Genomic DNA, 144,179 nt, shown 5'->3' with positions numbered 1-144,179 from the left:
ATGTCACAAAACCGTATCTTTATTTGTATACTATTTCCTGCAATAATGATTCATGATACAAAAGAAGGAATATGTAACATTACATTTTGGATGTGACTGGTGGATATGCGTTTGGAAAATAAAGAATTTATAAAAAAAAAAAAAACTGTGGTGCCAGGGCCCCCCTTAAAAAGTTTTTTTAAAAAATTGGTGGTCAGGGCCCCCTTCATATTAAAAAAAATAATTGGTGACCAGGGTCCCCCTATAAGTTAAAAAAATATATATATATTGGTTCCAGGGCCCCCCTTAAAAGTTAAAAAAAATTGGGGCCCCAAAGAATATTTTTAAAAAAAAAACCATTGGTGGCAGGGGCCTATAGAATATTAAAAGAATACATTGGTGGCCAGGGGATTAAGAAAAACCACACAAATTGGTGTTCGGTAGAATTGAACTCAGGACTTCAACTTCACCTCCTTTCGTGACTTGGGGTCTTTTCGCCGCTTCAGGACTTCAATTTCGTCTGTTTCCGTGACTTCCGGTCTTTTTACCGCTTTAGGACTTCGACTGTTCGGCTTTTTGGCACTTCCGCATTTCGGCTGTTCGGGACTTCAAAAATGGCTGCAGGCTTCGGCTCTGTCAAGGGGGCATGGCTCTTTCGAAAGTGCAGCACTGCCGGGCACCCCTTCAGGCCCAGGACATTCGTACCCCCTGTCCCCCTCTGATTGCGGTCCTGCAGGTATGGGATCCATTATCTAGAAACCCACTATACAGAAAGCTTAGAATAATGGGAAGGCTGACTCTCATAGACTCAATTTTATCTAAATAGTCCAAATTCTTAAAAATTATTTTCTTTTTCGTTGTAATAATAAAACAGTGCCTTGTACTTGATCCAAACTACCATATAATTAATCCTTACTGGAAGCAAAACCAGCCTGTTGAGTTTATTTAATGTATAAATGATTTTCTAGTAGACTTAAAGTGTGCAGGTCCAAATTATGAAAAAAAAACAGGTCCTGAGCATTCTGGATAACAGATCCCATACCTGTATATTATTCATTAAATATATCATAGGCTGAAATTATACTTTAAATGCATTTGTAACTGGGATTAGTGCAATGACTATGTTTTTTCCTTTCAACCCACAAGAAAACAGAACTGATAACAGCTATTGCATAAGATTCCATTAAATCAGTTTATACAGAACATTTTAAAAGGCTGCAGCATATATACATATAAATACAGGCACCAAAGAAAATCACTCAGAACAGGACCTGCACGATGATCAATGATCCTATGATATGAAACATTGACCATATGAAATTAAAACCTGGGTCTAGTGAACTCAGTTTTAGATCCAGCCAAGCAGTTTACATGCATGCTTATAACATTTCTACAAAAAAAAAAAGACAATTTGTGTTTTGTGACTCTTTCTAGAGCCAGTGAATGCACCAGCTTGTTCTTCATCAAAGTGAGCAGTGCTGTAATGTCACTTTGCCCTCAACTGAAATTCCCCTGGCTGCAATGTCACTTTACCCCAAAGGTTATGTTTTTACAAACAAAGTCCATTTCTGTAGTGATCTTCAGTTATCTAACAGGAATAGAAACCGAGATTAATTATCCCCATCCCAGGCGTCTTCATATAGAATTTGTCTTCATTCCCCCCTCCAAATCAAAACTCTGTGTGCTTTGCTCAGCACATTATTGTGTTTGTAGAAGAACTCCTAAACAACAATTAAATGAATGATCTACCAAGTATATTGCCTTCAGAAACCAATTTCACACTCTGTAACTTGAGAATGTTTTTCTTGGCCAGACATCTATTTGCCATTGTATTGTATTGTTAGTAATGTGGTGGACCCACACTAGAGTTTTCTATGGGAACTGACACAGATGATAATTGTAAAATGACAAGTACGTCATTGGTAGGGTAAATAAAGTGTAAAACAAAGCAAGATCATTCTGTATCCACCCATATTCTATTTCTTCAATGTCTCCAGTTTCTCTATTTCCTGATCTTTAGGTATGGGAAAAGAATGACCTATCACATTTAAAGGAAATATAAGGCTTAATACCCATCCTTCCACATATCAATCACCTTATAAACAACACCCCCTTCTAACTACTTTAGGTCCCTCAAAAGGTGCCAGCCCCATGGTCTGGTAACCTATGCTCTAAAGTATTTCTTTCTTTTTTCTAGTAAAGTAAAACCCAGATATCATACAAAGGCCACTATTGGTTTTCTTGCTGAATTTTCCTTCAATTCCTTCAATTATGCCAGTGCCTGCCGAGTGCCACTATAGTAGATGACCCCATGTATTTGTCTGAATAGAGCTGAAGGTTGAAGACACAAAGAGCTACTCTTAGTCCACACGAGGAGATTCTGGGAGATTTAGTCGCCTGTTGACTATATCGCCTCTTCTTCTGGGCGACAGCTCCCCGAACTGCCTTTGCATCCGCTATAATGAAAAGCCACCTGCGCTAAAACACATGCGGAGCTTCTTTTTCCGAAGTTGCCCAAAGTAAATAGACAATAGTGATAATTGGCTTTGCTACAATACTATGGGGTCCGTTTACTAAAGTGCGGTAAATCTGACTTTAAGTTTCTGCATGTTATCGCTGAGAATATTTTTACGCCAGAATATTCGCAGCGACTAAGTTTACTAAACAGCGATGCGCTCAGAAGTCATTGCGATCACTTGCGGTAACTACGTTAAGGAACCAGCTTACGTTAGCGGTAATTTTAGCGAGTTGCGAATTTTCTGGCGAAAAATTAAGTTTTTGCAAATATTTATGCTATAAAATAGTCTTGTTTTATGGCGGTTATTATGGCAATTTTTACTGTGACATTTATGGCCAGAAATGCATCTTCAAAACTCATAAATATACTGACTGATGATTATACCATCCAACAACATCAACAGAGTAACACCAATCAAACATGTCTGCATCATATAAACCCTTCTGCCAATAGAATCATAGGAACAAGAAATGATTCCAGTCAATCTCTTTGCTTCATAGAAATGCACAGTTTAATGTAGCCAATCACAATGAAACCAAAAAAGTGTAGAGGCTGACGAATCCTTGGACTGTGATGCCGCTGCCAATAATTCACCTCTGAGCTGAAACTGCTGCTGTTGCAACAGATAGAAAAAAAAGTTTGCGAATATTCTGGCGTTAATTTTGTCTTTAGCACATTTCGCTGTTTAGTAAACCATGCGTTAATGTGTATGTAGCTTTATTTTCAGCGAATGCGATAACTGGCGAACAATTATTCTTGCGCAAGAAAATTCGCGAATTTATATTTACCGCAGGTTAGTAAACTGGCGATAACATATTTGGCAAAAATTCTGTCTATATATTGTGCGAATATTTTTAACGCACTTTAGAACACGGACCCCTAAGTGTGTTTTATCAGAGGCAATTCTCTATATTGTCTATGACTGTATTTTTTGGCATTTTGTAGCCACAACAAGTAGCTGCTACTAGTAGTTCTGTGGTTCAGAAAACACACAAACATCAGAGGAGCAATTTTCAAATAGAAGGATTGTGGTAACAGCTTTAGTAATGGGAATGCATTTGATCTGTATGGGCGTCATTTCTGCGGCGAAACGAGGCGAAAAAATTCGCCCATCCCTACATGGGACCCATTACTTCTTGAAGGGACAACAGGCAGTATCACATGACTGTTTGAGGAAAGCAGAACTAGAAACACATGACTAGGCTACAGTTAAATATGCAGAATTTAGGGATATTATAAAGTGCTAAGATAAACAAAAAAGCTGTCTCGTTTAAGAGCAATTATCTAAAATGAAGCCTTTAAGATTATTACAACATCTTAAACAAACTGTCCATTTCTAGACCGTCAGTATCAACACCATAATACTATACCTGCTATCCCACAGCCACGCCCTCTTCCCAGAGACTATTATCCCACTGCTACTATAGACACCAGTTCTCCCTACTATACCTGCTATCCCACCGTCCCATCCCAGAGACTATTATCCCCACTGTTACTATAGGCACCATCTCTCCCTACTATACCTGCTATCCCACAGTCACACTCCCTTCCCAGAGACTATTATCCCACTGTTACTTCAGGCACCATCTCTCCCTACTATACCTGCTATCCCACAGTCACAGTCCCTTCCCAGAGACTATTATCCCACTGTTACTTCAGGCACCATCTCTCCCTACTATACCTGCTATCTCACAGTCACAGTCATATCCACTTCCCAGAGACTATTATCCTCACTGTTACTATAGGCACCATCTCACCATACTATACGTGGTATTCCACAGCCACGGTCCCTTCTTATTATGAAGGCACCAACCCACCCTACTATATTTGCTATATCATATTCACATTCCCTTCCCAGAGTCTGTTAGGCTAGTGTTACATGTTGCATTTAAACCAGCAGAAAAAACTCAGCCTAATGCATTGACATTCACAGCATATGCCTGTCAGTACAGAATCGGCAGAATTTGGTGTAAAAATGCACATATATACACGTATTTAAAAATCTTGTCAGATTACATCAGCCAATTGTGGGCCCCTTGTCAATTATCAGCCCAACTTGTCCCCATGCATGAATGGCCATGTCAGGCAGAGATCCACTTGTTTGTCAACCTATCCAAAACAGCAGATCTCCGTGTATGGCCAACTTAACTTGCAGCATTGTCAAAGGTTAATAATTAAATCTTGCTAATGCTGTGCTGAGCACATCTGTATGGTATTTGTATGCAGAGTCCATGTATCAATGGTTAGTTGTGCTGGGCCCAAACATTTACTACTCTTGTTTATATTTATTTTTTACACTTGCTCTGTTTGGCAACACCAAGACTTACACTACAGGTCAACTACTTATACATGTTTCCATGTGTTCAGGGGGCTGAGAATGTTTTTCCTCTGAGCAGATGTTTTCAGACACTTGGAAGCTTCCCTCCCCCTTTAACAACAAACATTTGGTCAGGCCTGGCTTCAGCTTCGTCAGCTGGAAATCCAGTGTATCCAAGGGGTTTAGAGATTCCATTAGTTACATGGGATCACTTTGCCAGGGATTTTTTTTCTACTAACATTTTATGGCTAATACTAGGTGCCTACTATGTCACAGTACAGGCATTAAACATTAAAATTAAACATTAAATGATGATGATAAGGCCCAGTAGGGAGGAGATACAATACTTAGACGCCTATCTTTGGAAAAGGGAGGGTGTGATTTATTGTCAGTATAAGGAGAAATGTCGAGAACCTTCTTTCTACTTATGATAAATTATATGAAGCGGTTTGAAGTGCAGGATTTAATTTAGATTTGGTACAGGTAGTCATAAAGACTTTAACATTATTGTCTGAAAAAGTAAGGAAGTTTATGGTTTTCATCAGAATCATAAAAAGAGACCAGAAAATTTCCCAGAAACACTTATTTATAAATAGAGACTGTGCGGAAACGGAAAATCTCAAGCAGCCAAAGAAAGAAGAAGCTTTGCCAATGCCTGTGGAGACACTGTGGGAAGGGGTATTTCCACTGGGGTGTTTGGGGGCTTCACTGCAGCCAGTAACCATGTGAGCTATCTGATTCATCAAAGGGGAATTTACACTAGCAGTTGTTAAAGTGGACCCGTCACCCAAAAAAGTATTCCAAATCCTATTTTATCATGTCAGTCAAGCAAAATGAACTTTAATTACACTGTATATATTATTTGAAACTTGTTTCCATCAGTCTGGGAACTCATAATTATAGCAAGCAGGCAGGTGCCATTTTGCAGACACTGTTATAAAGACAAGCCTTGTATCATCTCAGAATCTTGTTTGTGCACCAGAATGGGGGACCTGATGTCCATCCACATGCCCTGGCTACACAATTAAATGGTGAAGAGAGAGGGGGAATGTGGGGAAAGCCGTGACATCTAGGAAGTGCTGAATGGAAAGTGAAAGTAATTGCTTGCCCCGCCTCTATGCCTAGGCATAGAGGAGGGGCAGGCAATATTTGATTGACAGGTGAGATTTTTAAACGAGTTTACAAAGGCTATGAATGCTTAAATAAAAAAAAGAATTTGGATTTCATGTTTAATTCGAAAAGGACTTTTATTATACAGCTTTTTATGTCTGGGTGACAGGTCCACTTTAAAAGGGGTGTTTTTTGTTTGTCAGGAAAATAAGAACCTGTCATTAATTTTAACATTTACACGTCATCCTGTGTTATAATATGGAACCAGGGGCGTAACTACCGGGGGAGCAGGGGGTGAAAATGGGCCAGGGCCTGCACCCCCACAGGGTCCCCCCATAAGATCGTGCGCGCTGCAGCCGGCTGGAGTCGGCTGCAGGCGCAGAGATACATCGCGCAGACGAGGGTGGGGGCGGGCCCGTCTGCACGGCCCGCACCAGGGCCCGCCCCGACCAAGTTACATTACTGTATGGAACTGCTATAAATTCCCGTTCTTAGCCTCAAAACTAAGGGTATTAAGGGATAAAATACTGGACTTCATTGCAAATCATATTACTAGGAGTTTGTGCCAGCAATTTATTTTTATTTTTATGAGAAGGTAAGCAGGGACCTCGATTCTTGGAAGGCAGTGGATGTGATCTACTTAGACTTTGCCAGGCCCGGACTGGCAATCTGTGGGTTCTGGCAAATGCCAGAAGGGCTGCTGTATGGTTCCATAGAAAGTTACCATATACAGTAGTGGGCTGCTTGGGGGCTGTTTGGGCCTGCGTACTTGGAATGGCAGGGCCTATTTTGACTCCCAGTCCAGGCCTGGACTTTGCTAAAGCATTTGATACAGTGCCACACAAAAGGTTACTGGTTAAATTAAGGAATGTTGGCATGGAACATAGTATTTGTACCTGGATAGAGAACTGGCTAAAAGATAGACTACAAAGAGTGGTGGTAAATGGAACATTTTCTAATTGGACCAGTGTTGTTAGTGGAGTACCGCAGGGCTCTGTACTGGGTCCCTTGCTTTTCAACTTGTTTATTAATGACCTGGAGGTGGGCATTGAGTACTGTTTCTATTTTTGCAGATGATACTAAATTGTGCAGAACTATAGGTTCCATGCAGGATGCTGCCACTTTGCAGAGTTATTTGTCTAAGTTGGGAAACTGGGCAGCAAACTGGAAAATGAGGTTCAATGTTGATAAATGCAAGATTATGCACTTTGGCAAAAATAATATAAATGCAAGTTATACACTAAATGGCAATGTGTTGGGAGTTTCCTTAAATGAGAAGGATCTAGGGGTTTTTGTAAATAACAAGTTGTCTAGTTCTGGGCATTGTCATTCTGTGGCTACTAAAGCAAATAAAGTTCTGTCTTGCATAAAAAAGGGCATTAACTCAAGGGATGAAAACATAATTATGCCTCTTTATAGGTCCCTGGTAAGGCCTCATCTGGAGTATGCAGTGCAGTTTTGGACTCCAGTCCTTAAGAGGGATATAAATGAGCTGGAGATTCTAACTAAACTGGTTAAAGGGATGGTGGACTTAAATTATGAGGGTAGACTGTCAAGGTAGGGCTAGTTTTCTCTGGAAAAAAGATGCTTGAGAGGGGACATGTGTGTATGTATGGATGTTGTTTTTCATTAAGAGGGGTTCACCTTGATGGATTTTGGTCTTTTTTCAACCCAATCTAACTATGTAACTATGTAACTGAGTTAATGGGGATTATGGGCCTTACTATCACCTTATGCTCTGAACCATTCTTGGGTTTGGTATTAAATTATCCTCTTAAATGACTCCAATCATATTAAAGTTATTAGCAAATATCATAAAGCAATAGGCAAAGGGTGGTTCACAGCAACACATACAGATTTCATACAGTTTCAGACTGATAGAGAAGCCAAATGAAGGTGTGGTACATATGAGGTGTATTTATTAAAAGTGGAGGCAAAGTCAGAGATAAGGCCTTGCGTGTTGATATTCAGTATCTGGCAGTGGCATCACTGGCATGAGACAAGGACAGGGCTTTAAGTTTAATTTATATGATGGATTGCAGAAGATGCCAGTGTAAATCAAAATACTTGCCAGCCCTGATACAGTTTATGTTATGGTTTAATAAAAGTTGGAGAGCCACATACTGCAAATTCTGTCTGTGACATTTGTGAGATAAGCAGTTAGGCTCATAGCACTTTTGTTGTATTCTGACCGTCTACTAGTAGCCTGAACTGCAATGCACCACCATCTTTCCATCATTTGCTGCAAAGGCTGCTGTCCTGGACCACATGTATACACATTAGGAACTTTAATGCCAAGAGTTTACAGTGACAAGGGCAGCTAAAATAAAGTGACTGGGCCAAATAAAAAACAACACACATTGGCAAAGTGCTTCCAAGGAACTTCGTTGTACACAAAGAGAATAATTCTTCAAGATCCAAAAATTGTATTACAATAGTTCATACTAAATATTATTAGGGAAGAAAGGAGAAGGTTCTAGACATATATAATGCATATTATATGAAACAATATATTGCTCCGTAGTAGATATGTACTACCTTCTCCACACTTTATAAATGCTTGTAGTAATGAAAATGTACATCAATAAGACTTGTATGCATTATCAAAAATATGTACAGAGGTTGACCAAAGTGAACTGTAAAAACACTGTAATTATAACTTCATGCCTGAGATATGTATTATTGTCTGTTCATCAATTAAAAAGATGTTTTTTTAAAAAAAAAAAATAAAGTGACTGGGGTCAGAGGGGCTGCACTGCATAATTAATGAATAGTAAAGAATAGGGTTCCTTGCCTTTTATATATATTTCTACACCACACTGAGGTTAATACATACTCCTATACATGCAGGCAATGGGGTGGCAGGTTGATGGGAGAATTAGCATTTAAAAAGAAAGAATGTATGGCAAGTTAGGGGCATTCTCCTCCTTATCGCAGTGAATATGTTTAAATGTGTAACCCGGATCACAAGTAGAGGATCAGAATGTACAGGAACCAGTGAACAGTCAAAATAAATCATGGAGCCAGGGGTACTCTAATTGATGGGTGGGTAGTATAACATTAGGTTCCTTAGCTTTTAAAGAGGATTATGTCATATACGCTGAGATTTATAGGTTTGTGGAGCTAATTTATCATACACATCTAAGAGATTTTGGCAATGCTTTGTTGATATGACAAAACCTGGAGTCATTGAAACAACTTGTACATGATCTTTAAGATTGTGGTCATTTCACTTTCTCATGTCAATTTACTTTACTTTGTATCAGTGGTGATTTATTGAGCTCAGTCTTAACAATGCTGGCGTGCATCTGACTCACCCAGACAGTTTTCTATGTGAGGATCATTGTTAGATTTGCTCCAGCCAGGGGATATATTTCTCTGTGGGAGAAGAGCTGAACCTGCAGTAGACAATACTTTGGATTATTATATACAGATATTCCCAGTGTTTGCACTGTAGCAGGCCTGTCAATTTTTAGGCCCAGGGGCCCACGCAGCAGTAACTTTTTTTGGGGGGAAAATGAGAATGTGGTCCCTAATGGCACTTACTAAGGCCCCACCACTATGCTGGCCATGGGGGAGAGGGTTCAGCCATTTATTATAGGGAGCCTCAAGATTTTTAATTGAGGCCCTGTCTACCATAGCAGCATTTTCTGTATTCTTTATTACACCGATCTGTCAACAGGTATGTAATTACCAGAGCACTGTTCCTGAACCAGAACTGTGCCTCCAGAATAGTCCAAATATGGCCAGTCTTTCTTACATCTTTAAATCTGCCATTTATTTTTGGGTTCTTTTCTGGGTGCTATTCCCTTCATAGTTTATATGCCATTGGACCTCAACACATTTAATAAATGGTAAGTATCTCAATTTATTCCATATTTTTTAAATTATGTTCATCATCTGGCTTACTTAGAATAATTAGGTCATTCGCTGAGCGGAATTTTGCTTCTACTTAATATGGTGTTGTGGTAACTGAGCACAGAGCAGAACATAGCACAGCAAATGGCCCTATTTCTGCTCTGGACTCTGGATCTTGTTCTGAGGTTAATCTTGGGGTGAGATGAGTTGGATCAGTCAGGGAGTATCCTGTTGCAAATGTTTGCATGTGGCCATTCTACTTGGGACCTTGTAATCTTTTAATAAAAATTAAGTGAACATAAGCATCACTTTATAAATAATTATTTTATTTTCAGTGCTACTTCACAATCAACAAGATTACACAGAAAAAAATCAGTATTCAAATTTATGTAATAAACTGATGATAGGATCTGTTGAACTAAAAACAGATGTACTGAAATAGCTCCTTTGGATTCTGCATTTGTTTTCTGTAAATAACTGTTAAGTGCAAACATAGGCCATATGCCTTACTCTCCTCAATAAAATTCCAACTGTTTTTATTATGTATGGTATATCTATAGTTATAAATGGTTATGCAGCCCTAAATGTATTTCATATGTCCCCAAGGGTAGAGCTGGAATGTGTGTCTGCCACCTGTCATTGATATAATATAAATCATGTTATTGATATAATATACCGTAAATCACCCACCTGTGCTAATGGCCTTAACCTGCACTTAATCGGATCCCTTTTCATTCAAATGAAGCCTAATGGTTATTTATTTCTAGCAACTGCCATTAATTACCCAGATTAACTGTGATTAGTCTTAATGGGTCAGTTAGCACGGATGATGGCAAGAGCAAAATTATCTCTCAATAATTACTGTATTTTGGCCATTAGTTGTGTGTGTAGTGGGGTTGGTTGGTATTGATTTGTCTCCTCTGGAGCCTCATAGATTGTGTTTGCTGATTTGGACATTTGACACTTGTAAATTAGAAATTTCTAGCCCACTGAAAATGTATTATCCACTGCATGGCAAATATCTGCATAGCATGCATGTTAGAGTTAGATTTTATTACCTTGGAAATCCTCATCTTGGGTATGGATTTGTTCCTTGAGTGAGATTTCTAGTTCCCATTGTTTTCTGTGTGCACATAATCTACTACTGCTCTTATAGGAAAAAATGATACCCATACTTTGCCAATCCCTATATATATCTATAGGTCACCCAATGAACCTGATACACCTACATTTGTCAAAAGTTGCAGCAGATGGTGCTCTTCCAATCAAGCTCAATGTATAAATTCCATCATACAGCTCAATTGAAACTTGACCAAAATCTGTGCATACATGGCCAGCTTTAGGGTTATCCATCCAGTTACCAGTGGGCTATGTACATTCATATCTCTGCTTTGCCAAAAAGCATTGCTCCCCTGTTGTACAACTTCAGTCCAACCCAAATTTTACTGTGGAATTTGCTTTATAAAATGATATCTGAGGTTTGTTTATTATATATAGCTTATAGTTGCAGGGATAATAAACATACAATTCCTGAATGGGTTTAAAATAATTTTTTTCCATTATCCACTATAAAAAAAAATGGTATTTCTAAGTCATTGTTCAGCCGGGGTTTTTGTTTAAGCCCATACTCTGGTTCAAAGTCTTGCGAGTGTTTAGCCATCATTCCAAAAGTGTGGAGACAACTATACAGGTGCTAGAACCGCATGTTTGTTAACAGTCCTTTCTAGAAGTGGAGCCTAAGTAAACGCTGCTAATTTCATTTTATCTCGGTGAAAATAGGAGCAATATTTTTAGAGCTGAGAAAATGCTTTTCCTTTGCCTGACTGCACATTCCACCTGCCAGCCAGCTGCTTAGGGTGTGAAATGACTTTATTCTCTCACAGTCAAGTCAAGTGAAAAAAAACAAGTCCCAATTGACGTGTCACAGAGGAGATCCAAGAACATGATTTTATATGTTTTAATGCTTTGTTATAACAGACTGAGCTTTACTCGTATTGGGGTATTAAAGTATATGTACAGTACTCCAGTATTCCTGATTGAAATACACTATTAATCCATAGCTTATGACCTGTAGCTGCAGGAGGGGGCTGAGAAAATAGAGGGGTCTGTTCAAAGTAGTTCTGTTCAGAGGCAGGACACCATTATCCTAATAATGAAAATAGATCAACTAAATCAAAAGTATTATTTTTTCACATTAAAAAAAACCATATTTAAAAACACCTTTTTAATAGATGAGTGGAAGGCCCTGTTCTTAGAATCACAACTAGGATAGGTTTGAGAAGCTGGTGATTACTCAACACTTATTTAGGATAAGGAAAGAATGAAAACTCTTTGCCATAAGGATCATTTGTGAAAGCACTCGTAAGTGTGAGATGGAAAGAGTACAGGAATTGGATCCAATATCCAGAAACCTGTTTTCCAGAAAGCTCCAAATTACGGAAAGGCTGTCTCCCATAGACTCCATTTTATCCAAATAATCCAAGTTTTTAAATATTCTTTCCTTTGTCCCCATAATAATAAAACAGTACCTTGTACTTGATCCAAACTAAGATATAATTAATCCTTATTGGAAGCAAAACCAGACTATTGAGTTTATTTAATGTTTAAAGGACAACGAAAGTGAAAAAATCAATCTCAGTAATAAGAATTATTGTATAAACACTCACTGCACAGAATAAGGGTACAACTACATGAGCGTCTTCAACGCGTTTCTGGCGGATCCGACGCGGTGCGCCAAAATGCAGGCGTCAAGTTGGATGTGACGGAAAATAAGGCAAGAAATACAAATATCGGATGGTGTCGCCGAGTTCATCTGATGCGACACGACTATCGACATTGCTATAGATTACCTTGTTTTCCGTTGAATCCGCCGGAATCGCGTTGAAGACGCTCATGTAGTTGTACCCTTAATCTGTTGTCTCTGGTCTCTAGAAGCAGGTAGCACACGCTGCAGAGAAAGTTAAGTACAGGACTTGGGTGACATCACAGATTTTGCATTGTGCTTCCTGCTGGCTGCCAGTGGCTGCCTTGAATCACATTACACTCAATTGGTTTCCATTGCGCATGTTTTGATGCTTCGTTCCTCCCTTCTCTAATGATGCGCTGCCTTCTAAATCTGGGGAGAGATATTTTGAGCATTAGCAATCGCGAGAAGGAAGCTGGTATTCCTTAAAGAGATACTGTCATCTGAAAATAACTTTTTTTTTTAACTTCTCTAATAACATTGCCACTGAATGCTATTTATAATTTTGCCAGAAAAGTATTTGCCGGATGCTTTTACATTATCTTTCTGATCACCATTGTTCCTCTATGAGGGGGCTGCCATGTTTGTGCAGCAGGAGTCCGTTAGCATTAGTTTGACAAAACAGTCAAGTTTATGAACTTCAAGTAACAATTACTTACAAAAGCAGAACTATCAGTGATAAATGATCAGCATGACCTATAGGTAACTTTTAATGTAATATTTTGAAAATACATTTTTTAGTGTCAGTATCACTTTAAGCAATATGTCGGCAAAGTTCTGGTAAAGCAGCTATGATAATGAAACATGAAAAGCTCTTTGATTGTAGACTTAGGTGAGCTGTAAACTTAGCATTCTAACTCTACTCTATGAGACCTATTCAGGGAGGATGATGATTAGATTTGGCTTTCCTTCTCCTTTAAATTATTTTCTAGTACATTTATTTTAAGGTATGAAGATCCATATTAAGGAAGATCTGTTATCTGGAAATCCCCAGGTCCAGAGCATTGTGGATAACAGGTTCCATACCTGTATTTCGGTTTTTATGTCCAAACAGGTTCCTTAATTTCCAGCTGTGCTGCATTTATTCAGAATTTACTGGGTTATGGGTAATAAAAGTGTTAATTTGATTCCAAAATTGCACTTTGCACTTGTCTTTGTAAATGACCCCGTGTAGGGGTAGGTTACACAATGCCCCATGCATTATCCTATCTATAATGGAACTGGTAGGAGCTAATCCACCAGCCACACCTTATCTATATATCTTCCCAATGCATTTTGCCATTTTAATCAGGCCAGATTTCAGTGGTGGGCGCCCCTGGGCTGCGTGGTCCTAGCACCCGCTGCCAGCACCACTCTAGCTAGAGCAGGCGCACCGGAGTACTGGGGAGCTGCGTGTCCCCGGTGCTCCTCCCAAACGGCTAGTCCCTAGGCCCGGGTCTTTGTGGCCTCGCCACAAATCCTGGCCTGATTTTAAAGGACAAGGAAAGTTAAACTAAAGAAATAGCTAAAAATGTTGTACATTATGTTTTGGGCTTCTGTACCAGCCCAAGGCAATCAAAGCCATTTAGCAGGGAAGGTCTGTGTCTCCAAAGATGCCCTAGTAGCTCCCCATCTTCTTTTCTGCTGATTCACTGCACATGCTCTGTGCTGCTGTCACTTACTGAGCTTAGGGACCCACTCACAATATACAGTACACATAGAATCTAAATGTCACCGTATAAGGCTGATTAGTAATTAATACAGATAATTACTACATGGCTGTACAGAAACCAGCTTAGCTTCTCAACAGCTGCTCAGAGCCCACTGAGCATGTGAGTGTCACAGACACTTTCCAAGATGGTGACCCCCTGTGACAAGTTTGAAGTCCTGGATCATTGCTGCTATTGAGAAGCTGAAACTTTAGGCTGGTGCAATAAGTTCAGTATATAAAACATGGCATTTTTAGGGTTTAGTTCTCCTTTAATGGTTTCACAGTTGCATAAGTCACACGGTGTACAATGACTTTGTGTACAATTGCTTTTGATCGATTTGAAAGACATAATTTGAAGCAGCCCAATAAACATCACTTAGCATCTTGCATTAACCTCATCTAACACAGTGGTAGGCAACCTGAGGCTCCGGAGCCTCATGCGGCTCTTCATCCTGCTTGCTGCAGCTCGGTCTTGCAGCTCAGGTTGGCTATACAGCCCTCACAGGGCTGTATAGATGTCCCAGGAGTGACAGGCAAGACAGAGTCACAGCAAGATGATTCATCATGGTCCTTACCGCGGTCACAAACTCAAGACAATAGAGGGAAGATCAGCATTGAACTTCAGAAACAGAATTTACATTAAACAGATGAGAACATTAAAATTTAATAGGGCTATTCAGTGTTTAATTTATTTCAAAGTAGGCCTACAAATACACACTGCACTTCTGTTTGTTGTATTCTGTTGTTGTAACAGTTAAAATTAAAAAAAGGTTAAAACTTTTAAATGTTTATAATCTGTTTTATATTTTGCGGCTCCAGACTATTTTTCTTTAGTGGAAGAGGGGGCAAAATGGCTCTTTTTATAGTAAAGGTTGCTGACCCCTGATCTAACAGTTAGCAACTAGCAGTTGTGCCAGTACAGAGCAATAATAAAAAAATTAAGCTATTTAGTAAATCTCTGGGGGGGGGCAGCTTTTTGGCCTACATACAAATTCAGTTATCCTGAATTTCATTCTATTCTTTGCTTTAGATCTTATCTGTCTTATCTAAAATGTATTTAGCCAGAACAAGGCTGCAGAGACCCTGAAGCTAGTATCATGAATTCCTATACACTTACCTGAAAAACAAGTTTAAGTCTTATGGCACCTGGGGCACATTTCAGCCAGCCGAAAAGTCTTGGTCTCCTGACACCTCCCATTGTCTTAACTGGGGAACGCCCGAAAATGCTACGGCCATGTGGGTGAAACCGTGGCCACACCCTTGGTAAATAAATGTGTCTCCTTTTGGGTTGAGACCCTCTCCATAAGTTGATGAGCATTGGAGTTTGGGGGGTTGGGGGACAGGGGATGTAACACTATGGTACAGGGAAGGAGAGTGCCAAGTACAAGTTTGGACACAAGCACAGATATGCACTTGCACATTTTGCACCCGGGTTGCTGCAGAGGGGCATCATCAACCAATCAGATATTTGTATAGGGGGGGGTCATCAATTACAATACAGCTTGTGATACATGTCTACTTGAAAAAAAATATATGCCAGACACTCTAGGAACAAATTGCAACAGGGATGTACAACATAAATATTTATATCTTAAAGGGATACTGTCGTGGGAAAACATGTTTTTTTTTCAAAACACAACAGTTAATAGTGCTGCTCCAGCAGAATTCTGCACTGAAATCCATTTTTCAAAATAGATTTTTTATATTCAATTTTGAAATGTGACATGGGGCTAGACATATTGCCAGTTTCCCAGCTGCCCTCAGTCATGTGACTTGTGCTCGGATATACTTTAATCAATCTTTACTGCTGTACTGCAAGTTGGAGTGATAGCCTCCCTTCCCCCCAGCAGCCTAACAAAAGAACAATGGAAAGGTAACCAGATAACAGCTCCCTAACACAAGATAACAGCTGCCTGGTAGATCTAAAAACAACACTCAATAGTATAAGCCAAGTCCCATTGAGACTGATTCAGTTACATTAAGTAGGAGAAATAGCCTGCCAGAAAGTAGTTCCATCCTAAAGTGCAGTCACAAGTCATATGACTGGGGGCAGCTGGGAAACTGACAATATGTCTAGCCCCATTTCAGATTTCAAAATTGAATATAAAAAAATCAGTTTGATCTTTTGAGAATTAGATTTCAGTGCAGAAGTCTGCTGGAGAAGCACTGGTGCGTTTTGAAAAAAAACATGTTTTCCCATGACAGTATCCCTTTAAGAAATATATATGAATACATTCTTTGTTTAGTGCCTGTGTATACTCATTGTATGTATTTTTATTACATATAGATATCCCTTATGCATATGATAACATTTTGAAACACCAGCCACTGCCAGGCTTTCTCCTATTTGTCATTATACTATAGATAGACGAAAATTAGGAATTTATTCCTTGGTACTTATGAGCATTTGCCCTTTCAGTGGTAATATTCTAGCAGCTACTATTGACTTGTACTGATCTGGTTACCCAGGAATAAAAAATAAGTCAACATTATTTTTCAATTACTCTTCGTGTGTTAGGCATTCCCATACGTTATAAGGGGAGGCAGTTCAAGTAATTGCTTGGCTTCCAAGGATTTTTTTTATACTTTGTGCCATTACTCTGTTTATATTTCCAAATAATAATGGAGCTTTTCATTATGTTCATTATCTGCTTTTCAACTAGGTTTTCAGTTTAATCCTCTTTAGATAGCAATTTACCCTGCTCCCCTCGTCATAGCAATCGTACAACAAATACTTTTTATTTGCATATATTTCACTCTGTATACTTTTCCTTCTTACGTAATAACTTGTTTTGATTCTTAAAGACACGCACAGAGAAGCATTTCTACTCATCTCAGATTTTGCCATGGAACATGGGTAAATGTATAGTTAGAACCCTTACTTTTGAAAGTATTCACTAATATATCAGAACTGCAATTAAGGGGCCGATTCACTAACTTTCGAGTGAAGGATTCGAAGTAAAAAAACTTCGAATTTCGAAGTGTTTTTTGGGCTACTTCGACCATCGAATGGGCTACTATGACCTTCGACTACGACTACGACTTCGAATCAAACTTTTCAAACTAAAAATCGTTCGACCATTTGACCATTCGATAGTCAAAGTACTGTCTCTTTAAGAAAATACTTCGACCCCCTAGTTCGCCATCTACAAGCTACCGAACTCAATGTTAGCCTAGGGGGAAGGTCCCCATAGGCTTGGCTAACTTTTTTTGATCGAAGGATATTCCTTCGATCGTTGGATTAAAATCCTTTGAATCATTCGATTCGAAGGATTTTATCGTTCGATCGAAGGAATAATCCTTCGATCGTTCGATCGCACTATTTGCGCTAAAATCCTTCGACTTCGATATTCGAAGTCGAAGGATTTTAATTCCCAGTCGAATATCGAGGGTTAATTAACCCTCGATATTCGACCCTTTGTGAATCGGCCCCTTAGACTTCCACAGAGTTCTCCAAATTTCTGTTGTACAGGTATGGGGTCCATTATCCAGAAACCTGTAATCCAGAAAGCTCCGAATTACGCAAAGGCCATCTTCCATAGAGTCCTTTTTATCCAAATAATCAAAATTTTTAAAAATGATTGCCTTTTTCATTGTTATAATTAAACAGTACATTGTACATGATCCAAACTGAGATATAATTAATCCTTATTGGAAGAAAAACCAGCCTATTGGGTTTATTTAATGTTTAAACTATTTTACTACCTCAGTTAGGATCTAATTATTGGTCTGGGGGCTAAGCAGCTTGGTTTTACCCAGCCCTTACCTAGCAAAGTTGCTGACCTCATCAACTGAATATATTTTCAGGGTCACTGGTTAAGCTGGAGGCACATGCTGTAGCTCTTCTATATTGGTTTCAAAGGGGATGGATCAGAACAGTGTAATCTTGCCACCAGGGCCGTCATAACAAAGTTTGGGGCCCTGTACAAGTTTTTATCTGCCTGCCCCTCCCCCCCATGAACAGAAGTGCATATTACAAACATTTTTGGCCAGGTAGGTCGGTTTTCTTAGGAGAAAAGGTTGAGCGTGTGTGTTATTGTTTAAGCCACAGCTACTATGATACAAACTCTCATTTTACTGAAAAGCCGGGGTGTAATTATAGAAGAACCTAGCAAGGGGTCTGCTGTGGGGGCCCAAGGAACTATAGGGGGCCCCAATTATGTTGCTCAATAACTAGTCATTCCACTACTGAAAAGTTCATGTAGGTAACGCTCATATCATTCAGTAAATAGCTCCCAGTATAAACAGTTGTGTTACTCTATAAAAACTGGTTCATATGAAAAGTTAAACATCTTCTGACCTGGATTTGATTGGGCCCAGGACAATAATCCACCCTCCCCTCAATGGGGCCCTGCTGGCCACAAACTGAGCTGGATACATACTACTGGTCTATAGGCCAATGTATCAAATAGTGTGGCCATCTTTATTCACCCATGTGGCACTTGCTTTAAACTGATGGCACCTGGGGCATTCACAAGAGCATTTATTTGGCAGCTCAAGGTGTTTTTTATTTAAGTCAAATCACCTGAAAAAGCACACATGTGCCACAAGCCTACGTGCCATACACATGGACCACCAAGGGATGAACTAAACTACAACTAACTAACTACAGTATAAGTCCATCTCACATAGCAACATTGCTGATAAATATCACCATCACAAATCTTGCTTTTGCTCCTAATGCAAATGAAGGGTGCACTTGTATTTGCATATACGTAAAAGCAAATTTTGAACTAGACAAAAGCACCTTGTAACTGCTTGGAGCTACCTGAAATACAGTCAGAAATATATACAGGTACTGTACGTTTCCCTATAGGTGGCTGAGGCTGAGACTTATTCCTCACTGTCATGAGCAATAGACCTCCTATATAGTATAAATAGAAGTGGTTGAGGACTTGGATCTGTGTGGTGTTTCCTTGAAATTCTGGCTCTGCCATCGCTGTAGCTGATTTATACTGTTAAGGTTTTTTTTATTAGTAACACTCAAAACAATGTGAAATAAAAGTCCCGCAAGTCTTTTGTATATGAAGCACATGTGAAGAATTATAGAACTGAGGAGGTTATATTACAGTCTACAACTTACCCCTGTTCCTAAAAGTCTGCTGTGTTTGCTCTTTTATAAAAATGGTTCCACTCATCTCACTAGATGAGCGAAAAGTGAACTGTGCTTGTTTATTTTTTATGCTGACTCCAGGGGGGTCAGTGGAAAGTTTGTAATGGAGCATGTGTGCTTTCATCTCTGTACATTTTCAAGGGCAAATTATATGGGAATTCTTCCTGCTCCCTCCACCTGATCCAATAGTGTAACAAATAGTATTAATCGCAAATAAAGGAGCTGAATTAGTCACTGGTCAGTCCAGTCAAAATACTCTTTTAGGCCCAGACTGGGATTCATACTAGGCCTTGACATTTCAAGTACAGGCAGTCCCCGGGTTACGTACGTTGCTCTTAAGTTGAATTTGTATCTAAATTGAAACATGTACATTTACTTATTAAATGCAACAAAACAGAAGAAAAGAACTTTCATTTGAAGCAACGTAGGTGGTTCTTCACAGTGAGGGCAGTGAGGTTGTGGAATGCACTGCCGGGTGATGTTGTGATGGCTGAATCTGGCCATAGACGCAAAGATTTCCCTGCAATATCGGATGAACGATCGTACGTCCTCATCTCCCAACATGCCACTAACCATTCAGATCAAACAAAGCAGTAAAGCAGGAAAGTTTTTGTCTGACAAAGCTGACAGTGACAGTCTCCCACTGAAGATCGTTAGATCGGCAATACATGCAGAGATATGATCGTCAGCCAACAGAAATCTTTTAACCTGTCAGATCGACTGAACGACCGATCGGCATGGCTAGATAAATGTCCTCGATCCCAAAATCGTACCAATCGAGAATTCGTATGATCGGATCTTTGCGTCTATGGCCAGCTTAAGAGTGGCTTGGATGATTTTTTGGACAGACATACTGTAAAATCAAAGGCTATTGTGATACTAAACTCTATAGTTAGTGTAGATATGGGTACATATAATTTATGTGAGAGTAGGTAGGGGTATGTGTATGGATGCTGGGTTTTCATTTGGAGAGGTTGAACTTGATGAACTTTGTCTTTTTTCAACCCAATTTAACTATGTACCTATGTAGATGTTTGTCTTAGCATAGTATTTATTTTACCTTTCTGTGCATATTTATTCTTACCTTTCTGTGTTCTGCAGTAGACAACACCAGAAGGGATTGGGGCAGGAGGTTTATTAAACCTAAATGCTAATAATGGCCAAGCAAACTACAGTACATTACTGTAATGGCCTCTGCATGTAAGTATGAGTTGTATGAATGTCGGGGGTGTATGTAACTCATGGACTGCCTGTACACAGAAACCCAAACAGCCCCCCCACAGACCCAATAAATAGAGACTACCTATAGCAGTGAGCCCCAACCAGTAGCTCGTGAGCAACATGTTGCTCTCCAACCCCTTTGGCGTTGCTCTCCATGTCCTCAAACCAGGTGCTTATTTTTGAATCCCAGGCTTGGAGGTAAGTGAAGTACAGTCTCTTGTAGGCTGCCAGTCCACATAGGGGCTACCAAATAGCCAATCACAGCCCTTATTTGACACCCCAAGGGACTTTTTCATGCTTGTGTTGCTCCCCAACTCTTTTTACATTTGAATGTGGCTCACAGGTAAAAAAAGGTTGGGGACATCTGACCTATAGCATCGTACAGCAGACCCTCTGGCATTTGCTAGAATTAAAAGTCTGACCACAAAAAATCTGACTTTAATAAATAGCCCCCTTAAGGATATTACATAGTGAACTTAGTGACCAATATTAAAGAACTTTAAATCTAGTGTAAGGGTTAAACTATAAGATCCCATATACAGTGTATAATCCAATAGTAGGTCTCCCAGAAGAATAAAACATATGTCATTTTTAAAGCCCCACACAGTCATGTTTAATGACAAAGTTGCTTTAATCTGTGCACTGTTTCGTTTAAATATAAGTAGGTACAGAATACAGTGTGTTACATACAGTCATTGTAACTGCTAATCATTAAAGGGGAACTTTAATTTATTTATTGCATGCTCATACTGAAGTAAGAAACTTTCTAAATACAATCAATTAAAAATTCTGTATTATTTCTGAAATAATCAAGTTTATGTTCACTATTCCTTTCTCAGCGTCTGATTCTATTCATTCTGTCTTCATGCAGCAGTTGGGCGTCAGATTATTGATCCAACATATCTTATAGGGGGGCTTCCTTTCCTTGCAGATGAATTAGAGCTCACTCAAATAACTAATTACAGTCAGTGGCGTAACTACCAGGGAGCAGGGGGTGCAATTGGGCCATGGCCCGCACCCCCTGACTGCCCCCGGCAGTCACGCGCCCACTGCAGCGCTGATTTCAATAGAGTGAGCTCTAATACATTTTCTTGGCAAAAGGAGCCCCCTATAAGATATATTGGATCATTCATCTGACACCCAGCTCCTGAATGAAGACAAAATGAAGAGAAACAGATGCGAGAGAGGGATAGTGAAGATGATTATTTCAGAAATTGTACAGAATTTTTAATTGATTATATTTATAAAGTTTCTTATTTCAGTATACTAAAGCTAATATTAAATTTTCATTTTCACAATAGTTCCCCTTTAATTGCACACAGACTATACCACTAAGTCCTACAACACACATGGCATTTTTATAATGTGATCTGTTTGTCACTGTGCACAAGGGGTGGATTTCATACACAAAATGTTCATGCTTGCATAGTATGGGTGTAGGACAGATCAGTCTTTTTCCACTGGTGTAAATGGCACGTGCCATAGGTGTCAACAGCTTTAACCCCTGTCCTATCAGTCTTAATACATATGCACATTGTCATGGTAATAATTTACAACACGCCAAAAACTGCATTGTGCAAAATATGGATTTTGTATGCACAGCAGACAACATACTCACTCCCTGGTGTCCCCTACACTGCACATGCTCTAAGTGCTCAGTCTGATGTTAGTCTGGCAGTAACTGCTTTGCAAATCATTGATACACATATTTTGAGCTTCTGCTCTTTATCAGGTATTAACTACAATCCACCCTAGTCACATAGCTAAAGATCAAACCCCACCACTAGCACTTACTGATTGGATAAGGGCAACTAATGTGGATTATCATTCAACAGCAATGTCAGAATGCAAAAAGATAAGTCTATTTGCGGGAAACCCACTTAGTCCATAATTAAAGTCCAAAGTCACTTGTCTCAAGTCCCACCCATCTGGCCTTTCCCGTGTGGAAGATTATTATCATATTCAAAAAGGCAAAACATTATATTCAAAATATATACACATGAAGACTTCAACAGCTTTAGGAATTAACAATACATCTTACCAATAAGTAGGTCTAGTTCCATATTTTGTAAGGCAGCAGAAATATCATTACAGGTGACCATACACAGGTATACACATGAGAATGTCCACGGCCAAATGGAAGGAGATTGGATGAAGAGATGTCACACATGACATGAGACTCCTCCACCACCTCATCTGCTGATGCACAACGCACATTGGCATATGAATCTTTTAAACCTGCCCAATTTCAAACAAATTGATATCCATAGTACATAGATATTAGTTGGGACTGGTGGGCCATTATACAAATAAACTATTGGTACATATATGGTCAACATAAGGCATATTTATAAGGATTAAACTAGGGTCCAACACAGTTCAGCAGAGGTGAATTTCATTGCTCTCAATTCCCTTGTACAGAGCATATTTAGCAAAGTGAGAAAATACAGCTTATTCGGAATAAGTGCAGCCCTTCTAGCTGGATTTTCTAGAAGTGTTACTGTCTTTTTCCATGATTTAGTGTCCTTGTTAAACATTGTCAAAACACAATACATGCTCTTGTAATTAAAATCATATCTATAATTTATAGAACTTCCACCCTTAACCTAGGTATTGTGCAAAAAAATTATATTAACAAGAAATGGTTTGCAACATTGAGAAAGTCTGTTTTTTGCTGATTGTTTGATCTGTTTAACAATACCCTATAATTTAAAAGGTTGCTAAATGTTTTTTATTTGCCCTTTATATTTAGAAACTGTATGCAGTTATTTCTATGAGCTTTCCTGGCCTCTGTAAAAGTATTACTGATGATTTCTTTCAATAAGCCTCATCTTCCAAAATCCTCCTGTCAATCTGATAATTATTTTGCTGCAGGAAACATGGTCAAGGTCTTATTTAAAACTGCAAGTGCAGTGTACAATTTTGGACACAAAGCAACATGTTTTTTTACCTATAATGCAACATTCCTACAATTCCATAGGCATTGCAACTTTGAGCTGTGTTGCATCCTCTGCCATTATGTCAGATGTGTTAAAACTCATGCAATTTCATTTTGCCATCAATCAAGTTTGTCCTATTTGTGGTAGACAATACCCCCCTTCCAGGCTTCTTCTAAAGGAGTCATCACAATACGGGGGGGTTAAAGATGGTTCCAGAATTAAATCTGTAGTTTGCGTATACTGGCCAGATAATCTTAAAGAATATCTATATACTGAGCCATCAATATTATTTGGTTGGTTTGATGATTGGGAAGATGAATCGTTTTATATGCCAATGCACCATAAGTAAATACATGGTGCATCAGAAGGATATAACAAGAACAGGCTCCTTAAACTGGTTTGGCCATTTTTCAGTCCCAAGTTGTCACGGTCGGCACCCAACACCAGAACAAACACCAGGCACCCTGGTCTCGGCTCGTGCTTCACCAGTAGTGTGACCGCCTTTGGGCCTCGGGAGGAGCCCTCGGCTTACTTGGATGCCACCTGGACTTAAACGAGAGGTGCAAGTTGAGGGTTCTGGATAGGCAGAGGGGCACGACTGTAAAGCAAAGTCTTTGGACAGAAGATCGCAGTACAAGGCGTTAGGCAAAAGAGTAGTCAGATCAGGCCAGGTCGAGGCAGGCAGAGAATAAACGTTGTCAGGCAGGCAAGGGTCAAACCAGGAAGTCAATCAGAGGGTTAATCAGAAGAGGTAGTCGGTAATCAGGCAAGGGTCAGAATCCAGAAGTCAGAATAGTCAAAATAGCCAGGCAGGGGTCAAAACAGGAATCAAACAGGTTCAGGATATAGCAACGAATAGCTCAAGGCTCAGAAGCACCAGGAAACACAATCCTATCACGGGCAAGGTCCCACAGCCCTAATGGGCTTAAATAGTGTTTGAATTTCGCGCCATTTATTTACACAAGACGCCGGCGCCCTAATGGAAGCCGCTCGTCGCGGCGGGTGTCCCTGCCGAGGGGGCAGCAGGTGTCCCTGCCGTCCCCCCACTAGACCACCAGGTATGTTCCTTACACTAGTGCAATAAGCAATTAAGAGGAACAACTGTACTACTAGGCAGCACATTGCCCATTTTTAAGACCCTCTAAAGGTCCTGACTGATAAATATTTTTATAATTGGTCAGGTAACGGTTTGGCAGCTTTTAAATTCCTTTTGGACGACTGGTGTCCCTAGGCCCCCATTATGACCTGATTGTTGACCAGTGAGGCAAATGACCAGATAATTTCATCTTTGCTCATCTTTGATGGTGGCCAAATTGGGTAAATATCTGATCATTCTGTAACCTTGCCAAACAAACGGATCTTACCATGCATGCCCAGCTTAAGGGCTATGGCATATTGTGAGCTTCCCTTTGTATTTAGTAGAAAGCAACACTATGGGGAGTACAAAGAGATACTGGGTAGGGATCTCGTTTATCTTGATTATATGGATTATGTAATTTTGATCTCTAGTGATTCCTGTCATTAAGTAAATTGCCGGAAGTAAAACATATGCAGAGATTTTGTTTTCCGCAGTCACCCAAAGTTTTCTCTTTAATTATCTTTGGGTGATTTTGGAAAAACAAAGCAATGCATGTCTTACCACTGACCAAGCACTTTAGAATTTGGAGCAGATTAGTCGCCCACAGAAGAAATTTGTTGTGCGTGACTTATCTCCTCATGTGTCATTGCCCTCATCCTGGCCCTCATCCTGGACATACAGTATATATTTATATAATCTGGCCACAATTGTTTATGGTGAGTGCACCTTTACAGCTGATATGGACTGCTCGGTTACATACATAGCTAAAGAGTAGGTCTGGTTGGCTTGTTTTTTGGTCTTGGCTAATCAGCTTTGCTGTGAATTACAAGAGATTATGAATATAACTACTTCTGTGGGGGTGTCACACACGGAATCATATTGTTTCATTATAAAACTGCTTGGGCACCTTTGTGGTCTTCAACTAAAAATATTGGAAAAAGAGGTTCACCCACAAAGTTTGATAGAATTTGGACCTCCTGGGTCGATGCCAATCCCGGAATCTCACTCCCAGACTCACCACAATAGTGGAGAGGATTCATTATGTTTGATCTGCATATGCTGTGATACTGACTTGTATATGTACTAATGTCTCGGTGCACAACCTTGTATGTGTCTGTTTTTGTTGTGTGTTTTAAAAACCAGAAATAAACATCTTTAAAAAAAAAAATATTGGAAAAAGCAAGAAATAAAGACAGGCCAATCAAAATATTAACTGAGAAGAAAATGAAAAAAATGGACATAATAGAATTAATAATATGAATTACTAGCAGGCAACTGCTTTGCATCTGTACTCGCTCCTTACTTTGCTAAACATATGTTTTGACCTGTGGATTAAGTGGGTTGTACTGTGTGTTGTGGGTGTGTTTATTAAGAGGTGTGGTGGGATTTGTACATGTCAAGCAGCTGGCAGTCAAGGTGACAATTTTTTAGCAAACAGAAGCAGTTCTCTAACTCCTTCAGCAAACAACGATAGCTGAGTTTTCCATAATTCATTTTATTGTCAAAGTCATTGCAATGGGAAGTCAAACAATTGCGTTGTAAAGACATTTATATTAGCTGTGCCTGTTATACAGTGTGACAGACTTACAGACAGGGCACTGACATTCTTTGTTTACTTAAAGAGCTAAGTGTGTAAGTGGACACACTTGTGTTGCCCAAATCGTATCCCCAATACACTACTGCAACCGGCTACTAACTCCAATCTCTCCCCCAGAGGTGTAACTGGATGTTACTGGGCCTAACAGCAAATTAATTTTCAGGTCCCCATCATATCCAGAGGTTGTACTGTTTTACCAATATTTGTTGACATTTCTCATTAATTAGATCCTCATGGGGCCCCTATACTTCCTGGGCCCCCCTGCAGCTGCTTTCTCTGTAGTTATACCCCTGCTCTTCCCTCTACAGTCTGTATTAAATATTGCTGCCAGACTTACATTTAAAATGGATTGTCAACCCAACATTTTGCATATATACATAAATTCCACATTTTCGGTGGTTTTAAAGTTATTTGTAAAGGTATTTGCATTTCAAACCATATTTGCCTGTCCCTTTCTATTATCTGCCCTTGTGGCTCTGACTTTTGAAACAATGTAACAGAAACCAACTGATTAACAAACCCATAGTTGCCTGAGGCGAGCTGACCTGTGCCATATTTGTTTAAAAAGTCAGGAGCCAGAAAGGTACAAACAAATGCTGCTTTCAATAGCAAATGCACTTAACTTCAAAACCACTGAAATGTATAATTAATCTATACTGGAAAGTTGTTTAGAATAACATTTTCTTTCTTTATGGAAAATGTTAGTTTTGGGTGGACATCCCTTTTAACATAATTGTGATTAATGTTATCAAGGATCTAAATGCAGCAGATCCATTGCTTGCTTGGCTTATCCTTACAGGGGACTAGTAATTAGTATATTAGTATATGTGTTTAAAACAGATAATCTTCCCCAAGATTAGAAGGGGACTTTTAAAGATTATCAGGGACAGTTACTCCTATCTGTGTAACTGAATGTTGTCAAAAACATTTAATTAAGATACAGGCATGGGATCCATTATACAAAATGCTTGGGACATCATATTTTTTTGAATAAGGGATCTTTCCACGATATGGGTTACTTGTGACTGATAGAAGAGGTGACAACAGGCACAAAAAATTGCTACAGGCTGAAGGGAAATTGATCAAATGGCTGAATACGTGAATCCTGGATGGGTTCAATTATTTTTGGAGCCTTAAACCTTTCATTCTTTTAATCTTGCAGGTCTTGAACATACAATACACCAGCTACACATGAATAAAGATAATGGTAAGGTGTTTAATGCTGGTGCTAAACATATATACAGTATATGTATTAATGTCTCTTTCAGTCCATAGTAGGTATTTTTACGTGCAGTACTAGGTTAGTCATTTGCTTGGGTGCAATAGTGGCCATAACACTTTGCTTCCAGCAGATTGGATACGGAAGTATCATTTTCAACATTTTCAGCACATACCCTGTTTCCAGCAGATTGGATATGAAAGTATCTCTTTCAATGTTATTGTTTCAAAAGCACTTATGTGGCCACTTGTGCTCTATGGACACTGTTACATAAATGTGGACAATTGTTTTCTATGGACCCTGGTACAAAGATTTCTTGTTACTCTTTATTGAAAGAAAGTTACTTTGTGGATTAAAGACGTTCTTTATTTTGATTGGACAATTTCCCTATGTAATAGACTTTTGCATAATGCATAGACTTTGGATACACCTTGTTTTGTTATCTATCCACTTGGAGTCCGGGGGTGGTGGAAAGGGTGCAGGGAACATTTACAATTTTAAGGATTTATTATATCTTAGTTGGGATCAAGTGAAATGTATTGTTTTATTATTACAGAGAAAAGGTAGTATTTTTTTAAAAAAATATGTGATATCTGATTATAATGGAGTCTATGGGAGACAGTATTTCTGGATAATTGATTTCCAGCTAACAGATCCCTTACCGGCAGTTTCCATTTAAACATAAGCTTAGGGAGTGTTTGTATCCAACATTATTTTACTCATTGCAGAGTGTATAGACATGAAGGGAGTATATTTACATAAATGGAAGAAAATATGTACTTTGCATTTGGCAGGATTATCTTTAAACAAGTAAAACTAGTTAGAGGAGTGTTGGTTGTAAAAAAGATCATAATCATAACTGACTTCAAGAATAATATAAAAATTTGGTGCGTGGGAAGTATGTCAAAAATGAATTCACTGTATAAGTTATGGGGCAGCCACACCTTGGGGCTAGAGAATAAATTAGGACATCTGGCTATCCCAAATATGTCAAGAAACTTGAAAGGGTTTTAAGAAAGGCAAACATTAAAAATTTAGCAACAACTGGAATCCTGTATTTAAAGAATACCTGCTTTATGCCTTAAAGGGAGGGCAGAAATATAAATATGATGTATTAGTGACAACATAATTACCATGAAGAAACATAATGTAAATCAGAGCAAATATTTATCTAAATAAATTCACTTCTCCTGGGTTGTGCAAGTGACAAGAGGGCATCTTCTGACACTGATGTTTCACCCCCACTGTAGGAGTGTTTTCTTGATTTATTGAATTAAGGGAGAATGTGCCCATTAATTAATTAATTCCAAGGGTTGTAAGGGTGGTGGCACACAATGCTACTTGGGGAGATTAGTCGCCAAAATGGCTTCCCGCCGGCTAGAATATAAATCGCCGGAGGGATGGCTTGCGGATTTATTCGGCTTTCCGAAGTCACCTGAAGTTTCCTCGTGAGGCAACTTCAGGACAGGTTGATTTCTCCTTTAAAAGAAGACACTTACTGAATATACACGCTGCAAGTTGGATGTTTGGCTCTGTGTGCAGTCACGCATCCAATTTGCATGATGTGTATTCAATAAATGTCTTTTTTTGTAGGTGTGAGATTGTAACCCTAGGGAAAATGAATACCCATTTAGAGTAGCTGGAGACAGAGGAAAGAAAAGTAGAAAGAAAAGTAGGAGGCACTGCAGGCACCGTATTATTTACTGTATTGTATTGTTTTATTCTGTTCAATATTGTTTACATATTGAACTTATCATACACAGACAGATTAAATAATAGTCCTAATGGTAATTGCAATTCTTACAAATCCTGGAAACACTTGGACAGCTTTTCCCCCTTTTAGAAACTTTTAGAAAACATTCTAAAAGAAAACACAGGACACGGAGATAGAAGAAATATAATCTTTATTGTTGTTTCCATTAATCAATGCATAGGAATATTATTATCTACAATCTGTTACCCTTATTAAACAATAAAAAGTTTAAAAAAGCCATCTGTAAAAATCTTCACAAAGTAACAAGGCAGAAGGCATTAGCAGAGGAGAATGTATAGAGAGGATCATAAAACAAAGGAGCAGGGAAGAGAAGAAATGAAAGGGAAGACGGAGAAAGAGGGATTTGCAAAAGAGAGAGAAAGGAAAGGGAAAGGGATGCAGGAGAGGAAACCTTAAAATGTGGGGAAAAGCAGGGGGTATGAAAGAAACAGAAAGGAAAGAGAAAAAGGGCAGAGCCCATTAAAAGATAGTTTGGGATGTACAGTACATGTATTTACATCATGACCAGGGGTCGGTACACTTGGCCTTCTGGTAAATTATGAACACGTTCTGAATTTTATAGTAAGGACCAGGATACTGCAATGAAAATAAGTAAGGTGATGAAATAGAACAGTTCACTCCCCTTTAAAGTTCTCTGGGCCACCAAAACACTAGTGACTTGTAAAATGTATTTAGAGAGACCTCCCCTTCCTGCTGTAAGACCCATAAATGGTTTCCAGGTGTCAGTGCTGGTACAATCCAGGCTGGTGTATGAATGTTAGAAGCAGTCAATGTATAAATGTGATTTTTTTTCATGTCAGATGCCCACACAGCAATGTACATTTTCGATACTACATCACTCTACTTAGTAAGTTTAGTTGCGCATTCTAACACCTATCTGAACAGGTGTCTAATCATTGAAATGATTGATTCACAGGTCCTTAACTAAACTGCTATTCACAGAAGTGTAATCATCAATAATCACTAATTATTATCTCAAGCCAGGGAAAGTTCCATCTAGGTGGAAGGATTTATGTGTACCCATCTTTTCATATCTGTTTTGCGTAACTAAGGCACTCTGTTCCTACACTATATGATGGAGCACTTCAAATTACATACATAACTATAGTATATACCAAGCTGGTGAACTAAGAACCTCGATTATGGGGTTACCCTATTGTAGGTCAACTTTATACCCATTGTGGAGTGAAGGAAAATATGTTCAGAAGAAAAACAAAGAACTGTTCTGATGTTTTCTGCTCAGTAAAGATATGAAAAAGTTAATCTGCGGTCTGGGTGGCACGCGCTAAGATTCTGGGGATATTAGTTGCCCAGCAACAAATCTCTGCTTCTTTGGGCAAATAATCTTCTCTAAATGCCTTCCCGCCAGCAAGAACTTGAATCACCAGCGGATGATGCTCACCCTAATTTCTTTGTGAGACAACTTTGGGCAACTTCGGAAAACGAAGAATCCGAGTGCCGTCCCGCCGGCGATTCACATTTTGGGGAGATTAGTCGACCCGAAGAACAGGAGATTTGTTGCTGGGTGACTAATCTCCCCAGAATCTTAGCGTGTGGGCCCCGACCCACATGGGCCCCCGCCGGGCCAGACCCCCTCTCCTGTTACCGATGGGGCGCCTTGTGCACATATGCGCCGTGGTCGATGTGGGGGTGGCACACAGCGCCGCACGGCGCACACAGTAGGGGTACGGGGGCCTGTAGGGGGGCCCAGGACTGCAGCAGCAATGTCAAAGTGCATGTTTGGGCATTTTGTCACCAACCATTGCCTGTGTGTCATTGTCCTAATAAATGGTAACATTAGCCCTGGGGTTGAGTTTAAAGGGGACATATTGTGTAATAAACATGAATGTGTCAGTCCATTGTATTCCCTAAATATTGAATGAATGTGTTGAAAAGTTGTGCTTCAGGCTGATTTCTTTAGAGTTTTTCCAAAAACCCTACTAGTCCCACTAGACTGCACTTTTTGTGTCTTCTTTCCCAGGCTATGCATGGGTGGCACTCAGCACACTACACTCAGATGGACCTGAAAGGGAACTGAAGCCTCTTTTTGCTTGTGTAACTGCAAGGCTGTGATTGGGTATCCCTCCCCTACTATGCTTCTGGTGGGGACCATTAGGACACACCCACCCCTCATCTGAAACACGGGCAGGAACATTAGAAGATCTATAGGGAGCTCCAATAAAGGGGCCATTTTAAAATATAATGATCATTTTTAGCCCAAATTGAAACTGGTACCATATAATGAATTGCCTACAGATTGGGGTGGGGGATCCGTTATGCAATATGACTCCTTTTTGTACAGATTTTACCTGTTCCACCAGATATTCTTTCCATGTGTCTGTAAGCCAGTAACAGAAACCACAATGAACCATTAACCATACTGTATGCAAGGCCACTAAGCAAAGGGAGACAGTTTATCCTGAAAGCTATTTTTTTAGCTTTTAATGATTTTATGGAGGCAATATATGTTGTACGCAATGCTTGGCCTTTCATTTTGCCACTTATCCTCCTACATTACAAACACAGGTGCACCCAATGTATTATGTATCCGGGGATCTTATTCTGTAAAATGACACTACACAGGGTCAAGTCTGACCTAAAACAAAATACAAATATGTATAAACAATACAATATCACTAACAGTAAAAAATAATTCTAGAGATTTAACTGCTGCTAGTAAACTGTAAACTGTTGACAGTAAATACATTTTTAAAGCTACAACTTGCTGTAATGCCAGGCAGGACACTTCATATTTGTCTCTGTTCTCATCTTATTTAACATTTTATTTTCTCCCAAAAATAAGATATAAAGTTCCATTCCTCCAGTCCTAAAAATGTAAGCAGCTGACAAACAGAGCTGGTACAGTTACCGGAAACATTATTTGCTGAGGCTTATCTGGACGAAAAGAAAAAACAAAAGGTACACTTCACAATTTGATGTACTCTGCTCTGTTGTCGGAACAATTTCAGAGTGACCTTAACTCTTTGCCCAGTGTCAGGGCTGCAGAGAACAAACATAATGGCAACTTCCCACTAAGTCAACAGACTACAGGGATGATTTTAAGTATAATTAACTCTTTTTGGGCATTTGCGCAAAAGTTTCATGGCCTTGTGCCTTCATTGTCATTACATGCTTACTGGTATCATTAGCAAATACTTATGGCTGCCCTGTTTATTTTAAATAAATTAACAGCTTATAGTAACAAATTCTTGCCTCTTTTCATGCCCTTTTTTTTTTCTAATGAGCCAAAAAAAAAATAAAAGATAACTTTTCAACTCAAGGGTACATTGCAGTCATTGTGTGTACCCAATACTGTTGTGAACCAGGTTCTGCTGTATGCAGATTGTTGGAGTGCATCTCTCTGTGGCACAATGGTGCAGTTCTTTCCTTTATTAATTACTAATTCAGATACTTATTATTGCTAACTCATTATCATACACAAGTTAGGAGCTAGCAGCAATCATCTGATCCTCCAATCCCCTTTCTTTCTAGTTTAAAGGGTCTGGTATTATCATTTCTGTGCACAAACATGTAGATTGAATGGAACAGTATCACTTTTTATCCCCTTCATAACTACACATCCCACTCTATATCACTCAGGAACCCAGACATAACCTGGTTGATTTAGTGGGTTCATCACACAGCTAATAACCCTTCTCTACTAATCAGATGACACAGTCATCATTCCACTTAATGTTGCAGTGCAAGCTCCTTACATGATAACTTGGTTTACCATTCCTTATTGCTATAGCATCCCTTGGAGTGCATCTGTTAACCATGTCATTGGCTAGGCCTTGTTCCCTATTACTTTGTTACAATGCAGAGCACTGCTACTTTATATACATCAGGGATTCTAAAACAATACTCTGGGAGTTCCATATTCTTTACCAAAGCAAATACGAACTCCTGCATACAGGTCTGGAGCTTCTGCCAAAGGCCCAACCTAAACCCAGGCTCCAAATTGCACTCTGGGTGCCTTCTGGCTGGTACTGCTAGCATATCAAGGCATTTTCATAAATAATAAGATGAATTGCTATCTTTGTACACTTCTACTCTTTTCTGTAGAACCACTGTTTGCTGGTAGTTGTGGGATTATTTCTGTTGTCTATGGCAGTTTACAGCATTTGGCCGGGTTTTCCGATTGCTATTGTGCCTGCTGACAGCTGTGTTTCGGCTGAGCTCAAGTCTGACGACAATACTGATTCACTAGTTGACGTTGCACATTAATATTAAAAGCTCTGATTGCCTGAGTCACTGGATCAAGTTGTGAATAAGTATTAGCAGCTTCTTTTGTCTCATTTCCACTCTCAGTGCACGTATGTTGTTTCCTGTGGCTTTTGCCAAGAGATTTCTGAGAATTGGCATTTAACTAGAATTTTGTCAGTCGGCGGATGCACATCAGATCCTAGAGATAAATATTGACTCACATTTCTCAGGTAGTCTTCGGAGCAGTCAATCAACATATTTAATATTGTGATATTTAAAGGAATCTAAACCCAAAAAATTAATTGATGTAAAGTGACCTACTGAGCACCGAACAATTTACATTCATTTTCTATATTTAGCAGTTTTCAGTGTTTTTTGAGATATTAGTGATTTTAGAGAATTTTATACTAATAGCAGGCTTTCAACTCAATACGTCTCCCATAGACTCTCATAGAATGTCATTGACACTGTCTATACACTTTAGGTAGGTGAACATCACCCAGGCTAATGTACTAGTTAAAGGGGTAGTACTACTTTCTAGGACTGTGAGAGCAATTAAAGATGTGGTTCACAGTTAAGTTTATTTTTAGTATGTTATAGAATTTTAAGCAACTTTTCCATTGCCCTTTTTTATTCTTTTTTTGCCTTCTTCTTCTAACTCATTCCAGCTTTTAAAAAGGGAGCACTGACCCTATCTAAAAAGCAAATGCTCTGTAAGGCTACAGATTTATTGTAGTTATTGCTACTTTTTATTACTCATCTTTCTATTCAGGCCTCTCCTATTCATATTCCAGTCCCTTATTCAAATCAATGCATGGTTGCTAGGGTAATTTGAACCCTAGCAACCAGACTGCTAAAATTGCAAACTGGAGAGTTGCTGAATAAAAAGCTACTGTCAAATATTCAACCATACCTATTGGAAAGTGCACCACTGATGTAATAAGAAGTTGGGAGAAAGATATTCTTCATTGAACTGCATATCAGCCTGTGACCCACTGGGCCTCCTACACGCAGTTGCAGGGTCTGTTTTAGCTGTAGTTATGCCAGTGAGGTGGAACTTTTGTTTATATATATATATATATACTGTATATATATATATTGTATATATATGTATATATATATATATGTATATATATTTGTATGTGTGTGTGTGTATGTAATAGGGTACTTTTAGGAATCGGCAACAGCAGGCTGATTCTCGACCTGAGGATAAACACAAGGCTTCACTCCCTACCCCAGGAAACTTCGGGAGACTTCGGAAATCGAAGCGCCGCGAGTGTATTAGCGCAGGCGATTCTTCATTCAAGCATAAGGAAGGCAGACGGAAGGCAGTTCGGGGAGATTGTCGCCTCGCAGAAGAGGCGATTAGTCACCAGGCGACTAAATCTCCCCAAATCTGCTCGTCTGCCCCAACCCTAAGGACAAATTTGATCAAAACAGAAAGCTATTCCGCTACCTACAGCTGTGACATGCCCTTACATAACAATTTCATTCTAATACCTCCTGGATTAAAATCTCCCGACTAGAGGATCTATTGCATAAAGGGTATCAGTAACCAATATAAGATAGAAAATAATGAAATGAGTTAATTATTGTGCTATGCTTTCTCCTCTCCTTTGATAAAAGGGTTATGGGCATGAATTGATGCCGCATTTGCCTTTTAAACTAGGTAACCTCCCCCCCCCCACTATAACTTACTCCCTTTCTCTACTTATTTCCTCTCTCCTTCTTTCCTCTTTCTTAATCATCTCTCCTAGGTTGGGGATCCCATGGTTGAAAATAAGAAAAGTTTCCAGAGGATACCAAATACAAAAATATGGTTGTAAAGTTGACTGTGTATTTGCAAACTGTGTGGAAACCTCTTGGAAATAAATAAATACCTTTAAAAAAACCTATACTATAGATGTTAACTATCTTACAGATAATTGAAAGCTGCCATGGATATTGAGGTTGAAGACACCAGTTTCTCCCTTTACAAATGCAGGATTTTGATGGTGCCATCTGGTGTTGTACTCTGATAATGGAAGCCAATGGAGAATGTAGGTTGCTGTTATCACTAGCATATAGATGACCATACACTATAAGATCTGCTATCACTTATATCTGCCAATGTGTGGCCACCTTATGACACACTTTATTATTTTGATGTTGTTTTTAATTATTTTACTTGCAAGTTCTACTACTGAGTTTTATATTTTTGTATGTTCCTGACATTAAAGAGGTTATTAATACTTTCTGATTTTTTTGAGACTTATTAAACCCCGAGATAATAAAAAAGTACTCCATCTTAAACCTGCTGAGATCATGTAGAAGTCAATGGCACATGTCTGAGTTTTCGGGCCTCAAATCCGAAAAGAAGGTACAATTAAATTAAGTCTTTTACCGCACCAGATTTTTTCGAGTAAATTTATTGATAAATACGGCAAAAATGTGCACAGGAGTTTGGGTGAAGGGGTTTTAAGAAAATAGTGAGAAATTTTCGGATTTTACTAAATAACCCCCTAAAGGACTGCAAAAATATTATGGTTTGGCATACAGGTGGCCAGTTGATCCCCTTACACATCTGCCATTCATACTGGTTCATTTAGGAGGCAATGATAAAGGTAGACTACAGATTTGATTTGACTACTTTCTTAAATCTCAGCCAATTATGTTCTCTTGTTGCCAAGTAAACATCTGATTGGCTGTAATGGGTAACGACCTAGTGCGAACTTTGTAGCTTGTACACTGATCCAGATTCCCCTCCATCCATCCCCACCCCACTTAAGGTTCCCATATTCTAGTTGCAAAAATATAAATGAATAAAGTAATTGGTTTAATTTGAACATAAACGTTACTACAATATGGAGAGCAAACTATGTGCAAATGGATTCTGAGTGAATGAGAGTCTAAACGCAGATTCCATGTCACCTTTAACTACAAAGTAATAATAACCACAAAGCTATCTTGACTGACTTGACTGTGTTACATTATTACACGTATGGGACCTCTTATCCAGAATGCTGGGGACCTGGGGTTTTCTGAATAACGGATCTTTCTTTAATTTCGATCTTCATACATTAAGGGGCAGATTTATTAACGGCCGAATTGAAAATGCGAATTCAAATTTTTGATTTTTTTTTTTTAAGGTCGAAATTCTCAAATTGTAATTTTGAATTATCCAAACTCGATTTGAGTTTTAATTTGACTTATCATACTCTGGCCCTTTAAGAACTTGAATTCGATTATTTGCCACAAAAAAATTGCAGAGTTCATGCATAAGTCAATGGGAGATGTCCAGGGACCAATTTGGACATGTTAGTAGCATTAAGTTTTTTTCAGTGAAAAAACTTGAATCGAGTTTAGTCGAATTTGATTCAAGGTTTTGAGTCTGTAAAATTTGTCTGAGTTTTAGATGTTCGATTTTTTTTATAAATAACCCCCCCAGTCAAATGTCGAGTATATTCGAATTTAATAGAATTTTAAAAAACTTACATGAATTCGAAATTTGACCTTCAATAAATGTGCCTCCCCATGTCAATACCTTTACTGAGACTGAAAACAAATAGTAATGTTGATCTTGGATATAGACCCTTAATAAATCTGACCCTAAATCTGACAAAATTACGGTGCGGAAATCATGAAATAGAACCTGACCGCCCCCTAGTGTTTGGCCAAGTGAAGACCAGGCAAAAGTTTCTTTCACTAAAATATGTAGCATCAGGACTTTTTTTTTTTAAATTATGACCAGAGGTAAATAGTTAGGAACTGCCATATGGGTTTTACCTTGACGTGGTATGGTGGCTTATCAATCTTATGATCATAATTTTGTAATTAAAAAACCCCTGTCTTTGTAAATACATGCATCTGCATAGATTACTGATATGACAGAGGAACAGGGAATGTGCATTGATCAATTGTTCTTTTTTTCTCTCTATGTCTGTAGTTAATTTGGCCAGATCAGTAGCACTTCCATTGTATTTCAGTACATTTTTATTAAGCCATGGAGTGTTCCACAACCTTTCCTTTTTGCATTGCATAAAAACCTGTTGTACTGCCAAACGGAGCCTCCTTTAGGCTGTCAGTCCACATAGGCCAATCACAGAACTTATTTTGTCCCATCCAGGAACATTTTTTATGCTTGCGTTGCTCCCAACTCATTTTTTTTACATCTGAATGTGGCTCACTGGCTTAAGTAGACAAGGTATGGCTGGACACATGCTTATAATAATTATTGAGGCCTTTAAAAAGTATGGTAACACAATTTTCAATGAACCAAACATTTCTCTTTATTGTATAGCACAGGTATGGGACCTATTATGCAGAATGCTTAGGTCCTTGGGGTTTCCAGTCTTTTCGTAATTTGGATCTCCATACTTTTGGGGGATTATTTACTAAACTCTGATTTTTTTTTATAAAATCGGACTTTTAAAAAATCATGAATATTTCGGGATTTATTAAACCCTAAGGATGGAAAAGTCAGAATCTGAAAATCCGGCATCTCAGACCTGTCTAGGTTGCATATAAGTCAATGGGAGAAGTCTCAATGATTTTCTGATGTGCGCTGGGTTTCGTGCAATACCCCAAAGTTTTCTGAGTTTTCGGGTGAAAATTCCGAAAAAATCGTGAAATTTGTGAAAATTGGATGAAAATATCTGAACAAAAAACGTGAAAATCTGATTTTTTTCCTGCAAAGCAAATTTTCAGGAAAATGTGATAATCAATAAGTGTAAAAACCTAGAGCGGATTTGATATGAATTTTTAGCAGAAAATATTGAGATAAATTCTGACTTTGATAAATAACCCCCTTAGTGTATTAAAAATATTTTAAACATTAATTAAAACCAATAGTATTCTTTTGCCTCCAGTAAGGATTAATTATATCTTAGTTGGGGTCAGGTACAAGGTACTATTTTATTATTACAGAGAAAAAGGAAAAAAATTGTCAATTATCAATTACAGTATTTCATTAAAATGGAGTCCATTGCAAATCTGTCAAACTACATACAAGAGAACCTTGATCCCATAATCTCAAAACTTGAATCTGATCTACTGATTTGGGCTAATCTCCCCCTATCTTTGTGGGGGAGAATAAACCTGATCAAGATGATCTATTTACCAAAATTTCTATACCGCCTCCATAATGCCCCCATATACATTCCCAAATCAGTATTTAAAAAAATCAACCGATTGATACTTCCCTTTATATGGAACCGTAAGGTACCGAGAATTGCCTGGGAGAAATTGACAGCGGAGAGGGAGGATGGTGGACTAGCTTTACCCAACTTCCAGTTGTATTACGTAGCGGCCCAAGTGTATTACCTGCACTGGTGGTATCATCCGGACCCATATAACCCAAATATGGCACTACATGCAAATATAATAGGGTCACTGGAAGGACTTAAAAATCTACCCCACCGGAAAATTTCGGACGCAGGCAATCTGCCATCCACCATCTCCACTCCTCATAGAGCCTGGACCCAAGTGTTGAAAATATTTAAGAAAGGACCTATTCGACTCAACCCCCTCTTACCACTATGGGGCAACTCCAATCTGCCTCACTTCCGAAACCTGGAGGACTTCCTCTTCTGGCCAAGGCAGGGCATCAAATACCTGGGCGATCTTTTGCAAAACCGTACCTTCCCTTCACATACTGAACTTCGAGCCAAATGTACATCTCAGAACCTCCCACTTTTTAGATATTTCCAAATTCGGCACACTTTTAAGGCCCAGTTTGGTACACTTTCTCCTGTCCTTTCCACAATGACAATTGAAGAGACCCTCATAGCTGAGCAACCGATAAAGTTGGTGTCCAGGCTATACAGAAATCTTCTAGCCAGTGTCCCCCCTCCATTCCATACAGCTCAGGTACGTTGGAAAACAAACATTCCAGAGCTGTCCCAGGATGACTGGGACGAAGCAACAGAAACTATGTATAAAAGCTTAATAGCAATAAGGGATAGACTGATACAGTACAAGGTGTTCCATCAACTATATATCACCCCACTTAAACTAAAGGCAATGGGTAAGAAGGACAACGACTCCTGCCCCAGATGTGGAACTCCTGAAGCCAACTTTCTACACATGATCTGGTTTTGCCCAATTATAAATATTTACTGGTCGCAAGTAATGGCTTCGCTAGCAAACACACTGGAGTTCCCACATATACTCTCCCCCACTGTGTGTCTTCTGGGCGTGGTGGAACACCTTGTACCCACTGTCAGTGCAAGATTAAGGTTTAGAGCGTTATTATTCTATGCTAAGAAATGTGTGATTATGCACTGGATGGGACCTACCCCTCCCACAAAGGACTCCTGGATTAACCTAGTTGATTCAACTATACCCAAAATAAAGCTTACCCATGAAGCAAGAGGCACAGCAGATAAATTTCAAAAGATATGGCGTCCTTGGTGGGAAATGGGCCCGGGCGTGCAACCTAGAAATGATCCTGCAACCGGTTAATACATATGCTTACATGGTACCCGTAATGACTTCTGATGTTAATTAAACCTCAATCTAAACTGCAACATTTGAGAGCAAATAATTCAGGACCAGTGTTGCATGTTTTAACTGTACACATGTTTATTGATATATAACTATAATTTTTTCTTTTTTGTAATGTTTATTAAAACAAATAAAACATAACCTTTAAAAAAAAAATGGAGTCCATTGGAGTCTATGGGGACTTTCTGTAAATCAGTGTAACTTTGTTTGTCTGTTGTTTTTTTTAAAGAAAAAAAAAAACCATTTTATTTCAGATAGAAGCTACAAGAACTTTCCTGTCTGTGCTTAGCATTTTCACCACACTGTGTAACTGCAATAAAAAAATCAAAGTGCATTTTGATCTGTTTACCAGCAGAGGGAGCCTTATAACAATTCTTGTTATCAGTGTTTTGCAGCTTTCCCCAGAGATTATTAGCCAGTGGTTCTTCTGTACATACGCAGACGACATGAGTACTAGATGCTTAAAAAAAACTGTATAGATATCAGAGATGCACAGAATCCACAATTTTATAATACCCAATTCCAAACCCTAATTAACACATATGAAAATTAGCAAATCCCCCCCCCCCAAAAAAAAATTGTAGCATACAAAAAAATGCACCTTTAGTTGCTCAGTGTTGTTATATTTAGGGTTTGGGTTGTTTGTCTAGTAGGATATCTGTAGGATATGGATAACTCCAGCTCCTGATAAAATACTTAAATCTGGGATTTGGTGCATTACTAATGGCTTAGGCCAATGCATTATACAAGCTTCTGAATGGTAGCTGAAGTACAGTACACAGCAATACCTAAATTATAATATATACATTTAATTCTATGAATTCAACCTTATATTGGGCAAGTCATGTTATTTTCTTTGACAAAAGCAAATAGATTAGATCACGAGCTCTGTTTAACAGGCCATGAGTATATGGCAGCAAATCTTTTCCACTGCAAATAACTGTGTTTAACTGGCACAAAACTGGAGATAAGCTTAAATGGGGTGAACACCTGTGGCTGGGATAATGTATAGTGGTCCACTATGTTGCAGTAGTGTACAATGTAATCATGTGCTGTTCATGCATCTGTACTCCAGGAGCAGGTCTGATATACCCACAAGTGGTTTTATGAAAAGCGTATATAGCGTATATAGCTCCCTGAGTTAGTATGTGTCAGTGCTGTAGTCTATATGAATGGGAGTTGACTTACTGCACCATATTTGGTTACAAGTATGTAAGGGATCAGACAAGCCTTCCCTCTGTTCTGCCTGTGACTTCATTGAGCCAGTTACAGGCAGTGGAGTGGCTGATTGGCTGGAAGCCCCAGAGGACATCTGGGAAAAATAGAAGGACCAGGAAGAGCCTGGGTTTGGGGCCAAATGCACAGGGTGGACTGGCACCCTGGTGGGTGAGCCACCCAAGGAGGGGGAAATTGGCAAAGCTATAAATGTAGGCCTCCTGTCTGAGGACAAGTCCTGTAAGTGTACCTGCTATGTGGGAGCAGCTACAAAATTCCAACAGAGAGAGTTACTTTGGGAAAGGTAGTGCTACCTGGGGTTTCAGAGCTCTTGAGAAGGGACATTTTACTTGAACTGAACTGTGCCTTGTTAACCCCTTCCAGGGTTGATTGGGACTGTGTTATCAAAATGGCTATGGGTCAGACAGCAGGATATCTAATAGCCCCCAGTGCAGGAAGGGTCTATGTAGTAGACTGTTTAGAAGAAGCAAACTGGCACACAAGACATGTAGATGCAGGGCAAACCCTGGCAAAGTTTTTAATGCAGAAGTGCAATGCTTCCGGGCTCTGCCCCTTTGTCAAGCATAGTGGATCAAGGTGCAAAGGTGCATTTAAAGAGGAAATAATTAAGGCAATTTAGAAAAAAAAATTAACACATATCACAGTGTAAAAGTCCATAATTCAGGTAATAGGTGACATTTCTAAATCTCAAAATCCAGATACCGAAAAGATCAGTCCATTTATCATACATCCAGCAGTTTAAGAGTAGATATAAGAAAATAATTCACTAAAGAATTGTTACAATGTAGAAAATACCTAAAATACATGTATGTAATAACATTTTGGTTACAAAGATACAAAATACCCTACATGTAAAAGAAGGGGGAAGTGAAACTGGAATACCTGTCCCTGTTTCCAGGTCAAAGGTTGTATTCTTATCTGCAAAGAAATGAAATACTAGTTAAAACCTGAAATTACTAATTATAAAAAACAGGACATTTTAAACTCTTCATTAAGGCCCTTGTGATGTCTAAATTGTAACAGCCAAATTTAATAGCTCTCTGGAGGAGTAATCGTTTCTTGTCCTGGCCCTGTTTGGCCATTACCTTTTCAAGGATCTGCCAATGAATTTGTGCTACACTGTGGCCATGAGTAAAGAAATGTTTGGCCATCATAGTTTCCTTTTTAAATTTCCCTGAGTCTGTTTTCAATATTGCATCAAGACCAATTGGTGCTACAGAAGGTTGATAGTTGCATATTATAGATTTGTGTTCATTCAGTCTAACCTAAGGCCACATGGGCATTTGATGCAGTAGATAACATTGCAGCTATCACATGTTTAGGACCCTTTTATTTTATGCTTAGTACCTTGTTGAGGATATGTGACCATGTTGCCAAGGATAATACCATTGCAGTGACCACAATTTCTGCATGGGAATTTACCTGTAAAGTGTGTTAGAAGGTGGACCCCCTGCACACTGCTGGGTCTTAGGTTAAATAAGCTCGCCAATACTTCTACTTCTCCTGTATGAAAATATGGGAGGTGCTTTGAACAGGTGATCATATTTGGGGTCAGTATTTACTATTCCCCAGTGTGTAAGGATGATATTTCTACAGGTCATAGAGTTAGTGTTGAAGGAGCTTATGATTCTTTGTGATTTGCTGGTACTGATGGCCTTTTTTAAGTAATTCACTTCTACAGATTTTAATGACCTCTTCATTTTTAATCTGATCATTGACCATATTATAACCCTTTTCTCTGAATTTATGCATAATTTTGGCAAATTCAGTATCATATAATTCATCAATGGATGTGACTTGTCTGACTCACAATAAAGAAACCTTCAAAACACTTTTTCAGTTCAGTTGTTTTCAGATTGTTCATCAGAAACAAAGACTTTTTTTCAATTGCTTTCTATCTTTTCTATCTTTTTCCCAAAATTTAAGTTTAAAGTTCAATGTTCCTGTCTTTAGTGTTCAGCTCAGTAATCCAGGAGCAGATGCTGAACTGTTACAATTTGCTACATTTAGTTGATACAATAGTTGATACATTTCTCAGCAGTATCTGTGGAATATTAGCAACTATTCTAACAGATACCTGTAATGAAACTCAGGGATTCTACTCAGCTGAGACAAATATAACAAATTTAACAACTAAATGTATCAATTTAAAACAGTTAAAGAGTCGGCGACCCCCCCCCCCCCCGAGCTGGTTTAAATGGTGAAAAATGAAACGTTACACTTCAATATTAGCAAAACAGTCACGAATAGAAAACAGAAAGTAATTGGAAAAAGTCTATTTCTGGTGAACAATCTGAAACCAACTGAACTGAAAAAAAGTGTTTAAAGATGAACAACCTCTTTAAAGAGACCTGGAGGATGAAAACTAGGAACAGTAACATCAAAAAATGAAAGTGTTTTAAAGTAATGAAAATATCATGTAGTGTTGCCCTGCACTGGTAAAACTGATCTGTTTACTTCAGAAACACTACTATAGTTTATATAAACAATATGCTGTGTAGCAATGGTGGAAAAAAAACTATATGGCACAGGTTAAATAGTGGATAACAGATAACATTATGTTCTACAGAGCTTATCTGCTGTGTAACTTAAGCCTTTTCTCCTTTGAATAGCTGCCCCATTGCTACAGCAGCTTATTTATATAAACAATATTAGTATTTCTGAAGCAAACACAGCAATGTTACCAGTGCAGGGTGTGAGGCATGGGGAAATTTTCTCAAAAAAAAAAAAAAAGTACTCTTCTTGATGAAAAAAAAAAAAAAATCAGAGGTTTATTTAACTTTCCAGACCTCCATAAAAACAATAAGAGACTCTTATTTAACAGTTCAGAAACTTGCAAAGCAGACTGTTACAAATAAAAGAAAAAAATGGTTTCTACATCATACAGCACCACTTTTTTAAACCAGCACTTCCAACTTGTGCTTTACAAATGACTCCCCTGCTTTCTAATCACTCCAGCCTTTTATAGGAGTCAGAACTCCCACCATGCACTGCAGCATTCCCTATAAATTCCAGGAAGTGCTGCTGGCCTGCCTCTTAAGAGGTGCAAGCCACCACACCAGGCTGTATCACAGGTAAAACTTTTAACTTCAAAGCTGCATTTGCAATTATGCTGTGTTTTAAAATCCTTCACAATATAGTTACCACAAATGACATTTCCTATGCATATGTGTACATTGTAGCATTTATCTTACACATTTAAATGTAACACACAATAACAGTAAGGTTTTTTTTTTTTAAATACAAGCTAGTTAATTACATGCATGGTTCACAGGTGCTGACAGATTTAGAGTAAAGAAAGGAAAGTGCATTAGGTGGCCAGCCTAATGGAGAAAAGGAAAAGTAACAAAGGAATACCATTCACCCAGCATAGGTCTGTCAGTCCATGTGAACACTTGCATTAAAACCAGTGTGACAGATTTTAGTACATATTATATACAATTTGAAGCAGTACCAGTCACATCTCCACACACGGCAACACTGCATTATACTTTTATTACTTTAAAAAAAAAAATTTTTTTTGATTTTACTGGTCCTAAATTATTTGTCATTTAGTTTGGTATAGACAGAGGTAACAAAAGGTGAACCATTATATGCAATGTTCACTGTTCTTTTAAAGAAGGCAAAACTACACTAATTAACTTATATTGTGATATATCTTTGTTTTTTTCTAAATTACCTTGTTTCCCCTTTAAATGTGCCTTTGCACCTTGATCCACTATGCTTGACAAAGGGGGAAGAGCCCTGAAATGTTGTAATTCAACATAAAAAATGTTGCAAGGATTTTCCCTGCATCTACATGTCTTGTGTACTTCTACAGATGTATAAGTGCTGTATCCTCCATCACTGTGCACCAAGCTTACTAAGCATAATATAAGGGTGTGTGATTGCCTTCTTGCTACTATGTAGTAGACTGGACAGTTTTTTTACTTTCAATTTTTCTGTATAAAGTTATAGTTGTTATAGGGGGTATAAAATAGCATGTAAAGACTTAACTGACAGGTTTATACAGAGGGGGTACCCCAAAGGGAAACTTAAAGTAGTGGAAGAGGAAGTCCAGAAGATAGAACGCACTGACCTAAACAAAAGAAAATCGACTGACAATAGGAGTAAAATGGTAGAAAGAATTGTAAACAATATTGGCCAGTATTCCAGATTGATGCCACTTTCGGACCTCTTTTCTAACTTTCCCCGGTATTCATACAAAAAAGGCAAATCAATACGGGACACGTGCTCCAGTGTAGGATCAGATAGACTAAGTACACCATTTAAAGGTAAGGCAATAGTTGGTACCTTCCCGTGCATGGAGTGCAATTGTTGTAGTTCTATTATAAAGGGTCCTAATATAAATCATCCAACATCAGGGCAAGAAATTAAGCTGAATGCGTTTGCTACATGCAAAACAACCTATGTGATTTATGTCCTGAAATGCCCATGTGGGATGCTGTATGTGGGCAAATCTATTAGACCTGTGAATGTTAGGATCAAGGAACATAAGGGCAACATAAGAAATTTTAAAGTTGATAGTTATTCTGATACATCTGTGTCTAGGCATTTTCACAGGGCTAAGCATAATGTATGTCAGCTTAAATGGAAAGTATTAGAAACAGTACCAAAACCGATTAGAGGAGGGGATCACAGCACCATATTGTTACAAAGAGAAGCGAGATGGATTAGGCGTTTTGAAAGTACCCAGCCTAAGGGGTAAAATGAACAATACAATTTGTCATGCTTTTTATAACTGATGTAAGGAATTAATGTACTGTCTTTTACCCCTAGGTATTATAATTAGTCAGCTAGCTGTATGGTCAAGGATCTCCTACAGAATCATGTAAGGGTGAGTCTACTTTAACAGGTATATACATTGTTAGCTACCAGTATTCAGTAATACCGCAACAATGTTGCGAAAAAATCGCCACCATGATTAGACATTTATTGAGCAACATATTGCTGTTAATGTTCACAACATAGTAACAATAACAAGTGATTGGATAGGCTAATTTGCAGTGTCCATTACCCACAGGTTAGGCTGATCTAAGCAGTTTCCTGGTTTTAACTAAATAAGCAATCGGATTTGTTCATTGGGACATTTGATAGTCGTGTGATTTGTAAGAATAATGTGCACATAAGGTGTTTTAAAAAATTCTTTATTGTAGTAATGGTGTTTTAAAAAATGTTTTATTGTAATGGTTTAAAGAAAAAAATTTTTTTTCACTTTGTGTATAAAGAGAAATTTTATTAGTTTTATACATGAATATTTATGGTTATACACAGTAATAACATTGTGTCACAACAACGCATATGCACCTATATAATTAGATATACGCTAAACCTGTACCATGTTAGAATGGTTTTTATTATGCACTGAATGCACTTTGTTTCAGGATACACTAAGGGGTTAATTTTGTGAAACTAACCCATGAGACATGTAATAGGTCACATGAGGTTTTTTAGGTTTGTTGTTTGATTGTTCCTGCACACTTGACAAAGGGCGCTGCCCGAAACATGTTGTGTACCTCTATCCCCAATAAAGAAGTTATTGCAGTCCAGTTGCTGCCTTGGATTTGTCCCACACCTCTACATATTTCTACAGATTGACCTTATTGGGATATCACGCACAGGATATCCCGTGGGGAAATCCGACCAAGAGATTAGGTGAGCTTCACTTGTACTCTTAATTGCATAGTTGTTGCTACATTTGTGTGTTTTATTTTCCCTAGTGGAATTCCCTTGAGGTGGAATTCTTCATTGACCACTAGGTGGAGGCACCGTGCTGTAAATCACAGTATCTTTCACCTATATGCAAAGAGAATTCAGGCTACTGAAGAGTTAAATACATGAGTGTAACTACTACCAAAGGTGTCCCAAAGGGTTACAAGTATATGGTGTTTTCCTTTGGTTGTCTATGGAAATAGCATCAACTGAAGCATACAAAATATGTTAGCTCCCATATTTGCACAAAGAGAATTAAGGAGGAAATGGAAAATAACCTTTGCATAGAAGTATGAAATCTCCTAAGGGGTCGGCTTCCTTTTCTCCCAAGAGCAGCTCATGAGTGGATTATACTTTGTTTTTTGTTCTTAAATAAAGGGATTGTGACCATTGACTCTTACCTTGCCAGTGGATGTGAGTGCCAATATACTAGTGGTTTTTGGTTTATGTTCAGTCCAGGTCCTTTTAGCTTCTAACAAGGTTCCATTACAGTACTACAGATACTGTAATGAGTATGCCCTCATGAAAAGCTATATGTATATAAAATATAACAGGGATGCAAATTTTCAGAGAGAGGAGAACTGTGGTCCTTGCTGCAGCATTTGTGTGAACTAAAGAGTAGATATTTTAACCTTTGTTAGGCCTGGATATAGAAGGTTACTGCAGACAAGACTACCATGGAAATATTAAAGGGGTTTGTTCAGCCCTAAGTTAACATTTGGTTTGTTACAGAAAGTCCTTGTCACATTCGGCACCCTATACCCAGAACCCAAGCTAAGCTCCCTGGTCTCGGCTCTCACTTCTGCCTTTAACCACCACCTTTCACCTCGGTAGGAGCCCTCGGCTAATTAGATGCCGCCAGGTCTTAACAGAGAGAGAAGCAAAGCTAACGGTTCTGGACTAGGGGCACGATTGTCTCACCAGGATACTGGAAGGAAGAACACCACCAGGAACAAGCGGCTGGGCCAGCACAAGCAGTTAGAATAGTCAGACAGGCCAGAATCAGGATTAGAGATCGTAGAATAGTCGGAGGACAGGCAAAGGTTCAGGATTGGAGAGATCAGCGTAGTCACACAGGCAAGGGTCAAACATGGTAGAATAAGTCAGGAATCGCTCAGGTTAACACCCAGGAACTTGCTAATAGAACCTAACAACGGGCAATTTGCTGAAGACTGAATTCCCCTTTTAAACTGTTTGAATTTCGCGCCAATGCGCGCTGGCGTGAAAGCCTGCACCATTTATGAAATGGACGTGCGCGGCGCGCGCACCATAGGGGAACCTGGAACCAGGAAGGGAGCAGCACAGCAGAGTGTGTCCACACCAGGGACACGGCAATGGACCCCGCTGCCCACTAGACCACCAGGTGATATCCTCACAGTCCTATTCTTAGCACCTTTCCAGTTGGCCTTTATTTTTTATAGAATTTTAGTATTTGTTTTCTTCCACCTCTTTCCAGATTAGGGACACTGACCCCAGCATCCAAGACTGTATTTGAACATAAGCCCCGAGGGGGCAGCCTGTAGGTGCCTATTTATAGATTGGCAATATCTGCTTCCTCTGTAGTTACGCCGCATGCAGTGACTGGGCCAGTGGGACACGGGAAAAAACCCGGTGGGCCCCGCCAGCCCAGCCATGTTCCCCCGATTGGGCCCCCCCTTGGAAAAACACTTATGCTGCAGCGCGTCCTCGCAGGCGTGTGATGCAACTGTGTTCGCGCAGGAGTGCGCCGCACCAACTTTCGCGCAGGCGCATGCTGCACTAGCGTTCGTGCAGGCGCGCCTGAACCGGCATTTACTGAGGAGCGCAGAGGGAACCTGGGAGGGGGCCCCGGTGACTGCCTGTAAGGGCCTTCATGTGGCAGTCCCGGTGGGCCTCCATTACTCCAGTCCGATCCTGGCCCCATGCTCTGTGAGGTTACAATATTATTGTTACTGATAGCTTGCATTACTTATCTTTCTGTTGAAGACCCCTATTTATCTTGCAGTCTGGTTGCTAGGGTTAATTGAACCTAAGCAACCAAATAGCTGCTGAAATTCCAAACTGGAGAGCGACCTAACACAAATTTAAAAAATTCAAAAACCACAAAGAATAAAACATGAAGACCAATTGGAAATGGTCTCAGAATATCACTTTGTACATCATACTAAGAGTTAATTTAAACATGATCTACCCTTTGATCTGCACTTTGGCAGTCACATAAGTGTTCCTGAGCAATTCTCACGTAGCAGCAGGACAATCTGTCATAGACTCTTTATACTAATGTCACACATGGCGATTTCAAAGCCGACCCCAAACAGGCTACGAATAGAGACACATTGGCATTGTCTCCCCCAGCATTATTATTTTACCATCTGTGACATTTGTTGTCTTATTTGTTGTCTTATGATTAAGTGTCTGATGGACATGAAAAGCGTAAGGCTTGAGATGATTGTTTAAATAAAGATTTTCTCTACTTTCTAACAAGCAATTATCGGTCTGATCTGCATGTTTCCAGTGTGCCCTAAACCTTCCATTTCTCTTTGCACGGATTGTCCACTCCCCTGAGCTGAGGGTCTGGGGCAGGAGCACCTGGGCCACTGCTCTACTTTCGATGAGTTCTTCGCAACAAGTGTATGTATTTATTCTTAAATTTGCATTTTGGATTATTATTAGAATTAACATGCATTTTTAGAGTGCCAATATATTCCACAACTTAAAATGTTTTTGCAGCATTTTCTGGTGCTTCATTCCATGTGAGTGATATCTGTTCCTGCGAACATCAGTGTAAACCCTTCTCAAATGCAAATCAGAGAAATAGCACATATTGTTCACATAAGGAGTATAAATGGGAAGTGTCAGACTGAGGCAACAGAAAATAAACAGTGACCCAGGTTTTACTAGAGGTCGCCTATTCACTTATTCAAGGTGCTAATTCATGACTTCTGTCAATTAATACTTTTAGGGTGAGGCCACACGAGGAGATTCAGGGAGATTTTGTCGCCTGGCGACTAATCGCCTCGTCTTTTGAGCGACTATCTCCCCGACTATCTCCTACTTTGGGCAACTATTGAAAACGCATCACCGCGTGTGCATTAGCCCATTGTAACCTATGGGGAAAAACGCCGAGGCAGTTTGGGGAGATAGTCGCTCAAAAGACGAGGCGATTAGTCGCCAGGCGACAAAATCTCCCCGAATCTCCTCGTGTGGACTAGCCCTTAAACTTTCTTTTAAAATTGCAGTTTTACTTGTTAGGGATATGACATAAAAAGGTTATGATTGTGATCAACCCCCCACATAGCTCACTAATATATTTAAAACAAAAAAAATGACCCATGGGCTTTTGTGGCAATCCTGCACAACTCCTATTGCCACAAAATAATATATATATATTCTATAAGTCTCACAGGGCAATACACAGTGATGGGAGCTGTGGGGAAATGGGGAGGGCAGAGGGAATTTATTAATGGCTGCACAAACAAAATTCAGCTCAGACCAACTTTCCATTACCTCATCGCAATACTCCCCAAAGAATTCACCTGTGGCAATCTTCCATTATAACATAACAAAGTTCTTTAATTGCAACTCAACAACAAATCATAATGGAAGACCTGCAAACAAAGATGCAAATTTGGAGAAACCTAATGATCCACATGTTTGATATCATGTAATCGGGTAACAAACTACAACAAATGACAACATTCTGTTTATCATTTACTAATAAGGAATACGGCCATCCACAAATAAAGTGATCCAGAATATGTCAGAGTATTCTGTTAACGTTCAATTACACTATTGCCCATCTTAACCCTCAAAGTTTTAACAGGTTAATAGAATAGAATCCAATAAGGATTCATTATATCTTAGTTGGGATTAAGTACAAGGTACTGTTTTATTATTACAGAGAAAAAGGAAATAATTTGTAAAAATTTGGATTATTTGGATAAAATGGAGTCTATGGAGGCAGCCTCTCTGTAATTTGGAACTTTCTGGATAACAGATGATCTGGCATAAAAGTATGTATATGATATGATCAAGCATATGGAACCAAGGACACCATGTAGAAGAGTGGTACAAGAGGCTCCTTGGCAGTGGCAGAACTACCGGGGGTGCAGCGGGGGAAGACTGCACCAGGGTCTGCACCCTCTCGTGGCCCGCTGCATGTTAATTCTAATAATAATCCAAAATGCAAATTTAAGAATAAATACATACACCTCGTGGCCCGCTCACGCAAATCTGCCACGTACATCAGTTCTGGAGAGGGGTGGGCTCGGCTGCATGGCCTGCTCCCCAGGCCCTGTTACTTTACTGCTTCTTGGAGGGGACCAGGGCCACAGGATTTTGCTTGTGTGGGTTTTGTGGATTAAAGCTGCATCGAGGTCTGGGTGAGACAATGGGATAAATCTAATATTTTTTTTAGCCAACTCCAGCACTTTTTGTGCACAGATTGTAGCTAATTCTGATCCTTCCTTCTCTGTTAAGGACCTGAATGGAGACTCACAGTCGGCCGGCTGGCACTAGGATCGCTTCGGTTTTCCGAAGTCGCCTGAAGTTTCCTCATGAGGCAGCTTCAGAAAACGAAGCGATCCAACTGCCATTCCAGGCATTACAGGGAGATTTGTCACTGAGCGACTAATCTCCCCAAATCTGAATGTGTGCCACCACCCTAAATGTCTGTGGCAACATCAATATGTGTGCAACTTATCACTATGCAAATTGAAACATTGGTCCCAATAAGTATGTGATTCAAATATTATCTTTTGTGGTGGAATTCTAGGTCCTAGATACACCATATGGCCAAATATATCTGGCTCTTCAATGACCTGAGTTGGCTATTAAAGACATATTATTGATATATAATCATATCAATGCCACTAATTAAGGTACTGACACATCTGGCTTGAATGTAGTCAACATGCACTCACAGGGTAGATTTTGGTTAGAAAACATGCATTTTGATGAGTTGGCATTGAACTGAAAAGAGGGATAAAAACATCTTCCAATTTTTTTTGCCCATGCCCATTTTATGGCCACATCCCCTAATTTTCATATCTAATTTATAAAATTTGGCAGGTTATGAAAGTTTGAACACATTTCTGGGAGTTTATGGGCAATGTGTTACAACAGTTTTGCTAATAAAGCCTTGAAAAATTGCCCCCCCCAAGAGACTTGTTTATCCTAAATAGTTACAATTGTATATTTTCTTTTATTAAATTGTTACAAATGTATTAAACGGCAGGTGTGGAATATTCTGGGCCTATATTTGTAATTACATTTCAGAAACTTTGCTTGGAAAAATGCATAAATGCTTTGTGCACCAAATAAGCATTTTGTGTATGATATAACACACCATTTGTACTACTTTATTATTTATGAAGGTGAAATTTCTGCAATAACTTTTTATGTCCAGGCTATCCATCTTGGTACCCCTCCGTTATTGAAGTATAACTTCCAGCACATATAGGTTTTAGCTAAACCTTGAAAAAGATCCAAAGAAGGATATAAAATATTGGAAAAATGTTTCCTGAAATGTTTATGAGCATATTGGAAAATTCCAGGAATAAACAACAACTAAAAATAAAACAGAAAATCACATAACTAGTTAAATGTATATATAGCCTGAAGTTCCCACACAGTTGAGTCAGTTTGACCTGCCACAGAACAGGATAACAGAAGCAGAACATGACATGGAGGTTCAGGGGACATGTGCAGAAGACTTCAGGATGGCAAGAGATACAGTATCTAAATCAAAAATCCAAGATGGTGGCTTGCTCCAGTGCTGTTGTGTTGTGTAGGTCCCAAGACAAGGGTAAATACCTGATTTTACAAATTACAGTATTTCTGGTAACCGGATATCCACAAAACTCAGAATTACGGAAAGTCCATATCCCACAGACTCTATTTTAATCAAATAATTCTTAATTTAAAACATATTTCCTTTTCTCTGTAATAATAAAATGGTACCTTGTACTTGATTCCAACTTGTTGGAGGCAAAATAATCATGTTAGGTATATTTAGTGTTTAATTGATTTTCTAGCAGACAAAGTATGGAGATCCAAATTACAGAAAGATCCCTCATCCAGGAAAACCCCAGGTCCCGAGCATTTTGGATAACAGTTCCCATGCCTGTATTACAGGTCTCAAACAGTGCCGGGCAAGTTAACTCAGTGCCCCAGGCAGCTGTGCACTTCCCCCCCCTTCCATGCGCGAGGGCCCAGGGAACAATTGAAACTGCAACCCTGCAGGGCCTGAACTATGGAAGCACAAGCAGAAGAGGACGTGCCCAGCACCCCCACACTATTGTGCTCTAGACATGTGCCTCTTCTGCCTACCCCTATTTCTGGCCCTGGTCTCAAACATAAATTGGTTTGGGCATCTACTAGTCAAGGTACCAAGGAAGATTACTTAAGATTACCCTTAATAGTATATTTCCTTACCTAATCTTTACGATAAGAAAGTCTACGATATGCTGCCAGGGCTAAAGGACTGACACTCTTGTTATCCAGGATATTAAGGTAGCAAATCAAGGAAAAACAGCAAAAAGCAGAATAACTGCTATTCAATCTTTATTGTGCCTTTCACACAACATGTTTCGGGCAGCAAGTACCCTTTATCAAGTGTGTCACACTTGATAAAGGGTACTTGCTGCCCGAAACATGTTGTGTGAAAGGCACAATAAAGATTGAATAGCAGTTATTCTGCTTTTTGCTGTTTTTCCTTGATTTGCTACCTTAATATATTGAAGTTAACTCTGTGGTTGCCTGTGACGGAGCACCAGTGCGAATCAGGAATATCCAACCAATGCTGGGTGCATGCGTGTTACCTTCGAATGTGACTCTTGTTATCCAGGGTACAGGTGCAGACTGAGATTCAAAACAGGCCCTGGCTTTTCAACTACATGGAGGCACATACAGCTCCACACAAGTGACAAATAGTGACTATCTATGACAGGGGTCCCCAATCTTTTACACCCATGAGCGACATTCAGATATAAAAAGAATTAGGGAACATGTGCATTAAAAATGTTATTGGGTGGTACAAAATGAGGGCTGTGATTGGCCATTTGGTATTTCCTATGTGGAGTGGCAGCATACAGGAGGCTCTGTTTGGCAGTACACCTGATTATATGCAACTAAAACTTGCCTCAAAGCCAGTATTTTAAAAAATAAGCAACTGCTTTGAGGCCACTGTGAGCAACATGCAAGGGGCTAGTGACCAACATGTTGCCCACGAGCCACTGGTTGGGGATCACTGTTCTAGGACATCTTAATTTATGACAGGCAGCCATTTCTTAGGACTTTTATGACTGGCTCACAGTATGGGTTATACTGAGAAGCAACAAGTATTTTGACACTCCTATAATTTTACTAACTAGATTTTAAAACAAAAGGTTTTTATTTAATCCACAAATAACAGGGATAACCCCTATACTCTGATTATTAAGGCATGCATCAGATTTTCTCAGATCAGAAACTGGCCCCTTTGCACATAAATTAATGAGGGACTGAGCAGACCGAATTAACTGAATGGTTCAACAAACCATGGAGTCAACAGAAACCTGCACATCCATAAATGACACGAAGTGGAAATCTGCCTTCGTCTCCAATGTAACAAATGTTATAGAGACATTAAACAATGACAAACATCATAGATAAATTAGCCTGAGCAGCTGAGTTACAATGCATTACATAGATCTACCGAGAGCAATATGCCAGGAGGTCAGGGTTGTAAACTGGACAGTATTTTACTGGCAAATGATGGCTGATGCCAATTTTATTAATAGGGGAAAAATAGAAATATAGGAAGACTGGTATTTTGTTTGTTCAGAAAAGGTGGCAACCCTGTAGGAGGTATGGAGTCAGAAGGAGTTGGAAAATTGGTTGATCTGTACCTGCCTTTGCCACCAAGTGGTTCAGTCCTTGGGCCATGCCAGCTCAATTTTCTCTATTGCCCAACTTCCTCTAATGTCAAGAAAGTCATGTACTGTCTATATGTAAGGCTTTTTTTTCAGAAAAGCTGGCAATCCTACAGGCGTTATAGAAGGAGCAAGCTAGGCCCCATTGCAAAATAGGCGGATCTGTACCTGATTTTGTCACCAAATGGTTCAGTCCTTGGGTCTTGGCCAATGAGGTCCTCTGCCAGGCCAGCTCGATTTTCTCTATTGCCCAACTGATCTCTGAATGAGCCTTAAAGGGATTGTTCGACTTTAAATTGCCTTTTAGTATGATGTAGAGAGTGATATTCTGAGGCAATTTGCAATTGGTTTTCATTTTTTATTATTTGAGGTTTTTGGGTTATTTAGCTTTTTATTCAGCAGCTCTCCAGTTTGCAGTTTCAGCAATTTGGTTGCTAGGGTACAAATTAGCAACCATGCATTTGTCTGAATGAGAGACTTGAATATAGATAGGAGAGGCCTAAATAGAAAGAGGAGTAGTAAAAAGTAGCAGTACTAATTCATTATAAGCCTTACATATCATTTGTTTTTATATGGGGTCAGTGACCCCCATTTGAAAGCTGAAAAGAGTCAGAAGACGTTAAATAAGTCAATAACTATAAAAAAAGGAAAAACTAAGGCCAAATGAAAAGTTGCTTAGAATTAGCCATTCTATAACATACTAAAAGTTAACTTAAAGGTGACCCATTTAATCAGTTATCAAAGGTAGATTTCATTGTGTTGGGTTCATACACGGGACATGCCAGACTGCTGTTAACAATGGCATTTTCCAATAGCTGATTTTAGGACAGGACTTTTGTCCAGAGACCCCAGCCTGGAAAGAAAAATGTCCTTGGTATGTCTAAATCACATATAAGTAGACTGCCTAAAATGGTTACATTAGTGCATAATGTATGTCAGCTAATTCACAGCATCCCACTAATATGCAGGTTAGGTGACCATACACAAGCTGAAATATAGCTGCTGTTGGAGGGGCCAGTCTATGTGGCTCATTCGATGGCTTTCCCCAACCGACATCTGTCTGAAAATCGCACGGATGTAAATCAGGCAGGTTTTTAAATCCTGCCAGATCGAGGCATATTGCTAATGGAATATGAAAAAGGCAACTGCTGGTGTCCCTTTTGCTTCATTACTATTTGTATGTGCAGCAGTCACAATTGCTATAGAACTGAAGTAGATGCCATTCTGTGAAGCAGAAAAGATTGTTCCATAACAAATAGTGTGGGTGCTAAATAAGAGGGGGATTATAGCTCTCAGAAGTACAGAGAATCTTGCAAAAAGCTAATATAGCGGCACTGTATGTGTATAAAACTGCTGTACCTCACAAGTGAATGTCACAAACAGAACAGTGACATAGGATAGGACAGAACAGTGACAGGCGACAGAACAGTGGCAGGAGACAGAGCAGTGCTGGGTAACTTCCCCAGGCTGCCAAACTGCATGCTCATGGGGCTCTGGCTTTTACCACATTGATAATAATGGCCAGGGCTACCAGGTTGGAGGGTTTCCAGCCAAATTGGGCAACTAATTTAAAGCCTTGGCAGGTTTTGAAAGTACAAACTAGCCAAGGTACGGTTTGGGCTACTTTTTGGGCCTTTGGCTGGTTTGTACTTTGGAAACCAGCCAAAGTTTTTTTCTTGCCCTAGTGTGCCAAGCCTGCATCGCTCAATGTGTTATGTTTTGGTAGCTGAGGATGAGTACAGTATAAGTGTTTTTATTAGCAGGCTCTCATGCAGCCATTACACACCAGTAAGCTTTCACTTTTAAGCTGTCAGGAAGTATGCACAGTATAAGTCTGAACACAGTGACATCTACAGGCCATTTGTATAAACACCACATATTCCCCCTATAGTAGGAAAGCATTTGGGCAAATGTAATAAACAATAACAATGCATCTTAAAGCAATAATATACATTATTCCCATCACATAGTCCTGGGTCCATGCAGGTAGTTTTCTGATTCTATCGGTACGCCTTATATGTTCACTTTCTTCAGGCCTATTGCAGTTGACATCAGGAGTAGGAAAATGTCCTTTATCAAATGGAGCTTCTCTAAAGTCATATCTAACAGGAGCAAGACAACTTGCATTCCATATGCGTCCATCAGACAGTTCATATGTGTATGGTCCTCGCTGGTGTCTCACTTCAAGAGGTGTTGTAAATTTAGATTGTCCTTGTTTTAGTATTCCTGGTTTCTTAATTCTGATTAAAGATCCAGGCTGAAAGTGCACTTCTCTGGCACCATGTCTGTATAAGCCTTACATTTGGCTTGTTGACGTTTCACAATGTCAGCAGTAGATGATTTTGTGGGCACAGTATTTTGTGGAAGTTTGATGTCTGCAACATGTAACTTAGTGTGCATCTGTCTGCCATGTAATAATTCAGCTGGAGATGATTGGGTTGTTGCATGGCACGTTGCTCTGTAGTTATGTAGGAACTCTGTTGTAAATACTTTCCAAGATTTCCCAATAAGATTTGCTGTCTGTAGTGTTTCTTTCAGACTTCTGTTGAATCGCTCGATTTCTCTATTTGCTTGTGGGTAATACACTGAAGATTTCCTATGCACAATATTCCTCTTCAAACTCATATGAGACAAACTGTTGTCCGTTGTCTGATATTAACTCCTTTGGATTACCTTCTCTGCTGAAGACTGTAGACAGAAATGTTATTACTGTAGCTGATGTTATATGAGAAACAAATGCAATTTCTGTCCATTTACTGTAATAGTCCATCAAGGTTATAGCAAATCTGCAGTCTATAGGAGCATCTGTAAAAGGACTGACAATATCAATAGCAAGTTTTTCCCATGCTGAATCAGGGAATGGCACTGGTTTTACATCTGGTCTCAACTTAACTTTGTGTACAAAGTTCTTTGCACAACCCAGTGAAGTGTTGCTTTGTGGTAAAATTTTAGACACTGGCTGTGTGGCAGGCACTGGTGCTGTAGTGATGAGACCATCAACTAATTGTAGGTTTAATGCAGCAAAGTATAGCAGTACCCTTATTCACAATGTAAACGTCACATTTTGCAGTATTTAATTCAAATTGTACATCTTTAGCAGAACTACAGCAGATCTTAGCAAAATGTCCAACCTTTGTGCATTTGCGGCACCGTTTAGCTTTTGCAGGACATGTAACATGATTTGCAGTGTGTTGTGTTGAACCACAGCAAAAGCAGTATTTTCTATTTGTATTTGCTGTATGGTTTTGCAGTGTAGGTGAATCCCTTTCCTTAGCACTGTATTTTGCCTATGACTGTGCATTATTAGGCCACAGTGCTGAATTCACAATCTGTACATTCCCAGCAGTTCCCTGACTGGGAGTTTTAGCCTCTGCCACTGCTGTTTCAATTTGGCTAGCAACTGTAATAGCCTTTGCAAGGGTTAAATCATACTCTAGGAGCAGTCTCTCTCTAATGCGAGGTGAGTTTGTTTTTTCCACTATTTGGTCTCTTAGCATTTCATCTGTTAGATTCCCAAACTCACAGGTAACAACCAGCTCTCTCAAAGCTGCTACAAATTGTTCTGTGGATTCGCCATTACGTTGTCCACGTTGGCGGAATTTATATCTTTCAGCAACCACATTTACTCTTGGCACGAAAAGGTTTTTTATAGCAGTAAGAGCAGTTTCATAAGTATCATCAGGTAATGGTAATGTATAGAATATACGCTGTCCCTCTGCTCCCAGGCAGTGAATAAGTAAAGCACACTTTCTAGCAGCAGAAATCTCCCCTTGGTCAGCAGCAATAATGTTATTTTCAAACATATGGATCCAAGCAAAAAAAGGTATGGTAGGCTCACCAGGAAGAAAAGGTGCAGGCTGCTGCAGAGGTAGAAGAGCCATCCTTGTTGCCATTTGTTATGTTTTGGTAGCCGAGGATGAGTAGAGTATAACAGTGCTTTTATTAGCAGGCTCTCATGCAGCCATTACACAACAGTAAGCAGTATCTGTATCACTTTCACGCTGTCAGGAAGTATGCACAGTATAAGTCTGAGCACAGTGACATCTACAGGCCATTTGTATAAACACCATAAAATGCATGTTGGGTAATGTAGTTTTTGTTTAACAATTTGCCGACTGCCAAGTTTAAGACTATAATATCCAGCATGCAAAGGGGACTGACTTGTGTAGAGTTACCAGATTTTGGGCTCTGTATCCCAGTCTCCTGTCACTCTTAAGCATTCTCGCCTTTTCCAGTGACTTTTCTCAATTTCAGACAATTTTGGGGCCAAAATCTGTTGACCACTAAAATGTCTAGAGGTTGACCTGTTTTACCAATATTTATTGAAATTGTATATGTATTAGGGCCTTATGGGGCCCATATACAACCTCCCCCCCCCCCTATGAAGGGCGAATCTGTCCCATTTTGCTTCATGGAAAAATGTGCAAATCAGTGACTATTTGAAAAAAAAGGCGTTTTTCACATTAATAAATTTTTTTAGACTTGTTTTCACTGCACATTATATTATGCTATTTTTGAAGTGCCTCGTGGCTAGTTTTGTGGCTGGTTTTGAAAATTAGACCCGACAACCCTGATAATGGCAAACATTGGGGTTTTTGGAAGCCTATGGCTGCACACGCCAAATATAGAGCCAGTGTGCCTAAATTGTAACCCCCAGCCACTCAGCTGTAGGGGACGTGCAGTTGGAGTAGAGCAGCACGTGAGGTAGAGTCCTGTGCAGGTCCATTTTTTGGAACCCGTACCTGACCAGTACCCGCAACTTAAAATCCGCAACCCAGACCCACATTCTTACTGCTTGAACCCGCTACCCGACCCGACCCACAAGTATCTTATCCAAAACCCGGATCTGCTGACCATCAAGAATCAGGAAGTGCTATCATTGTAAACCGGAAGTGCCATCATCGGAAGTAAGCATGATCAGAAAAAAGGAGTAAAAAATCGCTATTGAAAAGACCCACGGCCCGACCCGCGTCTATACCCGCACCCGGAACTGCTACCCGCAACCCGCGGGGTACCATAGATATTTGCGGGTAACCTGCGGGTACCCGACTTGCTGCAGGACTCTAACGTGAGGGGCCACAGCAACGCATTTCTCCCAGGGGCACTTTCTAGGGTTGCCACCTGGCCGGCTTGGCTGGTAAAAATGATGGTTGATCCCAATGTTATTAATAGGGAAAAATATAAATATATAGCACTTTCTAATGGAGCATTTGGTGTTTGCCAAACAGGCTTCCATTTTTCTTTATGGTAAGGTCACACTGGGTGTTTCGGGGAGATTTAGTTGCCTGGCGACTAATCGCCTCGTCTTTGTGGCGACCAATCTCCCCGAATGCCTTCCCTCACTCTTGCTCTTCAGAAAATGAATTGCTGCGTGTGCTTAGCGCCGGCGATTTTTCATTTTAGCCAGCGCAAGAGTGAGGGAAGGCGTTCGGGGAGATTGGTCTACGCAAAGACGAGCCGATTAATCGCCAGGCGACTAAATCTCCCCGAAACGCCCAGTGTGACCTTACCCTTACAGCAGCCAGTACCTTCAGCTCTCTGCTATCATCTCCCCCCTCCCTCCAGCATTTTCACTGGCACAATCTTTTCATTTCCAGGTGCTTTTACTGCACTGTCCCTGGAGAATTCTTGCTTTGATCTTTGTCCTCCCACATTCCCTGTGTCACTCCCATCCCTCTCCCTCCTCCTTCTGCACATCCCTCACTCGCTGCTGCACACATTATACACACACATTATTACACACACACATGTTTTTAAAACAAAACTCAGACTACCTCTGGAAGAACCTGGATAACACATGAACTGCCACTTATATAACAGTGTAACAAACTGTAACCCACAGCACCTTAATACCCCTCTGAATTGTGTCTGTATGTTACCCTCCCATTTAGACTGTAAGCCCTATGGGGTAGGGTCCTCTAGCCTTTTGTTTCCTTGACACTGAGCACGTAATCTGTATTGTAATTATATTTTTTATATTTGTGAATTGTATTTCTAATTATGCACTTATTGATACTTTTTATTCCAATGACCCCTTGTTTGTTACTACTAATTTATTGTTTTGCTGTACAGTGCTTTGCCCTTGAGGAGCGCTTTACAAATAAAAATATACATACATACACACATTATTACACACACATATTAAACACACATATTACACACACACATTATTACAGACACATTACACACACATTATTACACACACACACACACACACATTATTACACACACATTATTACACACACACATTATTACACACACACATTATTACACACACATTACAGGGCACAATCCCGCTGCCACTACTTCTTGATCTTCCTCCGCCAACTCTCGCTCACTCCCTTCTGTTCTCCTCACTACTCCCCCTTCTCTGCCTGGGAGTGGATTGTGAGGGGTCAGAGAGATTTGGGAGGCGGGGACAAGCCCTTTTGGGTTCAAAAAAAAAAAAGAAGAGAAAAAAAAAGCAAGACAATCACGTGGATAAGATGAAAGGGATGCCGCCTGGCAGAGAAGGGAGAGAGAGGGAGAGGATCTGAGAGGAATGGAAGTGACAAAAGCTCTAACGCTTCCCATGTGATCTCTCTCTCCTGTAGCCGGAGCTGCCCCGTGATCTGCCGCTGTGTTCCTCGCGTACGGCCGGACCTATTGCTTTGGATTATCACTGCTTTTCCTGCGGATTTCTTGTCGCTTTCGCGTCTGCACGATCTGCGACCCCCATTTGGATTCCACGGCGGAGCCCCCCCCACTGAGAACTGGGAAATTATGTTCTTCTCGGCGCTCGTCCACCATCCTGCGAGATGAAGGAGCCGAGGAGCCGGGAGGGTCTGCCCCTGGTCTGGCTGTGGCTCCTGCTGGCCCTGGCTCCCGGGGAATCGCAGGCTAAGGAGACCGCATTTGTGGAGGTGGTGCTGTTCGAATCCAGTCCCAATGGGGATTATAAAACCCACACTACTGAATTACAGGGCAGGTTCTCCAGGGCTGGAGCTACCATCAGCGCAGAGGGGGAGATCGTACAGGTAAGTGGGGCGATACCATGTACAAAGCAGCGTGTGGGGACGGGGGTGGTGGGGAGTGTGATCATGTATTATCTTGTGCACATTCCGCCCTGCTGGGAACCACTAGTGCGCTCCCTCCAACTGCTCGCAGGGAAACTTTTCTCCCTCTCCTAGGAGGGGGAGTGATTTAGGGAAGGGGCAGTTTGTGTAGTACTCTGGTCACAAGATGGCTTCTCTACTATGTGTGTGCACTTCATTCACAATAACAAGGGGGCACCCTGCTATTGAGTCACACAGGGACCTGTCTGCTTACATTATTACATGACTTACAACTATGCCTTGGCTCTTCCTTTATAAACACAGCCTGTGCCTGGGACAGAACTCCATGCTGCTTCAGATCAATACTCTGTGGCCTGTGTGTAGGCTACTGCCTCTCCACTTTTCTTTTGCTCCCAACATCCCTTGACAACCCCGTTGGCTGTGTGGGAATTGTGGGATATGTAGTTTGACAGCAAGTAGCAAAGGCACAAGTGCTTGAAGATTCCTGACAGCTGTGGGGAAACAGACTTGCAGTGTTCTAATATAACTTGTAGAAGGACAAAATAACTGCTGTAGTGCCGGCCATGCGGAGCGCTTTCATGTCTCAATTTATGCTTTGCAATCTCTGTTGAATGGAGGGAATTCTATCTGGGCGACTAAGTTGTTGCAACAGAAGAGGCAGTGATGTGTCTGAGTGATTTTTGCAGCTGAAATGGCATTAGACTGAGTGAGAAAAACACTAATGCATTGTTGTGCCTTCTCCTTCCTCTGTGTCTGTACACACACGAGCAGCCAGTCACTGGGTTGTGCTGATATATATATATATATATATCTCTATATATACACGTGCACATGCAACAAGCACTATATAAATATATCCACATGATTTGCCTTAAGTGATTGCTCTGGAATGATTAATCACCCCTGTGGCATTTATTTTATCTGGGGCCCTCACGACTTTATTGATGTTTTGCTGACAAGGCGAGGCCGACGAGAGTTTATTATTGTTTACAGCTCAGAAAATCCATGTGTGAAACTTGTCACCGGGTTCTTCCTGTCGCCTGGGACAGGGAAATGCCACTTTCCCAGAGGTTCAAGTGGAAACTCCGTCTCTGCAGGAGGCTCTATCAGAACACGCTGCTTGGGGTAACATGGGACTATATCTCATTCAGCACAACACTATTTCTATTTAATCTTATTTTTCTGTTGCACAAACCCCAAGCCTCTCCCTTTCCAGTAAGAAAAGGGTACATTGTATACAAATGCAGAAATCATGCAAATTTCTCTGAAGCATTGCCCTGAAGATGAAAGCAGGACTGCTAAGTGTATCTGGTGCTGAGTGAGAAGATTAACTACATGTGTGCTGTGGTTGCCACGCAGAGGGTATACACAATATCAATATTTTATAATATCCAAAGGATTGTGAAACCAATCATCTGCTATAGAATCAAAGGCCCGGATTCTCCCTTGAGTATCCATGCCACGTGTGTTTTTTTCCCCCCCCCCCTCCTGTCTGCTGTACTGATTGATTATACTGTAAGCTCTGCAGGACACACGTGTTTTGGTAAAAGTGTTGTGTAATATGCAATACGTTTTCCATGTCTGTTTTATTTTGTTGTAAACATTGTAGTCTCAATATGGAAAAATTACTGCTCCCTTTGCCAGTTATATTTATTTGTAGAAGTAACTAGCAAAGTTTATTTCCCAAGTATGCGAATAATAGATCTCTTCTTATCAATGTGTATATGTGTATATATATATATATATATATATATATATATATATATATATATATATATATATATATATATATGCATGCATACATACATACATACATACATACATACATACATACATACATACATACATACATATATATACATACACTTTGCGAAAGATTTGGCCGAATACCAAACCGAATCCAAATCCTCATTTGCATATGCAAATTACCGGTGAGAAGGGGAAAACCATTTTTACTTCCTTGTTTTGTCACAAAAAGTCACACAATTTCCCTCTCCGCCCTGCATATGCAAATTAGGATTCGGTTCGGCCGGGAAGAAGGATTCAGTCTAATCCAAATCCTGCTGAAAAAGGCTGAATCCTGTCTGAATCCCGAACCGAATGTGCTAGATCAGTGGGCCAAAAATCCAATAAACCTAATGTCTGTGGAGCAGGCTGGGGGCCAAAACCGAGAAATTCCTTAAATGGCTGCATGAGGTCTGCGGGCCTCCAGTTCGACAAAACTGCTCTAGATTTAATTTACAGTTTTGCTGTTGAATCAGATTATGATGGGAAATACCTGCAGCAGGTTTATAAAACATCTACCCTTTTTAAAATGACTTCTTATTTCTCTTTAAATAGCAAACTAAGTCATATAATGGTTCACACTGAATGTTTGTACTGTGCATAATTGCAGTTGATACTTGGGAGTTTCCGCTGCAGATGTATTTAGCATTGGTTTCATCTTTAAAGGTGATGATGTTCTGCTCTAGCAATAAGGCAGGTGTTTGAACAACAGACTGGACATTACATAGTATAAGTCTCCAATACAAAGCCAAGTAATGAAAATGATACAAATCTGTTGCCTTAATGAGTCTATTCTTTGCTTATTGGTGTTGTTATTCTGGCAGCCACTTGGCATTTAAAATTTCAGTTTGGAAAAGGGCAAACTTGAAAGGCAAAAAACAGAAATTATAGTAAAAATTGCAAATTGTCTGTACAGATCCCATTGTTTATGCTGAAGTTTTTAAAGGATGGCAGGCCAAGGCATGCATGGAGGATTTTGTTGTAGCATTTCTCCACCAGCGGAGATGCACTGGGACACTTGATAATGTCTTTGCATCCTGCAGTTCACTTTACTGCCACACACCTGTCATTCAGGAAGATTTTGGCCCAAGCTGCAAGTAAAGTGGATGGCAGAAAGCAAAGTCAGTATACGGCGGTCACTGAAGGAATAAAATGCTGTTGACCATTCACCACGTGTTCCATAAGGCTAATGTCACACTTTGTGTTTTCAGACGAAAATCTGCCCAATGTACTCTGTGACAAGCCAATGGCACAATTGGACTTTCCTTGCCAGCATATTTTTACTGGAAGAGAAAATGTGAAGTATTATAGCCAAGGCACAAATAGTTACCCCCTTTATCAATGTTTGCTCTATGGCAACACTTGTACTTTTTTTTTTTTTTAGCAGGATAAAGTTTTTGTGTTAGCCGGAGCAAGTTCACATCAATCTGTTTCAACACATGATCAAACACAATTTAAAGAAGGGCTACTAAACTGAAAATTGGTCTTTTATCTCTTGATAAAAGCAGACTTTGTGATTAATCCATGGCTTCTTCCCAAGCAGTTGATCAAGGGGTCCAAAATGGATCTTATGCAGCTGTGCTTGGTCCGTATGACTGCCTGAGTGGATAAAATGATGAATGATCTGCAATTTCAGATTGCAGCGCTTCTCATAGAGCTCCGTAATATGACTTTTGGGCACAGGGGCACATGGAGCCAAAATTGAGCATTTGCGCTGCTTAGTTTCCTGCATTGTCATGCTTTTTAGAGGCACCTGTGAAGGGTTTGCTATTCAACATTTTTAATCATTTGTTTGGAATGCCCTGAGACCAATGATGCAGCCCCTGGCTAACTGCAAGTTTCTTCAGATGTGCAGTAGATTAAGAGTTTACAGGGATACAGGATTCAATTCCTTGCAATTTATTATGTGGGTCTTGGAGGAAATTTGATGGGAGGTATGTTTATTTCATTATGTTGGACATTATGTTGGACAGCTCAATACATTTTTATTATTATTAAGATGTTAGTTTCCCCATTGTTGGCTAAAATATGGTCAGGCCCTCCTATGCTCATAACATTTTTTTGTGTGGATGAAAATCAGTGTCACAGGAAACTAGTCATAAGCCACCACACTACTTCACAACTGTGTATAAAGCTTGTAAAGCCAGTCAGAGACGTAGCAGAGGTCTTTTCAGTAGAGTGGAACGTCATTTCTGCACTTTAACTTTTAAGTGCCCCAGACTTATGAAGACCTGCACAGTGCAAACTCAGTCATACAAGGCGAGCACTTCAGCAAAGTATAAGGTAAATCCTTTTTAGGTGGTTGCTGCCATCTGACCATGTACTTCCAGGTATCAAAATAATTTCCCAACCTTCGTCCAAAAGTCTTAAGCTGGCCACAGATGCAAAGATCCGATCGTACGAATCAACCTACGATCTGACTTTCTCATCTCCCGACCTGCCACTAACCATTCAGATCAAAGTCTTACCATTCAGATCAAATAAGTAGTTAAAGAACAGATCAGCCGATGTTCTGCCCCTGACAGCAATCGTACAATAGTTATGTCCGACAAAAGCTGGTGACAGTCTCCCTCTGAAAATCGTATGATCGGCAATACACGCAGAGATATTATCGGCAGCCGACAGAAATTTTCTAACCTGTCCGATCGACCAAACGATCTCCGCCTGACGAAAAATGTCGGGACTCTCCACATACGGTCCGAAAATCGTACGAATCCTGAATTCGTACGATCTGATCTTTGCGTCTATGGCCAGCTTTACTTTTGATTTGTCTGCTTTCTGCATTGGGTACATAAAGGAGCCTGCCCAACAGTTTGTGGTTTCCTGAGACTTCTATTGACCTGCAAGGTATCCGAGAATTGCTGCGTAAAGTACCTGTGGCATGTGTTAGGTGCTGATGGAATGGTGAGGTTCTAATGTCTACACCGTGATATCTGCTGGTGGAGGTTATTGCTTAAACCGCCATGGTGGCTGCTTACTGGCAGTGTATATAGGGACCTTTCACTTAAGTTGAGTGTTTAGTGTAGGTCAACTTTTTTTCATTGTAATCCAGGGATCTCCAACTGAAGGGCCTTAGGCAGGATATCACCCTCAAAAGTATTTGTTATGGACCCGTCTGTGGGCTTCATAAATGTTGTGAATGGCTTATTGCCATAATGAGGTCCACAAACATGTAGTATGTCCCTATTTGGGAGTAGTTGGACAGTGTTTGACTAGTTTATCCTCCACTAAACTTCCGCAGGGTAAAGGAGGATTACCTGCATTATTAGAAGCACAATATTGTTTATGGCTATAAACCTGGTTTGCATTACTTTGTCCTAACAGGGATGGGACATCTCAGACTTTGATATGCAAGTAGCTGGACAACTTAATCTGTCTGATTTTTTTCTAATCTCCTGGAAGTGCAAGTATCCATTGTTTTGAATACACAGTAGTTTGATCTCTTTTGTGGGGAAGATACTTCCTGTTACTAATACTCACATCCTTCCTCAGCTAATCAATAGCCACAGAAAGAAGATACAGTTTTTTTTGTAGATAATTACTTGGTATCTTTTGGCTTGGGTTCTCCTTGCACACCTTTTCTATGTTATTTGTCACTAGATCTGTATTGAACGTGTGTTTAGAGGTGACTACTCTTGGTTCTATAACCATAAAGGAATGTGGCTTGGTTGAGTAGAACTTTTTCTTTACAAGCTTTTGAACTAAATACATAATTCACTGTCTGAGTATTTCATCTATTGTGCTGGCACCCTCAAGCATTTTGCAATGAATAGATTCCTTCTACAAGAAAAAAGAAGCCAGTAATTAATCTGTTGCCAACAATGGCGTCTTGGAACCAAAGCCTGGCATTTTTTACAGGGATATTCGCAAGGAAACCTATATTTGATTTTCTTTTGCCTCAGAAACAGCATTTTTGAGGTTACCCCACAAGTTTTTTTATTAGAGTAAAGTCAGGGGTTCAGGCTGGCAAACCCACCTCTTTGAAAACGATGCTCTTATGCTTTGAATGGCAGTCACTTCAGATAAATACACATGATCTGTGTGTTCATTAACCAAAGCATGCACTTGTAGTTTTGTCATAGTCAATATACTGCTAAACTGATATAGGGCAGAGTTCTGATTCTGAAATGTTCTTGCATAGCTCAAAATACATTGATATTGTCTTGCATCTATCTTAATGGACTTATGGGTTTTGCCATGGTTTTTCTTCAGGTTTCCTTAACATGAGAATATATGCGTTTTATGTGCCCTATAGGTAGGGGAGACCATGTGTTCCATACTTTTCTTGGGTATGAAAGCACTGTTAAGTGATGGAAACATGATATTTAGCTGGACAGGTGAACATTTTAGCAGATCAGAGGACAAACGCCTCTCGGAAAAAATAAAAAAGATTTCCGAACCTCATGGGATTCTTCTTACCATGTTCAGTCTTTCTCTGTGCATGTTTATTTAATCTCACTTATAGGATGCATGTTGAAAGGATTTGCAAATCACTGCATACAAATCTGCTCTGTGCTAATGCATCAATTGTGAACAAATATTGTCGCGGTACGTTTTCCAGAGCATGGATATAAGGGTTTTAAAATTTGTTTTGGCACTTATGATTTGACCAACATACGAGTTCTGCAAAAAGTGCTTGGATTCAGTGCATCCTTTCTCTAGGTATATTTTTTCCTTTCTTCCCTGCACTAATTCTGGAATGGTAGATATGGACAGAAGAGCCTGTTCTTAAAGGGATACGGTTATGGGGAAAAAACTTTTTTTAATCAAAATGCATCAATTAATAGTACTGCTCCAGCAGAATTCTGAACTGAAATTCGTTTCTCAAAAGAGCAAACTGATTTTTTAATATTTAGTTTTGAAATCTGACATAGGGCAAGACATATTGTCAGTTTTCCAGCTGCCCCCAGTCATGTGACTTGTGCTCTGAAGTGATATCACCCCCTCCCTTTCCCCCCAGCAGCCTAGCAACAACAATGGGAAGGTAACCATTGTAGAGTGAATTATTTGCAGTGTAAACAGTGTAATTTAGAAATAAAAACTACATAATAAAAATCATGACCGAATCCATTTAAAGAACACAAGGACAACTCCTTTTCTTTTAATTATGCAGTGCCACCATTTTATAAAGCGTTCAAACCTGCAATTTAGGGGCTTTATACCCCTCCTATGCACACTCTGGGGTCCGTTTTATTAAGACCTTTTGGGATGTATGAAGAAAACTGGGACAACCAGAAGTGACACACCTTTCTGGTTTGTCTTGGTATTCTGAATATCTAAACTAATAAAGGAGGTTTGGATTGCATTCTTATTCACAGATGCTAGAAAGTAATGCACTCACTATACACTCTATAAAATGCAAGTTAAAACTACTAATTTTACATCTTGCTCAAATAATTAGAATTCTGATACAAATTCAGTGGGCCATAAAATACATGTCTTTCCAAACTTTAGGTTCTTCATTACTTTAAATACCTTTTTGCTATACGTTTGTATTATGGTCTTTGTGCCAACTGTTTGCTTTTTTCCCTCTAATCTTGACTGAGCCCTTTTAATACAAAATTAGTAATTTAAACAAGCCATTTAAACTGTTTTATCCTGCCTACCCGAGAGATAATATCAGGGGTTGGCAAAATTAAGCAGTATTTAATTTTCTCTGGGGCATTCATAACACTTATCTAAACTCCTTTTCAAGTCCTTGAGCAAAGGAGATTTTTTTTTTTTAAATCGGCAGTGCTAAAGCATAGAAAAGAATTGCATTAAAAGGAAAAAGTTGGAAGCAATGTTAATTGTAGGGTTTGGGGATATTGATTTTTATAAAAAATTGCACTGGCAGAGTCTTTTTTTTTTTTTTTAAATCAGTCACCTGCCCTTTAGTTGGTTTCTATTGATAAATATGCTGTAGCAAGTTAGCAGTTATGTTAGTAAATGACCCTTTTAGTTGCTATAACTACAGTGATAATACATTTTACAGACAATTTTCAGCAAGGAAAGTCCACAAAAACTCCTTGTTCCATTTTATTTTGGCTGATGTATGCATGACACACTTCAGGCAGCTGAATAACACATTAAATCACCCTCTGAGGCTCCCATTAACTTGAATGGGAAATGCCTGACCGTGCCTGATGCATTTTTATCCTAAAGCGGATAATGTTCACGTTGTTTCAGCCAATTGTTTTGCATATTTAATCTGTCTGGATAGCCCCACCTCTGCTATTGGCCTAAATGATATGGCATACTGGCACACACCTGCAGTATACCAAAAACTAGTCCAGAGGTTTATTATGTAGGCTGAGAAATCATGATGTGCCTGTACAGAATGTTTTTTTTTTTTTTTAAAGGAAACTAATTTTTATAAGTTAGGGCCCCTTCCATAGGTCTTCTGGATGGGGCCTTCATTACATAAATGTGTTTCATTGACCTTTTGTAAATTGAAACTTTTTATCAAAGGTTATCAACATGTCATTCTTCCTTTGGCAGTCCAACACCATTCTGCTATATTGGTTGTTAGAGCAGTGTTGGGTTCTAAGGCTTGGTCGTGACAGGCCGAAATCAGCCTGCTGATACACTTGGCGAATTTCGGCAAACATATGTGGGACATTGCATTTCGTGCCGAAATCCGATGAGTGTGTTCTGCAGAAGCTGACACAAGGCAAGTTTTACGCCCCTCTAAATCCTAAATGGGCATAAAGGCTAGAGGCAGACGCAGGCTGATTTCAGCCCCGACCATTGACAAACTCCTCCTTTGTTTGCGCCTGGAAGCCTTGAGTTCATTTGAACACTGATTTCGGGGGAGAAATGCAACACTTTTGCATTTTAAGCTGAAATTTGATGAATAATTTTGCTCCCCTTACTTTCTGTCTTTCTTTTTTCTTTTTTTTTTTCTTCTTCTTCGTTTCGACCTAGTGAAATCAGGGCATGATCTGCCACAGAGTCTTTTGCCTTAGGGTGGCATCCACGTGGAGAGAGTTTATTCATCTCCCTTCCCTTTGCATAAAAACAATTCATCTTGACCATGCTACCTATTCAAGTTCAGTATAATCCAGTTCATATTTTTGAGCAAAGCAGGTTCACTTTAATTATAAGTATCTTTTTCTTCATTTTTTCCAGCAGCAGGAATGTACCGCACATAATTATGCTTCTGTTAGGAAGCTGAAGAAAAACATTTGCCTATGCAACCAGGTGTAAGTGAAGCAAGACAATGCTCGCAAAGGAAACAAGGGTGTTATTGAAACAGAAAACTGCAACCCGCTTGGTTAAATATTGCATTTTGTTTTATGGACACCTTACTCGGTTTTTCAGCATTAGAGCTTGATAAATAGATCTTTTTGTGTTATAATGTTTTATTGGACTTTGATTCTGTTGACAAACTCGTGGAAAATGCTTTCAGACTTGATTGTCAATATAAAAACTTTAGAATGACTTCTAAAAGATATTGCAACATTTCCTTTGATGTTTTGTGCACACTCCCAACTGTATCGAAGTGTCTAATAAAGAAAGCTAGGTCCTAAATGACACCAAAGAAAGCGCTAATTTGATGGAATATTATCAATCTACCAAGCTGGCTGTTCTTTTTTGAAAATTGGTGATTAAGGCTGGAACTAAACGGTGTGTGTCTTTCTGATCCGACGCAAGGAAGCGCATGCGTTGCGTCGGATGCACTGAATCTAATGTAAGTAATTCAAATGTTGTATCTACAAACTGATTGCATCCGACACGACTGTCTGATGCGAACGTTGCGTCTTCATCCGACAATCGAGTTGGATGTAGTCAGTTTGTAGATGCGACATTTGTATTACTTACATTAGATTCGACGCATCTGACGTGACGTATGCGCTTCCTCTCATAGCTTTGGATCGGAAGGATGCACACCGTGCAGTTCCAGCCTTAGATTTTCCAGGGTTGTGGCTCACACTATGTCTCTGGTTTTTGTTCTCACAACCAAATGTCAGGTATTATCTTCCACTAGAACCAATGCCAGTACGATATACAGTTGTGTTCAGAATAATAGCAGTCTAACCTGATCAATCACTGTTTTTGGTAGAAATTATATTTCTACCTGGCAAAAAATTTACTAGTAGGCGTAGTAGAGTAATAGAAAATCAACAGACCCAACAGTCCTGACACACATGCTGCTGATCTTTTATTGAGGCAGTGTAGAGTTCAATTAGTGCGGTCATTCATTCTGTGAAAAAAGGTGTCCGTTAATGCCCTTATTTAAGGAAGGCAGCAAATGTGCTTGCTAGTAGTGCATTTCTTTCGGAAAATAGTATAATGGGTCCTTCCAGACATTGTTTAGAAGAACAGTGTTCTTTGATTAAAAAGTTGATGGGTATAAACATATAAAGAAGTGCAGCTCAGCTAAAATGATCACAAAAGCTTTATGGCAACCAAAAACTGAAAGATGTGGAAGAAAACCAAAAAATACCATTCAAATGGATAGCAGAATAGCCAAAACAGCAAGACTCAGCCAATGATCAGCTACAGGAAGATCAATGAAGCTCTAAAATTACCTGGGAGTACTGTTATAATTAAAAGACGCCCATGTGAAGCTAAGGTAAAGGCAATAAGCCCCTGCAAAGTCCCATTATTGGAAAACAAGACGTGCTGAAGAGGTTACAATTTGCCAAAAAACACATTGACTGGCCTAAGGAGAAATGGCGCAACATAACTGTTACTATATTATTTTGTGGACTGATGAAAGACCGTTTGTCAGACTGAATTCAAGCCACAGAACACTGTGAAAACCGTGAAGCATGGTGGTGCAAGCATCATAATATGGGGATGTTTCTTGAATATGGTGGTGGTCTATTTATGTCATACCAGGGAACATTAATCCGTTTCAATACAGCAAAATACTTGAAAAGGTTATATTGCCTTATGGAGAAGAAGAAATGCTCTTAAAATGGGCATTTAATCAAGAAAACAAAGACGAGCAACAGTAAACGAGCAACATCTTGGTTCCAGACAAACAAGATTGACGTTATGGAGTAGCCAGCCCTATCCCCTGACTTTACTCTAATAGAAAACTTGTGGGGTAACCTCAAAAATGCTGTTTCTGAGGCAACAGAAATGCAGAAGAATTGTGGAATGTAACAGGTACCAGAAGTTGGTCGACTCCATGCAACACAGATGTGCAGCTGTTCTCAGAAACAGAGGTTATACAACTAAATATTAGTTCAGTGATTCAAAGGAATGCAAAAAAAGGAATAACATAAATTTTATACATTTTTCATCATGTTTTGATTTGGAATAGAATGTGCAGTGTTTCCAATGCATCTGTGTGTATTGAAATTAGGGATGCACCAAATCCAGGATTCGGAACGAATCTGGATCCTAATTTTTAATTAGGGGCAGGGAGGGAAAAGTGTGACTTTTTTTGTCACAAAACAAGGAAGTAAATGTTTCCCCTTTCCATCCCTAATTTGCATATGCAAATTAGGATTCCGTTCAGTATTCGGCCGAATCTTTTGCAAAGATTTGTGGGTTTGGCCGAATCCAAAATAGTGGATTTGATGCATCCCTAATTGAAATAAATGCTATTAAAAGGACTTTGTTTTATTCACTTTTTCAAGCACACTGCTATTATTCTGAACACAACTATACTTGTGTATCTTGTACTTCAGATTTACCATAGTCTTTGGTGGCAGAAATTTCCTGGAGTTTTGGCTTTAAGTTTGTCGGGAAAAGTTGCAGCACGTTAATGCTTATCTTCAACTTTGTGTAACCTAATGTCTAGAGATTTACTGATTATAGAGGGGTTAAGGCATACTGTGGAGTTGGCCCCTATGAGGGTCTGTGAGCAGTGGCAAGGAGTCTCAGTCTGAAGGCCAGTTAGGCTTAGATCTAAGGCAAACATATGTGATTTCCTTGCTGCACTTGAAAACCAAGCTTTGAGTTCAGCTTCGAGTGAGAACTAATTTGTTGTCCTAGATATTGTTGGAACTGTGACTAAATAGCACACCTATTTTCTATAACTATTGAAATGAGTTAAGAGAGGCCCTGACCAAAGGTTGAACCTCCAAGTGTTGCTTGAACTGAAAGTCAGGCAAACCTTGTATAATGGTCCTAGGCTGTACAATGATTTGGAATTGCATTCCTTCAACTGCCAGTGAGGTTGTCTTGTCTGCAATCTTGCCTAGTGTTGTAACCTGGCCGGTATTTTACCAGCCTAGCCGGTAAATTACCAGCCAAGACTGGGGCTGGTACTGCAAATTTACCAGCTATATTAAATCTACAGCCATTCCAATAGAACTCCAGTAGGACTAGAATTATTCTAAAAAGGTAGCTACCCTTGCTTAGCCTTCATAACCGTACTTCTAAATAGCAAAGTCACCTAGGGAGCATTGTTTCTTATCAAGCTCTCATCCCATTGGACCTGTAAGAAGCAACTTGTGCTCACTGACACTTTTCAAGCTATAATAGCCTGGTTTGCATGTTCACTGACTGGTCCAGATGATTCCCACAAATGTTTATGGGGCAAAAATTGCAAGTGTTTTCTCAATCTGTGAGTTTTAAATCATAGAGGCGGCACATTTCACAATTTAGCCTTATGTGCCAAAACCATTAATTAATAAACAATAAATAAAATGATTGGCAAACAAAATAGACTACTGCACACTGACTTCAACAGAGGACAGAACAGCTGGTAGGAAAACTGTAAACTATCTGGGAAAGGATTAGCAGCTTTTATTTGGGACTCTGTAATATTTTTTGTTTACAAGATTTATCTTGCAGCCCTGTCATTGAGTCCTACTTGAAATTAATAGGATAATATGAACTGTGGAATCATTGTGACCCAAGTCTAAATTCAATTGAAGTCGTGCTCCTGTCAGTTATTACTCACCATTGGAGGAAAGATTAATGGACGTAATGGATGAGGATGCATGCCTCTGATTCCATTTTAGACTCTGTACCCTCACCCCAGCTCTTTTGAACTGCCGAGCAGATGGATCAGGCGCTGGGCACTTGTCTTTGTAAGAATTCGGTTCCAGCGCTTAAAGGAGAAGGAAAGGTTAAAAACTAAGTAAGCCTTATCAGAAAGGTCCACCTAAATATACCAGTAAACCCTCAAAGTAATGCTGCTCTGAGTCCTCTGTCAAAAGAAACACAGCATTTCTTTCCTTCTATTGTGTACTCATGGGCTTCTGTATCAGACTTCCTGTTTTCATCTTAAACCTCCTTGCCCCGGGCGTGAGCATGCTCAGTTTGCTCCTCCCCCCCTTCTCTGCTGTAATCTGAGCCCAGAGCTATAAGTGAGCAGGGAGAGACTCAGGCAGGAAGTGATGTCACACCAAGCTAATATGGCAGCTGCTATCCTAAACAAACAGAGAGCTTCTAGAGCTTTTTTACTCCGGTATGGAAAAGCATTCTGCAGAATAAATATAGCATTCTAGCTTGCACTAATGCAGCTAATCTATTGGCAAAAAAATGCCTCCGTAGCTTTCGTTCTCCTTTAAAACATTTCCAAGCCCACAGTCCTGCTCTCAGTATACTAAAGAGAAAATAGCACTAGAAAAATCTCTCATTTTGCTGTATGGGGAAAGGCACATTAGTGAGTCCTGCAATGTGCTGTTGGGTGCCTTTCTTTTGTCATATCTAATTGCCTTTTTTTAATATCCGGAATGTCTGTCTGCAGTTCCAATACAATAGCACTTTAAGCCACTGAGGAGTTGATAGATTGTTGGGTTCACAATACCATGTCATTGTAGATGCATGCCACCTGGCTTATGGTCACTAACTAAAGAACATTTTAGAACATTTTGAAAGCAGCCTCACCATGATCTCGTTGTGTGACCAACAACTTTAAAACTAGATCTGGATGTTTAAGGGCCAGCTTCGACCTTCATCCGTTTTGGCCCTATTAGCTGCAGATCCTCTGTGGAACTGCTCCTTATCTTTTGGCAGGGATACTCTTGCAATGCTGACAAACTCAAAGCCTCCCCGATATCTTGGCATAGGTGAGTCAGATATCAGTCTGGCTGTCTGGAAAATCCTGATAGGCGAGTACCGGATCAGTGGGATTCTCTCGACAGAGCCCATTTTGTGATCTTATTATTATTGGGTCGTAGGAACACATGGTTGAATCAAGTCCAATATGGCCCTCCACCTGGGTGATAAAATCATGCAAATCTGTTTATGTATTTAAGTTCCACGTTGGTCTTAAACAATCTACTTGTTTGTCCAGTTTGCATACAGGATGGCCTAAATTGGAATTCACAACGTTGGAGCTGTCCAGTTAATGGCAAGGTGCTAGAACCCAGAATGAAACATTAACAGTTTATTTAAAAGGATACTGTCATGGGAAAACGTGTTTTTTTTGTTTTTTTATCAGTTAATAGTGCTACTCCAGAAGACTTTTGCACTGAAATCCAATTCTCAAAAGAGCAAACAGATTTTTTTTATATTCAATTTTGAAATTTGACATGGGGCTAGACATATTGTCAGTTTCCCATCTGCCCCCATTCACGTGACTTGTGCCTGCACTTTAGGATGGAAATTTCTGGCAGGCTGTTATTTCTCCTCCTTAATGTAACTGAATCAGACTTTATTTTTACTATTGAGTGTTGTTCTTAGATCTACCAGGGAGCTGTTATCTTGTGTTAGGGAGCTGTTCCAATTGTTCTTTTATTAGGCTACTGGGGGGGGGGTGATATCAATCCAACTTGTGGTACAGCAGTAAAGAATGACTAAAGTTTATCAGACCACAAGTCACATGACTGGGGGCATTTAACTTATTAAACATGAATTTGAACCATACAACACACACACCCAAATGGCACAGATTTAACCAGACTTTGTTTTATGCCTTGACAATGGGACTCCTCAATCGACCCTTCGCCTTCAGCCATCCCATTGAACTCCTTAGTTACACACAGTAATGAAACACAAGGAGCCAGAAATTGTGAAAATGGCCACAGCATTTATTAATATTTTATCAAATAAATAGGACCTTGCCAGCCTCACCCCAAGGCAATATTCAAAGCCTGAATAAGGGGTCGCTACTATGCTCTGCTGCTCCTCACTTGAGATCAGCATTATTTCATTATATCCATCACTGAGTATTAGGCTGCCTCTACCTACAGAGATGATGGCCCCAAATTCTGCTATGAGCAGGAGCTGCATCTCCCACCATGAGAGAAGTTCAGCAGCCCTGCTGTCGGTCCGGAATCTGCAGTGTGTCAATGATAGGAAATCCAAGCAGGCTGTCACCTAGCACAAGCAGTAGTAGCGTCTGTATCAGTCAACCCACTGTGCAGTCACAGGAGAGAACCTTCTTTTTCCCTCTTCTAAATTTACCTGTGCAGTACTCTGGCAAGTTCCTACTGTTGCTGTGACAAATAAAAACTTTAAATACATTATCATACAGTATATCCACTGTTTTGATCCAGAGGAAGGCAAAAAACCCAGCCTGAAACCACTGCCAATTATGCCTCAAGAGGGAAAAAATTCCTTCCTGACCCCAATGGTGATCGGAAACATTCCCTGGATCAAGCACTTGACATTCATTTAACATGAATAATAACATGCAAACACTCTCATGTTTATACTGTATAAACCACAATATAACAGTACATGTAATACCTCCACGTTTGCTTATTAATAGACAATATGGGAACATAAAGAGAAACCCCTGACATTTCACATAATATGCAAAAAATGGTGGGATGTTTCTACCTGCTCAGAAGATAAGGAAGTGAACTGCTTCTACCCCTGACATCACATCCCTCTCTTTCTCCACCCCGAGCCCAGCTTTCCCTGCCTTAACTCATTCCTTCTTACCCAATCACAGCTACATCTGATTCTGCCAATCTTTAAATATAAACCAATATAATCTGGCTGCTAGTCATTCGGATCCCTTGTCATGCAGCCCCTGCGCTTATAGCTCCAGGGCTTTCCTTTATTGTTGCTCTTATGAGACCATAAACACGGTTATCTATTAAACCTCTCCCAGGAGTGCTGGTTGATTTAGTTCTGCTGTGAACTGCTGGTATCTTGAATGCTGTTTAAGGCTTTCCTTCCCCAGAGTGTACATTTTCCAGAGTAGTTACAATATATGTTTATACAAAGTATAAATAAGAATCCATGTATTCACTTTTTACCTTTGTGGTTCAAGTGTCTGTGCATTAAGAGTGTGGATCTGTTCACCATGGTATGTAGAGACTCTTTGGAATTGGTGGCTTCTACACAATGTTGATCAGGACATGATAACAATGTAATGGACTATTAACTGTTTATTTATATGAATATGAAATCTGCCTTGTCCTTTCTTCCAAGTTTACAGCCCCGCACCCCTCTGTGTGTCTTGGATTGCACTACTTCCTTCACTTGTTCTGTCTTCTCAAGGATAAGAGGTTCTTGCAAGTTGGATCTGGCAGCGCCAGGGGCCTGTTTCTATCTGTGTGACAGCCTTTTTAATTTAACAGCACCGCCTTTGATGTTCTTCAAATATTTATAGGCAGGTTAAGATAATTCCAGCTGGGATTTTATTTATTTTTATTATTTATGATCGGTTTTCTTTGTAATTATGTTAACTCTTTCTCGGTAAGAGACTGATCAGTCAAAATTGCTGTTGTAGATAATGTTTAAGAAACCACTTCAGCACTGGATGTTATTAGTATTAAGGAAAGGCAAGGTCTGTGTTTCTTTCTTCATCTTGAATCAACAAAGATAAATCCTTCATAAATGTAAGTTGTATTAAAAAAAAAAATCTAACCGTGACTGTAAAAATGATAAAGAATTTGTTTCTCCCTTATATGACAGTATATTTTTAGTGACTTTGTGGTGACGGTTGAATAATATAAGCAATACTTTTTTTGCAGTTTCTTTTCTATATAGTTTACATCTAAGGGGCAGATTTATCAAGGGTCGAATTGAAAATTCGAATTTTTAATTTTTTATAGTTAAAACTGTCAAATCGAATAGGGAGTTATTCAAATTCAATTTGAGTTTTTGTTTAAAAAAAATTAGATTTTCAAGATTTAGCATACTCTGGCCATTTAATTTGACTATTCGCCAAGTAAAACCTGCCGAATTGCTGTATAAGTCTATGGGAGAGGTCCAGGGATCAATTTGGAGATGTTTGCAGCCTACCTGACATTCTGAGAAAAAAAATTCAAATTGAGTTTTTAAAATTCAAATCTAATTTGATTTGAGTTTTAGGGTCGATTTTAATTCTTTGGAGTTTAAAAAAAATCGATTTTATTAATACATGTGGTCAAGTTTTGAATTCATGGGAGTTTAGGGGAGTTTTCAAAAATTTGAAATTCGAACTTTGATAAATGTGCCTCCCAGGTTAAAGGATTGCATGGGGACGTGTAGTCCTCAGCGGATTGACCACATGAGGCAACTTCGGGCGACTTTGGAAAACAAAGTGATCTGAGTGCCATCCCGCCGGCAATTTACATTCTAGCCAGCGGAAAAGGCATTTAGGGGAGATTAGTTGTCCAATGAAGAGGCTAATCTCCCCCAGTAGCCATGTGTGCCACCACCCTAAGCCCTATCTTACTGCTATTGTCTACAGCTGGCTGGCCCCGTTCATCTTTTTATTTCAGCTAGAGAAATAGATAGGAAATATTAATTTCGTTTAAAGCTGGCCACTTAGATTCTCCTTATAAGGTGGCTGACTATTGGGTGACTTTTTAGGTATCTGACTGATTGACCTACATACTGAACAGACCTCTTGATAAGGATGCGCACTTGCACATTTTGTCCTGGGAAACCGCTTGGGAGTTCAAACTGATTTCAGTTAATGTAAAAAAAAAAAAAAATCAGATTTCAGTACCTAGCTGTTTAATCTCACTGTGGCAAGACAGAGACCATTCCTTCAGTCTGTGTTAGTGGGAGGCAGAGGACACTTGGCATAGCACTTATACTGGCAAAGCTCTCTGGTAGGAACGCAGTGAGCCATGTCTTTGCCATATCCCTCTTTCATTTACTTCCCACCTAGTCACTCTGTGGCCTGCAGAACAGATTAAAGCGGATTAAAATATGAAATTGTGATGCATTTGACATGAAAAAATAATAGAAGCAGTGCCTGCCAGCAGCAGTCTGATATGATCCCAGCAGCTATTTATCAGATGTATCGGTCCACAGCGATAACCATATTTTAATGAGAAATATATTATTCAGAGTGGAGATTCTGTCATTGAAAATGCTGACCAACTGCTAAAGGTTGCCAAGGCTTGGTTTATACATGTATGAGTGCTTAAATATTCTTGCATCAGGGAAATATATCTAGGCACCATTGATTTGGTTGTTTGCCAAGCGGGACCTCACCATCATCTCCAAACATAATGCATATGCTTTATATGCTGAAGGAAAGCGGCAGATTGGTTTGGAATGTGTGTTAGAGACATAGACCAAAGAGTTATTTTCACGCCTTCAGTAATGCTTTACCCAACAAATTGAACTGACGTGTCCTGCTTTCTGTGGCGTTCAAAGCACTTGTGCGCCGTCATAAATGAGTGCTGGGGGGTTGCTGGCTACTCACCGCATACTGTGAGAAAGGCAACACCCTAAGCAAAGCCCCCCGCTCTGGATTGAGTTGCACCACCCTGGGAAGCCAAAGCATCCTTTCTAGTAGGGTTGGGTTACCTCCTCTTGAAAGCAGAGCTGAGTAAATTGACTCCAGTTAGAAACAGACACCACGCGGTTAAAAAAAAAAAGTTATACAGAGCTGGCTGGATTCCCAAGATCTGTGGATCAACAGCAGAAATGACTTAATAGAAAACTTAGCTTCCCACACAGCTCCTTTTATACTTGAGTTTGAAGGTGGAGAGGTTCCTGCCTTGGCAATGGCAGAAAAAGCATGAGGCATTTTGCATATGTATGCCAATGCTTGGGCTTTAAAGTGCCTTCAGCTTGTCACAGTGACGTTGTGAACTGGTGGACCTGGAAACTGCATGTTCTGAGGCTTCTAGTGGACCTCTAGTAGATCCCAGATTTTCCCCCTCTGCACCTGAAGGGCCTACCAGGTGGCCATAGATGCAGTGTTAACGCGCAAGATATACAGTGCATGTAAGGAGGGAGACAAGCTGACCGATATCGGAGAATGCCTTTTTTTATGTTGGTCGGCTCATTGATGTTGCTTGGCAGAAAATTTTGATCGAGTGCCTTTGAAGGCACCCGAACATTGGCCACTGAATTGTCAGATACAGGTAGAATTCTATTGTTTCTACATGCTTATCTGACGAGTACACTCCAAGGTGTCTGTTTCATAAACAAATGACCAATGTCGCAGGAAACATTGTAGCATTAGCCCATGTTGGTGCCCTGTTTTGCCTGGGCTACTGAACAGGTGTCTCATACAAGCAATGTGTTTGAATTATCTATCTTGGTTTTTATATCCTCTACAATCCTGACTTGTGAAACAGTGTAGCAAAAGCCAGCTAATTAAAAGACTTGTAGAGCAACTGATTTCTTCTTCACGGTTTTAAAGGCATTGTTCAGTATAAAAATAAAAACTGGGTAAGCTAGATAGGCTGTGCAAAATAAAAAAAATGATTTCAATATAGTTAGCTAGCCAAAAATTATAATCTCTAAAGGCTGGAGTGACTGAATGTCTAACATAACAACACTACTTCCTGCTTTGCAGCTCTCTTGGTTTCCACTGATTGGTTACAAGGCAGTAGAGACTTGAGGGGGGCACATGGGTCATAACCATTTGCTTTTGAATCTGAGCTGCATGCTGAGGATCAATGAAGTGTAATGGGTAAATCGACAATTGATATTCATGTGTTTATTTTTTTTTGTAACTTTTTCTATTCCTCCTTCTCAGTGAACAATAAACTTATTTTCTGTTAAGAGCCTTAATTATACATTCTTAGGGGCCTTATAGCTATAATTGTTGTGTATTCTGCACTGTCTGCCATTAATAATTATTTGGCTTACAGTAGCCAAACACAACATCAAAAGCTGCATATTCCTCCTTAAAAATGTCAACACCTTCTCTATTCCTGCATTCAGCGGTCTCCTTACAGAATTGTGTATATGTGTGTTTGTGTCACTGCTATTTTACGACGACACACTTATAATACACAAAAGCAGTAAATATTCCAGAAAGTATATAGTTAGAAATGGTACTTAGTGCTGTCATCAGTCATAAGACAATTATTGTCTCTATATAAAGTTTTCTCTATTTGCGTCGGAGCGCGTGTAAATCGTCCGTGAAGTCCTACCCTTATAAGACCGTCCCACTGGCAGTGCGAGAAAATATTGTCTTGCTGATATTCAATCACTCTATTTCAAAGTTGTTGGTTGTGTTATGCATTGCTTCCTTTTATAGTGCCTAAATGCCAGTTTTGCTTCAGGTATTTCTGTTCTGGCGCATTGAGGGTCGCAGCAGAGGCATTAAAGAGCCAATGATAGGCAGCTAGCGGCACTTGGATCACACAACATTCACCAGCAGCCAATCGGAGCATTGATTTACCTTTAATAATAGCCCATGGGAAATGTTATTTTAGCTTACATGACTTGTGGGACTCCCCAACATTTCTAACTGACACCTGCAAGGAATTGCTTACTGGAAGGAATGCAGATTCGTTCTTTGCATTTGTTGGGAAGCTGCCATACGAAGTGCATTATTTGGGCAAAGCCATCGAACAGCGCGATTTTCTTTTAAGCCAGACGCTTTTGGGAAATCCATTGGATTAGTTTGTCAATTTGAAATGTATGCTCACTTCAAAAGAAAAAAAAAAAAAAAAAAACAATTTGAAGATCAGTAAAATTGCTTGCCGTGTTTGTGGATGTGACTTCCTTAAGGGTTAAAAAGTATGAAAGGTAATGGAAGTGGGTGGTGGTGGAGAAACCTGTGCAGCCAAAGCCATAATGATCCTTTAAAAAAAAAAAAATCCCCACACCTTTCCTCCAGGCTGGCAGAAATGTACAGATCAAAGCACTCGCAAGCACACACACACTCACACACACACACACACACACACACACTCACACACTCACATCTTTCAAAGCTCTGCTCGATTGATACTGAAAACGGAAAAGCTGTTGGTGATGTAATATAGCTTTTAATTTCACCCCCTCCTGCCACCCTCCCCTTCTCTCTCTCCCTCTAGGTTTAAACAAAGGCCGCCCTTGTTTATTTAGAGAAGCAAAGTGTGCTGAGAGCTAGGGAGGGAAGGGAGCAGAGATACCCAGGTATTTCAAACTGCTGCCTGATTTTGGGGAATGCTGCCAGATATCAGAGCGACTGCCACCCAGGTTGATGCTCAGTTTGTATTATTGGTATTAATAACCTGTTGACTGCTGGTATGGGGCAAACAAGTATGCTAGTCTGCTAGTTCTTGTGGGTGTTGGGGGTCAGGGGTCTGATGGTTTCTTTACAAAATAAATTCTATTGAATCTGATGTCATCAATATATTTTTTTTTTTTTTGTGTTTTACTTATGGGCCAGAAATACCAGAAAAAACGAAAATAGTCCTCACTAAGGCTCATTTATTAACATTTGGGTAAATTTGCCCATGGGCAGTAACCCACAGCAACCAGCCAGGTAGAACATTGAATGCAACATTTAGATCGGTTGCAGTTGGTTACTGCCTGTGGGCAAATTTGCTCAGTGTTGATACATGACCCCTACTGTGTTTTGAATGCATGATATTTGTATTTTGTAAAATGCCACAAGTTTATCTGGATGGGCTTTTGGAGCAGTTATCATCATTTGTATTGCAGGTTACACCATGTGTCACAATAATTTGCGACAAAACAGTGTTTTATAAATAATTTAAAGCCACTGGATTACTTGGTTCAACTGAAAGCGAAAGTTCTAGAAAAATGAAGGCTTTTTTTTGAGATTTTAGTAGCGAGATGCAACTAGAGCAGTGATCCCCAACCAGTTGCTCATGAGCAACATGTTGCTCTCCAACCCCTTGGACAGTGAATACAACAGCATTCACTGTCACTCATTGCCAATTCAAGTTGGTGACTGGAGTGATTTGAAGCACTGTATTTGATATTTAGCTTGGCAGACTAGAGCACAAAACAGGCTATTTTCTGCCTTCGACATCAGTGTAGCACCTAATCAACATAAATCACAGGGGTGTAAGATTATAAAAACCATAAATATAACTGGATATTCAAAAAAACAAATCCGCTATTTGACGATGAATAGTAATAACCCATTGTAATACTTTCATTAAAGTGTTCTGGCTGATGTGCAGCTTGTTGCGGATGGGCCATGATCTCCTTCTTTCTATTGTAAATCACAGGTGTCACAGTACCTCACCTGTCACCTTTTTGCTTGTTTCTTGGTATAGATAATTTTTTACCCAGAACACCCCTACCTCATGTAGGCATAGTAATAATGCCATTATTATTGTTACTACTCGCAGCACCCCTGGTTAATTGCTGGAATTTCAGTAGGTATAGTTAATAGCAGGCAGATGCTTTATTTTCTTCCCACAGTACTATATGACTGTCTGCTACTCTGAATAAAAACTTAAGCTAAGAAGCCAAATGTTTTAAAGAAAGACCGAATAGTAGCCATAATTATTAAAGTTTAAAATGTAACGGAATTTTACTCTCAAGAGTATTTACCCACGAGTGGTTGCTCCGAGGGTGTTTCTCTGAATCCCACTGCACGGCATTGAATGTAGTCACTGGCTCCATTCATCCCTATGGTCCTTTACAAACAGGCACAAATATGGATGCCACATGAAGCAAACCTGTATCAAAATCTCTCCCCCCCCCCCCCCATTGGTATAGACCTCTAGGGAGAAATACAATGATTTGATATATGTTATGCTACTTGGTGTAAAGGTGGCCTTGCATAAAAGCTGCCGATTCAGCCCCACAAGACTAAGACCCCCTGTCTATCCAAAAATCAGCCAGATCTCTATTGGCCAGGTTAGACAATACAGTCCGTTATGGTCTGATGTGGTCTTCTCCCGTCAGTTCTCTGTAGGCCCTACTGTATGATGCAGACGTTGGCCAGAGGATGTCCAAATTGAGAAAAGATATTCTTTGTGCTTCGAGGAGCAAGCATGAGACCAGGACAATGCATGTCTGCCTTTCAACCCCCCTATTGCCTTTGTTTCCAAAAAAATGACTCTTACTTATTTTATTTCTTTCAATTTTGTGGTTTGTAAATGTTGAGTAGGAGCAAGCTGTATTTTAGTTAGAATTCCTATGTATAGATGTTCTCTTGGTTTACTCAAGTTGCTCTAGGGAACTGCTCAAGCTGATACTTTCTGCAGGTGCTTTATTCACGAAATATAAAAGTGACTGCCTCTAAGTCAGACTGCGTGTTTAGGGCACAGCGTCACCTTGAATTACAGGGGTATTAGTGCTCCCTTTTGATGTTCCTTTCTGCTTCCTGAGTCGTCTCACTACCTCTTTGATGGATTATTGCATTTTGCCATTTCAAAGCTTGGGTATTGTGTGTCTGGCTAACCGTAAAACAAAGACTTCTCGTTCCTGTCTGGCCGTTTGCTCAATGACCCCGCAAAGAACTGGAGTTCTCAAACACCTATATAGGTTAAACTAACTGCTTAATTACTAATATGATATTTTATTCTGTCAGTGCCTTTTACTCATTTATAATTCTAGTAATTATGTATATTCTTAAAAATGAAACCGAAGGTTAGGAATATGTTGGCACTACAAATGACGGCATCCCAAGTGGTGGCGACTGTATTGCTTAGATGGCTGCATAAATTCCCATTTATTAACAGTTTAGCCATCAAATGGCAAAGTATTTGGTTTCATTTTTTAAGCTACACAGTTTTTTCTTCTTTACAAAATATTAAAATAACACCAATTATCAAGATAAAAAAATATTTTTTATAAACCAATATGTAATTAAATGTCACTAGTGCAGTGACTGACATGGACCTTCCATGCCCATGTTTTGTCATGGGGACAAAGCCTGAATATTTTTCCATTGTGGGTAGTGATGACTGCAGATTAAACTCTAAATCATATAAAAAATACCATATGCATTTAGTGATTTAAGTGTTTAAATTTGAAATTATCACTAGCCACAATGGGTAGGCATTGTGTTGTCCGAACAAAACGGTTGAAATTGTCCCTCCATTGCTTTGTATTGTAACTGCATGGTCCCAGCTAGTACCATTGTCAGGAAATTATTGTTTTAATGCCTTGTTAATGATCACTCATTGCTTGGTTCCTTCGTTGACTGTGGCCAGTGGAGCATCTGTATAGAGCAGACGTCCCAAACCTTTTTCACCCGTGAGCAACATTCAGATGTAAAAAGAGTTGGGTAGCAACACAAGCATGAAAAATGTTCCTAGGTATTGCCAAATGAAGGATGAGATTGGCTATTGGTAGCCCCTATGTGGACTGGCAGCCTACAAGAGGCCCTGTTTGGCCATAGACCTGTTTTTTATGAAACTAAAACTTGCCTCCAAGCATGGAATTGAAAAATAATCACCTGCTTTGAGACCAACATGAGTAACATCAAAGGGTTGGAGAGCAACATGTTGCTCACGAGGTACTGGTTTGGGATCACTGGTATAGAGATTGTATATTGTCCCTCTTTTGACTTTGGTTTCCTTGTAAATTGAGATTGTAATACCGGTTCAACCGCTATGGTCACTGGTTGGAAAATAGAAATCAAAGAAGACATTGGGCAGATACTGATGTTAAAGACCAGATAAAGCCCTGCAGGATGTGTTAGTCCAGTGTGAAGGATACAAATAATCATCATCGTCATTTTATACCTCCTGCCAACTTTTGCTGTGAGTCCCAGACTGACAGCAGGAGCAATTGAAGGTTAATTTCGGTTGAGGAGAATTTGTTGGTGACTGGGCAATGGGTTCCGACGTGAGTCAACAATTTGGAAAGTGTGACAAGTTAAGCGAGCATGGTAATATACTGTTCAATGTCTCGGCAAGAGTAAAACTATTTTTTTTTCTGGGGGGTGTGGTAGTTTATTTAATCTAGGGATGCACCAAATCCAGGATTTGGTTCGGGATTCGGCCGAACCGAATCCCAAATTTGCATATGCAAATTAGGGGCGTGAGGGAAATTGCGTGACTTTTTGTCACAAAACAAGGAAGTAAAAAATGTTTTCCCCTTCCGACTCCTAATTTGCATATGCAAATTCGGATTCAGTTCGGTATTCTGCCGAATCTTTCACGACGGATTCAGGGGTTCGGCCAAATCCAAAAAAGTGGATTCGGTGCATCCCTAATTTTTTTTTTTTTAACAATTCTTTTATTGTGCAATTATAACAATACAGACAAACAGTTGTATAATAGCATTGCATCATTGTTTTCTTTTACACTAACCAATTAAACAGTTCTTACAAACTTAAACCAGCATGATGTCATCATTCACTTACAGGTGGTGCATCCCTAATTTAATCATCCACAACATTTCATGTGTATTAGCGGGCACAGTTCATGTCATATAACTTGCTGTAGTGTGTGATACTGTGCAAATGATCCCCCCCTTATGTGTTTATTGCATTAAAAGAGCACCTACTGAGTTATGAAAATAAGCAGAGTAGCTGTCATTTGTGGTTCCTACCCAGAAAATGCCCCACAGGTGGAAATGGGCTCTCCTCTCTGTTGAAAGGAGCGTTTGCTAACAAGTCTGAGTTTAATGGCTCCAGCCCTGAGAGAGAGGGAGAGAGGAGACCTGACGGCTACAGCTCTGCTGTCCTTTGAAAGCTGAGATCTTTAAAGTGCAGCCAAATGCTTAGTGAGTGAGGAATGATGTGCAATGGAAAGATTGTGTCTTACTTCCTGCTAACATGCTCTGCATTCTATACCTCATTTATTATACCTTCTTCAAAGCGACGCCTCAATCTGGGGACACTGTGATTTCTCCCCTTCCAAAAGGCCCCCTTGCAGCATGTGATCTTGTCCTGCAGAAATCATTTCCCTTACTTACATCAATTTGCTATCCCTTGCGTTGTGATTTATAACACATTTCTCACAGTACACTGGAACACTAGGCACTTGAACATCTCTAAAAAAAAAATGTATTTGCACGTTGATATTCATTTTTATTATGTCAAATCATGAAATAACCATGGGAAAGTGGTAGAATGCATGCTTCTATTTATTTATTTATTGGTTACTTTCCAATGCAACATCTCCAGTTACTCTGCAAGCAAACATGTTTCTTGTAAAAAAAAGTTTTATTGTTGTATGAACAGGGTTCATTAGCCCAGTAATACTGTCTATTACCTAGGATCCCTGGTCACAGAGCTAGAGGGCAATTACTTCTTATGCATAAATAGGGATAAATCACTTGCACACCTTTCTCTAGTTCATATAAACAAGCTGCTTTGCAGCAATGGCGATACTCGTGTATAAGCCGACCCGAGTATAAGCCGAGGTACCCAATTTTACCTACAAAAACTGGGAAAATGTATTGACTTGAGTATAAGCCTAGGGTGAGAAATGCATTTTAGGACATATTAAGCAGAACACACCAGATGCCATAGTGGAGGTACCTGAATGAGCACGCTTTTACCTAAACACGCTGATGTTACAAATCGACGGCCTCCCGTGTATTATATAGAGAAGTGACAGCAGCTTTAGACTGGCTGGAGATGGCTAGAGGTTGTTGTGTAACACCACTATATATTCACTAGACATACCGTATTCGCGCTTCCAGGGGCTGCAGGAGGGGAGTGGCTGATCTTGTGCCTGTAGGAACCTTATCACATGTGTCGCTGTTTCCGGTCGGTGCTACCGTATATTGCACCCATTGCTAGCTGCTGCGTGGTGTCCTCGAGATCTGGATGCGCAACTGGAGCTCCCCGGGCTCGGGGGTTCAGGCAGGGCATCTCCTTTACTGTGCGCTGGTATCTCTCCTCGAAGCTGTCATTTAGGAAGTGCTGGATCAGGGCAGTGTTGCCGACCCCAAGGATGCGGGGCCACCGAGGAGCTCCTGAAGCGAAGCCTTTCATTAATACAGCCTTTCGCGTACTGACTCGAGTATAAGTCGAGGTAGAGTTTTTCAGCAAATTTTAGGTGCTGAAAAACTCGGCTTATACTCGAGTATATACGGTATATGGTGGAGGATAAATAGTGGATAACAGATAACATAATATTCTACAGAGCTTACCTGCTATCTGCTGTGTAACATGAGCCTTTTCTCCTTTGAATAGCTGCCCCATTGCTACACAGCAGCTTATTTATATAAACAATAGTAATGTTTCTGAAGCAAACACAGCAGTTTTACTAGTGCAGGGCAACACTGCATTATATTTGTATTAAATGGGGTCGTTCACCTTCCAACACTCAGTTTAGTTGTTTTCAGATTGTTCACCAGAAATAGACTTTATCCACTTACTTTTTTTTTTTTTTTCTACTGTTTTTTTCAAAATCTACATTTAAAGTTGAATGTCCCTGTCTCTGCTGTTTGAGTCTGGCAGTTCAGTAATTCAGGTGCAGACTCTAAACTGCTACAATTTTGCAACATTTAATTGATACATTTTTCAGCATCTCTGAAGTATTAGTAACCATTGTATCATTTCTTATAGTTGCCTCTAATGAAACTCAGGGATTCAGATCAGCAGGGACAAAGATAAGAAATGTATAAATTTACCTGTAGAATAGTTTACCGGGTCAGCGACCCCCACCTTCACAGAGCTGCTTGAGAAGGTAAGAAATTACACTTCAGTATTAGAAAAACTGTTACACAGAAAGTAATTGGAAAAAGTATTTAATTCTGGTGAACTATCTGAAACCAACTGAACTGAAAAAAGTGTTGGAAGGTGAAAAACCCCTTTAAAACACTTTCATTTTTTAAGATACTGTTCCTTTAAAGGGGTGGTTCACCTTTAAGGGTCAGTCCACACAAGCAGATTCGGGGAGATTAGTTGCCGGCTGAAATGAAAATCGCCTGCTGCACAGCACACACGGCGCTTCGTTTTCCGAAGTTGTCTCACAAGGAAACTACGGCGGCAACTTCGGAAAACAAAGCGCGGCTTGTGCATTGCCGCAGGCGATTTTCATTTTAGCTGGCGGAGGGCAGGGGGAAGACAGTTCGGGGAGATTGTCGCCCAGAAGAAGAGGCGATTTGTCGTTGGGGCGACTAATCTCCCTGAATCTGCTCGTGTGGACTGACCCTAAATTTGTTATAGAATGGCCAATTCTAAGCCACTTTTCAATTGGTCTTCATTATTTATTTTTTATAGTTTTTTTTTTTTTTTTTAACTTATTTGCCTTCTTCTCCTTGGACCCTAGCAACCAGATTGCTAAAATCTCAAACTGGAGAACTGCTGAATAAGAAGCTTAATAACTCAAAAACCACAAATAAAAAATGAAAACCAATTGCAAATGGTCGCAGAATATAACTCTTTACATCATGCTAAAAGTTAATTCAAAGGTAAGCAACCCCTTTAAGGTTGTTCTTTTGACTTATTCTGGGAGTAACTGGACTGTTGCTTGAGGCATGGGACACCAATCTGGAAGCTGGCGAATGACTGACTAGGCATTTTGATTACTTCCACAAGTAGTGGCTATCAAAATGCACAGGGACACCCTGCTAGAGTAAGGGCTGTTGTATAATACACAAGAAAAATACATGAACAAATACACGAACAAGAGAGCGGTTAAAGGGAATAAAGTGTAAATTAATAAAGATAAGCTTCCCAATGGAACTAGGTTCAAATATATAGGGATAATAAAGCAAACTGGTTTGTTTCCCATCAGTAGAGCTAACCAGTGGGTTTTCAGGGAATTCCCTAAGATAAGAAAGGAGGGTTTATTTTAGGGCAATGAGTAGTTGTGTTTTCTCTGTTTTACCCTCCAGGCCATGAAATTATCTTCCACAGATGGGTAATCGTTTTTTGAAAAGGGCCAGAGTTGGCTACGCTCTTTGCTCCAAACATCGTCATTTTAAAAAAAATGCATAAAGTTTCCAGTACATATGTTTGTTTATCAACCTGAGAACAATCACCGTGAGTGGCACAAAAAAGGTTAAATCCTACAGAATTCGACGTATTTTATTTTCATACCAGTACCAGGAATTTGAGTTGTTGAAAGTATGGCTCTTGAAAACTCTGGTGTATATATTTATAAGAGTTAGTCGCTGAGTATTTGGCAAAGAGCTCCGCTGCTAGAGACCTTGTCAGACTTCCCCCAAGGTCGTGTGTTCATTAAGAGCAACTGGCATTTCATCCCATACATGCCATTCCAGCCCACAAACATATACACGCACACACATCACAGCTACTGGCCTAACATTCCACCCCATCGTCTTTAAAGCTTTGCCTGTAATATATGAGCTGGCTGAAGTGCCTAGATTGTTATGTAGGCTCAGCACAATAAATGTGAACTCGCTATACACAAGCTTTCTGATGAAAAGACATACCACTATATAACACATTTTCATGCAGTGGGGCCAACGTGCTCCCTGTAAAGCTATAGCGGAAAGAAAAAAATAGGCAGAAAACAAAAAGCACCTATACAATGGTTACCAATAGATAAAAACACTATTAACACAGTGATGCTGATTAACTAATATGGGTTGTGAGTTGCACCAGCGGCAACCGATCAGTTTAATTTAGTTAGAAAAAAAAAAAAAGCAAATATCTTACTGGTGGCTGTGGCTAAGCTGCACTGGTGCAATATGTAGCACCTTTGTTAATAAATCACCCCCAATATAAGGTGGCACAGGACATTCATGTGGGTTGGCAGGATGTTAAATTGGTAGCTGAAGCATGAGATAATATATTAAAAAATGGGGTGACTGTTTCTGGGTAACAATAGTGATAATCTCTTCTCCTTTTTATGATTGTTTACCTAACTATACATGTCATTAAATATCAGCCAGTTGCCTCCAATATTTGCATTGTTTTCAATCAACAAAACTTGATGTGTTGGCCTACTGAAAACCTCTATTAATCTTCATGTTCACTGTACCCACGTTGGCTTAAGCAACAATAAATGTACATATATCTCCATTCATCACTGCATAGGGTTTTTTATTTTTATTTTTTTTAAACCTGGACTGAGAATGCTTATTGTGTATTTTTTATATAGGCACCTGATGGCATGTGCCTTTCCTTTTAGACAACATCTGTAGAACCTTTTCATTGCATTTTTATGATGTAGCAGGGAGGAGGAATTTCTATGCCTTTTTAGTTATTATTCTGGAGTTGGGTAGGAACTCTGCTTGTATCCAGCTGCTGGAATCTGGCAATACAGGATCACATTTTTTAAAGAAACGTATCACGTGTACAGGGAAAATTGTCCCAAATTGATATTTTCCCGTGAGCAAAATGTATGTAGCTTTAGTCCTTTGCACGAGATCTGTGTGTGAAGTTGCTTGTTGTTTACCATCCCCAAATGAAGCTGCACCAAAAGAATGCAAATTACACGGAGAATGGTAAATTGGCAGAAATAAAAAGGCAGGGGGGGGCTTCTATTTTTCTGTTCTGACTTGCTGCATATCTGATCACCCCCTCCCTTTGAATGATAGTCTGCTTCTGTTCTGGCTCCCCCCCTCTTGTGTATCCTGGCTCAGCCGCACCCCAGAGCTGGCTATGGCAGCTGCAGAATTGGGAGGGCGAGCATGCTTTCTACCCATGCAACTGCTCCCCTGGCAACCAGCTCTTTGATGATGACCCCTTGTGGTCTGCTTGTTGTCTCTCTTGTGTAGAATTATTGATTGGAGTTTAGGGGGAAGGGAGGCTTGGACTTCAGTCTATTTTCTTGCAAGTTTTCCCAGCAAGAAACTCTTTAGATTCTTCTGTGTTGAGGTCCAAAGCAGAATCACAGATGCGTATCCATAATAGCAGGCTTTTCTGTAAACTTAGAAAGTGTGAGAGCTGAGCGTAAATATTTGTTTTGTTAGGACAGGCATTTTTTGTCTGTTTGTATATCTAGCCCTGGCTCATCTATATCTACTTGGCATTTATGTCAGTACCCCAGAGATTGGGATTATTTTGTTCTCCGTGCAATAATCATAATTGTGAAGTAACGCCAAGTCAATATTTTGAAGGCTCCACTGAGACAGAGACTAAAAAGTATTGTATAAATGCTGTAAAGTGCTACAGAATAACTAGGTGCTTTATAAATAAGGGATAACAATGTTCAGCCAGCATTATCATCCGTTTTTATAAGAAAATTGAGGATATCGGCTCCATTGACCAGGTTTAAGGGAGACAAGATTGGGGACACAAGATATAATATGAAAATTGGTACCTTCTTTGGAATAAATATGTACTTGTGCCTTTTTTAAAACAGGTCCATTAAACTTTTACCATATGCACAGCTTACATGATATGCTGCCTGTTAGAGATGCTTCTGTTTTCCCATGGCAGAGATAGTCCACTTTAGACTTAGGGGCCAAAATCTAACCTTTCAATTAACAGCTGTGATGGACATTGCAACAATATTTTTGTATATTTATCAAACGAGTTTGCCTGGCAGAAAGTGTGATGCCCTAAAGCCTCTGAATCTGACACAGATCAAAGAGACCAATCCAAAAGGGGGTCCTCAACCACTCATGCAGAACCAATGGCTGAAAGACGTTGAAACATCCTTCCTGGGCATGACCGCTTCCATTGAAGAATGAAGTGCTGCCACTATTCAGAAGGTTGAAACTACTGTTACCATATCCTCTGTGTACATCCCTCCCCCTGATGGAGAGAATTACACAGAACCATCAGAGAAAGGCTATTCTTGATGAAGGATACTCTAAAGACAATGCCAGGCAAATGTCCATAGAGACAATCTCCTTAAAGATCCCAAGCAGATGTATTAGAAACCTTTCAAGTTTAAAATACTGTCAAAATGATCACAAATGAATGGGAAAAACTACTGACAAAAAGCTCTAAAGTGATATGGCTAGACATTTTATACGCTTCCCTCAACCTACTAAGGAGAAAAGGAACCAAATACCCAAGGCTGATGAATTGGTAGCCAAAGTCACCAGAAAAGCCACTAGAAGATGCACCTTTTCTCCTTTCCATATTGGAAAAATTGTAAAAATTAGCAAGCAGCAAAAAACAAGTCATTATTTGTGGCATGCTATCTGATGATAGAATGTTTTGTGAAGCTGACCTATCCTTTAATTGCTGTTATGAAATGTAATCTTTTGTGTGTCTTGAATGAGAGAATTGTTTTATAACCCACTTATGCTGAAACAATAAATAGAACACACAAGGATGGCTTGTGGGGCATGTCGTGGGCTTGAGCCATGTAAAAGAATAATAGTTTTTTTGTTAAAATACTATGCGTCCAACAAGACCCAACTTCATATTCCTGTGCCAGCACAAGTACCCTTAGTAGTGGAAGTATAGGGGTACCAGAACTTGTCTGTTTTTGTTATAGGAGTTTCAGATGCAGTATGAGAGTTTGAGGTTAAGAAATTCATTTGCTTCTAAGCATCTTTGGTGGCAGTTGGCGTTTAGATCAATGCTGAAGGCAGATTACAACCCATAACAATAACGGTGGGACTTTGAACTCATCAGTGTTATCATCAAGGCTTTTCATTTTATTGAAAACTTTCATCCTTTGTATTCAGTTGTTTTATTGCCCTTGGTTCTCCATATGCCTCCATTCTATGGAGCGTCTCATTATGCAATAAAGTTGTCTGAATGGGCCCCTTCATCTGATGATGAGCTACAGCTTACAAGATCCACCAAAAAACCCTCGAAGAGTCCGAAGACTATCCATGGACACAGGAAGTAGTAGTTTAACTGTAACTGTAGACCTGCAGGATAGACAGCGCGGCTTTGTAGTGGCTATTTTGTTACAGTTTGGCATTTTTTATGCAATATAATTTACCAAATTGTTGGTATGAGATTGGACTTTTCATTGTATCATGATAAAAGGAAAACCTAATATAATATATAATAAATATAGGTTTCTGAAATCTCAGAGATAAGGCAGTTGAAACCAGTTTTCTTTTATCAGTGGAATAAACAGGCAGAAATAGATTGCTCCATTTTGCCCTTATCGTGTGCATTTCCGGAAGGGACCTTCCAAAAACTACCTCAACAATGTGCTGCTCCTAGAAAACCCCCTACACACCCAGCCCCCCCCCCTCCCAACAAAACTCAGTACATAGTCATTGATTTAATTTCTAAAGGCCAGTGGAATGCATGGAGTGATGTGCAGCAGCTCCTGCCAAGCTCAGAGAGGTTGGGAACATATCTTGGTTTCTGTTGCTTCATGCCCTGTAGCAGTAAGGAATTTGAGTCCTAACAAAAGAAAACTGTAAAACATTATTTGTGTGTGTGTTTTGTTCCTTTAACCTGTTCTTTGCTGGGCACCAGTTCCCAAGAGCCCATCTCTCTGAGGGTATTCGATTAGCTCAACTGATTGCTCTGTGCTCTTTAATCCCTTTCATGCTCTCTACATCTGCTGTTTAATTAGGAATGTCACAATGAACCATACAGAAGCTTCTGCCAGAGCTTTGCTTCCCTAGAGCTGAAAAAGTGCACTTGAACTAGAGAATAAAAAGATTTTGACTCTCTTCTTCGTGATAAGATGTCTCTGTTCTTATAGATGCCTTCAAAGCACCATCAAAAGCCTGTCATAACGAACAGCTATTTTTCTTCATTGTTCTCGCTTCTAGAGAGTTCTTAACAGCAGAGTTGAAATGGAGTTGCTCATGCAGGGTAGAATATTTTGCAAGAACCAGCATGCAAATCAAGATTGTGGGGACTTTTAAACTGTTGTATACAAAAACTGGGTTAAATTGTTTTTCCAAAGTTGTTCCTAGGCAAATTAATATGTTACAAATTGTATATATAATATTATTTTAGCAAACTAGTGGCTTTCAAACTTTTTTTTAAATTCCACCTTCCCTTTTGAGGTCCATCACTTCAAAGAGGGTTGAGAAATCTTTTATTACAGATATGAAAGCATCAATATACCAGCCATTATGCAATAATTCTAAGAATATCTCGGCAACAAATAAGTATGCACCCCAATTCTCATTCTAAATGAACTTTAAGATGGGCAGATCTCTGTAAAAGAGCAATGTCAACCTAACCAGCCTTACGGATGCTTTAACCTGGCTCTTACTCCAGGCCTCCATAGGGAGGCACTCACTGTTGAACCACTAAAATATGGTAATTATTGTTAGTAATGGATTGTTAGGCTAAGGCCACACTAGGCGATAGTGCGGCGATTTGACTCGCGGCGACTTTTCGCCGCGACTTTTAAGCCGCAATCGCTGTGGAAACTTTTGCGCTGGCGTCTATGGGGAATCGCCAGCGTAAAAACACACGCGGCGATCTTTTTTCTATTGTCGCTCGAAATCGCCTCGCTAGGCGATTTCGAGCGACAATAGAAAAAAGATCGCCGCGTGTGTTTTTACGCTGGCGATTTTACGCGATTCCCCATAGACGCCAGCGCAAAAGTTTCCACAGCGATTGCGGCTTAAAAGTCGCGGCGAAAAGTCGCCGCGAGTCAAATCGCCGCGCTATCGCCTAGTGTGGCCTTAGCCTTAGACAAGAATAAACCCTATAGAACTCTGATCTTTATGTTCCATCATGTTTCCGTGGAAACTATGACTTTATATGTATTCAGCTGAAGGCTGTCAAGGAATGGTCATCCGATTTAGATCAAAATAGTAAGGCCACAGATCATGGGTCATCCCGTTTAGATAGTGGCATGCATTTCTGCCTTCTGAGCAGTCTCTGGAACATCTTATTACCTTTTAGCCTATGTATGAGCCCCCGGTACCTGCAGAGATCTGGAAAATAGCAATAATACTGTCTTGAATTGTGGGGAAGGTCTTCACTGCAGCTCTTATGTCTGAAGTACTTCCAACAGCTTCCTGAGCAGCTGTGGGTCCCCTCCCTGATGGGATAGCCGCCTGGCCTTGATTGCACTGGATATTTTAGGAAACCACTGGTGTACATAATCTGACTTCCTACTGTGGTCTAGCACGCAATGTTTGGGTGTTTGGGAGGCTGCTGGCCTTCCTGCTTCTTGTAGTAACTAATTTGAAATGGGCATTCCGTGCCCCAGCAACAAATGTTATCTTAACCCTTAGAAAAGTCAGTCCGCATAATACAGTAATAATCTTACTCAAGGATGAGTTTTTTTTTAATCTTTTATCTCCGAACAAGAAGTTTGTGTTATTTGACTTGTGCCGAGTTATTCAAAGTGGTAAGTAACTTTACATGTTATATTTGCGAGTTTTCCAGCCAGATAAGTGTGTCTTCTCCCATCTACCTTTATACTTGTATTTCAAAGGCTCACTGCCCATAGTAGATTGAATAAAGAGAAGGGGGGCTGGGAGGTCTCTAAGGAAGTGAGTAGCCACGAAACGCATCAGATGACAGACACTTTTATTTTAATCAGATGTGTTAATAAAATGAACATTTTTTTTTAAATTGAAATCTTGGAGTTAGTGATTATTGAGAGGTCCTGAAGGGAGCTGCTACAATTGGTGACCGTTTCTGTACATGTGGTTCAAGTATATAGAGGACCCTCTTAAGACTCATCAACACTGAGCTCATTTGGTTCCCATCATCTCTTGTATTTATATTTTTACTTACAGTGGACAATATGCCCCAACATGAGCCAGGGATTCCTAGATTATTTGAGCCAATGCAGTTTTTACGGCCTCCATGTAGGTTTGTTGTGCAACGGAAAGATACCAACTGGAGCACATGCACAACAGAAGACAGTGTGTTTGTGTGTTGTTTTTTAAAACTGCAGTACCATAGTGGTAAATTTGGCATAAGTTACCCATAGTTCATCAAATGATAACCTTTTATGGATCTGTGTCATTAATGAGGTGTGTGTGGTTTATGGAGCAGGGAAACCATCTTCCTCTAGAATATTCACTTCTTTAGTTGAATGATGTTAAACTCCAGCTGCTGTGAACTGGCAAGTGCAACAGCTGTATCAGATTACTGGAAGCTTTTTGTTCAGAAAAGCCATCAATGCAATGTATTTTTTTCCCTCAGTAGTGTGCGTGTATATCAGTGTTTAGTTAAATACAATACAAGGGCATTCTTACAGTTTTTCCCCTTTTCCTTGGCTCCTATTAGGAGCCCTTTAGACCAGTCCTTCGTGCTGTTGCTCATTTGACTAAAAATGGGTACTTTTTTATTTTCAGCTTCTCATTTCAAGCAGCCAATTCACCCAGCTTTGTTCTGTTCACAAAAAATATTGCTTTTGCCTGGCTTATATTTAACAAAAGTTGTAGATTGCCCTTTCTGTGAACCACTGCCCCAAACAATACTTTGCATAATTGTTCCTAGTGTGAGGGAAGGTGACTTCTAAACATAGGGCACATTTACCAAGCCCTGAGGCGAAGGTGAAGTGAATTCGTCTTTTGCGGTGGACATCGGAGGAGACCTGCCAGACCAGTAAAAAAAAATGCAGGTGGGGGTGTGTATAGGAATCTCACTCCTTTCTAGCATTCACTTCTCAATTGCATTGCATGCGGGACATCACTATGCCAATAAGGTTGTATGGCTTTTCATGCCTATTCTGCTCTGGGGGTGCATTTTAGTCTTATTAGGAGGTGTGCAATGTTGTCGTAATAATGGCTCTCTAAAAGAATGTTAAGTCATATCTCACCTTTGCATATCTGTATTTACGCATGAGAGTGGGAGCTACCGAATTGTGTCTGTGCTGATTTCATCTTTATGTGTGTGTATATATAGAAGATTGTTTCAGCTGCAAGTTCCTTTGCTGCCCCTTCATGTTAAAGAGTGTTGTACAATGCCCTTGTTGTTTATAACATTTAAGCTAACATCTAGGGCATTTTGCTTTCTATTTCCATTTGTGTCTGTTTACTGTGGTTGAAGCAACATTTCCAATTTTTTTTTTGTCCTCTCTGCTTCTCATCCTGTGATTTGTTTCCCTTGGCTGAAGTCCAAGTGGGAGACCTGACGGTTCACAGACAAGTGTAAAGGACCTATTGTGGCCCTATTGCTTTCATCTTATCAGGAAACATAGCCATGAACCACTGGCCTATCCTCCCTGGCCGAAAGAGACATCAGAGTGTCAAATGAACCACCGAAACCATAACATTTCTACCAGTGGCTTCCGCAATTCACTCCTGAACCATTGTTTAAATATCGCCCATTATCTCCCTAATATTGACGACTGATCTATTTATAAGTATTCTATATTAACTATACACATTTCGAACAAGTGTTTTTTTGGTGATACAAAAACACAAACATTTACATGCAATTAAAAAAAAAAAAATTCACCCCTAATCCATGTGCTATCTGAATATTTAAAGGACATTGCTGCAGGTTCTTTCAGTAAGAAGGTGTCAAAATGGATTATCTTGTTTTAAATCATCATGGCAAATGTTTTATAGCATATTCTGATGGATTATGCCTCTGCTTAGGTAGGTAGTTTGGCAGCTCCCTCAATGTGTATACATAGAAATATGTAGCTGTCCACAGATTGCTATTTTTATGAAAAAATAAATGTAAAATATTCGCATACCTCCGAAAATGTTTGAAACAGAAAAGAGGGACAAAAAAAATTCTTTTGTCTGCACCCATTTTTTTGTGACCATACCCCCTAATTTCCATGTTCATTTTACAAAATTTGGCAGGTTCTGTGGTTTTTCGGTGTTCTTACAGTTTTGCTATTGAAGGTGAATTGCCCTATAAGCTGCAAGTCAGTTTCCCTAAGAGACTTGCTTATCTTAAATCAGGAGTGCCCATACTTTGTGAGGTCTACTTTTAGTGATGCTGTCCCATTATGATCTACATCCATAATAGCACTGTTAGCTGCTGTTCCACTGAAAAGATTACTTACATATTGATTTATGAGAAAATGTATATTGTTATGTTTAAACATATATTTGTTATGTAACATTAATGTAATAAATATCTGAATTAAAAGCTTGAAGCTGGATGGAGATTTAAAGTGGGCAGATTAAAGCTGCCGATATCTGTCCTGTAGACCAATTCAGCAGCTTATCTGCCAGTGTATGGGGGCTTCCGACGGTCAGCCCGATCGATATCTAGCCAAGATATGGATCAGAAAGGTTTAATTTTTCAGGCGATCGACCCGTCAGAGCTCATTGCTCCTCGTTGCAATCCTAGGGCCGAATATAGCCCTGTGTTGGGGAAGGATCCACTCATTTGGCAATTAAAGCCATACACTATAAGATCCGCTCGTTTTGGCGATGGCCAGCTTTAGACAAGCGGTTTGGGATCTACTGATCATCAGCTAAAGGTCTACTGGTAGATTCCGATCTACCTTTTGGGCACCCCTGTCTTAAATTGTTGCAGAAGTATCTTAAGTGCATCTACCACGTATTCTGGGCTGTATGTATTCACATTTATCAGAATCTGAGAAAGATGTTGCGGAAAAAAACAGACTCTTCCGTGTGTGCTTTGTGTTGAAACCGCATTGCTTCCCTATATTTATCTGTACAACAGCCCTAAGATGCCACTCATGTCTGCTTGCTGAAGAGGTTTCTATTTATTATGCACGCGTCTCTTGTATGTAGCACAGCTTAGTGCATCTGACCCAGAGTGTTGCTTGGAGCTCAGCACTAACTTCCTGTTACTCTTGGTCACATTCCCGGGCCCAGTGTTTAATTTCCACAGGGTAACATCCAGTTCCAAGGTCGTGTTATTCATCAGCTTCCAGTTCTGCCTAACTGTTCTCATCTTATTATTGCAGCCCTGGTTCCCTCTGTGCATTGGGTATGTTGTGTAGGAAGGATGCACCATTTTTATTTTTTTATTTTAATTTTTTTTAAACAGTGGAATTAAAGGGTGGGTGGGATCTTTGGGCTGATATAGATAAGTAATCTGTAAAGAAATGATAAATCAATTTACAGCTCTGCCTTTGATGTTAGGAAGAATAGAATACCTCTTTGTGTAATGGAGCAATAAAACATTAATGACTGCATTTTGTTGCCAGATCATGTCCACACTATGGAAACCAAGAAGGTGAACTACTTCCTTTCACATCTGCAGAGATTGTTGGGCTGCTAGGCTGAAATACCTAAACTCCTATGGAACCTATGGAAATGTACCCCTGCTTAAATAGTCTTTTTTTACAGACTATTAATGCCTTAAGAGCATGGTTTGTTTCCCCTTTTCTGTTGCTCTCTCCGGTGATGCTGAATCTGTCTCCTTTTTTCATGGTGCTCCCTTATGCCAAGGCTCCCCAAAGGTCTATTCCTCTCTTCTGTCTTTCATTCCCTCTATCAAATACTCTCTTGTGCAAGCATTGGGGACTTCAAATTCTAAGAATATCCTTTTATAAAATGGATTGTCATGTAAAGAATATTATTGAACCTGAACAAAGCTAGTCAGTAGCTGGAAGGGAGAATGGGAAGGTAGCGATTATTATTGAAATAACCTCAATATTAGACCGTGCACTTGGCTGACCTTATACTATATTCTTTTTTTTTTTTTTCTTTTTATCAAATTCTCATCTAAGAAATAAATTAGCTGTCACCAGTTTGGAACTGAACCATTCAGAATACAATCACAATACTTTTACTCATGCCCACATAGGGATTTCTGTAGCCCTGGTATTTGTAATGTGATCCTCATTGTTGTTCCTGCTTTATGTACATATGGAACCCCAGCTCCTAAATTTGGTTGTGTCCTCTACTGATGTGCAGGTGAGGAAAAACCCAACCTGCACCCGACCACAATCTGCAGTGTACCTGACCCTAACACGCAAAATGTTGTCATTGTAGGACTCTCTGGTTTCAAGACAGGGAATCTCCGGGAGGAGTGTAACCACACCCAACACTAACCAGCAATGATTGGCAAAGTTTCAACCCAAACCCGCCCAACTGGTGGTCAAACCACACATCACAACACACAATTTCTTCAGTATCTGTTTGTAAGGGATGTGGTTGCAGGGGTTTGATTCTACATGCTTTGAGGAGCAGGAGAGCTATGGCTTGAGGAATAGTGTCCTGAACATTGGTCGGTTGACTGTTTTCTGAATCTCACATGATCAAGTCATCTCTGATGGATACCTAACAAGGCAATAATGACCAATTTGTTTATGTCTAGGCATTTTCATGATCTATGTGTCAATATTTTGTAAAGTCATGAGTGTCAGACGCTGTTGACAGAAAAAAGATATTTTGAGAACATGAGGAGATTTGTTAAAAGACAAACTGTAGCAGTCTGGAATGATCTCATGGCAGTCTAGGATAAGCACAGTATATGGGCAACTCTTACCTCTTAAGGCTTTTGGATAGAGTTGTTTGTTAAGTGTCCTGCATATTTGCCAAGTAGTTGTTGCCAAGGGCATTCAGTGATGCCCTCCACAGTGCCATGTCTTGCAATATTGTTGCATTTTTCACAAATAGAGGGTCATTCCAGAATGAAGCAGGTGCCAGTCAGGGGAATATGCATGTCTACCTGTCTAATATTGGTCACAATATAGCTCTATCTGGAAATCTTATCACCAAAAGCTAATTGATACTGTAAGCATGTCTGAACTGAAAATGCTCACTTACCTTTTATGTAAATACAGTTGGCATTGTTAAATCTAAATGATAGGATTTAAAATAAAAGCTCATGAGTGTTAATTGAGTGTTAAATATAAGAATATTTCATGACTAATCACTGCTGTTGGCTAGAGGCCTGTGTTTCACAGGTATATCATTCATATTGTGGTCACAATCCATACTTGTATGTATGAATTTTCCATAGTCCCTGCATTCACCCCTCATAGCATGTTGTGGCCTGTGCAATTTTACCAAAAATGCTTGTGGTACTGTTGTCTTGCAGCACTGGGGCCCAGGTGATTCCAAATAGGCTCCTTTCAATTTGTATGTTGTTCCCATGCTTTAAAGGAACAGGAACACCAAAAAATTTGTGTTTTAAAGTAATGAAAATATAATGTACTGTTGCCCTATACTGGTAAAATTGCTCGGTTTGCTTCACAAACATTACTATAATTCATATTCATATAAACAAGTTGTTCTGTAGCAATGGTGGAAATTGAAAAAAAAGCTATATGACACAGGTTAAATAGTGGATAACAGATAACACCTTTATGTTCTACAGAGCTTATCTGCTATCTGCTGTGTAACTTCAGCCTTTTCTCCTTTGAAAAGCTGCCCCCATTGCTACACAGCAGCTTTATTTATATAAACAATAGTAGTGTTTCTGAAGCAAACACAGAAGTTTTACCAGTGCAGGGTAAAACTTGCATTATATTTGTATAACTTTAAAACACTTTAATTTTTTGATGTTACTGTTGGGGTTTCCTCTTGGTGCTCCAGTTTCTTCCCACACTCCATACAGGCATGTTGGCACCTGGTAAGGTAATGTGCATGTGTGTGTGTGCGAATGTGATAGGGACGTTTGATTGTAAGCTCCACGATGGACTGATGTAAAAAATCTGTGTGAAATGCTGAAGAATGTGTCTGTGCTATATAAATGAAGGATAATAATATTATCAGTAGGTAGGTCTGCATAGAAAGACTTGAATTTATTTTTCTTTAATTCTGTTTCACTATTTTGATATGAACACACCTTTTTGTTTTAATCGTTAATTGTACATGTGCATTTAAAGTGTAAGCAGGGTTCTGCCATGCCATATTTGCCATGAAGGAGTATGATAATTGCCCAGAGTACTGTACCTTTAGGCACCCTCAAAGGGGCCTTGCATTCCTTTCTCCTTTCCCTAGTGCATTCCAGAGCGGAGGTCATTCCTCGGAGTGCATTCCACTGGAGATCTTCCTTAGGGGGGAGGAGGGACACTTCAAAGACTTTGGCCACTTGCCGGCTGCCAGGTAGCTTAGTCTTTAACGTCCCGCTCATTACTCAGGGGTAAATAAAAAGCTAGAATTATGACAGGGGCATATGCCTGTAAATGGGGGTTTAACAAATGGAATCTTGGTTATGAATTTCTCGTCCATACTGTATATTCTTTTGTACAGGGTGCATGGCTGATTACTGGCTGCAACTGGCTTTGTGCTAGCCTGATATGTTGGAAAAACAGCTAACAGTATAACAGAAGCCATGATCTTATGAGCCTGCAAAAGGTGCTGGGAGCAGTTTTAGTTCAACAGCAGTTGGAGGTTGGGGTCCTTTGCAAAGGTGTATGGGGAGTTAATACGAAACTGCTCGTAAAAAAAAAAAAAATTGTATAGTGTTTCTTTAGTTCAAATGTATTGGAGGATAGCTTCAATGCAGATCTGGACTGAACATTTCAGTTATCAAAGGAAAAACAAATTTTACCTTCTCCATGTTATATTAACCTAAGCAGATATGTGCCTTAAAATGAAGAGTATAAATTCTCTATTCTAAATGGGTAGAAATTTTGTTCCAAGCCTTCAGCTGCCATTAATTTGTGAACTGACTAATGCCACAATACGGGGAGTCTGTTATATTACTTTTGTTTAAAATGTACATAGAAAACTGTGTGTTAAAAATAGATGTATACAATCGGGCCTTAAATTCGCCAGTATGGTGGATTTTGTGGTATACTATGCACAAATCAGAATTATGGGGAAATGGTATTGGTACTGGCATCACCCACCGCCATTTGTAAATGCTTTGAAAAAATGAAATGCCAATACCTTAGTCAAAAGTGGGGTGTTCCCAAATTTATTTATTCATTCGACATATGATTAATTTTGAAAAGCAAAAATTTTCAAGATAAGTGTTATAAGTAAAACCTATTAAATACACTTTATTTGTTGTTTGGCATTTCTGCTTAATGCCTCTCATTAGGTGTGTAAATAATATATATATATATATATATATATATATATATATATATATATATATATATATATATATATATATATATCTATATATATATATCTATATATATATATCTATATATATATATCTATATATATATATCTATATATATCACTCAAGTTATATTCAGGAACCACAAGGAATAATAAATCCCTCTGGGACATTTTGTCCGTGTATTGGATTTATTCCATGTACTCAAATTCTAATTAGGACAAAAGAGAGGAAGTAATTTTCTATTCTCAAATGTCCCTCGCCAGACACATTGTTTCCCTCTATAGTAGTCACTGCTTGGCCTGTCATTTTATAGCTGCTTCCAGAGCTCCCCGAATCACAAAGTTAGTAGTTCAACAATCGTAGGAGAGAGTTCACTATCTGTGTGCTCTGACAAGGAGGTGCCGCAAGCTATGACTGTAACTGTAACCTGCTTTTATATCCCCTGTTTTTTTTTAAACCATTTCTTTCTTCTTTATGCAAGCCCCCCCCCTCTATTTTCTTGCCTGACAGAGGATCTCCTTAACAGAGGATTAATAAAACACTGCCTAGTGCCATTTAGGATATGTAAGAAATACCTCTGGTACATTTTTCATTCAGTTCTGGAAAGGTTTCAGGGTGCAGCAGTAACTACTTACTTTTTGCTAAAAAGGAAATATTGATTTCTAGGTCTACTTTATACTACTGTATTACTTTTCTTCACATATCTCTGAATGACAGGTTCGGTCAGCACTTGTAATGGGCAGGCGGCAGCCTAAAGCTTGGGGGCAAATGGGTACAAGAGGAACTTGGTAAAATTGGGGGCAAAAAAGGAAATTAAGTGACTGGTCCATGGTCACAAGGAGAGATCCCAAAGCAAAGGCTAATCACTTAACCTCTAGGCCAGCTCCTCCTCATTGGTGCAGAGTAAAAATGGACAAATCTGACTAAAAGTGAATTTTAAAGTGGGGAAACTGCAAAACGTCACAGCAAAAGCAGAAATTCCTCCTGTTTCTGTATTAGGGCTATTTGGAGCATTATTTATGTGCAAGTGCTGCTTGGCATTTATGTGTGCATCTTGGCACAACTTGCTGGTTCCACTGCACCACATTAGGGTACATTGCTGTATTAACTACTCTTTCGCTTCCCTACACTTTAATCACTTTAGACCTTTTACCCAGCGTTCCTTATTTTCTTTCCATGTGTGTTCTTATTCTGTTTGTTTCCCCTCTTTCCAGTCCATGACTGCTTTCTTTTCTTCTTTGTTCTCTTTTTTCCATTTCCGCCATTTTTGTTTTTTTCCATTGCCCTTTGTTCCTTTCTTACTTCATGTCTCTTATATCTGTAATCTCACTCGGCTCCATCCCTCCTGACTGGCCTTCACTATCTTGCCTGAAATGCCCAGGGTGACACTTGCGCTATGCAGTTGGCAATATCTCATTCCATCCATTTGTTTTGTTTTGGTTTTGTGCCATCTAAAAACATAAAAGCTGACAACTGTGTGTTCAAACCACTCTGAAATCTGGGTCTATTTAACTTGTGGTCCTTTTGCCTGAATAAAAGCACAAAACAAACTGCTGTGGCTTTTCTGTGTGCCTTGTGTGAAAAATGGTAAATTGATCGCCAAGGGTGTTCAGGACTTGGTCTGTCCTAGACAACAAAATAAATAATTGTAGGCCTCTTGGGCTTGTGGTAAGATATTCTGGTTTCTGTGATATCATTGCTGAGCTTAAATCTGAAAATAACTTGGGATTGGATATTAAAAAAATGTCAATTAATCTTTAGTGTCTAGGCCTATATAGTTTTTTCATGTTCAATTATTTTCTCAGCATTGTAACTGGTCACTTGGAAACCAAAACTGTGCCTTCATATTGCAGAACATCTGTGTCACTTTTTCCAGGCCCATGTCAGCTGTCATCACAACAGGTCACAACACCCCACCAGTAGTTTTACTGTAGTTTTACAGCAAGCCTGAGATATGCAGATAGCTTCCTAGAGATGCACGTTTGTTGCAGGAATGTTTTAACCAGCCATATGACAATGAACAAATCTGTAGCCAGTTGGCTGCTCTTTTGATGCCCTGATCGAGGCTTGGATCTGTTTGAGTATAAACCCTGACTTGGCTGTTTAGACGAACATCTCTCAACATGTCCAATAGAAGGCTGCTGATTCCTGAATAGATTTTTATTGTAAATTTTTCATGTACTCTTTGACCCACATGCTTCACACTTTTAACCAAATTGGTACAACACTTTCAACTGGTGCCCAGTCATAGTCTACCATAGATTATCTTTGGACTTGCCTGCCAGGTTGCACACTGCCCACCTCCCCACATTGGTGAACCAAGAGCTATTTTTGTCTCAAACATCAGGTGATAAAACATGTTTTCAATAAATTAAAAATTGGAAATATTGTACCATTGTTATTTTGCTGAAGCTCTTGCTGACTTCAGTCAATTCTACTTCCTGGAATATTCATATTTCTAAGCTTTAGGTTGATGGTGGAAAAAGTATCAAACAGCAGGAACAGTATCATTACCTTTTTTGTTTTTGGGAATTCCTGGGCTCACGGCACCTGCGATGGACTATTACCCAATAATACGATGCTTAAAGGAACAGTAACACCAAAAAATGAAAGTGTTTTAATAAAAACAAGTAATGAAAATATCATGTACTGTTGCCCCGCACTGGTAAAACTGATCTGTTTGCTTCAGAAACACTACTATAGTCCATATAAACAAGTTGCTGTGTAGCAATGGCATAAATGAAAAAATTCTATATTGCACAGGTTCAATAGTGGATAACAGATAACACCATTATGTTCTACTGAGCTTATCTGCTGTGTAACCTGAGCCTTTTCTCCTTTAAATGGCTGCCCCATTGCTACACAGCAGCTTATTTATATAAACAACAGTGTTTCTGAAGCAAGCACAGCTGTTTTACCAGTGCTGGGCAACACTGCTTTATATTTGTATTACTTTGTATAACACTTTCATTTTTCAGGTTACTGTACCATGGTCCCAGCTATTTCCACTATTTTTAATAGTAAGCAGTTTTCTTGCTATTTATTTACAGTTTCTCTCTTTTTTTTCTAGAAAACTCTTACCAATGTGTGCATGTCTGTATCCTATTTCGTGCGCAATTGTTCATTTGATCTTACATGTGTATGCCGTCAAACTGCATATTACATTACTGGCTGGGAGAATGGAAAATTCATTAAAATGTAGGACAAGCCTGAGAACGAATGTATAGACCTTGTATATTATTACAGCATTGAAACAAAAAATGGTTTGCGGTATCTGCTTCTGTATGTTATAAAAACACATCTAACAGATGTGAGAGGGAAAGCAATGTTAAGGGTGTTCAATATCCTAAGTAGGGTTTATGTTCCATGAAGTCACTTAATCAAAATACAAGGGCATATACCGTTATTACACTTTATAGACCTAGACTGTAGGTCACTGAAACCGTTTGTGTTGCTGTTCCATTTAAGTGTTTAGAGAATGCCTCTTATGAGGTAAGCAATATCAGGAAATCTGCATTCACCATGTTCTACTGTGTATGGCTTTGGATTTAAAGGGCCACTGATTTTTTTTTTTGTCCAACATAAATCTAAATACATAGAGAAAAAAATCATGCTTTCAACTCTTTGTTTTCTTTATGACTCCAAGCTTCTGATATGGCATTGCTGGGTAAGCTTTCCATTTAAGGCTAATGAAACACCTAGCAATTGTCCAGTGGTGTATTTTTTTCCTGATAAAAACAACTGATCATTCATGTGCTTCCAGTCATTGACAAGAATAGAAACCACCTTAATCAAATGTAAATTTCTGATGCGGAAACCACCTAAGCAACCACTGTTCGTCTGACTGACTGGACACAAGCTCATCATTTTCTCCAACACTCTTCCTATTACATTTATAATGTTTTTACAATCAACCAGCTTGTTTTTATTAGCAATGTCCTGGGGCACCTTTTACTTGTTCCACCTGCTACCCACATTCTGAAGGATACCTCCCATTTACTTCTAATACAGAGGTCTCAAACTTTTTTTAAGCATGAGGTACATTCAAATGTAAAAATAGTTGTTGAGCAATACAAGCATGTCCATGTCAAATAAGGACTGTGATTGGCTACTTGGCAGCCCCTTTGTGGACTGGCAGCCTACAGGAGGCTCTTTTGGCAGTACACCTGGTATTTATGGGAGCAACAACCTAGTAATTGGTGAGCAACATGTTGTTCACGAGCCCCTGGTTGGGAATAGCTAAAAGGAGTACGAAGGTGTAGTATTTGTTACTACCGCCATTTTTTTTTTTACAGTCAAGAGATTGCTCATCACAAAAGTAGCTTTTAGGACTTTGGGACAGGGAGTATTTCTCCTTTTCTATACTGCTATGGTAAACAAAATTAAAATAACCATTATGGAACATCGCACCAGCCTTTATTGCCCTGAGAGATGATCGTGTGGGAAGAATAAGTGTTTCATAGTTTTGGTTTCTCTGTTTCTCTTTAGCTGGTCATGCATTCAAAAATTTGTCCCCCCTTTTCTCCTAAACTCTTCAGACTTTAGCTTGGCTATATTAAAGCCTTTCTACAGTATTTTAGATCTTTTAAATGACAGCACAAGTCTAACATTTTCACATTGTTGTCCGATATTGATAAAAAGCTTTATTATAGTTTGCTCATAGGGCCAGGGAATATTTGTTGAGTGAGTCTTAAGATGGCCATAGACGTGCAGATTTTAGCCTCATCCAGCGAACGATAGTACGTTGTAATCTTCCGACCTGCAATTAACCATTCAGATTAAATAAAGTAGTAAAAAAACAAATCAGACAATGTTCTGGCCGTTGTAAGTTATGTAAATAGCAGTGACAGTAACCCATTCATATCGTTAGAGAGATATTAATGTTAGCCAACAGAAATCTTCTAACCTGTCTGTTCACCATCTAAACGACTGATCTTCATTGTACAAAAAATTGTGTGAAACTTATTTTCGTGCAACTTTATCTTTGAGTCTATGGCCAGCTTTAGGGGCACACATGTCCAATTGCTGGCTGCAAAATTTCACATTAATATAATTATAATGGCATAATGTAGATTTTGTAAGACTGTACAATGGCAACTCATATTTGTAAGGAATAAAGACAAATTAATGGCTTCCTCTGCCTGAACTGCCTGTGCTAAGATCAGAAATGGATTTGTGCTTTGCTATACATTTATATAGGTTACAGATATGTGCCTTCTCTGACTTTCTGATTCTTTATGGAAGCTTTGATGTTTAAAAGAATTTGGTGGTTATCGTTTATGAATCTGAGACATTTTCTCTTAGAAGCACTGCACATTTACTAAATTGTATCATTGTATAAAATGCGGTGCTTTGCCCCCAAGATAGCTGACCTACATAGATTTCTATTTTAAGAAATAAAGATGCAACATTTTTAAAATGCGTTCTAGATGGGGGGGGGGGAGCATAACCAGTGATGTGTAGTTTTATTTCCTCTTCCCCCAGACATTCAAATCCAAGTGGGAACAGAAAGCGTTGTTCTTTTCTGTCACACTATTTGATGCTATTTTCTTGGAACTGTCATCCCTCGGGAAACTCTTTTTTATGGATCAGATAGCATGTGTTGTGTATTTCATTTTGAAGAGGAACAGCAATTTGCTACGTGGAATGGTTATATCCCTTTATAGTAGGCCTCACTATTTACTTCAGTCCACTGCCAGATTACAGGCCAATGTTTGGTAATAAAACTTTTATACTTGTTTTCACATAAACGGATCCAAAATACCATGCAATCATTCTTCCTATAAATGCAAAATCTGTAGGCTTAATCAAGTTACGAGATATTTTATTAAGCAGAAGATGAGACTGGTATTTTGGGAAGCTTCTATGGAAAAGCACAGGCAAAAGTAGTCCTTATGAACGACATGAAGGCCAGCCTTTCTGCTTGAGGACTGGGGGATTAATGAGCCCCATCAAATATGGGCTCATATGGTGGAAGGGGTTTTGCGCAATTTTTTATGTGTTGTGTTCTTGCTCGACAACAAACTAATTTTCAATTGCACTGCCCTTCAGAGTAAACTACTATGATCTTTAAGAAACCTGGGAAAATCCCATTGTCACATATAGGTGGATTTTGTCCAGATATCCTGGTGATTACTGAATACTATGCATTATATTTACAAGGGTGCAGATAGAGATTCTAAGTGTCCTGCTTTAGCAGCAGCCTTAGGGGGGCCTATTGTTCTTTTTCTTATATTAGGGTAGATGACCCCAACCCTTCCTAATGCATGTATCCCTGCATTTGAGAAATTTGGATCACTATCAGAGAATGTTGTAACTCTAAAGCTGGCCATAGATGTTGAGATTTTTAAAAGATCGGATCCTCATCGTGAGACCACGATTTTCTCGGAACGATCGTACGAATTGACCATCAACTAAAAAGACCAATTTGCCAGGAAAACAAAGGGGAGCTGCCTGCTTGGCCCTGCAAACATAGATAGATTGCACTGGGACTGACAAAGATTTTTTAACCTGGCCGATCAATTTTCTGACAGATGTCAGCCGAAAAATTGTAAGATGTTTGATCGTTCGAATCCCACTAACCGCACGATAATTTCGAAGGATTGGTCGGACTTTGTTAAAATCTGTCGTTCGGCAAGAAGAATTGTTGCGTCTATGGGGAGCTTAAATGAGGGTTTTTAACTGAAATCAAAGCCAGTTCTAATAATTGGTGACCCACGACAAAGATTTGAGAACAATCATTTTCTCCCCATTTTTTTGTCCTTATCAGGCTAATCGGATTAAAGTTTAAGACCCCATATTTTTTCAAAAGGCTCTCTTTGATCATACCCTCAAAAATATTTCTAACAGCCACTCAAAGGAAAATCAAAACTTATATGCCTTCAAGACATGATCACAAAATCACAGAATCCCTTTGAGTTCTGTATTAAAAATTCATCATAAAAAACAGCATTTCACATGGCAGTCGTTTTGTCTTGCCAAATGAAAGGTCCATGATCCTAAAGGAAGGCAGCACATGTAGGTGGATTTTCTGCAGTATATTCCATAAGGTCAGCAATTCCTAATAACTGTAATGGCATGCAATTCTTGCATAGCATTACTATTTTTCTGAAAACAAATGCACAGGTAGAAATCGCCAGTTGTGCCACTATCCCAGGTTCATGATTGATTCATCTATATAAAATCTTTACAGAAGTCCTACTTAATGTATCTTAACATATGCAGGAAAATGGTTTAACATATTGATATTTGAAACCGATGAGGATTGGAATATTTGATAATAAAGGAATGTTTGCTTAATATCTGGACAGCATGTTTATTTGTTTCTCAATGTTGAGGGGAACGTAACCACTTCTGTTCGGAACCCTTTTGCCCAATAACCTTTAGGTTAAGAATAAGGCCAGTATTCCTTATAATGTTGCTTCCACTTTCATACCATATTGTGTACTGCTGGTGTGCGTGTTGTATGGCATATTTAACAGAGCCCCACAATAGATGATTTCTGCAGTCCAGCACAATCATTTCAGTTTTCTATTTTACATTAACAGATGCACCCACTTGGACTTTGTAATAACAACGATGAAGAAGATTTGTACGAGTACGGATGGGTTGGAGTAGTAAAGTTGGAACAGCCTGAGATGGACCTGAAACCATGTTTGACTGTGTTAGGAAAGGTAAGTGATCTGTTATTTGTTTCTTTGGCCCATTTTATAGTTACTGGGTCTGTTGCATACTAGATGTTGTTTCAGTCCTTCAGTGTTTATGGCACACAATTTATACTATCCTTTCTTTAGAATCTAAAGAAAGGATAGTATAAATTGTGTGCCATAAATCTAAAGTTTAGATTGTGCCAGCATATTACACAGCACTACAGACTTGATATACAGTAGAACCCCCATTTTACGGTTTTCAGGGGAAAGAAAAAAACAATGTAAAATCCATGAAAATTTGAAATCAGTGAAATGTATTATGCATAATATATAGGTGGGACCACAAAACAACAATGTAAAATGAGGGAAAACTTAAAATCAGGGGTTGTAAAATGGGGGTTCTACTGTACATCGTTCACATCAGTCCCTGCCCAGTGGAGCTTATAATATAAAGGCCCTATCACATTCACACACATGTTATGATCCATTTTATCAGGAGCCAATTAAACTTCCTATTTGCTTATTGGAGTGTGGGAGGAACCCGTAGTACCTGAACACAAACTCTGCACATTACACTGCTTTCTGCAGTCAAGTAGCGAAGCACAGTTGCCATCAACTTAAAATGCACGCATTTCTGTTTTTTGTGATATTAAAAATGAAGGGCTACTTGATGCACTACTTGTTGCCATTAAAAGCAGATAGTACTTAGCAATTCACAGCAGATTGGTTTATTTCAGTCTGGTTGATGGGCTGCTGAAATTGTGTGATTATTTTGTGAAATGAGATCTTAAAGTGCTTTGTATATTTTGGGGATTCTACAAATAAACTTTCTAAAAACGTGGATTTGCTGTCTTCTGTTGTCCAGTGTACCATTTTGCATCTCAGAGTAGTGGTTTTATTTTTTTCTGTTCTTTTGAACCTTGTGTGTGTGTCTGACAATCAAGCATGCAGTAATTTTATGGAGGAGCATAGCAAACTTTATGATCATTGTGAATATTAGTGTCCCAACAACCCATCTCTCTAGACTTTCCAAAGGATTTTGCAGTCCTACCCTTCCTACTGAAATTGTTAGGAGCTAACCTGTAAAGTTGCAGTCTAGCTTGCTAACTTAACCTCAGCACTGAATGCAGCATACCATTTCTTATTTATAATGCCCAATAGCAAAAACACATAAGACATGTTCCTACATCAAAATATATTTTTCAGATCTGTCCTCCTGCCTGTCTAAATGCATGTAGTCTCTAGGTACACTCACCATTATAGCTAGTTGTAGAGTGTACATACACTTTTTTTCTTTTCTTTCATTTCTGCGGTAGATATTTGGCAGCAGCTAGCAGCATATTTATTTTTGGTTTCCACACTCCTTTAATCAATTAGATCTGATTTTCAGACCTTTTCCTCCTATTTCCTTGTGGGTTTAATAGGAGCTTTGCCAAGAAAAATATATTGGGCTACATTTTTTCCCTGTTTAGCCACTATGCTAACAATGTTCTACTTTAGTCCATTTTCCCCACTTCATATGATTTATATGTTGATTGGTGTTTTAGTTGGAATTTATTTGTGTAGATAAACCTTCTGGTTGTTAATATGTTCTCTAAATGCCTGTGAAATTCACACAAATGTAACCGTGGGCCCCATGGGCTGGATCGGTGGAAAGGCCACTGAGCCCTGTGTCTAAGGTGGTACAATTGTAGGGGCAGCATGATGCCAGCCACATCTGCAGTTACACTTGTTCGTTTTTCTTTTACACGTGGAACAATTGTCTTTCTCTTGTGGACAGTACAAATTGCCATACGATATAATTACCACTTAAAAGGCAATTTTTGTTTTCCCCACTTGATTTGTCTAAGGCAGGGGTCCCCAACCTTTTACCCATAAGCCATATCCAAATGTTAAGAGTAGGGGAGCAACGTAAGCTTGCAAAAAGTTCTTGGGGTGATAATTATGGGCTGTGACTGATGATTGGTAGCTCTTATATGGACTGGCAGCCTAAAGGAGGCTCTGTTTGGCAGTACGTCTGGTTTATATGGCACCAAAACTTACCTCAAAAATAGGCATCTGCTTTGAGGCCACTGAGAGCAACATCCAAGAGGTTGATAAGCAACAAGGTGCTTCTGAGCCTCTATTTGAGGATCACTGGTCTTAATGTATTTAAGACAATCCTTATCATACAAATCCCTTGATGTGACCATAAACTATGAGAAATACCCAATCAGCGTTTGTTTTTCGTCCTAAGCCGAAGAAATGTAGTGGAATGTGTTGGTATATTGAAGTAATCATGTCTCATAAAAAGGACTGTAGAGAACTTGGCCATGCTGACATAAAATGTCTTTAAGGTCCAGTGGCAGACCTCAGGCCATCAGCTGGTTATCTGGACATGTGGTGCATATGTCGCCATTATTAACCTTGATGGCAAGAAAAATATAAAATTAGTGGTAATCAGTGCAAAAAAAAAAAACAAGTGAGCATGTGTCTATAGGCTGAAAATATTTATTTCACATAACATTTATTTAAGTTATTTTGTTTATTCCAAATGGGCAAGATTGCGAGAAAAATCGAATTGCCTTTACTTAAAAAAATCTGCAAAGCAAGAAAAGTCTTTACGGTGATTCCCAATGACCATTCGCATCACTACAGATGAATAGTTATTTTGTTGTGTCCGTTACTTGCACATTAGTAGTTCTCTCTTACGGATCAAATTAAAATATTGCATCTCTGAGTTAAAAAGTACAAAACATATTCCTAAAAATGGATGGGCCAATCCTTCAGTAACCTGCTAGTGTAAGGATCTTTAACCCTCTGGGTGAATTTTAAATGCCAACACCAAGTGGTGGCCCCATGAGCCATAATAGATGATAGTGCCAGCCTATTTACATGAATTAGATGAGAAGTGTTTTTATTGAAAAATGTCCTAGCTTGGTCAAAACTTGCCAGAGGCTGTCCTTGGCTTGTATCCCAGTCAGGTCTGGACTGAGAATCAAAATAGGCCCTGGCATTTTAGGTGCACAGAGGCCCAAACAGCTCCCACCAGCCCAATAAATAGTAATTATGTATGGCATTTTCTCTGGCATTTGCCAGAACTATCATTGCCAGTACGGACCTCATCCTAGTGTCTCTACTTTTCCTCGCTACATTCTGTATCTGTCCTTGAGAGTCACCAGCAGTGGGCCATGTTTAAACTATGTATTTGTTTTGTGACCCCCTTAAAGGGCATGTAGAGCCAAAAAAATAAAATCCCATTTTTACTTTAATGAAAAAGAAACCTATCTTCAATATACTTAAATTAAAAAATGTGTAACATTTTTATAAGAAACCGGACTGTATGCAGTGAAATTCTCCCTTCATTTACTGCTGTGGAAAGGAATTGTCAGACAGTCAAGCAGGAGCCCCTGCCTTACTTACCAGCCATGCAGAACTCAAGCAGCTTTGTTTATGTTGACCCCTAAGCAGCCCAAACCACACTGAGCATGTGCACTTAGTCTTAGTCTTGCAAAGATGTTTAACCAAGTTATACGATGGAGACCCCCTGTAGCCAACTTTGAAAACATAAATTATTTGTTTGATTAGGCTTGTGGTGCAGTAAGTTCATGTTTATACTTAATATACAAAATACAGCATTTCTAGCCTTATTCTATTTTAGACTTTACATGCCCTTTAATTGCATTTTTTTAATCTACTGAGAAAAAAAATTACTTTTTTTTCAGTTTTAAAGGGCAAATTTATAAAAAGGTTAAATTTGAAAGTAATGTGAATTTTTTTTTAACTCTAAGAAATTTGAATGTACTCACACCTCGAATGGAAGGTTATTCATGAAAAAACTTGAATGTCCAATATTCGATCGCATGCGAACGACCCGAAAATTCAAATAGAATTTGAATAGTTTTGCCCACGGAAAAAAACTTGTAAATGAACGTGGCAGGTTTTAGTTGGCGAATATTCGATTAGAACCATTTCCAGGGTCAAGGTGTGATAAATTTCAAATTCAAGGTGACTAAAAATTTAAGCTTGGGCTAAAATATTTTTATTTAAATAAATCTTCCCCTAACAGTCTTAAGGTGGCCATAGACTCAAAGATCCGCTCGTTTGGTGACATCGCCAAACTAGCGGATCTTTCCCCGATATGCCATTAACAAGCATGGCTATATCGGGGGTAATCTGATTGTTTGGCCTTATTACTATGTGCCATGGGCTCCGGCGGGATCGGTCGGGTCAAAATCTAACCTGACCAATCAACCAAACGACCAATCTCCGCTGGATGAAAGCTGTCGGCACTCCCCATACACGATCCGAAAATCGTAAGAATCCTCGATTTGTATGATAGGATCTGTGTGTCTATGGCCACCTTAACTCTCATTTAATTGTGTGACCACGTGTTACCATTCTTCACCTCAACTCTTTAGTGGTAAAATCTTCGTAGATGGATAAGATTCATATGGAGAGCACAAGTGAGTAACTGTAGTGGCATATGTTGTATAAATATGGCCTGATTCCCGCCTTTTAGAGTATGCCCTCTGTTGTTGGGCAACAGTCAAAAGGGCACTTGGTAGTCAATGAGTAATTTACCTATACAAGATATACCATGACCTGGATGAATGAAAATCGTCATAGTCATATTTTCCCAATCTCTTGATTCTTTGCCTTCTGAAGATCACTTTTCAAAGAAGCCCCAGGATGAATTCACCTGATCTGAATGGTTGTTCCTACTGATATTAATGAACTCAGATATCCAAATAAATATTCCTTATTGTGCTCAAGAAACCTGGTAGATATGTTGTACTGAAACTTGAAAGGGCAGCTGCTCAATTACCATGTCAGTATGTAAATGAATTATGTTGTGCTGTTTTTTTTTTTTTTAATGCAATTGTTTTTTTCCCCCTCAACAATTTAGTGCTAAGCAAAGACATTTATTCCAAATGCAGGTGGCAGGTTTTAACATTAAGCTTTCCCAGACTGAGAAATTCACAGTCACGATCAGCAAAAATAGATTTTCTTTAGCCTTTACCCTCGGATCTATGCAAGTGTGCTAAGGAAATATTTCTCCAGATATTCTGTATGGTATAGTTCCCTGCTCCCCCTTCACCCTACAGCATGGACACCTGCCTTTGCAGAATAATTTTCCTACCTTTGATGTGCGCAGGCAGCAGTGGGTGGGAGTGTGTAGGAATGGGGGCTGTGGGGCTCTCCATGATCATTCTGCCTAGACTTAAAGACAAGCAATGTCCAGACTTGTCAAATAGGAATCAAGTGTTTATCTTTATAACCACAGCCTCCCCAGGCATTCTTCAGGTGTGTGTGTGTCTGAGATAGAGGCATTTTTAGAATTAAGCACATGGGACTTAATTTAAGTAGCATTGCCACCTCTAGTGGTGTTTTAATTATTCTTATAAAAAATTAATTTGCCTTCATGTCAGATATCCGTTCTATGTCTTGACCTAAAGTTTCTTCTTCTTCTTCTTCTTCTTCTTCTTCTTCTTCTTCTTCTTGGTTTCATTCAATGGGTAGGAAATATCTTCTTTTGGAAGATGACTTTGTAGAATTCTTCAGAAAGCCAATATATTATTAATATCCCATAGCAACATGAAAACCTGACTGGTGGAGTAGTGACAAGAACTTTGTTAAAGGAGAAGGAAAGGTTAAAATTAAGTAAGTTTTAATAGAAAGGTCTATATAAATACACCAGTAAACCCTGGTAATGTAATGCTGCTCTGAGTCCTCTATCAAAAGAAACACCACATTTCTATTTTCTTTCTATTGTGTACACATGGGCCGCTGTATCAGACTTCCTTCTTTCAGCTTGAACCTTCAGGGCTTGGGCTTGAGCATGCTCCGTTTGCTCCTTTCTTCCTCTCCCCCTCCCTGTAGTAATCTGAACCCAGAGCTATAAGCGAACAGGCAGAGTCTCAGGCAGGAAGAGATGTCACACCAAGCAAATTTGGCAGCTACTATTCTAAGCAAACTGAGAGCTTCTAGAGCTGTCTACTCCATTATGGTGAAGCATTCTACAAAATAACTATAGCGTTCTAGCACTTGTACCACTGTGGCTAATCTATTGGAAAGAAACTGTCTCTGTAGATTTCCTTCTCCTTTAAAGAGATCTCTCTGTGAAACAGCTGCTTTGTATACTTTGGCCTTCTCCTTAATCATGAGTGGATTCAAATATAAAACCTAACAGTATAAACCACAAACTGATTTTTGTCTTGCGCTATAGCAGTTATTCTGTAATGCGTGCATTCCACGTTTTAGGAGACAAAAGACACTGAACAGCAGCTAAAAAATATTATGCAATGCAGTGTTCTATTCATGGAAATGGTAGAATTCATTACAATAAGTGTTTAAGATATTGGATACATTGGTAAACAGCTTTGAGATTGGTGGGTGGTCTCCAAGTGTCTCTGTAAAGTACACAAATCTCAAGCACATGCTCACTTGATGTAGTGATAGACTTAAGATCTGTTTCAAAAGATGAAAAGAGTGCTTCTCCATTCATTCATTCTGTACCAGAAAAGACAGCACAGTGTAAGATGGTGCACCATGTTGGATCTGTGCATTAAACAGATCCCACAGTTGGGCAAACATTTATTTATAGGGAAAAAGCCTTGGTGTGTAATGGTTAAGATAGCGAAGGACATCACCTGCATTGTAATGCATGAATTCAGATGACCTATAAAAATGTTTTGCCTCTTACAAAGATATATATCCTCATGTTATTCTCAAACACATTTATTACAATTTTGCTTTTCTAGTGAAATAGAACAGCAACCCATCGATTGCATGGATACTGTTTGAGTGGCCACATATGTGCAGCAATATTTCTATAGGTCGTTTGGGCTCACAGGGTAAAGTACCAAAAATTTTACAAAACTTGTTTTTGCACAATGTTATACATGTATGGCCAGATATGACGACAGTGGCACCTGGGTCGATTTCTCTAGTTGGTCCCTGTGTTATGGCTACTAATAAAATCAGAGATTTCCATGTGTTTGATCGATGTTACACCATATTGAAGGTGTGATTTTGTTTTATAGTCTATAGTAGCTGCAAACAAAAAGCAGCACTGGTAACTTCTCCTTTAACGTCAATGGTGAGGCAAATTTAGCCACGATAGGTGCACATGGAAATAGTTGCTAATTCATAATAGCGATTAAGATTAAAGCATGATAATAATACAAGCCTTATTTTTATCCATAACCTGATTAAATTGCCTGGTTAAAGTGTCTAGTACCAGACCTTTCCTGTAGAACTTTCTGAAGTATTAGTTACCATTTGGGATTCCACCAACTTTGTTTTCTTTAAAGGACCAGTAACATCAAAAAATGAAATTGTTTTAAAGTAATAAAAATATAATGCAGTGTTGCCCTGCACTAGTAAAACTGCTGTGTTTGCTTTATAAATATTACTATTGTTTATATAAATAAGCTGCTGTGTAGCCATGGGGGCAGCTTTTCAAAGGAGAAAAGGCTCAAGTTACACAGCAGATAGCAGATAAGCTCTGTAGAACATAATGCTATCTGTTATCCATTATTTATCCTGTGCCATATAGCCGTTTTTCAATTTCCACCATTGCTACTCAGCAGCTTGTTTATATGAACTATAGTAGTGTTTCTGAAGCAAACACATCAGTTTTACCAGTGCAGGGCAACACTACATGGTATTTTCATTACTTTTAAACACTTTCAGTTTTTGGTGTTACTGTTCCTTTAATGATCAAGTGATGCATGAAGTCTTATCAAGTTTATTATAGGGTATAATTAATTTAAAGTGACCATTGATTCATAGTATAAAAAAGTTAACTTAAACTGATCTAATTCATAAGGTTTCTCTGCCGTCTCCACCTTTGTGGTGTCCCAGAGATAGAAAATAGGTAGCAGAAATTGGGACAACTTCACCTTCTATTATTTAATTTTCATCCTAACCTTATGAATTCGAGCAGTTTGATTTAAGTTTTTATCCTAAGAATTAATGGTCACTTTAAATTAATTATACCCTATAATCAACTTGATAAGATCATTTATTACTTCTTATTGGCTCCACACTTTCAATCACTAAGTTCTATGAATTGATCACTTATGTTTAATAATTGTCCTCTCTTATGCTGTAATCAAATCAGTTGTATTTTATTGACTGATTGGAGAAACTTATTTGCACATTAACTTAATGAGGATAAAACCCTATTAGGGGACCTTTTTAATTACTGTTTATAATTGGCTTCGATTAATTTTTCAATCAGTTTAGTTGGATGAATTGATTTTAATCCACTGCACTTTAAAACACACTACATTTAATTAGTGATTGTTTTAAATAGATTGATAACCACTGGTGGTTCCTATTGGGCTGTCATACATCTATATTTAATTCATTCTCAACTTATCTGGATGTTAAGGTAATTGATTAGTTAAATTGGATGACTGTTGGAGTTTAATTGATTAAGCGGGGTACTTTTCTTTTTGGACCTTTTTAAATATACGGTTATTATAATCACTGGTGATATATATATTTTAGAGATGCACCGAAACCACTATTTTGTGAAAGATTCGGCCGAATACTGAATAGGAATCCTAATTTGCATATGCAATTGGGGGTGGAAAGGGGACAACATTTTTTATTTCCTTGTTTTGTGACAAAAAGTCACGTGATTCCCTCCCTGCCATTAATTTGCATATGCAAATTAGGATTTGGTTCGGCTGGCCGAATCCTACTGATAAAGGCCAAATCCCGTGTGAGTATGGAATATCGAATATTCCTGGGTGATTTGTATCTTTTTAGCTTGTGAAAATCTTGGTAAAGTCTCCTGCACAAGGTGGTTTCATCTGTGACCAACAAACTGGGTCTAATCTAATATTTGTTGAATTTATGTGCCACTAAAACTGAGATCTTTGTCCTTAAATCCTGAATGAGAGGGAATAATTATCCACGCAAATTGATGGAAAAAAAGTATACCAGATATGCCACTGATTCTGTCATGACTGCCAGCAAATCCTTACTGGCTAATGTGAACGATTTATACAACACTTTGTCCAGCTCAGCTGAATGTTTGCACAAATAACTTTCAATGCCGTTTAGATAGAAGATAAAAAAAAATAAAAAATAATTATTAACTTAAGTGTTCCTGTGCGCATGTACATCTATGTTTCTAAAACGGTATCTTCACCGTTGGTGCTTTATTCTGTGAACATTGGTTATCTATGTCATTTTGCCACGGGTCTTTATTATTTATATAATTTTTATTTATTTAGCAGCTGTATTTGCAAACAACTGGATACATTGTATGCATTTATGAAATAGCATCAGGCACTGGCATTTGCAAATTCAGGATACAGCAACGATCATTGATCGATCAGTATGAGTTACATGCTTAGACAGTGTTATCAAGCCCATGGTCTCATTATATCTGACCTGTAAATGTATTTTGGGCAGTTGTTACAATTGCACAATGGGCAGCTATTTATGTTGTATTGTGCGTTTAGCCACTCTGCAATGTAAGGGGAATATCATGTACACCTTTTGATGTTTCCTGCCCAGCCTCGCTCCACTAAGGGATGCTATGTTTATCAGGAGATTGCAGTACCCTCTTGAGCCAAACTCGGGTTTAAAACCCAACACGTTTGCTATTTACAGGAAAAAACACACTATATATGTATGTATGTAGTTTGGTTTGGGATTACATTAATCTGTTTGGGGTTGGTGGAGCTAGTGGGTAGGAACCTTACTGTCAAGTAAAGCCTAAATAGAATCCAAACGCTCTTATACAGTAAATACAGTAGATATGCCTTTTAAGTAGCAGGCACAGGTGTGACAGAATAAATTGAACACTGGGTAAATATTCTTGCAAAGGAGCCCAGCTGCAGAAGAAGTGGAAAGGGGCCCTTGTGTTACCTTCTTTTACAAACCGTGACTCTAGAGATTTGCTAGTGCGTGAACACTTTCTTGTATACGGAGCTTTTCGCGTAAAACACCTGCGTACACAAAGCACAGAAGATTGTGACATGTTGTTGTGTTGGTACAATGCAATGATTTTAATATACCTCATCTTTATTTATCTTAGTTACACAGAAAAGCAGTACTTTTATCCTTACACTGTAAATAGACAAATCTGAGAGGAGTAGTAGTATTGTGTGTGTGTGTGTGTGTGTATCAACACACACCTTGTATAAATTACCCTTCTGTTTCATGCATTTCATTCAGATATTTATTATGTTAAGGTTACATAAGAAATAGTGATTTGTTAAATACAGCAATATACATTTCCTCATAAATCATTATTAAGTTAATATTTTCCATGGAACAGAATGCTAACAGTGATATTATGGATGTAGATCATAATGACTAAAAGTAGACCTTGCATTAGTAAATAACAGGCTCACTTCTGCTCTCCTCATATTTTATAGTGATGAATGTATTCATATATACATTCTGTTGTCCAGAATGCTCGGGACCTGGGGTTTTCCGGATAAAAGATCTTTTTGTAAGCTTGACCTTCATACCTTAAGTCTAGTAGAAAATCATGTAAACATTAAATAAACCCAATAGGCTGGTTTTGCTTCTAATAAGGATTCTTTTTATCTTCAGTTGGATCAAGTACAAGGTACTGTTTTATTATTTTAGAGAAAAGGGAAATCATTCATAAAATGTTGGATTATTAGGATAACACGTCGGGGGCACATTTACTTAGCTCGAGTGAAGGAATAGAAGAAAATATTTTGAATGATTTTTTTGGCTACTTTGACCTTCGACTACAACTATGAATAGAACGATTCGAACTAAAAATCGTTCGACTAATCGACCGATCGATAGTCGAAGTACTGTCTCTTTAAGAAAAACTTCGACCAAGTACTTCACCACCTAAAACCTATCGAACATCAATGTTAGCCTATGGGGAAGGTCCCCATAGGCTTCCTAGCAATTTTCTGATCGAAAGCCAAGCAAGCATTCTTCCAATTTTTATAATTAATACCTGGCCATAATCGGAGCCTATTTTACCCGAGTCGTTATTATCACTTAGCATGTAAGACTCTCTTCAAATTGCTCGCCTCCTATTTAACATGCTTTGGACATGTATTGAAGGCATGTGCTGGTCTCAAGTAAATAAACCCCATTGTTACCCCATACACAAAGTGAACTTAAATCCACTCTGTGTACACAGTGACAGGTGTATTCCATGGCTGCTGCCGCCTACAGACAACGGGTGACATTGGGTATTGGTGATGGTGTATAAAACACCAAGAATTTAGTCCTCAGGAAGCCAAAATACACTGCTTGTATTCAATATATGCTGAATTGGTAGCAGGGCTGCTACCATTAGTTTTGATTTACTGGCCTGGCTGATAAAATTGATACTTGATACCAAGGATATCAATCAGAAAGAAATAACGAAAGAAGGCTGTTATTCTCTCCCCAGAAGTACTGGCAACCCTACATGTAAGAACTGCAGCTAAAAAGGATTTGAATGGTTCTGCACATAATAGCATTAGACAGGGCATTTATGTGATGTTCTGCTACATTGTATAGATGTGGGTGTGCATGCTTTGGTCTGTGAATACGTTTTAATCATCTGAGAAGAGTTAAACCCAAAACAAAATGTTGTCTTTGACTGAATGAGATTGATGGCTGTACGAAGGAATATCAAATCTCTCCTAGACCGCTGCATGTTCTTTGTTTTCTATGAGCATTCCAGTGTGTGGAACAAATTTAAAGGGATACTGTCATGGGAAAAGAAAAATGTTTTCAAAATGAATCAGTTAATAGTGCTGATCCAGCAGAATTCTGCACTGAAATCCATTTCTCAAAAGAGCAAACAGATTTTTTTATATTCAATTTTGAAATCGGACATGGGGCTAGACGTATTGTCAATTTCCCAGCTGCCCCAAGTCATGTGACTTGTGCTCTGATAAACAGTCACTCTTTACTGCTGTCCTGCAAGTTGGAGTGATTTCACCCCCCTCCATTTCCCCCCCAGCAGCCAAACAACAGAACAATGGGAAGGTAACCAGATAACAGCTCCCTAACTCAAGATAACGGCTCCCTGGTAGATCTTAGAACAACACTCAATAGTAAAAACCCATGTCCCACTGAGACACATTCAGTTACATTGAGAAGGAAAAACAGCAGCCTGCCAGAAAGCATTTCTCTCCTAAAGTGCAGACACAAGTCACATGACCAGGGCCAGCTGGGAAATTGACAAAATGTCTAGCCCCATGTCAGATTTCAAAATTGAATATAAAAAAAATCTGTTTGCTCTTTTGAGAAATGGATTTCAGGGCAGAATTCTGCTGGAGCAGAACTATTAACTGGTGCGTTTTGAAAAAAAAAAACATGTTTTCTGATGACAGGATCCCTTTAAGTTAAATGAGTATTCCCCCAGAAAGAAAACTGCAAAAACATGTCTTACTGCCATTGGCTGGGTAATGGAGCTAAAATTTGCTTGCATACGCTTTAATAACATTTTATATTGCAGATCTCCTACCATCTGTAATGGTGGGAGTTTTAGTTGCAGCTGCAACATTTAACATTTAACTGCTTACCTGCCACAGAACACAGAATTTATGGTGGTGACTTTGAAGGACTCAACTGCTATAAGCTGTAGATTGTATGTTTCTCTTTTCCATTGTCTGCTAGGTGCCTGGCAATAAGTGGGACTGCTCACTGTACCTTTAAAATGCTTTCTGCCACTAATCTATGGGTGATGGCAAAATTACCAGCTGAGTGGGTGGCACAACATCCACTTATTTTGTTGGAGAGCATTGGAATTGGCCTATTTCACCCAACACACAATGAGTATTTGTCAGTAATAAAGCTCCATGGAGCTCCTAATGTCTTTCCAGTCTGCTGCCTCCTTACATCAGTGCTACAGCAACTATGGCTGAATAAGTGTTGGTAAGTAAAAAATAATTCATTCATAATTCATTAATAATAAGACCAATACTGCAGGAGGAGAAACTGTGGCACCTCTTCACTGCTGATGCACCATGTACATTTTCCAACTGGACAGATCATCTGCAATCCAGCAGGGTCAGAGGATGGTATCACTCCTGACATGCCGTGGTAGTATGGTTGCAATCGGCCAAACTGCCCAACCACATTTTGATATGTATGGTCAGCTTTTATTCACATGGTCTGTCATGTTTGTGTGAGTTTGTTTTTGCACAAGTTACATGGGACATATTCCTTGAAAACGTCTAACAAAGTATGCACCGAATCCAGGATTCGGCCTTTTTCAGCAGGATTTGGATTTGGCCGAATCTTTCTGCCCGGCCGAATCCTAATTTGCATATGCAAATTAGGGGCGGGGAGGAAAATTGCATGACTTTTTGTCACAAAACAAAGTAATAAATATTTAGGATTTAGGAAGTAAAAATTAGGATTCGTTTCAGTATTCGGCCGAATCTTTCGCAAAGGATTCGGGGGTTTGGCAGAATCCAAAATAAGTGGATTCAGTGCATCCCTAGTTTATTTACTGACTGGAGATTTTAACATGGGACATATTCCTTGAAAACATATAGCAAGGGGCGGTTTATTTTCTGACTGGAGATTTTAACAATATTATGAGAACCCCTTAAACTTGGCTCGTAACTCTGTTAGTGAAGCTGGATGGAGGTTCTCACAATCGGCCCATGGCTAGGATGAAAGGCTGTGTGGGAAAACAGCGGGTAATCCTCCATTTCTCATCACTTATCCCTTCATTGCTCTCCCTCTGTGCACGTCACTGCTGCGGTTTCTTTCTTCAAGTGGTCACTGAGCCTGTTGCCATGGTTCCTGGGAAGCTGTCCTTGCCATGTGCTGTAAAGGAATCCCTCTGGGTCCTCAGCCACCCACAGGCCCGTCTACTGGACGGAGACATCAGCCGATAACTACAGGAGCTCTACTGATGACTGGCTGATTACAAGGAACATCGTCCAGGGTGTGTGGAACCCAATGCACCATGTTATTATTTTTAATCCTATTTTAATCCTTTAGTGGTGCCATTTTACAGAGAGCTTTCCGCAAAGAATCTTTTAGTGATTCACTTCAGTTACTTTCCCTGCAGAGCAGCATGTTGGGTGCCAGGCGGGTGAAGAGTATCAGATAAAGGTCCCCATAAACACAAAGATTTCTCTTGCCCAACGACCGTTTTTAGCGAAGTCCGACCAATCCTTCAAAATTATCGTGCGGTTAGTGGGATTCAAACGATCGAACATCTTTTCTTTTTCAGCCGACATCTGTCAGGAATTTGATTGGCCAGGTTAAAAAAAATCTTTGTCGGTCCCAGTGCAATCTATCTATGTTTGCAGGGCCAAGCAGGCAGCTCCCCTTTGTTTTCCTGGCAAATTGGTCTTTTTAGTTGATGGACAATTCGTACAATCGATCCGAGATAATCGTGGTCTCGCAATGACGATCGTATCTTTTAAAAATCTCAACATCTATGGGCAGCTTAAGCACTAGTGGTGATTGTAGCTACTCACAGTGTTATACAAGATTCCCTCCAGTCAGCTCCCAACTCCACTTTCCCACACACTCCTCCCTCCCTTCCCCCTGCTGTCATTTTTTTCCCTCCTTTTCTTCTTATTTCATTTTTCAACAGGAGAGATTGGAAACGCTGTCTGTTTCCTTCCCTTTTATCAGTGCCGCCAGAATGACCTGTGAATTGTACATTAACCGCCCGCTGCCTCTGATCTGTTAATCATTATTCTTGTCAGTTAATGCTGCAACAACCAACAGGCTTCTCTTGTCTCCTGCTATGTGTTGTCACTTCTCCTTCCACCTCAAAGCTGGGGTCACTTGAGGAACCTGGGAAAGTACCCGGCCGAACTCGCCTTCCAGCCAGTTGCCATTGACTCCTATGGGAAAGTCATTGGGTGACTATTTTTGAGCTGTTCCAGTCTCTGCAGGACTGTATTCTTAACTATAGTGTAACCTGGTTATGTTTGTATGGGACAGTCAAATCTATTGGTGTAGAACTGTGTATAAATAGAATGCATTAAAGGGGAGCATATTATCCACCCCCATACGTTCAATATGGCTATAGGTAGCCAATCAAAGCTTTGTCTGCACAAAAAGATTTACTGCAGTTCCTGTCTGGTCCACCGAGCTGCTAGCTGCCCACCCACAATATAGGTATTGGCTGGCGTCCTACATTACAAAGTACTAATTACCTCTGGTTCTTCTAAATTCAGTGTGGAAGTGCAATGGCTGGGTGGTGATAGATTTTGAACAAATTTGGATTAAAATGATGCAAAAGGAAACTTTTAAAGGAACATTCCTAATATGTGTATACTGGAATTGTGACAGTATAGGTCTCCTTTAATACCAGTTCTTTGTTATGGTGGAGGAATATAACAGGCTGTGGTCAGGGCATAATGGGACATGACCAAAAACCTCAAGGATTGCTGTTCTACCACTTCATGCTGACCAGTTAAAGATTTGGCAATGTCTATTTGCAAGGGCATTTTTCAAGAGAAGTCCCATGGCTGAGAGATGCTTACATTGCATTGTCTATTTGTTCTACTGGGAGGAGAAAATGTAGTAGGTATAGGTAGACAATACACTGTTGTAGAGACAGTTCTGTAATGTCTTGTGTTGCTCTAGCAAATGTGCTGTACCCTTTAGCCTTAATTCATCTTATCAGTTTTTCTGCTCATAGTATGGCTTGGTATAAATGTAGCGGTGATGAGCAGATACTTGGCTAAAAATGGTTTTTGTTTTTTTAAATTGTGCCCATAACTAAATGTATAAGCTATTTAATATCACTCTCCCAGTTACAGAGGTTTCCTCTATTAATAGTAATATGTTAACTATCACTCAGACGCATTTGGGTTTTCCAGCCACGTTACTGGAAGTCCGATGTATCCAAAAATCTGGGTTGTGACCGTGTTTCTCAAACTTAAAGTGAAGGTGTTACATGCCTGAGTGCTTTCACTCTGTGATGCAGATATTAAAACAAAGGTTGGTATTGAAATGCAGTTGACAAACTAAATGACTTCCCTGCTGTGTCTGGGAAAGTCTTTGCACAGTCCCTTGAAATTCTTCCAGGGCTGATCCATTCAGAAACTTTTTTCCTGTAAACAGCACACAGGCGGGCACAACACGAGCCCCGCAGCAGTAACACTGGTGTTAGAAATGTACTCTCATATGTTCTTCTGAAGGTGCTAAGCTTGTAACAAACCTTTTCTAAGGGATGGAAGAAATCAGATACAGGAAAATATTCTCTTTATAAGGAGCTCCACACGTCAACTGCCCAAACTTGAAAGTGGCAGTTTAAAGCTTCTTATTGTAGATGCATTCTGCAGATTATGCAACACTATATACAATGATAAGAAAAGGGAGAGTTAAGGTTTCCAGAAGTTCGTCCCTGTGGCCTTTTCTTTCCCGTTCTCCAACTGGTGTAAAATTCTAATACTTCAATAATCTGCAAAACAGCGCTTCACAAGGAAGCCCAGGGAAAGACTGCAAAAAGAAAAATGATAGGAATATAGTGTATTAGGTTATATCCAAGTTTGCCACCTCTTTGTGTGAGCAATTTATTATATCAATTATTCGTGAAACCCGCTCCAACATTCACCATAGTTTCTAAGGGACCACCATCTGGGCAAGGTGGGTACTCAAACGTTTAAGGGTATTTTGCGCCTGTCTGGGGATTCTGTTATGCGAGATTCGATCCGGATATGCTAAGAGAGATGTGCTTCATATAGAATAAAACATTTTTTATTAATAAATAATCGTTAGTTAAAAGTTGCACTCGCATAAAAACATGCAGAATGGGCACTTCGCAGTCGTTTCCAAATTGAAAGCGTTTTCACCCGATTCATTGTGTTGGGGATTAAGTTTGTTCAAACCTGCATATTCCCCTCCTCACAGCGTTTTCCTTCTCAGGCGCACTTTGGCTACTGGGGCATCTTTGGAGGCACAAATCTTTCCTGCTAAAAGGCTGTGGTTGCCTTGGGCTGGTACAGAAGCCTAAAACATAATGTTTCTAGCCTACTTCTTTAGTTACGCTTTAGTTTTCCTTTAAGCAGAGAATAGTTGTTCTTATCAGAGGCGAGTTTACACCATCCCTGCATTTCATTGTTGGGCTTTGGCTTGCCCTCCTGCGCTTTGTCTCCTGTACTTCCAGCTCTTTTACTGGTGCCGATAAAAATCCATTAGTAAGTTCAACGCGCCGTGAATAAATATTTTACCAGTACTCTCAAAGTCCAATTTAAATGGCAAAATAATAATTTTTAAGCTGGAATGAAGAATGTAAACTACTCTGTATAATGTAGGTGATCAAAAAATGGCAGCGGAGTGGAGGCCCCTTGAGAAACTTATAAACACAATTATACCATTTTTTTTGGCTTTCACAATAACCGTTTTGCTTGTTTTTTGGTTCAGAGCAGCAGAGAAACACAAATGCATGACCAGTTATTTAAACTTCCATACTATCAATCTTTTTTATGTGGGCTCTGATTTGAGTGAAGGAGAATTTCTCTGCTAATTAAAGGGAAATATGCCCTGTTTGCAAGTCACATTTATTTTAATCAAATCACCTATGATACAAGCAATTTGGCAGCATCAAGGGCAAATATGGGAAAATTATTTACTTAGATTTTATTTCCTAAATACTATAATTGCAGCCCAGTCAAGGAAAATAAACGATTGATGTTTATATGTGTGCTAGTTGGTAGATGGAGATTTTTTTCAGGTGCTACAGATTCCTATAGCGGCCAATCAGCAGGTATCGTTAATAGCACAAAGGCCTTTTATGGTGCTATAGAAGTGATATTATTGGGGCTGTTTGTAATGGTGGGGCTAATCCTTGTGATACAGCAAATCTCTGCTTATAATGTCAACTCCCTTCAAATATATCCAGGGAATCCCGATTCCCCTACCTCTTAACATTTTGGAAATAGAAAGAGGGACAAAAAGCCACGCCCTAATTACCATGTTCATTTTATAAAATTTGGTCAGGTTATGAAAGTTTGAACACATTTCTGTGATTTTTAAGTGTTATTACAGTTTTGCTAATGAAGGTGAATTGCCCTAGCTGCAAGTCACAGTTTTCTTAGGAGACTTGCTTATCCTAAATTGTTACAGTTGTTTCTTTGCTTATCTTAAATTGTTACAAAGTATCTAAAAAACAGTATGTATTCTGGGATCTCTGCCATTACGTTTTAGAAACATTGTATCTTTTTCTGGCTGTTCAGTGCAGGAGATTAAAGAGAAAGTCAGGACATTTCAGTAACAATCCAGGACTGCGGGCTGACCTTTAGAAATCCGGACTGTCCAATACAAAAATGGATTCCATCAGCTAAAGACGTCTTTCTCCCTCATCATAAATGTCACTGAAGATTTGGTTTTAAATATTGAGCCATTACAAACTAACCCTACTCTGGCTGGTGCTCGTTTACAACTTTTTTCGTAATTAAAAGCGTGACGCGTCCTATGTGTTAAAGGAGTTCAAAAGATTTCTCTCTCTTCCCCACTCCACCTTTCTTCCCTGCGGCTCCCCCATAGTTTGACAACATGGGTGGATTTCAGGAGTAACGACAGTTTCACTTTAACTGCTTCTTAGTGTGAAACTTACTTTGACTCCTGTGCTGGGAAGAGTTAAAGGGAGAGGGCAGTGTGTCTTAGCTGTGACATCACGGGTTGTTTGATGTCTTACATCACCGCTCGCAGCAAAGAATTATGTGCTAAAGTTTCACTGCATCATGTTTGCCTGGAGCCATTGCTGAAGCTGGCCATAGACATGCAGATATATACCTTGTATCTGATGAACGATCAGACGTCACAATCTTCCGACCTGCCATTTAGATTTAATATAGTACAGGTATGGGACCTGTTATCCAGAATGCTCAGGACCTGGGGTTTTCCAGATAAGGGATCTTTCTGTAATTTGGATCTTTATACCTTAAATCTACTAGAAAATCATGTAAGCAGTACATAAACCCAATAGGCTGCTTTTGCTTCCATTAAGGATTAATTATATCTTAGTTTGGATCAATTACAAGGTACTGTTTTATTATTACAAAAAAAGGAAATCATTTAAAAAAAATTTGGGTTATTTGATTATAATGGAGTCTATGGGAGACGGGTTTTCTGTAATTCGGAGCTTTCTGGATAACGGGATACTGGATGCCATACCTGCAGTAAAAGAACAAATCAGACGATTTTCTGCCCATGACCACAATCGTACAAGTTATGTGTGACAAATACAATCACCCAGAGAAATTATTATATAGCCGACAGATCTTCTAACCTGTCCTAAATGACCGATCTCCCTGGTATGAAAAATGTCAGGACGATCCATACACGGCCCGAAAAATCCTACAAAACTTTGGTTCGTACGACTTTATTTTTGTGTCTTTGGCCGTCTTAAGCTTCTATTCATAATCAAGATTAATCAAGATCATTTTCATTCTAGGCCTGAAAAGCCATTACGTTAACCTTATTGATACTTAATACAGGTAAATGCAGACATAACTAGGCTGGACATGAATTTTGTTGTCCTTTAAACTTAAAGGCACATTAGTCATACAATATCCTCTATGCTTCTGTATCTGTGTGCAGGCTTGTGACCATATACATTTTAAGTTTGAGTGAAATAAAGTAAGTTAGTGGTGGAGGTTGAAATGTGAGTGCAGGGAAAGAACAGAGTGCTAAAGATGAAAAAGCCATGTTGGAGTAGATGCAGGAGGGAGGGAGCTAAAGACCAGGGAGAATGCTAGAGCGGAGGGAGAAGAAGAGAGCAGAAGATTCCATTCCTTGCTGTTTGTGGGTTTGTTGCTTTGATCTCCTGCCAAGGAAACCTGCAAGCTCCCAGCCGGCAGCCCTAAAGATCCGGATATGGGAGGCTTGTGGAATGTGGAGTGGATGCTGGAGTTTGTGTGGAAAGCAGTGGTGCAGAGATACACAGCACACTATTTTCTCACTGTGAAAGGAATCCAAGGTTTGGTAACTCTGTACAGCTAAACACCTTTAAAGTACATTTTATTGCTTAATTTCAAATGTAACACCCCCACCCCACGAACTGCCAGTAATAATTATTGACTGCATAAATACGAATCTGAGCTGCCTGTGCCACAAGTAGGGCACTCACATGGGCACTATAGATGTGGCATTGCTGCTTTGTATCAATATTCTTTGCTAGGAGGTTGCAGTCGCTGCATTGTTGCAGACTAAGCATCATCACCATTTATTTATATAGCGCCAACAAGGTATGTAGTGCTTTACATTAGTTTATAAATGAGTAGGAGAGCTGCTGGGGGGCTACCATGCCACCTTAGGGTCCCTGCACGGCAGTTCTTATCCGGTGCATTTTCAGTGCAGTTTATATGCGCAATGTAATTCTTTGCTGACTTGTTGTGTGCTCTGTGCCGGATGTTTCATCCCTTCAAAATACAAAATACCCATAGAAAGACATGGTTTCTTTCAACTGCGTTTCCCATAGTAAGTGAGAGAATTGTGACATATCACACTGTGTATCTTATGTAGTGGTGCATTGCCTATTATATTGGGCACCCTCCAGCAATGTGGCCTTGTGCCATTCACGGGGCTGCTTATTCTCTTCAGCATATAGGTGGAATGTAAGCTCTTTTGGGCAGGGCCCTCTTTACCCCTTGTTTCAAAAAGGCCTCAAACCTTGTACATTCTTTACAGCCACCATTCCCCGCATGAAGTTTGGCATGCTTTCCTTGCACACACACAAATCCACAAGCTTTAAAATCAAACGTTTATGAGTGTCCTACTTTTCTGTGACCAAGCGTTGCCATCAATTTGGCTCTAGTTCAAAAGTAGGAAATGTGTACGGCCGCTGTTCATGGCTGGTATATGTGTTGCAATGCCGTGTGCTTTAGCAATGACCATATTAATGTTGGTTCCATCACTTCACTTTCATAAATGTTGCTCGTTCTGATGGGCTGTGAGTAAAATAGCTGATCAGTCCTTTCATTAACCACATTCTTTCATTTGGAAGTTGCCAGACTTCCAGATACAGTTACTTTCACTAGAGCGACCTCTAGTGGTCAGCAGATAAAAAGTGTGTTCTGTATAATGCTTTAGAAATAAACGATGCACTGATTTCCATATTGGTGTTGTCACAATACAACTTGGTGTAGAGTATTCTTTACCTGCACAACAGCTGGAATGCTAGGGGCCACACATCTGCAGCAAACTGCAGTGGGAAAACCGTTTATTCTTGTCTGAAACGGTATTAAAGGGCAACTCAACTGTTTTTGCATAATTAATAAATGTTACAGTTACACAGTTACAATACCTTGATGTAAATGTCTTTATTTGTTTGAAAGTTGTAGTTTTTTTTTTTACTTTGGTTGGTTGTTTATATTTACTTGCTACTAGTTTTGACTAATTATTTAATGACTAGGGAAACCATTCCATGTGTATCTTACAGGTCCGGACTGAGAATTAAAATAGGCCCTGGCATTTCAGGTACACAGAGGCCCAAACAGCCCACTAAGTGACTTTCTATGGCACCTTATAGCAGCCTATCTGGCATTTGCCAGAACCCACAGATTGCCAATCCAGGCCTGCTATCCTATATATATCTTGGTCTATTATTAGCTGGGTTCCCCTACATTGTTTTCTCAACTAGGTCAGTGGTTTTTAAACTTCATGTATTGTTCAATAAAAGTTATACAGCTTTACGAAGAAGTGATTTCCCAAACCTCAACCTTATTGGATTTTCAGTGACTGTTTGGAGGGGAACGGGGGGCTTAAAACCTTGTGGCCCGATTAATAATAGTCATGTTTTTTCCCTTTCAGGCAAAAAGGGCAGTGCAGAGAGGTGCCACAGCTGTCATATTTGATATCTCCGACAACCCTGATGCGGTTGAACAGGTATGGAATATTTATTTGTGGAGGGAGTGGTCATTAGACATGATGCTCTATGAACTACTGATGCTTAACGTGCTTCTTTTTCTATGTAATCTGTGTGTTGCCAAGTATAATGAGTACAGTTTGCTTGCTTTATGCTTCTTCACTTTAAATTCATTTTGCACTTATTTTAATGCCCCCCTGTGTAAATGACTGCAACCATCCAAGCACATCGAAAAAAAGGTTGCCAAACGAGCGTATCTCTCCCCGATATGCCCACCTTGACTGATCTGATCATGGGGCCTATGGCCCAACGATTGGATTGTAACGCAGGACTACAGGCGGTCGGATCGCGGGACTGCATCAACGTACAGATGTGGTTCACGCTCCGACGGGATATTTAATCCTGCCCAATCGACATCTGGTCATTTTTTTGCCAAATATTGATCGGGGAAGCCCATTGGAGGGCCCCATACATGGGCCAATAAGATGTCAACTCGGTTTGTCGGCAGCTTTTATCAGCCCATGTATGGCCACCTTTTATACAATAAATTGTAAATACACTTTGAACACACTTTAGACTTTGGCCAGGCTCACTCATTGCCTTTTAGCTGCTCCCATATACATAATACTTACCTCAGTGCTTCTCTTCTTTTATTTGTAAGCTCTTGCCTCAAAATTTACTTTTTATTTGAAGGAATTTCTTTCCATAGGGAAATTTCTTGTCTGTACTTAACGATCTTGCGCTACGCCATATAGCCTTATATATAAATGCACCCCGGGGATCTGCAAGTTCAGACAGAGATGAGGCTGGAAAAACCATGGCATTGCGGATCATTTAAAACCTCATCAAACAAAACTTCTTCTGCTCAGAAACGTTCTTAAATTGAACTTGACAAACAAAAGAGCTATAGACTTAGAATAGAGACTAAGAGGAGGGAAACAGCCAAGAACAGGTCAATGCTTGCTCTTTTCCCAGAATTCCGCGAAGCTGGTTTGCAAGTGTGGTTTAGCAGCGGGGTGCCTAGTGCTGGATATATCTGAAGAACTGTAATGCACTTGTCTGTTAATTTATGTTAATACGTCAGCAATATATATATCAATCTATCTATCTGTAGTCTGTACACATTAGCATCCTAAAGAATAATGTGTGGAGTATTAAAATAATACATTGGTGGCCAGGGGTTTAATAAAATAAAAAACACACACATTGGTGTTCAGTAGAACTGAACTCGTGGCTTCAGGACTTTAGGTTCGGCTCCTTTTGTGACTTCGGGTCTTTTTGCGGCTTTGGGACTTGGGGCTGTTCGGCTCTTCAGTGGTTCGGGACTATGGAAGAAAAGGCATGGCTTTGACCCAGGCCCGGTACAGTAGTACCCCCTGTGCCCCTCTGATGGTGGCCCTGATAAAAGTGCTTATAGTTCAGGTTTTGTTTTCAGTTAAAACTTGCAATTTTTTTTGCTCAGAATGACTGCGGTTGCCCTTAGTGTCCTTAAAGGAACAGTTCAATGTGAAAATAAAAACTTTGTAAATAGATAGGCTGTGCAAAATAAAAAATGTTTCTAATATAGTTAGTTAGCCAAAAATGTTATGTATAAAGGCTGGAGTGAGTGGATGTCTAACATAACAGAACAGAAGACTACTTCCTTTTTTTCAGCTCTCTAACTCTGTTAGTCAGTGACTTGAAAGGGGGCCACATGGGACATAGATTTTCATTGAGTTTGCAATTGATTCTCAGCATTCAGCTCAGGTTCAAAAGCAACAGTTATGACCCATATGACCCCCCTCAAGTCACTGATTGGTTACTGCCTGGTAACCAATCAGTGGAAACCAAGAGAGCTGAAAAGCAGGAAGCAGTGTTCTGGCTATTATGTGAGACATCCAGTCACATCAGCCTTTATACATTACATTTTTGCCTAACTAACTATATTACACAGCCTACCTGTTCATCCAGTTTTTATTTTTTTTACTCAACAATTCCTTTAATATCATTGAAGCTGGTTGCATTTTCCCTCTGTGTCTTACTTCTAATCACTTCTAACCCTACAGCTGAATCAGGGTTTGGATGACCCCCTTAAGAGGCCTGTGGTTTATATGAAGGGCATGGATGCTATTAAGCTCATGAACATTGTTAACAAACAGAAAGGAGCCCGTGCAAGAATCCAACATCGCCCTCCTCGGGTAAGGAAGTTTAACATATCCTGCTTCCTGAATGTCTTCCTGCCACCCTGCTTTTATTCACCTATTACTTGGGTGACTGTCATTAGGCTACTCACTTTTGGATGAGCCCAGTTGGGTGAATGAATTGAGTAAACATCTGTGACCTGGCCATTCAAGTTAAAGAAACAATCTGTATATGAAGCATCTTTGACTTTTTATGAAAAATATACTTTTATATCGGTATGGGATCCATTATCCAGAAAGCTCTGAATTACAGAAAGGCCATCTTCCATAGACCCCTATTTTACCCACATAATCCACATTTTTTTAAATTGATATCTGTTTTTTTTTGTAAAAATAAAATTTTAAGTGCTAGAGTCAATCCCTCTGGCTCATAAGAAGCACTGTGCTTACACACACACCAAGAAAGCACACACCTGCTAGGTTACATTAGCCAATGAATGGACAGAGACAGGTTGTTTCTTATAATTTGCTGGTGGATGTCAGGTGCTCTGTTAGGGAAAAAACAGAGCACCATAAATTGGCAGCTCCTAACGCAAAAATATGTTGTTAAAGTTCTTTACATAATATGATATGCATCTTTTGGTTGACATCGGAGTAGTTTTTTTTTTTTATCTTAAATAAAAAAAAAATCCAAATTTTACAGAATTCATTAAAAAAAGGTATAGAGATAGGAAAAATAATTATTTACATTTTTGATAAAAAAAGTAAATGTAATCTAATATCTATTTTGTAATAACTGTTCTCTTGGTCTTTTTTCCCACTTGCTTTAGCAACCAACAGAGTATTTTGACATGGGAATCTTCCTGGCTTTTTTCGTGGTGGTGTCTCTGGTCTGTCTTATTCTCCTTATCAAGATCAAATTAAAGCAGCGACGGAGCCAGGTATTGGTTTTTACTGGCAGGGAAGATGTTTTGATGAGCGATGCAAAACCTGTGTCTGTGTGCAGCATGGCTAAAGATTAGGGGTTGTGTACAGTAGGAAACCAGGAGCAGCTTCCCGGCCAGCATTAGAAGGAGGGAGAATTTGCAGTTTGATTCAGTTGGACTAAAGTTGGCCATAGACATGCAGATTTTATAATCATGTACAATGAACCATTGTTCATTGCAATCTACCGACCTACCACTAACTAAACTATAGCAAATAAGACAATGTTTTGGCCTTAAATTGACAGACCGCAGTTGTGCGAAAGTTGTATCCATCAAATAGAAGAGACCATCACCCATTGTTATCATCAGGCAATACATGCAGAGATATTATTGTTAGCCGACAGGAATCTTCTAACCTGTCCGATCAACTAAAGGACCAATTGCCATAGCACAATAAACATTGGGACAAGCCACATATAGTCCGAAAACTGACTTTATTTTGCGTCTTGGCCAGCTTAATGCTGAAAAACAACTCATTTGTTGTATTCATTTTTTTTCATATCATTGCAGTTACCATTTTTTACATTAGGTGTCAGTGCACCTCTTGCAATAACTGTATTCCATTAATCAAAGCTGTAATTTAAATTGCATGTGTCTTTTTTTTTTAATTAATTCTTAGTAGACCCTGTGAGATATTTTGACAAAGGATTCCTTTGTTCCTTGGCCAGATATGAAACATGGATGATTTTGTAACCCTTATTCTCTTTTTAATAGAATTCCATGAATAGGATGGCTGTTCAGGCACTAGAAAAAATGGAGACCCGAAAGTTCAAGGCTAAAGGGAAAGTTTCTCGGGAAGGCAGTTGTGGTGGCCTGGACACCTTAAGCAGTAGCTCCATATCTGACTGTGCCATATGCCTTGAAAAATACATTGATGGAGAGGTAAGCTCTAATATAGGATTAGATCAGTGCTTCCTAGTGGAAGATGGGGGGGTTGATTGACACTCAAACGGTTTGAGATTTGAGTGCAAGTGCTTTTATCTTTTGGATATCAATTGAACTGTAGCTCAGTGAATATTTCACCATGGTGTATCTATATCCTTGTTAGCATGATGGTTGGATGCGTACAAATACCGTAGTGGTTCTGTGTACTGATCGGTTGTTAATTCGATATCCGTTCGGATGGAGATTTTTACAGGGATACTAAAATATATCTGTTGGACAGGTTAGGAAATCTGAAGGGCTGACGATTTGTGGGGCACAACTAGTCACAGAACCATTTATTCATCAGGTGAATTACAGTCACAGAATGGCTTAAAGGAACAGTTCAGTGTAAAGATAAAAACTGGGTAAATAGACTTGAAGGGGGGCCACATGTTAAATATCTGTTCATTGAGTTTGCAATTGGTCCTTAGCATGCAGCTTTGATTCAAAGGCAACCAGTTATAGCCCATTTGGAAAAAAACGAATCAGTGGAAAAGCAGGAAGTAGTGTTCTGGCTATTATGTTAGACATCCAGTCACTCCAGCCTTTATACATTACATTTTTAGCTAACTAACTATATTCGAAACATTTTTTATTTTGCACAGCCTATCTTTTACCCAGTTTTTTTGGGTTTTTTTTTACACTGAACAATTCCTTTAAGTAGAGCAAGTATTTTCTTCATTTACACAACCAATGTAGGGGAAAGGCTCCTTCCAATCTTCTAAGACGAGGAATGTCCAGCCCTGGCATTAGAGAACACCGCTGCCTTATACCCGTCCTAAATTTCCATGCTCACTTATTTCACATACTGCACATCCCTCCAGCTCGGTTCGTAAGCAAAGGGCTTATTTCATATTTACCAGATCCATTAAATGATGGCTCTCTATCCTTGGTTATTGTATTCTTCTGTAATGCTGGATGTAAGTGTTGATGTACAGGTTCCTAAACTCTACAATCTCACTAGGAGAACCCAAGGCAGTGCATTGCAGGCCCAGTTTGAAGACCAGATATGGGTGGACTTTAATATTTGCTGTCCAAATGCAAATTTGGTTCAGAACTGATTACAAAGTTAATTAGGGGAAAAGGGTCTGTTTTTTTTTTTTTTACTGTGTTGTTGTATGAGGTGCTAGAAGTAGTTACTATTGTCTAAACCTGTATTCTACTATGGACAGGCTATGTTTTTGGATAACAAGGTCTATCAGGATTATCAGTAAAAACTTATTTTTTCCCCTCCTACGTCTTCAGGAGCTGAGAGTCATTCCCTGCACACATCGATTCCATAAGAGATGTGTGGACCCCTGGCTTCTACAGAACCACACATGCCCACACTGCCGGCACAATATTATTGGTAAGTGTTCCTAATTATACAGTTTTGGCACTTAACAATGTGATGTCTTTTGCATTATTTATCTAAACAGTAAGTGACTTAACAGTCATTATTCATATTTCATGGGTATGGCAGGTGTTGTTACTGGTACCTAATCTATTCCAGTCATATTGTCCCAAATATTTCCCAGATGTTCATATTTTCTGAAACAAGAATAAAGGAGTTCAGTTGATTGTAGAGGATTACATTTGATTTCTGTTATTTCTGTTTCTATAGAGCAAAAGAAAGGAGGCCATGGTCCTGGGTGTGTAGAAAACTCTTTGAGTCATGGCCGTCAGCAGCAGCAACAGCGAGTTATCCTTCCTGTTCATTATCCAGGGAGAGTACAGCGCACTGGACCGATTGCTGCATATCCTACCCGTACTAGCATGGGTCCCCATGGCAACCCCATTACAGTACTGACTGTGGAAAGGCCAGTGGAGCCAGACCTATACCCAGCTCGTACACCAACTTTTTTGGCTGGTTATAGACCTGTATCACTGGACCATGCATCTTCAGGACATCATTGTGACTTGGAGCATCCTCCATACCCAGCCCCACCAGCTGGGCATGCCTTTCGCCGTGCTAAGTACAATGGGCGTGGATTTAACAATGGCACTTGTTACTCTCAGTATGAGACCATGTACCAGCACTACTACTTCCAGGGCCTAAGCTTCCCCCACCAACAGGAGGTTGGTGGAAGTCAGGCCTCAAGGGTTGTTGAGAATGGCCATAACCATTCCTTTCATTCAGGCAATATGCTTTACCAGCCTGCGCCTACCATGATGCACATGGCACCACCTTCTTCTGTTGAAAGCTGCTACCTCCACAGCCAACACCAACATCGCTCAGTATGCAGTGGGTACTTGGCTGATGTTCCCTGCAGTGACTCTAGCTCAAGCTCCAGCGCCAGTTCTGCACAGGGGCATGCATCATCAAGTGATTCCATGCTGGACTGCACTGAAGCCAGCAACCAGGGGGTGTATGGCAGCTGTTCCACCTTCCGCAGTTCTCTAAGTAGTGATTTTGATCCCTATGTATACAGGAGTTGCAGCCCTGCTAAGACTGGTGGAGGGGATGCCCCTGCAAGTGGAGGGGAGGGAGGTACAGGGAGAGGGAGGGTGGAATGCAGATCTCACCAGACCTTCCCCAATTCACCTTCACGGGACCGTCTCTCCAGCTGCAGCATGGAAATGAATTATAGCAGCAATTCTTCCTTAGAGCGCCGTGGGGCAGTACTATCTTCTGGGACAGTTCCAGATGCCTCAGTCTCCATCGCTCAAAGTGGTGGAAAAGACAGGAGAGGGCCTGAAAAGGGCTGTGCTTGTTGCTTTCAGAGGCAAGCTGGAGATCCCAGCTCAGACTGCACTACCTTATATTTGGGTCCAGAGCCACATCAAACATTGGGCCCTTCCTCCAGTGGAGGCTTGTATAGTGTTACCTCCAACATTCTGCATCGGACAGACCCAGGAACTGTTCTGGGCCATCCTTCTAGGTCCTGTTGCCTTTATGAGGAAAACCATGGTAGCTGCTACAATGAGGACTATGCGGTCAGCATCCAATATGCCTTGGCAGAAGCAGCTGCAGCGGCGGCAGCTGCAGCTGTTGCTGGTTGTGAAGCTGGCCAGCCTATCCCTATCATTCCTGAGGATCCAGGATATGAAGGGGGGCTTGAATATGTGGGACATGTATCTTGGGAAATGGAGGGTGACGAGGAGGAGGTACTGTACTGTCAAGAAGGACCCTGCTGCATGTTAGAAGAAGAAACTCGTGCCCTATGTCGAAGTACAGCAAAAGATAGAGCAGGAAGTACCACAGGTAATTGGAACACAAACCATAAAAATAATTGTATTTTTATAAGCATGTTTATAAAGGATCCTGACATTAAATACATCTGTTTGTGGGTCTTGTCTCTGCTGAGGAATTCCTTCTAGAGAGCTAGAGCAGGTGTGCCCAAAAGGTCGATTGGGATCTACCAGTAGACCTTTAGCTGGGGATCATTAGATCTCAAGACACTGTCAACAAACAGCTTGTCTTTATCACCCTCCTGTTTCATGCTTTTCATTCAGATATTTATGTTAAGGTTACATAAGAAAAATAGGTTTGTTAAATATAGCAATATACATTCTCTCATAAATCAATATAATATTTAAGTAATATTTTCCATGGAACAAAATGCTAACAATGCTTTCATGGATGTAGATCGTTATGGGACAACATCGCTAAAAGTAGACCTCACATTAGTAAAGTGTGGGCACTCCTAAGCTAGAGCAACAGACCAACTACCTTGATATCTTAAACTGGCCATAGATGCAAAGATCTGATCTTACGAATCCAGGATCCGTACGATTTTTGGACCGTGTGTGGAGAGTCCCGACATTTTTCGTCCCATGGAGATCGGTCTTTTGGTCGATCGGACAGGTTAAAAGTTTTCTGTCGGCTGCAGGTAATATCTCTGCATGTATTGCCGATCGTACGATGATTTTCAGAGGGAGACTGTCACCAGCTTTTGTTGGACATAACTTTCGTACAATTGCTGTCAGGGGCAGAACATCGGCTGATCTGTTCTTTTCTACTTTATTTGATCGGAATGGTTTGTGGCAGGTCGGGGGATGGGGGAAGTCCGATCGTTCGATGATTCGTATGATCAGATCTTTGCGTCTATGGCCAGCTTAAGTTGAATGCCCTAGCTAGGCATCTAAAAATTGCTAAAGAAAGAGATATAAGCAGAGACCCAATGCTAAAAGAAATACACACAGTCGCTTTGCAAAGTTGTTAAATGAAACAAGTTTTTTCTGACTTGACAGAGGGTTACTTATACCACAATATCGTATAGGGGTTTGTAACAGAAAGTCATTTCGAATTAGACACCTGATATCATCCTACTTTGCAGACTAATTATTTAGGGTACTTTTTTTTTCAGATATTTCTAGTTAAAACAGACCCAGATGTCTGTTTCTTATTACTTTTCTACTGACTGAATCATTTGTGGCTACTAGGGCAAGTTTACTTTAAAATTCACTTTGTGTACTTTATAGATGCTGGTAGTCCAAAGACAATTTGCAGCTGGTCTTTGTTGTGCATCTGTATAAAGGTAGCCATGCACAAACAGATTCCCTTGTTTGATGAGATCGTCAAACTAGCGGCACGTTTGGCGATTTATGAGCACAGTCAAACCGTACTGATCTTAACAGAAGTCTCTACAGAAGCATCTGCAGAGGACTTTATCAACAATCTTATGTGGTCCTTGCCTGTAAGGTGCCATGTTGGTCTGGAGTAGCTGAGGTGGCAGATTTTTATCAGCCGGTTTGTGGTCAGCTTTCGAACTTGTATGTTGAGCTGTAGTTTTAGTCTTGCCATTGACTTGACTATTCACACCTTTGTGTTCAAGGAAAGATACCATCAAAAAATGAAAGTAATGAAAATATCATGTAGTGTTGCCCTGCACTGGTAAAACCGATCAGTTTGTTTCAGAAACACTGCTATAGTTCATATAAACAAGCTGTTGTGTAACAACGGTGGTAATTAAAAAAGGGCTATATGGCACAGGATAAATAGTGGATAACTGATAACATTATGTTCTACTGAGCTTATCTGCTATCTGCTGTGTAAATTGAGAATTTTCTTATTTGAATGGCTGCCCCCATTGCTACACAGCAGCTTATTTATATAAACAATAGTAGTGTTTCTGGAGCAAACAAAGCAGTTTTACCAGTGCAGGACAACACTGCATAAAATTTAAAACACTTTTTATGTTACTGTTCCTTTAAGGCTAGGGCCACACTGCGCTGATCTCGGCCCTAGCCTAACTCTGCACTATGAGGAAATACACCCAAGAAAAACCCTAGACCATTTATTAAATTTAACAGAATTTTTTAACCCATGGGTTGGAACCCATATATAGGAGGTGGTTCTTACTGTTTTAGGTTGGATCAGGATGATCCCTCTGCATATAGGAAAAATGTCCTTCTGTAATAGAAAATAGCCTCTAAAATGCATAATTATAGTCTGTAATAATGTATAATGAGGTCTTACACTCAACTGCAGTTATCATCAATTTCTTCCTTGTGTTTCATGCATCTGCAGGTCAGGACTGCCACCAAACAGACACAGACTGAGCACTATGGATACTTGGACTATAATTCACTTTGTGAAAAGTTTTTTTTTTTTTTTTAATGAACTTTCTTTAAAGAAGAAATCGATAACACTTAAAAAATATATATAAAATTTATATATATTTTTAAATTGGATACAACATGATCTGGAATCCGTCGGCCCTTACAACCACTTTTACCTGTCTTATTCCGTGGACTCAAGAATTTGAGAAACTGTACTATATGTTTAGGTTTTTTATCATTTATTTTATAAATATATATATATAAATATAAATATATATTATTTTTTTGGTTGTTGTTTTAGAACTTGTTTTCTTTCAGAGTTTGTAATGCACAAGAACTGTCTTTTCCTGATTAAAAAAGAGAGATATATATTTTTTCAATAAAATAAAGAAGAAAATATTAATATTATTTTCATGTGATGGCTGATTGGCCAGACAAAAAAAAAAAAATACAGAAAATATTTTGAAGTGTATGGGACTGAACATTTTCTGCCATTTTAAAGGACTTTAAAATTAGAATATTTTTATATTTAACTAGAGCTCCTTCTAAATAGATTCCTAATTTGTAGCTATGAGTTTTGATACAATTTATTTTCTTTTGTTTAGCATTTATAAGCTAAAATCACTATTATGTGCCAATTTTATTGTGATTTCCCCCCCCCCCTCTTTTATCTTCTTTTGCTTGAACGTCTAGTTGTGTTGTAGGAGTATAAACATGTTCTGGTCATGGACCTACTGCTGCCACAAGAGGGCAACACTGGATTAAATGTCTTCTCAGAAAAAGTAGTGCTAAAGAATGCATTATCCTTATCGTTCAGATAAAATGGACAGTAAGTTTTTTTTTTTTTGTTTTTTTTTTTTAATTTATTGACCGATGGTGAAAGCTCGGGAGCAGCAATTTTTGTTCTGACTTTATACCTCCAGATTTGGTCAGTAGAAGAGAACAGAACATAAATTGCTTTACTAAGCATTAAAAGTAAAGCTCAACTTTGCGCTTGTAACCTTATGGTTTTCCTCTAAAACAATCAACCAAAGGTTTATTTGTAGTTAGTAGAGCAAAGCGTTGATCTTGGTA

At 39.4% G+C, this 144,179-nt stretch overlaps 1 protein-coding gene across 4 annotated transcripts; it reads left to right on the top strand.

Moving 5' to 3' along the window:
- The first annotated feature begins 44,123 nt into the window (after nucleotides 1-44,123).
- znrf3.S (zinc and ring finger 3 S homeolog) lies at nucleotides 44,124-143,539 on the top strand. 4 transcript variants are annotated; one of them, XM_041576898.1, is made up of 10 exons: nucleotides 44,124-44,155; nucleotides 45,861-45,918; nucleotides 111,706-111,831; nucleotides 133,537-133,611; nucleotides 135,637-135,768; nucleotides 136,542-136,652; nucleotides 137,412-137,579; nucleotides 138,867-138,969; nucleotides 139,225-140,805; nucleotides 143,074-143,539. In XM_041576898.1, the coding sequence occupies exons 2-10, from the start codon at nucleotides 45,886-45,888 to the stop codon at nucleotides 143,103-143,105; spliced, it is 2,361 nt and encodes a 786-aa protein (XP_041432832.1). In that variant the 5' UTR covers nucleotides 44,124-44,155; nucleotides 45,861-45,885; the 3' UTR covers nucleotides 143,106-143,539.
- The last annotated feature ends 640 nt before the right edge of the window (nucleotides 143,540-144,179 follow it).

The sequence above is a fragment of the Xenopus laevis genome, chromosome 1S (assembly GCF_017654675.1).
Source record: "Xenopus laevis strain J_2021 chromosome 1S, Xenopus_laevis_v10.1, whole genome shotgun sequence".
NCBI lineage: Eukaryota > Metazoa > Chordata > Amphibia > Anura > Pipidae > Xenopus > Xenopus laevis.
The sequence above is the reverse complement of the archived record's forward strand: the minus strand, read 5'-3'. Positions and strand labels throughout refer to the sequence as shown.

Bases quoted from the DNA above. Each gene is read 5' to 3' on its own strand.
- znrf3.S (XM_041576896.1), top strand. From the start codon at position 61,483: ATGAAGGAGCCGAGGAGCCGGGAGGGTCTGCCCCTGGTCTGGCTGTGG. The intron at 135,769-136,541 runs GTAAGGAAGTTT...CACTTGCTTTAG, and splicing joins TCCAACATCGCCCTCCTCGG to CAACCAACAGAGTATTTTGA. The intron at 140,806-143,073 runs GTAATTGGAACA...ATGCATCTGCAG, and splicing joins TAGAGCAGGAAGTACCACAG to GTCAGGACTGCCACCAAACA.